Genomic DNA, 132,502 nt, shown 5'->3' with positions numbered 1-132,502 from the left:
AATGCTCGTCTGCCAAACATGGGTTTACAAATGCCAAGGTGGTGCATGGGTCACTACACTCCTTGCTTTGCTAAGTTGTGGCCTTCAAAGAAAACAGAAAATAGCAGCATAACAGTTCAGCCAAAGTTAATATAATGTGGTCCATAAGTTCACAGAAAAGTGGTGTGGTCTCATTCTATGAGACATTATAGAGAAGCAAAAAGGCAAACACTGAAGTAAAAGAAACGTAAATCAACACAAGTGGGTTTCTTTCTTACAGCCAGACATGCTCTTTTGCTCCACTCAAGGGTCACAGATGGAAGAAATGTTAATGAGCAAATGCAAAAGTGTCAAATGAGAGGCAATTTCAGGCGACTGAAGAACCTCATAATGACTGTTTAGATAGAGGAGTAAAGCTGGGTTGCTCAGAACAAGCTGCATAATGCATGAGGGTTAAACGACAAGCATTCACCGCCTCTTAGGCTAGACGGCTGATTCACAAACTACTTTACAGAATTAGTTTACTGAGACTGCCTGCTACTTTTGTCATCGGTAAAAGAAAAGCAGCAACAGGACTTTGATAAGTAATTTTAAAATACAATATCATTCTGATTACAAATGCTTATATTGACAAAAATCAACACAATCTGCATCTTTGTTTAAACTGTGTAATGATGTCATATCAAGATATCCGCAGAGTGCTGAAGCGTTGTCACAAAAATAATGGTTGTGCGAAGTTGACATAATGCGTAGTCCCTGAAGTTCCACAAGGTGACTTCAGGAGCTCTGTAACAATGTTTACGTACTTGTACTTGTCACTGTACAAAAAGTGATCATGATGTCAACAAACCATCGGTATTATCATCTAGAAGAGCTTGATTCAACCCTGGCACTTGTGTACTTCATCTTCCATCCCTTGTTTTTCCCACTGGCATCTGATCTGAAGGCCACATGCACCTGGTAACTTCCTGTGTCAATGCGATTGGGTACCACAGGTCCACAAAAGGGTCCGTACTCCTGCCCAGCTGTTGAAATCTTGACAAAGAGAAACAACACATAAGAAAGAAGAGATGTTGATTTATCAAACACCCGACTGATTTATGCTCAGACAAACTTAAATCTGCAGGATGCTGCACGGTCAAACAGTTTATCACCTAAGGTGGACAAGTCAGTAACAAACTACCCCCACAAGCATGAGCAGGAATACATTGCTTTTTCATCTTCTTGTGCGTATGTGGGTTGTGCTCTGCAGTCACATGACTAACCTTCAGCATATCATACGGACAGGGGGCCTGTGGGTGTCCCTCTATGTCAAAGGCTTCCAGGAAGTCCAGGATTATTCTGTGGCCCTCTGGCAGACGGATGGTGTGGTCACACTCAATCATTGGTGGGTAAGGATTTGGGTAGCCAGGACTGGTTAGAACACCCGACAGTGAGGTCAGCACCTGATTTTGGCATGGCACTGTAGGAAACACACACATTGTGATCCCACTTGAACACACGTAATATAGGTAATATTCACTATGAACAAGTTTTACAAGCAAAAAGAAATAATACATTTTTTCATTTCAATTGACATATTTGCTGTCATGATAAATAACATGATTCATTTTGGTTTGCATTTCTGCCACAGCAAGTGTGCAGATGTTGTTCCACACAAAAATAAATGAGTATTGCAAAGAGGCTGAGTTGCTGTAATTCATATAATTAGTACAATCGTAGGCAGATAATCATTTTTTGCCTTTTCATTGCATGATTTGTTTTGTCACCCTTTTTTCCTCCAGCCAAGACTAATAATTTAAGGCACATCAGCTGTTAATTGTGATTAATTACCCAGTGTTAGTACACTGTTAGCGCTGCACGTAGGTATCAATTTATAACGTCATTTTTGAAGTTGCTTTTCCCCTCGGGAATCGACAGTAATTAACCTTGCGTTACACCAGCTGACAGAGATCAACTACTTTCTGCAGCAGTATGGCTTTTCAGTCTGAAATTACTCAGCACAGGCCGGCCATGATAGAATGAAATCCAATCTAGAGCACATTCAACTTTGTGCCCTGCATGAAATGTCACAAAATAGTTTTTACAAGATTTGTCCTGCAGAGCTGTGAAATATTGAGAACACTTAAAAAGAAAAATGCCCTTTTAATTCTAATAATTTCAGGAAGTTACAAATTTACAACACAGAAGTTTAATCTCAATTTCATCTAACCTTTGGACAAAGTGTGACAAAGCAGCTTTTGAATGTTCATCTTTTTCCAAAACACAAACAAAACTTGTGAACTACACACTACATAAACTGAAAGATCGGGCTGTGATTTTGGTATGTCATCAAAAAAACTCTGCAAATTAAATGTACACAAAAATCACCAAAAAGAAGAGAATGACTACTTATTAAAATTGTTCTGCTTTGTTTTCCCTTCGTATCTGTGTCTGTTACTGAGGAAATGAGCTGCAGTTTAGCGTGAAGCACATCATATTAATTGAGATCAAAAACAGTCAAATGTTGAGTGCCAAACTCTTGTATAGCCTTTGATTTGCTGTGATGAAGCTCAGATGAACATGCCTCTTGAACTTCAGTCTGCATGGCTCTTACTTGTGCAGGATCTGTTGTTGTCATGCAGAAGGAATCCCTGTTTGCAGGTGCAGTAAAATCCACCGATGTAATTGTGGCAAAAGTGATCACACACACTCTCCCCGTCTATCTTGGACATACACTCATTGATATCTGTCGGAGAGAAAAATGTAAGAGAGGGAAACACATTTTTTACATTAATTCATGAAAAAAAAGAGGTTGGAATGTTTTGTCTTAAAAAAATTTATTGTACATTGTTAACTTAGTCTGATAGTGGGTGTTTTATTATGTGTCTTATATCAGTGTGTCTGTCATTGCATTATTCACATGTTTGGCAGGCACTAAAGAGAAAGGTCTGAAATAAATATGTTACTGTTTTTTAAATTGCATGTTATTTTGCCACCTTTGGTACACCGTAGTTAAGCTGCTGCAGTGTCTTCCTGATTCCTGCTGCTGTGATGGAATATGATGACACCACTAAGCTTTAAATATCACATTTCACTTTAAAAAACTCACAGTTCAGTTGAGAAGTCAAAAATAATATGCACTTTCTGCCAAACAGACTTTAATATCAACAAAGTACTTTGAGTTTTAGCTACCGACACAAAGCAAGCATACAGGTGAAGCTAATCAGACTGATGCCAGCAGTACACCGCATCACAAAAAACAGGCAAAGCACTATTTTGTAGTCTCTGGAGTAAAATTGAAGACGTTAATGACAGCGCCTCTAAATGAGCGCTCCTCAGGTTGGCATGTATTGTTTTACATTATTAATATGGACTAAAGAAACGTTTTGCAATACAATATATGGAATTTGAAATGTGCAGTTAAAACTGAAATGAATCATGACTGACTGACAAAATTCAGGGATTGATCGCTATAAAAAAATCTATCATTTGACAGCCTTAGATTATACTAAATAAATTAAAGGGGGCAGGAAAAAGGAAAAAGGCACTATTAAAACTACTATTTAAATGTAAAATGAAAGAGAAATTCTGTTATAAAATTTGGTTATATTAGTCGAAATTTTAGAGCCTACCAGAAGGTTATATTTCACTTCGATGCGTGCCTGTTGTATCTCAAATATCGTAGTGACTATGATTTTATTTAAAAAGCTATTGACAGACTAAATGGGCTTGTATCAGCCACATGACAACATGGAACAGAATGTAATCTACATTTTGACTTATCTTGACATTGACGGTCAACAGAAGTCAATGGATGCTTTTTAAACCCACTCACCCCCCTGGTCCTACCACCCAGCTGAACAACAAAAATAATGTCAAAGTGCAAATCACTGGAAATTATATCAAACCATAAAAGGTGTACAACATGACTAACAATCAACAAAGGTGAAACACAAGTGAGACACTATTATTATGTTTATTAATACTTATGCTCTGTCTTTCGTTTTCTGAATTCGAAAAAAAGTACTGTATTCACAGCTCAGTGATGATAAAGCCTGGTAATTTGCATGTTGCATGTTGTGATTACAGCAGAGAAAATGCATCTGCCCTCTAGCATTGCATGTCACTTTCCTACATCACCTTCTGATGTGTAAAATGCTTGGAAGCCAGTGAATCGGCCTTCATTAGAGTAGTCACTCCTAAAGACAACTGACATGAGGTTCCCAGCTGACAAGATGACCGTGTTCCTTGGACTGCTTTCATAGTTCTTCTCCTCCTCACCACAGAACCGCAAAGTTTCATTCCCCTCTGCTAGAACCTGGTTTGAAAAGATTAAAGGCTTTTAGGTGAGCAGGATACAGACTCCAGAGCAGATTATAGGAGCTGTAGTTTCTCCAGCATGTACCTGAACATAGTCATATTCACACTGGTGTGAGGGTTCCATGCTGAAGTGTCTAAAGTAGAGTTTGACCCTCTGGCCATTGGGTACAGTGATGTTCCACACCATGTGCTTGTTGTCAGGGTAAGGCTGGGGGAAATTGGGGGAGGTGAAGCTGCCGTATAATCCTGTCATTTCCACACTCAGCGAGACATGGAGGAGGGAAAGGAGGACAAAAACACAGCACCCGCTGGGCAAAAATGACATGTGAAGACAGCAGTTTGAAGGATTATTTTCCACAGATAATACTTTCTGACACTCACCTGGTCATGTTGGCAGTAAAGTCCTCAGATATTGAGCATGTTTCGAAGTGGCTCACTCTCAGTGATCAAAGGGCAAATGAACCCAGCTGGCCAGTTCGACATTTAGGTAAACAAAGTGAGACAGGCGCATGATCAGTTTGTCATCATTTCCTGCCTCCATTGGTCACAGAAATCTATCACAGTGGTGAATGCCAAAATCATTTGTATCCATTATTATTCTATTAATGTTTCAGACTCTAAGAAGTGGTAAAATATGAAGGAAAAACATGGCTCTACCCATTCTCTAATTCCCTAAGGAGTTTATCTTATTCACAAATCTGACAATAACAACGACAACAAAACAAACTACAAGAGACTTAAATAACAGCACTTTGTTATCCAAATAATCAAACTAGATTAAAAAAATCAAAAAAAATCTTGGAACTAATTTTAAATACAAATTAGAAAACGTTTCTCTGTACCTGTTGTTGCCTACTATGTGTAAAATTGATTGGTTCAAAATGTACTCAAATTAGTCTCAAAATGATGTAGATGTAAATGCTAAAGCTTGAGTAGTTGTAGTAGAAGGAAGAGAGAGCACATCTCTTCTGTATCAGTTTCTCTACACTGGCTTCCAAAAAAATCTGGAATAGAGGTTAAAATCCTCCCTCTGACCTTCAATGCTTTTAATGCTCAAGCACCATTTCTTCTTAAAGAGCGCATAGTGCTCTATACTCCAAGAATGCAGGCCCTCATCGTGGTACCTAATGTCTCTACAAGTAGTATGAGAGGTCGACCCTTCAGTTATCAGGCCCCTCTTCTTTGGAATCATCTACCAGTCAGGGACCAGGTGGCAGACACCCTCTTTCTATTTAAGAATGGGCTTGAAACTTCCTTTTTGATAAAGCTTTTAGTTATGTTGCTATAGGTGTAGACTGCCAGGGGACCTAGTAAAGTGAGTTCCTCTTTTTCCTCTCGCTCCTCTATCCGGGTGGGTATGTTACTGACTTTAATGTCCCATTACAGTTACCAATGATAGATCTACCTGTGTGCTCTTGAGCTCCCTTGTCATGACCCTTGCTGAAGACGGCCGAATGAACCATGGACTTAATCAAACAAAAATCCATAAGTCTGCCTGCGCTGTTGCTGTTGTTCTAGTCGAACTTTATCCACCTTTCTTTCTTTATCTCCCTCTATCCCCCTTCCTAGCCCAACACATTAGCACCAGATGGCTGTTCAACAAGAGTCTGGTTCTGCTTAAGGTTTCTGCCTGTAAATAACATTCATTTTCAATATATATGTATATTTTTTGCCACTGCTACTTGCTAAATGCTGCACAGTACTTTGCTTTTATATCTTAAGATAAATAAATAATAAATAAATCAATGAATAAATAAATAAATCGATAAATAAATAATTAAATAAATAAATAAATCTAGAAGTGTAGACATTTTTTTCATATAGTGTCCATGGATAACATTTGTTATGAATTGCCACTATGTAAAGATTGAGACGGACAGATTCAAACACATTTAGAAAAATTATACCGACACATTACCTGTGTCACACCTCAGTGCACTGTGTAACCAGTAAAGGCGTTGATGCTGATCAAATCAGACTGGTGCAACTAATTATTTCAGACCCAACTTTCATGATTTCCTAAGGCAAGCTTTCAAATAAAGCCTTAGAAACAAATACATACCTATAAATATATATACCTTGCACTATACTAACGTCAGATACTAGCCCCTTTTCATGATGAGGTGGAAACAAATAGGTTTAGTGGGAGTCTATGGGAAAGTCATTTAACCCCAGACTGAATAACAGCTCTGTTGAAATCATTGTGTGTGAATACCAGATAAATTGTAAAGCTCTTTGTAAGGTAGAAATGTAATGTCAATGTAAATGCTTTTATAATAAGAGGATTGCAAATATTCATTCTGTCAGAATTGATGGAAAATGGATATTGATGTCATCAGAAGTGATGGGACCTTTCAACCAGCATCCGTTTTTCAATAGGTAAGCCCCTAATGACCAACCCCCCGTTTCACCCAACACTAAAGCACTAATGGCTAGTCTTTCACGTGAATAACAATAATTATCTACATTACCATCAATGTTAATTTTCCTTTTCAAATGGCCTTTCTGATGGTACTCTTTTTAAATGGTGCTGGTGGGGTTTTGAGCAGGAGGGGAGTCTGCACTGATAGCAGATGTTTTCCTCTTGGACATCATCCAGCTGCCACTCAGGCTCTCATGCTCCAACAGAAATGATACCATTCCACACCAAACAAAGCACTCATGGAAAATCTACCTTTGTCATTAGAACATTTTAATGATGGTTGTTATGTTTATGTTCTCTCTGTTATTCAGACACAGGGTCTCATTTCTGTAGCCCGTCGGGAAAGCTCTTTTTAGGCCTAACCTCAAAGGAGCTGTTTCACCATTTACAACACTATAAACCTCCTGACAATCTCCTTACTATCTGACCCCAAGAGTGTTTTGTACAAATAGTTCGGATACCAAAATATTTGTCAGTACAGATAGATCTTGAAAGTCCCCAATAAAGGAATATTTGCTGTTTTATAAAGGAAATAACAGCCTGTTCCAACCTTTGACCACATTTTATAGACATACAACAGCTTCACTTTGGAAAACTAATTGTTGCCTGCTCCCAACATTTATTTTATCTAAATGTTTGTGCAAGGCTTTTATTGTGTGATGAACATTGCAGTTGGTTTTTCATGTATTGGGGGTATAGGATATGCATTATGTATAATATTTTCATTTTTTAAATTTTGTTTTAAGATGAAGTGTGATACTTTTAACCCAAATTCTGCTCATGTGTATGCTTTAATTGAATGTTTTGTTCTCTCATTGCTTCATAATTATGTTGTTATATGTTGCCTCTGTATCATATTACTTTCTTATCACCTCTCAGCTTTTAAATTAGGATCTCTAAGCTTATGTGACCTCCAAAACACTCCAAACTCACTAAAATGTTCAAGGTAAATGTATCCTTGGCCAAAGTGCATCTCAAACTTAGTCAATGACGGTGATTTTTAACCATAAGTATCATTGTCCAGCATTCTGTTTGCTGGACAGAATAAGTGAAAAGACAAAGAGCCTCAAACAAGTATGGGAGACTGACCTCAATAGATCATTTAATGATGAGGAATGGAGCGCTATTTTGAAAAACCCTAAAAAATCCTCTCGGGAGGTAAGGACCCGATTAGTCCAATTCAAAATCCTGAATAGGATTTACTGGACCCCCGCAAAACTACACAGGGTGGGATTAAGGGAAGACTCGACATGTTGGAGATGTGAGGCGGACCCAGGCACCCTGATTCACATGCTATGGTCCTGGCCTAAGGTCCAGAGGTGGTGGACAGCAATTCATGAAAGTATTACTTTGGTCGTGGGGCAAGACATCCCATACTCACACACCCTTAAAGGGGATCCCTGAACCCCATACAAGATGGATCCACACAGCCATCATGCTGGGTCGTAAGATCCTTGTTAGGGAATGGAAAACGGTGGATCTCCCTCCATCTAGCCTATGGTTTACCCAATTAAGTGTGGTTGGAGCTTACGAAGAACTTACCTACAGGATGATAAACCGACTCATCACGGGACCATAGAACTTAATCGAGTTAAGAGCTACCCTTTTAATTTTGCTTTCTTGATATAATAATTTAGGTTGATCACCCCCAACGAACCCTGAATGAAAAAATGTAAAATCCTGCAAACCATCTAAATGGAACAGGTCTAATTCTGCCTGGTGATGTAGACTTACAGACCCCTGTATTTTGATGATTATACTACAATCTGTAAATGGTAGACAACACATTTTATGTTCAAGTGTGCGTACCTCTCTTTAAGTTACATACTGTTATCATTAGTATTTAATTTTACTGTTAGTGTTATTATTTTTATTTATATACATAGTCACTTGTCTATTTGTAATCTTATTCCTTTGTTTTTGTCTGACTGATTAATTTGTCGTCATTGTGGACTGTCCTGTGTGGATAATGTGTCCCGTCAGTTATTGTGTGAAAATTTGAAAACTAATAAAAAACTGTGATCATAAAAAAAAGAACTTTTATAGCTCCAGGAACCTCTCTTCAAGGAACCAAATGGTTCCTGTAGCTCATTGTTGTTTACTGTGTCCTGCAGTCCCATGAAGATTATGCAAATCAGGCCTGTGGGCGTATGGAGAAGCATTGAAAGTAATTGCACAACAGCACAAATCCAAAAGAGGGCAGTAAGAAAAAGGCGAAGCTCATACAACAAAGATGATGTCATGTATGACATTACAGCTTGCCTGCTATTGCATTGCAAATGTTTTCACTGAATGATAAATGGACTTGTACTTATATAGTGCTGTTCTAGTCTTTCTGATCACTCAAAGTGCTTTTACACTACTCGTCACATTCACCCATTCATACCCATTCACTCACTGATGGTAGAGGCTGCTACAGTAAGGGACCATCAGTGTTAGATAATCTCATTCGTTCACATTCACACACCTCTGAACAACAGAGGGAGCAATTCAGGGTTCAGTGTCTTGCTCAAGGACACTTCGGCATGTGACTGCCCAAGCTGGGATTGTACCGCCAACCTTCCGACTGATAGACGACTGACTCTACCCACTGAGCCACAGCCACCCCAATCAAAACTGGAAAGTAGACAAGCACTCAGAGCAAAGCAGATTCCGAACGATGCAATTACTTTTTTTGGTTAGCTGAAAGGATGTGACGTCAGTCCTGCAGCTTTACCAACTATGTCACTTCTGTACATACATCAGTGCAATATGTGGCGGTGCTCGTTTTGCTTCAAAGCTCACAATGGGTGGAAATCAAGGCACGTTGTTCATTCTATATACAGTCTATATACTGAACCTTGGTTTTGAATTAAAATACTCTGAATTTTTGCTTGCCTCTGTCTTGCATATTGGGTCAAATTCTTGGTACAGTGTAACATGTAGTCATCAATAGCCTAATAATTTATTTTTCAAATACATTAGTCCATTTATGCTGCTGCTGGGACTGCTGGGACATGGCATTTTTACCCTGTACTGATGGACTTTTATAAGACTATCTTAAGGGTAATGTATTACATGTTACAACAGAACTGCATAATGCTGTGAAACTTAAGTGCAAGCCATCTTTATATACCACCATTTTTAAATCAGCAGATTGAATGAATTGTTTTCAGGTACTGTGACTTGTTTTCTTTAAATTAATCTTTATTGCCATAAATACACCACTTTTTTTGCAACTACTACAACTTTTTAACTTCCTGAAAACAATTTGCTTGAGCTTTCTGGTTAGATGAATTATGATTAATTGCCTAAAAACTGAAGGAGTCAAAAGTTGCCATTTAGAGTGTCCTTTGCTGAAATTAGTGTTTTAAAGTTTGCACTTGCTGGAGGTACCTCTACTTTCTAAACGTCATAAAAGTGGCTGAGGTGTAATGACAAATGTTAGGTTGCAAGAAAGCAGATCTAACATAATGTACTGATCGTCTTACTAACTGGACTCAAGAGAGGATTTTAGTTGACAAAGGGCTGCTATCTGCGCTGAAGGCCATTTTAAAACAGATAAACACAAGTACCTCATAAACGCCAAACTAATGACACAAGCACCTTCTCAATCGTGATCTTTGAAGCTTCTGAGCTTTATAATCCTTTCACACCTCAAGTTCATACTCTTCACAGCTTGAGGTCAAAGATGATGGTGTGAAAATTCTTCCCTTCATTTGCTGCCCATAGAATGGAACCATTATATAATGATACACTGACAATGTTAAACTAGTGACATGCTTTAGTAATAATCATTACAGTTTCACCAAGAAGGGATTTACAGTTTACTTGTTTCACACAGTAAGGGAGAGTGGGGTGATTTGAGACAGTTTTTACTTGAGGCATACTTAAGAGTGTGACAGTTATGTCTTCAACTACAAGTAACACACATAATTCAGGACATGGTGAATTGCTGGGAATAATCACTTTAATTCTAAAATTGATTCAAAATGTGTTTTTTACTCTTTAAAAAAGTCTCTTGTATGAAGTTATCTTGGAACTTTTCCCTAAGCCTAAGGAGAGGATAAGTTAAGAAACTTGTCGGTACATTGTGCCACTCATTGGGTCTCATTCATGAAACGTGAGCTGCACGAATTTGTGTGTAAACCGTGTGCAGCGAAAATTTCTGCGGATTCACAACAAATAAGTTGGCAATTAAAGCTTGAGATCTAGATTAGGTTTATTTAGAATGTGAACTACTTGTTAAAAACCACACAGACTACCTGGAGACTAATCTGGCGAGGCCAATTCAAAGAAGACACGCCATAACCGCACATTAGCAGGTGCTCTCCGTGCTGGGATTCTTAGCCACAGGGACCTTCCAGCGGGAGGTCGCAGATAGATCTGGAATCTCCCGGCCATTAGTGAGCTGCATTTTACCGGCAGTACATGCCGGCATTAGTGAATTAAGGCCGGAGTACATTCAATTCCCCTATGGCGCACAACGGCAAATCGAGGTAAAGCGGGGTTTAGCGCGCTGGCCAACATGCCATATGTCATCGGTGCCACAGACTGCATACACATAGACATCAAGGCTCCATCTGATGATGCATTTGCATAAATAAACCGGAAAAACTTTCATTCCGTGAATGTGCAGCTGATATGTGACGCAAACTGTGTGTTGCTCAACGTTGTGGCTCGGTGGGACGCATGACAGCTTACTGTGTTGGCACCCGTTTGGAGAATGGAGCTGTGAGAGACGGCTGGCTTGTCGGTAAGAATGTAGTCTTCTATACAATTTTTTTTCTAACGTGGCAATTTCTAAGATATTGAGATTACGAGTCTTCCAATAAGGGGCACAGCTGACTGCAGGAACACTGTAGCTGTTGGCTAGGAGGCTCAAACTCTCTTTACGTCACACTGGCTTGACAGCAGCAATATGGCTGCCGACGATTGGCCTCAGAAACAGATGGGTGACGTCACAGATCCTCCGTTCATATTTTATACAGTCTATGCTCCTATACTGCGAAATCAAAGCAAGACAAATTCAAGACATGTTCAAGATTTCTTTTAAGATATCGTTTACAACTTCGAATGCCAGTTTTCTTTGAAACCCATTTCCAAACTAGAACCAAATCAAACTCAAACAACAAAATGAACAACATGGACTAATTCTCCTTTTATATTCACAGTTGTAGACTCCTTAAGGTTGCATTTAAATTACACATTTTTCAGCCAAGGCCTTTGTAAAATTTGAAACATGAAGCTTGAAACATAAAACATTTAGAACAAAATTACATTACTCTTTGCATAACTAGGGATGAGTCCTTCTCTTTAATTGAGAAGGAGGGCATTTAATCCAAAGTAAGTTAGGGAATATGACTTCTCAAAAATGTGTGATCACATGACCAACTTTGTCAATGGTTGCATAGAAACAAGGGCTGGCTCAACTTCCCTACATGTTCAAATCTACCTGCTCTCCCTTATGTGATGAACCACTTCACATCTGTATGCCAAAGTTAGTCACGGAGTTCCAAGATTGTTTTTTGTTCGGACAAACGATATCTACCATATACATGCTTCATATCAGGAGACACGTAAGTTTTAATAGTTTTGCAGATATCACCAGCTTTTACCAATCAATGAAGACAAATGAAACACTCAGTAAAGGTATCAGTTAGCATGCTTCACAAATAACTGTAAGAACGCATATTATGATAACACAAAATATTTAGCATGGGCCTAAATGCTGTAAAACATGATATTTAACGATGCAATGCTACAGCAACTTTAGGTATCATTAACCTGGTCCTAATCACTACAGTAAGAAAGCTTGGGTTTATCCCACATAGCAGATAGGTCTGGGCCAGATCTGGCATCAAGCCGGCACTGCTGGCTGACTGCTGGCATGGCAAGTGGTATGTCAACCGGATGTGGGCCAGGTCTGGCAATGATGGCATTGTATATATGATGGCATGCCACATCTGGCCTATTGTGGCTTGGTTTGTGTGGCCCAGATCTGTCCATGCAGCATCTGGGCCGATTAAGGTTGAGCTTGTGATTAAGCTGGCCCATGTGTGGACCGTCTCTGGAAAACTATATCTGGGCCACTTAAGGGTCGTCATTCTTTGCGGTATGTTGGTCGAGTCTAAGTGTATTGTGGGCCAGAACCAGGCCAAACCAATTTTGCTATGTGGGTACATGATAATACATAGCAAACACACACACACACACACACACACACACACATAGCAAAATTGGTCTGGCCTGGTTTAGGCCACATAAACCAAGCCACAATCGGGCCAGATGTGGCATGCCATCATATATACAATACCATCATTGCCACACCTGGCCCACATCCGGTTGACATACCACTTGCCATGCCAGCAGTCAGCCAGGAGTGCCGACTTGACGCCAGATCTGGCCCAGATCTGCTAAGTGGGTATGTGTCCCTCCACTCCAACAAAATATATAGAGGAAGATATAAGATCCCTTTTGATTGTCAGTACAGTCCACAGCAGAACAGATTCTGTTTTTAGGAACATTTTAACTGATGTGTATTTTAAAGTTATAGTTTGACCTCTGTTCTATCTGTTAACAAGGAGGGAGGCAGGGTTTAAGAGCAGTCAGCAGGGGGAGCTCTAAACCTTTCAGCTTCATGGTCAGGGAACATGTCTATTTTAATATATATTCTATGATACTGATAATTAAAATAAGTATATCTGTGATATTTTTTTAAAAAATTCTGCAATCATTTCCAGTAAAATCTTAAAATCCAAATAGAAAATAATCCTCTATTTACTCTCAATGGTTGCACACCTCATAGTTTTTAAGTCCAATGCTCACATTTAATCACTGCATCACTGCGTTTTTGGAATGCATTTGTTTGTGCTGCCTAGAGTCTCCAAAAGTAATATGGGAAAAACTGTTGTTTTTCATGAGTAAGCTAAGCTCCATTTCTTTTCCTTGTATTTCTTTATAGAGCTTATATAATAGTTAGGGCTTTTATGTCCCACTGATGAACCTTAAATCTTATTGCAATTGTAACTGTAATTTTGAGCTCCTTCTTTTCACAGGTTTCTGTGGCTTGTTGTTAGAAGCAAACTGACTCTGTTGAACTGCTTGACTTGACACTGATCATATCATCAACTGCAGCAACTGAGTTATAATTAATTGTGCAAATCAATGCTTATGAGTCTTCTCTACTATTATTATCATCTCTTTGATTTTTGCTATCTAAGTCTCTATTTATTTCCCTCTCTTAACCAAACCAGCTGTGGCAGATTGCTGTTTGTGTAGAGTTTGGTTCTGGTTAAGGTTTTTGGCTGTCAAAATGAAGTAGCCTGCTACAAACAGTGAATTTGAGGCCTCTGTAAATATGTGATTGATGTAAAGAAATAAGTAGTCATGGATTGATTGATTTAAAAATAGCAGAATAATGTGTGTAGGATATTTACTAAAAGGATGTATAAGATTAATGTCAGGAACCCACATATAAATACAATTTACAGTCTAATTTTAAAATGTGATTTTTTTTTCTCATCAGGTATGAAGATAATGTACAGTTTGTTAAGCAGATAATATTTTGTCGAAATCAGAAGTCATTTGATGAGCCTTAAATTCAGCTCATCCCTTGTTTTAACTTGATCCTGTGAAATTTTAAATGTAGCTTAAAAAAGTATGTATCTGCAGCTGTGATCGTCATAACCTATAAATGCAAAGCACCATGTTACTGTGCCTTATTATTTGAAGAGCTTATACATGACTCAGATAAACCTATTCTCAACAAACAGATTTTAATATTTAAGGTCCAGGGTACATTTCAATATTAGGTTAAGTGTATATGTGCGTCATGTACAAAGGCACATTCGCAAGAAATGGACTAACTCATTGGTGTGTTTGTGCATGTACCATTAATAATTTGCTCACAACTCATGGCTGAGGAATCACTCAAAACGTGCGGAGACACAAGGCACAAGTCGCTTTGATTTCAGCATGATCAAATCCTGAATGTTCATGTGCGCAAGACAGACGCTGTCTGACCTGCTTGCTGTACCATGCAGTAACGAAGTGCTTCCTCATAGGAAGTCAGCTAGTCATTAGATAAAGAATAGGCCATCTAAGATCAATTGAAAATACAAAAGGACAGGGTTTTTTTTGTATGCTGAGGGTCAACTAAAGGCAGTGATGGAGACAGGGAGAGATTCATCTTCAGATCAATGCATATCAGATGCGGGAAGGAGGCATAAAGAAGACAGTTTCATTGGTTTTGTCTCCCTTCGAACAATTTACACATCATTCATCTGGATCCCTCTGAATCTTCTAAAAGAGATAAATTATTCTCCCAGACATGCTGGTACATTTTTGTCAGAGTGTGTATCCTCACAATGACATCCCTGTACCATCGTCCTCAGCCTCTCATCATCTTTCTCTACTCCCCTGGCTGCAACCACAGTAGTTTCAGCCACCCACATGCGCTAAACTGTAATTAAGGAGTTGAATAAGTAGGGATGGGTCTTTTGAGCAGCACACAGGGAGACAATGAGGAGTTAATCCACTGCAATTTGCTTGTCCAGTGTGTTTTGGCAGAAAAGACATCCTTAAGGATTCCACACAACACTGCCTGCCACAAATAACAGACAGTTTAAATGCTGACCAGACCAAGATGTCTCTTTGTGTCACATACTAATCAAGTAATTTGTCTGTTTAAATTCAAGTCTCATGAAAAACTAGCAAAAATGTCTAATGTTGCTTACAGAAACCTCCACATTTGATACAGAGAATGAAGAAAACTGGTTCTAACAAGTCGCAGCCTCTGGCTAATTCTGGGACTCACTCTGTTGTTGTCTGAACTTAAACCTACAGGCCAGATGTTAGTGAACAAAGGACAGGGAATTGATGGAATGCCGTCAGTATACATTAACATATTTCTTTGTTCTGCACGGAGTGGCAGGTTCTCTGTTATGTTCCCATTAACATCGCCATTGTTGCTCATCATGCGTGGGAGCAGAAAACACATTAAATGCCAACAAACAAAACACACCTGCAAATGTCTCACATGGGTTTCTTGCTCAAGACATACAACAGTTTCCTGCATGATAATCATGAAGCTTCCCTAGGGGAGGGGGGTTTCAGTGAAAACAAATGAGCTTAAAATATATGTATTTTATTGTACATCTTTAATGAGGAATAGGACTGTGAGTAGAGTAGGACACTGGAAGAAGAGAGCGGTGAATGACATGTGGCAAAGGGTCACAGATTGTAATTTACCCCAGCCTCTGTATAAGGGGATGCGAGATTCAACTGATAACACAATACTGTCCCACACATAAGTATAAATTGATGCTTTGTTAATGTTCAGAGAATTATGAGTTAATGTATGACTCATTCATGCATTACTGATAACCACATCACCAATTAATTGAGAGTATATGTGCTTAACAGTCTGGGTCATTTATGACTCACTATATATTCATCAACTCATGCACTGTTGTTATCAAGTATTAATGCTGTTTATTCATATGATAATTACCAGGATGTGTCATTTCTCCGGTGTTCTTCATGATGACTGAACCCTCCTGTTATGTTCGGGGTCAGATTGACCCTTTTCAAAGTTCAAAAATTCAAAAAAAATTGTTAAAAGTGTTTTTTCGGTATGAAACTTCTTCTACTTGCCTTAATTAGTGTAATCAAGATATAAAATAAAAACGGTTCTGTCACATATCTGCAGCCCCCCCCTGCATGTTAATATTACATATTACTGTTTGTGGGTCAATTTTAGTGATGTGTCATGATCAAAAGCTGCGACTCTGAGAGCCGATGCTTTATAGTGAACCAGAAGAGATGGCTTGCATCGAGTGAGAGGCTCCCAGTTTTTTTCTTTCACTGCTTAGCTCTCACAGTGCTCAGCCCCAGCTCTGCTCACAGCAGAACTTTGTTTTGATTGGTCAGCATGGCAGCCATGTGGCCAATCACATGGGAGGATATAGGATACAGGTGATGGAGGGGAGGCTGTGGCTGTTTTCGAAACCGCCTACTACACTAGCAGTACACTGATTTGGCCCAAATTCAGTAAGTAGTATGTGAACAAGAGCAAAATCTGCAGTATGCCAAAACTCCTTGGATGCCTACTGATTCAGGAAAATATCTCAGTATGCATCGGACCAGTCTGCCTCGCGTACTGTTTCCCACAATGTACAGCGCTCGTTACACTTCTTCTTTTTCCTTCTTTTTTGACGGGGGGGGGGGGGGGGGATCTGTTTTGGGGTATTGTGAGAGTTATTGAATTACATACAAACCACTTCTTAAATTTTTTAATCATTGGGGAATGCTAAATAAGCATTTTCTCTATCGGCTTTGCCATTGTTTAATTCCCAAATCTGAAACCGGAAATCCAGTGACGTCTGGCCCAGCATGCTGTATGACAGATCAAAAAGAACAGCCATACTACATACTAAATTCAAACACAGTATGTTGTAGGCAATACCTACTGCCTACTACATTAGTAAGTAGGATGTAGCAGGCCGTTTGAAAAACAGCCTGTGTATCGTGGCTACATCTGTTCCTTCCGAGAGAGTCTTCTCGAAGACAGAGCAAATACTCACTGAGGGGAGAAATCGGATCAGCCCATCCAAGCTGAGGCAACAGATTTTTCTCAATGCCAACCTGAGGACATTAATAATGTTTGCTCCAGTTTGGTTCTGGTTCTGTTTGATTGAGTTTGGTTCTGGTTCTGTTTGCTTGAGTTTTGTTCTGGTTCTGTTTGCTTGAGTTTGGTTCTGGTTCTGTCTGCGTGAGTTGGTTCTGGTTCTGTTTGCTTGAGTTTGGATCTGGTTCTGGTTCTGTTTGCTTGAGTTTGGTTCTGGATCTGTTTGCTTGAGTTCGGTTCTGGTTCGGTTCTGGTATGGTTCTGGTTCGGTTCTGGCTAGGTTCTGGTTCGGTTCTGGTACGGTCTGGTTCGGTTCTGGTTCAGTTCTGGTTCGGTTCTGGTTCGGTTCTGGTATGGTTCTGGTATGGTTCTGGTATGGTTCTGGTTCTGGTTCTGGTTCTGTTCCGGTTCTGGTTCGGTTCTGGTTCGGTTCTGGTTCGGTTCTGGTACGGTCTGGTTCTATTCTGGTTCAGTTCTGGTTCGGTTCTGATTCGGTTCTGGTTCGGTTCGGGTTCGGTTCTGGTTCGGTTCTGGTGTGGTTCTGGTATGGTTCTTGTTCTGGTTCGGTTTCTGTTCGGTTCGGTTCTGGTTCGATTCTGGTTCGATTCTGGCACGGTTCTGGTACAGTTCTGGTTCGGTTCTGGTTCGGGTCTGGTTCGGTTCTGGTTGGGTTTGCTTGAGTTTGGTTCTGGTTCTGTTTGCTTAAATTTAGTTCTAATCCTAACCCTAACCCTAATCGTAATCCTAATCCTAACCCTAATCATAACCCTAACCCAAACCCAAACCCTAATCCTAACCCTAACCCTAATCCTAACCCTAACCCTAACCCTAATCTTAACCCTAACCCAAACCCTAACCCTAACCCTAATCCTAACCCTAATCCTAACCCAAACCCTAATCCTAACCCTAACCCTAATCCTAACCCTAACCCTAATCATAACCCTAACCCTAAACTTAACCCTGATCCTAACCCTAACCCTAACCCTAATCATAACCCTAACCCTAATCATAACCCTAACCCTAACCCTAATCCTAACCCAAACCCTAACCCTAACCCTAATCCTAACCCTAACCCTAACCCTAATCCTAACCCTAACCCTAATCCTAACCCTAACCCTAATCCTAACCCTAACCCTAACCCTAATCCTAAGCCAAACCCTAACCCTAATCCTAACCCTAATCCTAACCCAAACCCTAATCCTAACCCTAACCCTAATCCTAACCCTAACCCTAATCTTAACCCTAACCCAAACCCTAACCCTAACCCTAATCCTAACCCTAATCCTAACCCAAACCCAAACCCTAATCCTAATCCTAACCCTAATCATAACCCTAACCCTAATCCTAACCCTAACCCTAATCCTAACCCAAACCCTAACCCTAACCCTAATCCTAACCCTAACCCTAATCCTAACCCAAACCCTAACCCTAACCCTAACCCTAACCCTAATCCTAACCCTAACCCTAACCCTAATCCTAACCCTAACCCTAATCTTAACCCTAATCCTAACCCCAACCCTCATCATAACCCTAATCCTAACCCTAATCATAATCATAACCCTAACCCTAATCATAACCCTAACCCTAATCATAACCCTAACCCTAATCCTAACCCTAATCATAACCCTAACCCTAACCCTAATCATAACCCTAACCCTAATCATAACTCTAACCCTAATCCTAAACCTAACCCTTATCATAATCCTAACCCTAATCCTAACCCTAATCATCACCCTAACCCTAACCCTAATCATAACTCTAACCCTAACCCTAACCCTAATCATAACTCTATCCCTAACCCTAATCATAACTCTAACCCTAATCCTAACCCTAATCATAACCCTAATCATAACCCTAACCCTAATCATAACCCTAACCCTAATCATAACCCTAATCCTAACCCTAATCATAACCCTAATCCTAACCCTAACCCTAATCATAACCCTAACCCTAACCCTAATCCTAACCCTAACCCTAATCATAACCCTAATCCTAAACCTAACCCTAACCCTAATCATAACCCTAACCCTAACTCTAACCCTAATCCTAACCTTAACCCTAATCATAACTCTAACCCTAATCCTAAACCTAACCCTAACCCTAATCATAACCCTAACCCTAATCATAATCCTGACCCTAATCATAACCCTAACCCTAACCCTAACCCTAATCATAACCCTAATCCTAACCCTAACCCTAACCCTAATCATAACTCTAACCCTTACCCTAACCCTAACCCTAATCATAACCCTAACCCTAATCACAACCCTAACCCTAACCCTAATCATAACCCTAACCCTAATCATAACTCTAACCCTAACCCTAACCCTAATCCTAACCCTAACCCTAATCATAACTTCAAATGAATGGGGGAGACGGATTTTTTTACCTATACTGCAGCCAGCCACCAGGGGGCAGACACACTGCTGAAAGCCTCAACACCAGCCACCGGAATCTCTCCCTTGGGTTGGAAAGGGATCCCTTTAGCCATGCCCGAGACCAGAGCGCACCGAGACCAAGACTAGTTGATATCTTGTTATCACGCATTTAGGCAGTTATTTAACAAGGACTTTGTTTGATCCTTTGTTACAACGTGCAGCCTATCTGCTGACGTCCCAACTGATTTGCAAATGTTTTATCCTCATCCCGTTACTGTATTATTGATCAGTCTGACGTTCGTTTACCTGCATATATTCAGTATATTTAGTATATTTTTATTTGTGGATTTTTTTTTACATTTATATAGAATTATATATATTTGGGTGTGAGTTGAAATACATTTGTGAATCCTTCTGTGTGCATTTGTGATTTATGAGACTGTTCTGTCTCCATAGGCACAAGACTGGTTGATTCATTGAACAAAATTTTAGTGACTGTATTCAGGTCAGATTTTCTGAAAGCTTAGTAGATATTCGGCACTCACTTCGAAGAGCTATGAAGTACAACATAAGCTAGTAAACAGGATGACTTTGAGTTGAAGTCAAAAGACTTTGAGTTGAAGTCAAAAGAGCTAAACCTGTGCATATTTAGGTAATTCAGACATTTATCAGGACACAGATTTCTTACGGTACTCTATCAGAGTATACAAAGTTTTGCCACCGTTACATCACAGTGAATCATTTTACGTAGCTACAAATCAATACAGTACCTGATCCCACTGCAGCCTGCAAAATGTTGTCGTGATTAATGAAAAGCTGTATCGAAAAGATGATCTGTATCCTCCATGTGCTTCTACAACAAATCCATGCATTAACAAAAGCCACAACTTTACGACAATTGGTGATTGTACTAATGTGAAATGTGTTCTTCATCCTAGGAGAAACACTAACATTTTTGTACAAAGGGGACGCAAGAATGAACACAACACGAAAACTCCTTTGTTTTTTGTTGTTTTTTGTTGTTTTTTGTTGTTTTTTGTGGTTCTCAGAAAGTTACGGGTAAACTGAATCTGTAAACTGATGGATGTATATTCTGGTGAAGACATCATTTAATTGAATGTATGAATAAACTTAGTGCACTTTTGGAATAGATTAAGTTGATTTTCACAAGGTCGTTGCAGAGTTTTCAGTCCTTCCCAAATACTGAGTGAATCAATAACTCTATTCATGTCTGGAAGTAGAAACAAACACAGGGGGTAAAACTATTTTTAGGTTGTAAAGACTAGCTTTTGAAATGTTAATCTGTTACGTTAAGCATCAATTGTTTTACTATTTTAATTAATGATCGATCCAAAGACAAAATTGTGACAGAGCCTGGGCGCATTATCAAAAGGTGTCCCAAGAGCTATACCGACGTGTTCAGAGTATAATTCATTGCTCGGCTCTGTTTCCCAGCATCCCCTGATGCTAATGATTAAGAATGGCTCTTGATGAATTGATGTTGACCGTTTTCATGCTGGAATTCATTCCTGACGTCAGGGCCATTACTCCTTCAATTTGGCCCGGCATGGCTCTTTTTCACAGATAACAAATGCAGCCATTTCCTTGCTAATTCAAAAAGGGGCCAGCTTTAGGGATTCTGTGGATTGCCATAAGGCAGTAAAGCATTCAGTGACGTCGGCGCGAGCAAGCATTGATGAAAAACGGCACACAGGTGTTGCTTTTGGCTCTGAATCTCTGCCTTCATTACCGAGCCTTAACACCAAAGCACTCTCCCTTCATTACGTCTCAAACAGCTCTCTTGTACAACTGAATCACACTTTAATGCTTGAAAAGATTTTGAACTTTAAGACACATAAATGAAAACACTTGATCACCCAATATAACTTCAAACATCTGGAAAAAAAAACTCCTCTTTTGAGTCCTTGGTCATCCTGCAAATGATTGAGAATGCTTTCTTTAAATATTATGAAATGAACCCATCACACAGATAACACTGATATAAAATTATATAATACTGCTGACAGGTCATGACTCAATAACTCAGTAGGGATATTAATGGCAGGGCTATTTCTTGTATAATTGATTGAACATTTTCAGGTCTGTTAGGCGTGAGAATAATGATGGTCAGCCTGAACATTAAACATGGATTTCCAATATGAGTAATGGCTTGAATCACTCCTCGCCAACAGCAAGGACTCCCCACGTCATTAATAAGAGTAAACTGTCACCCACAACACTGTGGTAACATTTAGGACCTTGATGGCTCACATCAGGTTTCTTTCTTTCTTCATATTTTGTCTCTGCATTGTGGCCACATCATTTGTCTTAAGGGGATTTTGTGTTGTCAGAGTAATAGCAATCAGGTGTATTGCCATCCCACAAGGGCCCAATTGTCCTGAAAATAGTCATAAGCAGCACTACACACTGGGAGAAAATAACATTACTTGAGATCCTCATCTGCTGCTGTGGCAACGACTCCATTACAGGTGCAAAAGGCTGAGCCAAACAAGGACTGGGTAGTGGGATTGAATCACAGGAGTGTCACCTTTGTGATTAGGCACCTATAATGACACATCTTAAAGGACCCAGCAGTACTTAAACAAGGCAATCAGTATCGTGATAGTTTTGGTAAAACTATCATCATCAATCCCTCCTGGTCATGAGTCTGACCCGCAGTGTAAATGCTGAAATAATACCTCTCATAGCTTTGTTATAATTGATAAAAGTGTATAGACCACATGGTGTATGACTTCAGTGTCTTTTCTTTAAGCATAATTTACACGTCCCTATGATTTGGCTTATCATGACATCAATGCTATTAAAATACAGAAAAAAAACTAACATTTTCTTCTACATTGCCCATTTTCTGCTGAATTGCCTTGCTCAACCATGAGACAAATAGACACCAATTATTTGCATGATCAACACATCATCCCAGGAGTCACGACAGATGAAGTGATGACATTGACTATCTTCAGAGTCATTCAGCTGGTCAATGCAACACGAAACAATTAATCTTGTCATGTGTCACTCTGTCACTAGAAAGGTTGTAACCTTCAGCGTTAATGCTTTGCCTTAATTTGTTTTTTTTAAGTGGTCTTGTTTGAGGTATTCACCAATAGTGGGTGATTTATGCGAAATAGACAGCGGTTGGTACAGACCCTGTTTGAAGAAGCCGGCTGTACTGCAGAAAATTGAAAAAGGTCCTTCACTTGTGTATGATATGAGAAATGTGATGTCCTCTATCCCTCTTTCCAACCCAAACTCTGCCGAGGCAGATGGCTGTCTAACATAAGTCTGGTCCTGCTCGAGGTTTCTGCTTGTTGAAAGGATGTTTTTTCTTGCCACTGTAACTAGCTAAATGATGCAAAGTGCTCTATTCATGGTGGATTAAGAAGAGATAAGACTTAATCCTGGATTAAGATGAGATAAGACCTAGTCCTGTCTCTTAGATGGGACTGGATCTTATCCTGTTTTGATGTTGGGTCTTTGCTAATAATTTAACATAGAATATGGTCCAGACCTGCTGTTTGAGAAGAAGAGAAGAAGAAACATACTTTATTAATCCCCATGGGGGAAATTCAATTTATTCACTCATGTTATTTTTTGGTCATGCTACACACACAACTTTTGGTATATACATACAATCATGCACAAACATGCAGTGGACATGCACTTAGGGAGAGATGTCAGAGTGAGGATGCTGCCATCAACCAGCACACCCCGAGCAGTTAGGGGTTTGGTGCCTTGCTCAAGGGCACTTCAGCAGTACCCAGGCAAGTGATCCAGCACCTCTCCAGCCACCAGTCCTCTTGCCAAACTTCGTCCATACGGGGACTCGAACCGGCGACCCTTCAGTTCCCAAGCCAAGTCTCTGTGGACTGAGCTACTGCCGCCCAAAAAGCATCTTGAGATAACGCTTGTTATAATTTGGCTCTATATAAATAAAGATTGATTAATTGGTTGATACTATTGTTCTGTATTGCGAAATGTAATGAAGTATGAGATGCTGCTTTGTCCACAGGGGGCGCCAAAGACGACACAGAACAGAGAGTTCTTCACAGGAGCTTTAAAAAGAGCATATTAGCTGTAACTCCCAATCTACCTGCTGTTCCTCATGTTTGATACAATGTCTGTTTGCAACATGTTTCACCTCAATTTAAACATCTTGCTTGAGTTTCGTCTGACTGCATCAAAATGGTATAAAAGTAGTCATTTTACTTACGCCTTCCTCAAACAGGTGAAATACAAACATCTTATGTGACAAACAAATCCTTTTTTTGTTGACACTAGAAGGGCCAGAATTCCATTTCTACTAGAAAGGCCATGAGAGGTCATTTTGACTGCCAGATTCCAAATTGTATTACCTTATGATAAATTATGATAAATACCCAATATAGAGAGTTATGTGATTATTGTTTAAGGATATACTGTATATTTATATATATAGGATGAAACTTTCCAAGACTAGTCACTTTCATCCGCTTCTTATTTAGATAGATCGCTGGTCTGCGATGTCCAATTCCTGGAACGACTGTCAGGCTTAGCAGTCATCTCTCTCTTTGAGCTTCCTCTTGCCGTAATTGCAAAAATAGTGTAATTTTCTAATTTCAATTCAAAACAAATTGCTCTGTACACTAACTCATGACCAGTTTGTAAGTTTTATATAGACAATGATAGTTGCAACCAAGAGACTTATGCCCGTAAATACGTAAACACACAACTTCTGGAAAAATCAGAAACCGGCAGTACTGTAATCTTTAATTCAACAAAGTTACACGACATACACTATAAATGTGAAAACAGTCAAAATGACACCATGGCTGTTCTAGTGTTGAATGAGCTTTTTCTAAATAGTGCAATACATTCAGACTTTCTCAACTGCAATATACAGATATTTTCACTGCTGCAACTTCACATCCATAAAATGCAGTTTGCACTGATAACGAGGGATTAAATAAATGAACCAAAGAACTAGGGATGGGAATTTACCGTAATCCTTGTAATCGATTACTCGAATTTCCTAATGAACGATTACTCGAGTACTCGCAATTATTATTATTTAACCATAAACAAAAATAAATAGATAAAGGTCCGTCGGACACGGATCTACCAGACCAGAATTGTAGTAAGTTCTGCTGCCTTTTCTTCAGACATCTTTTCCACTCTCGTAGTTGTTGTTCTCCGTGATGGTAGCTTGTTCTCTGGCTCGACTAACGTGATCAGCTCTTTGAAGCCTTCTCCTTCCACAAAACTTAATGGGAGCATATCTCCAGTTACCATTTTGGTTATTATCAGGCTAATCTTCTCCACTCTGGTTTCATCACAACGACGTGTCTTAACAGGGCGAGCAAAAGACGTGATGCGAGACTGCCTGTTATCTGTCTCCGCTGTTTTCTCCTTGTGCTTTAAGCGTATGTGGTTAAGCATTGAACTAGTATTTCTATGGTATGTAAGTTTAACGCACCATACCTTGCACTGCGTATTAACTTCATCGTTCTTTCGAAGTGCTTCCAGACATTACTTTTTTTAACTGACATGTCGCAGGTGTCGCAGACGGTTCTGTGTTGGTTGTGCTTTCGCTTTTGGTGGAATAATATGTTCCTAAAGAGTTGCCGTAGCTGCCGTAAAACTGTTGTTTTTGCTGAAATCTGGCTCAATGTGTTCTAAAGCTGAAGCCGTGGTCGGAGAAGTCAAACGTTTATATCCCGTTCATTATTTTCCGACCTAGTATATTCAGTTAGGCGAAAACAAAAAGCACATGGTCACACATGTAACGCTGTATGATTTCAAGTTGGCTTGCCAGGTGTGCGAGTAACAAAATGCTATTCGAATAATGGGGTCAACGGTGAGTACTCGAGTACTCGAGTAATTGTACCCATCCCTACAAAGAACACAGGGGAACTCCTTTCCCGGAGTTAAACAGACCAAATGAAAGAACAGCTTTAATTGATGAGTTGTTTCATTGATTAATTAATTAATTTAACATTTTAAGAGGAGTTGTTAGCCAACTTGCAATACTTTGCTCACCACTCTTGGTGTAAGTAGTTGTAGATAAATCCAAACCCAAGGTAAGACATGCCGGAGCACCGGCAGACGGCTCCACAGTCACATCATGCTGCTGCATCAGGTGAATTATAAGGTTAGTTGTATTGTCTGTGTACTTTAGTGCGGATCAGCACATTATGCAAATTGCATCCAACCTTTTAAGTTATCAAACTTTCCCTTTTAAATTCACAGGTGGGTTAATGTGCTCCACCTCTACCATGTTTACACAACTCTTATACTATTCTCTAATACAATAGTAAACATAAAATTGCATACATCTGCTGTGCACATTAACGTTATGTTGGTCTAACACAGAAGGAATAAAATAAATGTAAGACAAATTCAAATTGTTGGGTCGTAACATTTCTGTAATAATCAATGCAACTGTCATTGTCATTCCAAAATTGCATCCATACGCAATACACAGCTGCTCTACCGAGGCACTACGGCTGTGCCAGCCCATGTCATTCTATCATTACAAATTGCTTAATCTTCCTGTCACCTGAGTATAAACAAGCTCACAAAGATGTTAGCTGTGCTGCAAACAGTCATGTTCCACTTTTTGTTTTGTCTTTATTCATTTCTTTTACTGGAAGCTCTAATTACACTCTGACAGTGTCTGCAACAGATCTCACGAGTTAGTTGCCATCATACAAGCACACTAATGAGCCCCAGTTTGAGACAGCTGATAAGATTGCTGCTTTTGCTACAATACATGAAACCTGCGGTTTGCTCATTTCAGCACTTAAAGGTTAACTGAAGCCAAATCAGTTGAAAACCTTGTGTTTTGCTGCTGCACCACAGACCTGCCCAGCCTCCAGAAGAAGTGGCATATGCAATAAACAGGGTCACTTTTGTGACCAGGGTGCTGCATACCTTCCTCATGTTGCTGACAGCTAATTTTGTGAGCCATGGCTTTACCACGGAGAGAGCAGAGGGCCCTGTAATGATCAGCTTTTAGCAGTGGCACTGGGCGGCAGAATAAGCCATCAGGCATCATTATGCCCTGCTGCGGAAAACAATCTTTCCATTCCTGTCAGTGCTCCCAAACAAGAGAACTCTTTGATAGAAATACACCAGCAGTTTAGCCTGTTTAGTATGGGCTATTATGCTTTCCTGGGTCACTATGAGCAATCATTAGCTGTCAGAAAACCCCTGTTCAGTATTATGTAGCTCTTTAAAATGTCTAAAAAGTATATTTCCTGAATCTGAAACAACCAGTCATTGATCCAATGGTTAACACCAACATACCTTTACTTAGGCATAAATATAAATGAGAAGTAAGAGGCAGTACCTGATCAAATGCAGGAAGAAATGAAGTCACACCTTGACCTGAATACAGGAAAGTCCCTGTTAAAAAGGCACTAACGATCTCTCCACAATGCAAACCTGCTGCATACTAAGAGACAGGTTCGTTATTCTGACCGGGCTTTGCTTTTTTTTTTTCCAGAAATTTTCATTTTTATATTTATTTCACTTCAAAAGGCTTCAGCTAGTCAACCATACTGCATTAGATCAGTGCTCTGGACACAACCTATCTAAAATGTCACCACTAAGCAAATTGAGCCAGGCTGACAGAGATGAATAGGGCTGCCGCTGGCGCTGTGTTCAGAGCCACTGGGTTAATAAAGTACAAGTACATGTCTATAGACTGCACACAAATTCATCTCTGCTTTTCAAACAAAACATGTACATACACCGACTGTATAATCTATTAGGTTACCAATATTGAAGACAAGAAGTTCTCTTTTTCTTTTTTTGAACTAAGATATAAAATGTGTCTCGTTTTATATTTGTAATTTATTCTTTAAAGCTTTTACACTTTAGAAAGATGACTCATTGTATTAAGAATACATCAACTTCATTGCTCTGAATCCGTCAGTCAGATTGTTTCAGTCCCTGTTGTGAAAATCCATTCCAAGAAATAAGTTTGTTGTTTGTGTCACTCTGAGGAAACAGCCGATCTTCTCAGAAATTACCTCACAACCTATCTGCTAATTCACACCTTACCTCAGCAGCATTATCCAGACACCTGCTGTTAATTTAACCTCTCCTGAGTCCTGACTGATCACGGCCAGGTTGGAGAACGGTTTATGTTAACAGATTTTATTGCCGGCTTTCTTACATGTCACCTGGCTGTGACTAATACTTCATTCTGATTTGACTGTACCCTTTGACAATGGTTATGAATTCTGAATAGCAAAGGCAAGGCTCGGGACAACCGAATCATACATGTGGCATATATAAATCAATCGAATCAACAGAGTTATGGCAGTACCAGTGTACTGTTTATGGTTTCATAATGTTGGATGTCCATACTAAACTTCAGCACAGTTTCAAAACATGATATACACAGATGTTGGCATAATTTCCTGACATGTTTTTCAGCTTCTCTGAACAGCTCGTTTTGAAAACTTTGTGAGACTTGGTCTGAACCCTGATGTCCGGCTCTCTGCTTGTCGCAATTTTTTTCTCTTCTCAAGGAGGAAGGCATCAGAAGTAAGTTTTTCGGGACATCAACAGCCACAAGTGGGAAAGCAGCTCAGATGTTAGCAAAAAGATGCAAAAAAAAACAAAACACAAGGAGCTGCAGAGTCAAAGAATCAATAATCAAATTGAAGGAAACAGAGTAACCACAAACTGAAAATGTCCTTTGTAGACTGGGTCCTTCAAAGGATACTAAATCTTAATTGGCACACAGCTCTTGTCTCATTGAACTTCATTGGTAATATCTGGCGATTTAGATATTTTTTCTAAATGCGAGGTAGTTGTTGGATTTTATTTTGCTAGTTGGTACTTGGCAGCTAGTTTACAATGGGCTTAGAGCTGGTTATCTGATAACAGCTGCATGCTGTTATGCAGTTGATGAAGTAAAGAGAATTGAGTGTTACAGAAACTTTGGCCGCAGGACAAAATGACAAGCTAAATTAGGCTTGACAGCTCAGTTAAACTGAAGCACTGGATATAATCCTCTGTGGGTTTTCCATCACAAATGACCCGACAATGAATTCTGACTAAATATTACACAGAAGTCCTGATCAATGGAGTGTAAAGCAAACATTTATCAGAATATATTTACCTTTTGACTGATGTAAGGCCTAATCCACACTGGGAATATATTTCTTCACTAGATGCACAATTATTTCATCAAAGTTACAGATATGTTTAAGGTTGTGTATATTTTCAAATCTTACTGTGATAATCTGAAGTCAGTCCCTGGATGACATGTGCAGCCACGTCCTCTCAAGTTTCCAACAACACCCATCATTTCTGTAACTGTGGCGGGTTCACTTTGAAGTTGTCTCTCTCCATGAAGAGCATCAACAGAACAGAACCAAAGTATTTGTTATTTTTAAACACCAGCACATATGAATTTGAATTACACAGTTAGGCTGGAGCACTCCTTTTGCCTCCTCCTTCAGATCAAAAGGAAAGCCAATAAAATGCTTCGCTCACAGGCATCAGCTTTGATGTTGCTCTTCTACATGCTCATTTGAGCCCGGGGCCAAAAAATACGGAATGGACGGAAACTCTTCTGACGGCAAATTATTTTGTGTTTGGAATCTCAACTATGGAGAAACTGATTGGCAATGGAAGTTGTTTCTGAAGAGTTCAGATCTTTTTGTTCTGGACATTTTTGTTACTCTTCAAAATAATGGTTTCTTTTGTTCTCATCTGTATAACACAGATTGGGTATTCTCCAACAGGTAGTGAGTGTGGTATTTTCAAATTATACTTTTTTTACTGCATGTAAAAGAAATTATACAATGAGAGGTGGTTCTGTTTGAATTGTAATCAAGAGAGCCGAAAGGAGCTTTTGTCTTTTTGAGACCGTTAAATGCAGCAACAGCACGTGGTTGTGAAAAGCATGTAATTACATTGCTTTGAAATTCAAGGAAATGTAACTCACCATCAAGTGCTGCTTAAAGGGGATCTCTCTGACAGGATGGGTCATTGTCATACTATTCTCTCCAACTGTCTACAACCACAACTGAAGGAGAATAATATGTCATCATCACCATGGGCTTTAATGTCCACCTTTAACTAAATCAGTACTGTGAACAGTTGTTGAGTCTTTGCACCTGACACACCAGTGCAATTATGTTTCATTATCTCCTACTTGTCCTGCTTGTGGGGATAATGAGAACGAAAACCATTTCAGAGGAATGTATAGAGACTGGCTGTGTAGGATTTCTAAGAACAGCGGTGATGCACCTTTCATCTAAGAGAAAAGGTACAACCTTCAGACGACAATAAACTGTTGTAAGAGAAAACCACTGAAGACAATTTTTTTTATTTTCTTAAATATGTGCTTACTATCTTATTAACAACAGGTTATTATCATCCTCTTAAAAACATCACAGTTAATTTGATGCATTTTTAACACAGTGCCCCGGTATCTGTGGTAGTGTATGAGCCTTTTATTATGGCTCACAGCAAACATGACATAAATAATAATATTGGTGCAGATTTGGTGCAGAGCGAAGCTACCTGAGCCGTGAAGAAAAAAGGAGGAGGCAGGAGGAAAACAAAAACTTTTTATCCAAACTGCCAAAGGTAACAATGTTTTTCACTGCAGCACCTGTAGAACTGTGCAGTGATGCTGAGATGCTGTGATGCTGCAATACTTCAACTGCATCACGTATGTCATTGAGACAACCTTACAGATTCCTGCGAATCTGCGACATGGTGAGATTATAATCAACAGTAAACTGAAACTGATGAGCATGACAGTAGAGACAATTAGCAACAAACTAAATCATATCATTTTTCTATAATTTACCTCCTATTGTCTCGTGTTATCCTTTTATTGTTGTAACACAAGACACAACACAAGACTTCAATCAACCTGCTGCCACTGGCTAGAGCCAGCTGGACACCCAGAGCAGATGATGCCTTGTTTAACAGTACATTAGACCAACGGACACGGAGGGCCAAAAAATGAATGAGGCTGGCCAGACATCAGACCACTTTCAGATCTTAACCGATTTTAAAACCTTGAGAGACCACAAACTTAAGGACAGTTCTGATGGTCCTAACATCACAATCCTCTGAACTTATATATTAGAGCATTCCATAACATATAACATATATATATAGACTGAAGGCATATATATATATATATATATATATATATATATATATATATATATATATATATATATATATATGCCTTCAGTCTGCTCCTCTTATTGGTTATTGCAGGTATTCTGTCAGAGGCATCCGACCTGGAAGGTCTCTGATGCGTTCAGGAGCAGTAAATAGTCGTATTGACTCAACACACTTGAGGATTATTTGGACAAATAATCAGTTACGGCAAACCTAGAATCAGCCCCTTCCCCATCCGGGTTGACTAGTCAGGCCCTTTATCTGTGTGTGGCCAGTCTAAATCCACTGGTGCATAAAACTAATCCATCAATCCAACATTAGCATAAAAAATATCTTACTGGGAACTGTTGGGAGCAAAACATGATTTTAAGCACCTTGAGGATGAGGAAAAAGTACCTGTGTGCTATGTGGGTTTCCCAGTGAGTAAGACTCAGGTAATTGTATGTGATTTAAGAAGTCTCACATTTTACACTATTGGTCTGTCACTGGATTTTTTTGCAGAGCAAACTCTGCTGAACAACAGGCCTAATTAGGCTACTGCCAACATGAATCTCCAAACAGAGCATTCCCCAGGGGATAGTTGTATGGATTTTAGTTTTTATGGATCACAAGCTGAAACTGTTTTTTCATCACTGAGAGTGCTAAAGTAAAACACATGTTTTGTCTGCAGTAGAGAAGACAGAGAATCTTTGGGGCAAATATCCACTCCAAAACTCACCTCACGAAGGAAAGTACAGAGAGAGCTGAGCTTTAGCGGTGAGATTTAAACTGTGGTCAGCTGTTGAAGGAAATAGCAAGGAGGTCATTTTTTTTCCAAGAAGTGTAGTTTTCTACTTCAAAAAAAAGAAAAAGTGCCAGAAAAGTTTCAGTATATGTGCTGTGAATGCATTTATGTAGGCCTAAGTGAATGTAATACATATTCTCTTATGACTGTCACGCATGCTTCAGTTATTCAGCATTCCTTAATGCAAAGCATTGCATTGGTCTTTTGTTTAATTGAAACGCATAATCGTTAATTTATTCAACAACAAAGAAATCACAACTTATTTGGTTCAAACAGCTGGATGCTTAACCGTAATGTAATGTACAACATAAAAGCCATGAAGTAACTAATCAGGACTGTTCTCTCAATATGTCTTTTTTTTTTTTTTTTTTTACTCCATCCATCCATCCAAACACACACGTTACATCAGCTTTACATTCCAGAGAGGTTAAGAGAGATGTGGCATAATTACAGTGTCTGATTGAGTCTTGGATGCTACGAGAATCAGGAGGGCCATGCTTGAAACACTTCATTATCTCAACACGCAGAATCATTGTCTGTGTTTTCACAATGAAACACCAAGGTCAGATTCATTTTTTTATACCAAACACCTTTTTTTTTTAAACCAGCACTTATCCCAGAGACCTTTCATTGTTTTCACTCTCAGGTTGTTGAACAGGTGTACTGTAACTGCTGTCGACAGCACTGAGTAATCACGGGGGAAGATCGTGATTTATTTAGTTTCCAATAGGACTGACGTGTTTAACAGCTAGTGAGTTACTACAGCATCTGCCTCAGCTTATGACAAGGAATTAAATAGGACATCGAATTACACAGAAAAAGACGGATATCATTCTTGGGAAAGCTCCTGAAGTTGGACTAAAGATGTAGATGCTCTTACGTATTTAAGAGTTCAGACATAAAATCATTGTCTTGTTTTATTTTACATTGTTTTCTCTTTAATAATATATCAGTAATAAATGATAAGTGTGTACCATTCAAATAAAGTTTGCTTCTTCATTGAGAATTTGAATTGTTATATTTCATATGAAGAAATATTTCTTTGAGTATTTCCTTTAGCTGTAACCTTTTAAAGCTTTTAAAGAAGGTGAACCATGTTGGTATCTTTAGTGAGTCAATTAAAAAAATCTTATTTAGTAGATATAGAAACATATTTCAGTTAACAAAACTTGAAATATTTTCACTGTTTTTGAGTGAAAATGTTTTAATTTGTAATGAAGATACAGGCATTGTTTTTTCATGACAGCTGCATTTGCATTTTTAGTGACGCAGGTTATTTTTGAAACAATTTCCAAACTGATGAACTGTAATTACATTGTCCGACATTGTATCCATGCTTTATTGTTGACCCTGAAAGAAACATACATAAATACATACATTGTATAGACAAATAGATACATAAATAATTAATATTCAAACAGCCACACTGTCTCAGTGAAGTCCATGGATGCTGAGTTAGACAGGTGTAGATGAGGTATGTACAGCTGAGGTTTACTACAGTTCATGAAGAGCCGAGAGGAGCAGGAGCACAGTCGGCGGACAGAATCCAGATGTGGTTTTTGTTAGCAGGAGGTGAAAGTTTTCCAGAAGAAGTTTTTACAGGGGGCTTTGCGGTCACGCTGAGGCAGTGATAGCCTGTTGTAGACGGCTCTCTCCTCCAGACGAGACTCAAGCGGCTCCTCCAGGTCCATTGGGGCCACCTCCCCCGGCAGCATGTTGGTGTCAAGGGCTCCATCTAACAAGCCTGACACCAGTTTCAGGATTAGCTCTTTGCGCTCTTTGCTCAGCTCCTGAGGAAAAATCACAAAAGAAGGCAGCATATTACAAAAAAAGAATATATTATGAAGAAAGTAAATCAAGGAAAATGGAACATTTTGAATCCAGATTGAAAGCTCAAATACCAAGCATTGTTATATTTAAAACAGTGAAACAATATGAAATAAAGACAAAACTTAATCTGCTAAATAACCTAAATTTCTAAATTGTTTTATTTCACTGGAGGTTTAGTCATTCTTTTCAAATTTACAGAAGCTGTATGTTGCAGTAAGGAACATTTTAATGTCTTAATGGAAAGCTCAATATCAAAAGTTCTCTTCTTTTCTCTATAAACACAGCATGATGCAGTATAAGAGTATACATTTTCTGTTTTACATTTTTTCAAAATTCACTTTCCTTATTTATTTTGTTTAATTTCACAAGAATCCTTAAATCACCACCTCTTTTTAACGTCACAGTTTCCACATTTTAAAACTTTAATAACAGTTAAAAGAAGAAAAAGGAAAGATTTCAACTAAAAGTACATAAAACAAGGGGGAAAAAAATCTCCCTCCATACCCTGTTCACGTGGATGGGACTCCTGTCGTCCACAGGAAGCACGGCTGCTGCCCTCACGCTGCACAGAACCCCCATGAGAGCTGCTAACACCACCAAAAGCTGCATGCTGTGACAGAAGAGCAGGTGACAGACCGAAGCTACAGTCACAGGAGCAGGAGGCTCACCGAGAGAGGAGTGTGTGTGTGTGAGAGAGAGAGAGAGAGAGAGAGAGAGAGAGAGAGAGAGAGAGAGAGAGAGAGAGAGAGAGAGAGAGAGAGAGAGAGTCAGATGAGAGTGGGGGAGAAGTGCAGTGCAGTTGTTGATGTCAGCTGGTCACAAAGATTTGGAAACCACTGATGATTCTTCTGCTCTACCTCCAAAGTCCCTCACTCTTTTATACGCCTCTCCCCCTACTCCTACGCCAATGACGTAGAGGGTGGTGGGTGTATGTATGACGGACAGATGGTGGGGGGGGCATGAGAGGGGTGTATGTGTGCATGTGTTTGTGTGTGTGTGGGGGCGTGTGTGTGTGTGTGTGTGTGAGCTTGGAAGAGGAGGGGAGATGAGGGGTTCGGGACAGAACAAATGGAAGCGTTCAACATTAACCTTTTTGATAAATTGGGAGGTGGTTGTATTCGTGTGATTTACCAGAGGGAACATTTGCAGTAGACAAGACGTCACAGGGCTAAAACCAGGTTCAGACATCAGCATGGGACTGATGCATTGGCTGTTAGGATGAACAATATGAAACTAGACCTGCAGGTAAACAGACAAGTCCTGAACTCATTGAAGGTCAACTTTACACTCATGTGTCGGCAATCAAAAAACATAAATGACATACACAAGAACACGTATCCCTGTCCACTTTCACATCCCAGTGTTTGACAGAGTGCTTTTATCAGCATCTGATTCCTGTCACAGTGCATTCATGTGCTGCTTTGACACCTGCAGATTACAATCGAATGGTCTGACACTCACAGAGACCTGAGGCATCACATCAAGGAAATGCATGGTACTAATCTACCTGGGTAAACACAGTTGCTAAGAAGAAGAAGCAGAAGTTATTCCTCTACAGAAGTTAGGTATGAGATGTAAGTCGTATCTTTGGGTAAACTTTGGATTTACGTTATTCACAACAAACTACATGTGCATTCAACAGATTTGATCCCTCTCCCTTTGTTTTCTCTATCTTTCTTGACCTATACGAGGTTGGTTGAGGCAAAAGGCGGTAGGGTAGTGTCAGTGTTGTCACTATCTGGAGCTCGTACGGGACCTTGGTCCGTTGAATGTGGCAATACTGTAAGGGTTAGGGTTTTAATTGGGGTGTTCTGCTAGGGGATATGATCGACAGTGGGGGCTGGCATGGAGGGGGGTTGCTCTGAAATGCCAGCCTAAAGGCTGATTTATACTTCTGCGTCTCCCCTACGCAGCAGGGGCTGACGCTGACATGAGCCCCACATATTTGCTGTGTCGTTGTGTCCGTGTCGCGCAGCAATTCTCCGCTGAAGCGCTTGAAGGCAGTGCAGTCTCTTTGATAGCCAGCCGCCTGCTTCCGGCCCCGCTACAATCTCTGTTTACTTTTCCACAGTGATTCAGAGCGTGTTATGTTAATCTTCAGCTGATACATGTTGCTGTTTATCATACAGATATGATTACAAGAAGAATAGAGAGGAGGAGATGAAATACACGACCGATGTATGGCCGATGTCCGTGATCCAGGAAGTGATATAAATGCGGGAAACACAATGCTGCTGAGCGGACCAATCACAGAGCTTGCATCCCGCGTCAATTTTACGCCTAGTTACATTTTGGAGGAGGTGCACGTCAGCTACGTGCGTAGGCCTCTGCGTAGGTACGGGAGCTACGCGGACCCCCGGTGTAGGATATGCTGTCGATTCGACGCAGAAGTATAAATCAGCCTTAACTTAGCAAAACATCAGTAAAGGAAGGTGCCCACTTGATTACCCTAGTGATGTGATGGGCTCACACTGCCCCTCTGCCCTGTCTCTCTTGGGCTTTGGGGGACATGAGGAGCCATGTTGTTGACAACTAAACTTATCAGAGGGCATAGTCAGCTGGGTGTCTTCCCTGAGTGCTCATCCTATCTCAAAGCACAAGTACCTTGTGTTTAACTCAAATACATTGTCTGTTTGCTTATTTGTTTGTCATGACAATCACTATAACAAGTTTTTAGATGTATACAATCTGAAGTTTTGGAATTCATGACAATGGAACCTTACAATGTCTTGATGTGGAATTCGCAGGCAAAGTATTTCGCTCAGGCACATGGGTTAAGAAGGCTCCATGATCAGCAATACCCTCAGTGGTCCCCTCTGGACAACTTGAACAGAAAAAGGAAAAGGATCAGAGGGAACGCTACTTCCACGACCCCAGATGTGATGAAGCCCACACACAGACACAATCTGATGTGCCCCCAAACCTTTGTGCAACAAACACTCTACATTCATATGCTGGGGAAAGGACAAACCTGTCCCCAGTTCAAACAGGGACCACAGCGGTGAGACCCCTGGAGTCTGTTCCGGTGCTGCCTCCACAAACAGAGGCAGGTTTCATCCAGCTGCAACACCTGCAGTCAGTCCAAGTGCAAATGTCGCTCATACCAACTCCAATCTGTACAACTATGTGCCAAGCTCTTCACCTGCCACAGGTGTATAAGGTCATCTCTGGGCAGCCTGTGTCAGGAATAGCCACTACATCCTAAGCTGTCCTCTTCTGTACATAAACTGCTCTTTGAAAAAAAAAATGCAAACAAAAAATATGTCTTCGAAGTCATGATAATTCAAAGTTAATCTGTAAGGCAACTGGACTCGGAGGAGGGTCTTGAGGATATTTCACCTCTCCTCTGAAGCTTCATCAGTTCTGAACAAACTTTTTGGTGATTCTTTGAATTTAAATATTTTGAGCTGTTTTCCTTGTTTCTGCTGAGTGACAATGTCAAATAAAACTGAAATCATATCTTTTTTTGTTGTTACTGTTAACCGATTAATCAAACATTGTGTTCAAGATGTCATTAGAGTGACATCAAACTCAATAAAAGCCATAACTTAAAAAACAGATAAAGAAAAAGAAAAAAGACACTGACCGTTAGCTTTCAATTAAAAGTTATCTTGATTGAGACCAGTCAGCAGTTTCCCCTGCTTCTAGTCTTTATGTAAAGCTAAGCTAAGTGAACTGTTTCCTAGTTATAGTTATAACATAAATAATATATACCTGTGTTTTCTCTTTTGTCCAATCTTCATTATGGCTGTGAAAATAAGCCTAATACACAGGTTAACCCATTAAGACAACTAGCATGAACTAAGAAAAAGTAGCTTACATTTAACCAAGTTAGCTTGCAAAGTTGCTAATCTCTGGATCTATCACTGGATTAAGGTGTTAGCTGGCAAAATGCCAACAGTCTCCATTTTTGGATTCTGATATCTCATAAGGGGAAAAAATGTGTCAGTCCATTGTTCTGGTACAATTCTGGTTTTTAAGTTTTTTTGTTTGTTTTAAATCTCATTGCATCAGAGCTGTGTGGCTAAACGTCAGCATTAACGTTTGAAGTTTTTGAAGCCTGGCAAATTGCAAACAAGCTCTATTAAACTTAGAGAAAAGGCAGGGTGAGGTAAAAATCTCTTCGACTTCATCGCACTTAGTCATACACTCAAAGAAATAAATTGTTGGGTGAATGTAATATGCTAACAGAGCTAACACCGGACACGAACGCCACATTGGAAGGATTTCACCTGCTGTGGGCGGACAGGATACAAGAGAGCAAGACTGAACTAACTGGTGAAGAAGGCCAGCTCAGTCCTGGACCCTCTGGAGGTGGCTGATAGGAGAATTATGGCCAATCTGTCGTCTCTGATGGACTTTTTTTAATATGTATATATATTCTTGTTGAAATTCTTGTACTGTACACCTTCTTGTTTGCTGCTGTAACTCCATGAATTTCCCCGTTGTTGGACGAATAAAGGAGTACCTTGTCTTATCTTAAAGTTATGGAAAGAATTTCCACCTAATTAAAATGCTTTCATTTAGCAAGACACAATTTTGTTGAACCAACTAATTGTTAATATGTTGAGTGAACATAAAGTATTGACGTTATCATTTCTTATTTGCAATGTTTGGGTCCAACTTAATTTTGAATGGTACAATAACACTAATTAATCATGCTGACTGAACAAAACTAAAGTAAGTTCAATTCATCCATCTTGACCGATTATCCCGTTCAGGGTTGCAGGGAGCTGACTTCGGACGGAAGGCAGACAACTATTCACGCACACACACACCTACGGGATATTCAGAGAGGCCAATTAACCTGGTGAGCATGTTTTTGGACTGTGCGAGTACCCGGAGAGAACCCACGCATGCACAAGGAGAACTTGCAAATTCCACACAGAAAGGTACCTGACTCAAACCCGGAACCTTTGAGGCAACAGTGCTACCCACTGCATCACTGTGCAGCCCGTATGTTCAATCATCAGAAATGATTTGAACTGTGAGAAAACCCTTTTTATCATGTGAAAATAAACTCTAAAATACTAATTATTGATTTTAAAAATGTTGAACCACTAAACATGAATTAATATAATAGAAGCAACATGTTATACTTATGTTGATAAAACAGACACCCATGTTGCTTTTTTTGAGTGTATCTCACGATGAGTCTGGTCTGCTCTACGTTTCTGCCTATTCTGACATTTATTGATATTTTTGTTGCTGCAAGAACTTCTCCCTGTCCATCAGTTTGTAGCTGTCCACCTCTCTTTCTGCTCCTTCTCTATCCTATGCTCTCTGCACTTCCAGTCGAGACAGGTGGCTGTTCACCATGAGTCCGGTTCTGATTGAGGTCAGATGGTAGTTTTTTATAGCTACTTGTGCGAGTGCTTACTCATGGTGAATTATGCTCAGTCTTTGTAGACATAACAGATTACAGTCTATAAATGCTCTTATGACATGAAAGTGTCATGCCACAAATTACAGTATGATATTTGGGTTACATAAATAAAAATTGCTACAGTGTAGATATCTTGTTCTGTTTTTATTGTTTATTTAACATGTTTTTCCCATGTGAAGCTCTATGTGATCTTTCCCTGTGAAAGTTTCTTGAAATGTCACACTCACTAACAGTAGAGTCTTTGATTCAGGATAGACACTAGCCATGAGAAGAAATGACTGGTTTGTCCTATTCTTCCATGACATAGACTGTTTAAAACATGTACATAGTCACTGAGATGTCACCCATTAGGTTCTGAAGAAGAGGCAAATATACACATATGCATACTTATGCAAATATATGCATAACCCTCTGCCTCAATATGCTTAAAATGAATGACTTAAAAAATAATCTCCTGTTGCATGTTTTACAAATGAAAAAACAAACTGTTTTTGTACCAGCTGTCAACGTGTATTATTTTTCTGTAAAAATGGGAATTTAAACAAGGGGACAGTGGAGCATCCCAGGCTTTGGTAGCCAGCCTCAAGTGGACTCTGAGAAACTGGCCAGGACTTTGGGTGTATAAAACATGAACAGAAATACAGCCACCCCCAGAGAAGCTGAAACTTCTAGAGCTCCCCCTGGTGACTGGCTGCAGTTTAGGTCATAAAGCCTACCTCCATGTTACAGGTACACTGTGTAGTATTATATTGTGTCGAGGAATATATTATGGTGTGGTTACATTTGTGTAGAATCATTTGTTGACTTGCGATACAATGAGTTCTTTTATATTTACATAAGGAGCTGGCCACCTGCCACATAAGCCGCCATCATGCAGCACCATGTTTCTACAGGGGCACAGGGCAGACAAACTAGTAACACATGTTCTTGTGTTTGGTGAGTGGCTGCACAAAATGCACCGGTTAGAAGACAATGAAGACGAGATGAGAGTGCTTGTTGTTCTGCACAAATTTTTTTTTATTAAAAGACATTTTTGATGGTAAAAACTTGGCAAATAGAGGATTTATTTTATCATGCATCTTGTCCTCGAGGGCCACTTTGGATTCCCCAACAGAAGGGGTGAGCAAGGGAGCGTTTCAATCTAGAATCTGATACCTAGTTTTTGCTGAATATTCCCATTTCTACACACTGTATCTTAACAGATGAATCGCAGGTGAAACTAGAAAACCAAAATACAGGTCAAATAGTTTTTATCAAATGAGCTTTAAATCATATAGTTAGTTCTTATCATGCTGATGTAGGCGCAAGTGTTTATTTTTCTTATAACTTTTCTTTTAATGAGTTATTTGTTGTCAAAAAGATGACAGCTCTGTTGAAGAATGCCGGCTCCGGTAGCGAATTAGCGGGGTAGAGGAGGAAAAGCGAGAGAAGACGAAACAAACGATAACACAAGAGACATTAACCTTGGCATAGCCATTAGTGTCCGCCAGAGACTGTATAAAATATGGACGTAGTATCCGTAACGTCACCCATCTGTTTCTGAAGCGCTGTTTTGAGGCCAATCGTTGGTGGCATCCATATTGCTGCTGTCAAACGATTGTGACGTAAAGAGGCGGGCTTTGAGCCTCCCAGCCAACAGCTTCAGTGTTCCCGCCTGTCAATCAAGTCAGCTGTGTCTCTCATTGGAAGACTCATGATCTCAATATCTTCAAAATTGCTGCGTTAGAAAAAAAATCACCCCCCATACAGTGTGTGCCGATCAAGAAATGAGCTATCCAGACTACACTCGTCTTTTGTACCAGGCTGTAAACATGTTCATTTCTGTAAAGATCAGCTTTTTTCAATTGGTGTGTATGTGGTTGCTGGTACTTCCGGAGCCAGCCTCAAGCTGATCCACGATGAACTGCAGTTTTTAGCACTTTTGCATTGGACTCATATTTTTAGACCGGAGGTTGCTGCTTGGTGTCTGCAAATAATCTGTTCTGCTGTGGACTGCACTGACCTGAGAGATCTTTGATGTTTTTATTGTTCAGTTAAATGTGTATTTTAGTTAGCAGAAGTAGTGTGACATCAGGCATATCACTTTTGTGCATGCCGGGGCTCCACCAGTGCTATATGTCATCTCCCATAGGCAGTATTTCAGCTTCATGCCTCACAATAAGAGGTGAAGATGGAGGCCCAGTGTCCATATTAATATACTGTCAATGGTCCACATGCATGAAGTATGTGAAATTAAACATATCTGAAAAAGATTTTGAACAATATTTTAACAGGATACACAAGAGACAAAAAAGTCATGAACATTTTTGGATTGTCATTCTTGAAAACAGGGGGACGGCTAAGTCAGTTAGACTCAGTTTTATTAGTTTTTCATGTAATCAGTCCATTTAGAAAGAGAAAAGTACATTTCTTGTCATGGTTAAGACTTTCCTACACAATATCATTTAGAAGTGTTCCCTGTTTCAACAAATTATACAACAGATTGTTACTTTTATGATGCGTCAGTCTGATAAAATGAGGAGGTTTTGAAAAACAAGTGTTGCATCATACATAAAAACCATGCTCTGGTTTAAGAGCTGATTATTGAGGCCTTTTATGAGGAGGAAAACACCACTAAATGCAGCCCACAGCTTAAAGAGAAGGGTGTTTGTAGCTACTCCTAAAGCCCTATAAAACCAAATTATCCTGGTCTCAAGAGACAAACTCCTCAGAAAAACTAATCATGGAGGCCTGATTACAACAAACTTTCTGGAGTAAATTGTTTCTAAAGTGTGTAAAGTTGCAATCAACCTCCAGGAAATACCACTAGAATAGCACAATTAGTCGGAGTTTACAGATTTGTTGTTGTGACGTCTTCAGACTGTGCTACTGGCAGGGAACATACAGTACTTTTACTCCGGTTCGCCTTGGTAGATGTGTTCAAGTGGATTTTTGTGCCATCGATACAGTGTTTGAGCTATTTTCTTCATACACTGACGATCTGTAAAAGGCTTGGAGCGATCAAAAGATGATTGTTGAAATGGGGCTATTGTGGATTCGGTGTATTTGAAGAACATACAATAACAGGCCTTCTTAAAAGTATCCACAGTCCAGCCTGCAAGAGATGTCAATCTTTGGCTAGCGTCAGCATGACGACTGGTAAAGGGTCTTCTAAATATTACCCTAATGTGCATGGAAGTCTCCATTTTTGCTACATCCTCTTAAAGTGTGGCATCCAGCTCAGCCATGACAACTCTATAAAAAGGGTGCACAAAAGAGTTCACGAGGTAAATGCTGCATATATTGGGTATGTCTATTTGACTGCAATAAAACGTTAAAAAATGACTTCAACAGGAATTTGAAAAGGCAACTGATGCACTGCCTTCAAAGTAATGTATTTCGGAAGCAGCCATAACTGTTCATAGCAAATATCAAATGAAATATTTATGGCTCTCTCTATGGCCTCAGTGTGAGACAATGGACAAACAGTATATTGTATTTCATTCTCTGCATTATATAATAAGAACACAAACAGGCACTTAAACCTCGAGGCGAAAGGTCTGTCAACGTCACACACTGCAGAGGCAGTGCCACATTAATGTGCTGCACTGTTGTAGGTTAGACAAAATTTGAATATAAAACCAGTGGCAACTGACTGAGGGTCTCCACAACAAGGAAGTTGATGCAACTGAGGGCAACAGTAGCACTTCAAACTGCAAAAACACTGACTGCCCTGAACAATTTACCAGAGCTGAGGGGCTTCTCATTCAAATTCAAAGAAAAACCAAGGTACTATAGTGAACAGTGCAATTTGAAATGCATGCCTTTAAACCCCTTCAGCCAGTGAAACTACTCATTACAGTTCAAAGGCTGCCATCTTGTGCCTGGATACTCAAACTGCACAAGTTGCACACACACAGATTGATGTTCATACCAACACCTTTGAAAATGCTATCACATGCCGACTGAACAGCAGCTGAAGTGCTCCTGAAATACATCACATATTAATGTTTGACTGGAACGTGATACTGCTTTGGTGACGATGAGTTTGAAAATAATTGTCAGGTTTCAGGAAAGGGAATAGAGATGCAGAATCATTATCTCACTCTCCTTATGTGCCTGTAGAGCAAAGATAGTTAGATTTGCCTTTAAAACACATTGCATACGCTGTCTTTTTTTTATTTACATTTTGTTTATGAGTGATGCATTTCACTGTTAAAATAAAGCAGAATTTTAAAAAAAAAATTGTTGAAAGAAATCATTTTCAACTTAAGCTGGACAAGACAGCAAAGATGTACACTTTGTCCAAAGAGGTGCCAAAATGTACATAAATACAAAGTTCCTTATAGTAGCTTTAATAACTAAATGATCTAAAACTCTGCGGTCATATTGTACAAATAAAGACGCTATATCAATAAGTAACTGATCACACACAGACCCAAATTAACCATTGTATGTTTCCAATTTATTAGCTTTATAAAAACCCAAATCATCACTCAGGTATATGACACCATTTCTCAATAAACATTCAACGTGGATTGACAACTTAAGAGGTAACTAAAGGTGATAGATGATGCAATGACTCAGCATACAGGCTTACTACAGTTGAAGCTCACTACTAGTAGTCAATCCCCCAATACTGCAAGTATGATTGCATAATGAATTCCCATTTCAAATACATTTTCCTGCACTGCTGAGCTCCAATGCCATCCTCAATTTCACTTCACATCATTAATTCTTCTACTTGAAATCACAAATCAAAGATGAGAATCAATTAAATCATTTCAACTTCTTTCATGTTTGGTTTGTTTAAGTTCAAAGGGACAATTTTATGAACTACTCGAAGCACATAAGCTATTTGTCTAGGACACTATCTGCCTGGTACAACATGATAAGTAATCTTTCTTTTTCAACAAGGAGCAACCAATTTGAGGCACTATAGGGTTCATATGTAGACACATTATTATGGATATACAGTCATGACAGATGGCATCTGTTTTCCTATGAGCACAGATTGATAATATACATTACAAATAAAAAGTACAGCAATAGATTACATAAACATGCTCTATATGGTATGTAATATATTGCATAATGGGTGGATGCAATGAATCCAATAAACAGTACACCGTTTCAGCATGAGGTCAGATTCTGATGGCAATGCTCTCCCCACTCAGCCCAGCCCCTTAAACTGCTCTTCATAAAATGCTGATAAGATATTTACAGAGTAAAAATGAAGAACCAATTAAGTCCTGTGAATAAATTAACATCTAGAGTGTGTAAGACTGAAGGAAGGGAACATCCAAGCACACTAACACTTTCTCTGTATACGTCAGCAAGCTTCGACCCACTCTGCCCCCATTATAAAATCTTTAAGAGGCTTCTCTTTTCAGTGGCACTGAGCTTGTTGAGGAGGAGCTGACGCTGTAGGACAAAATTGTTTATTAGTGGTTTGAGGGCCAGGTAGAGGGGGACTGAGTTAGTTTGTTGATGCTGGTCATGCGTCATTCAGTACCTGTCATGGTAAAGAAAAAACAGAGTAAATAGAAGATATTTGTGGTAACAGTTGTAAATTGCACTGAAGTACACATCAGATGATTTTGAGTTTCAAGGGTTGTTAAAATGTTTACCTTTCTTGCAAACTCAGGGAGGACGAATGATGCTTTGTGAATTTCAGGGTTGTAATATTTAAGGCTCATATTTTCCATTTCTTCATTTGACAAGGCTTTCACTGGTTCCTTGAAATTTGTTGCCTAAATCAAAAAAGAGCAGGCTCATCAGTCATTTGATGGACTTTGCAAAGTACTTGGAACAGCAGGCAAGTTATTGTGCTACCTAACAGTTTTACAAGCCGGAGGCAATCGCACAACAATCAGGTGTGTGGAGGACGGCAAATGGAGAATGACAGGGGCACTTACAGGATTTTTACTACACAGCATGAATCCAATTTGGCCACTGGGATAAGTTGGGATGGTGCCGTAGGCATAGTCCACCACTGGGAATAGGGTCTTGCAGAAGGTTCGCATCTCCTTTATCAGCTCCAAATGGAGCCATTGACACTCTCCTGTGAAATTTACACAAGAGGAGAAGACAGAGCACAGTCATTTCCACCTTATTCTTTTTTTCTCTCTAGGAGGCTGGAAGACCGACTGTAGAAACGACAACAAATCTGCTTCATCCAAAAGGGGGTAAGAGAAAACACAATAAATAATAAATGTTGTATCATATTTTTTAGGGATGCACCAAAATGAAAATTCTTGGCCAAAACTGAAAACCAAAAACCAAAAATGAGGAAACCAAGGCCAAAAACCGAATCACCAAAATAAATGATTATGCAACTTATTAGTACCATTGCATTTATGGCTATGACTGTGTGCTAACCTCACTAAAATCAAGGATCTCATTGAACATATCAGACAATGAGGGTGCATGCACCTCATCTAGTTCAGAGAGACGAGTCCTTTTTTCTGCGCCCTGTTCTCCTTCTTCTGCGCTGTGTGCTTTTCGGTCTCCAAGCGGGTTCTCCGCAGCCATCGCGGCCTGGATCATTTCTCGTGCGCGCTGCTTTATTCCCACATCCAAGTAATGATCTTTATAACGCGGATCAAGTACAGTCTCGATGAAGTGCAGAGGATCTGAATAGATCTACTTCTGCGTCGCCCCTACGCAGCAGGGGCTGACGCGGACATGAGCCCCACATACTTGTGCGTCGATGTGTCCGTGTCGCGCAGCAATTCTCCTCTGAAACGTTTGAGGGCAGTGTGGTCTCTCTGATAGCCGGTCGCCTGCTTCCAGTCCTGCTACGATCTCTGTTTACTTTTCCACATCGATTCAGAGCGTGTTCTGTTAATCTACAGCTGATACATGTTGCTGTTTATCATACAGACATGATTAAATGAAGAATAGAGAGGAGGAGATGAAATACACGGCCGATGTGTGGCCGATGTCCGGGATACCGGAAGTGCTGTGAATGCGGGAAAGACAAAGCCGTCGAGCGGACCAATCACAGAGCTTGCGGTCCGCGTCGGCTCTACGCGTAGTTACATTTTGGAGGAGGTGCACGTCGGCTACGTGCGTAGGCCTCTGCGTAGGTACGGGAGCTACGCGGACCTACGGCGTAGGCTACGCCGTCGATTCGACGCAGAAGTATAAATCAGCCTTAAGAGTGTACTTTTTATTGTTTCCACCTCCGTCTCAAGCTCTTTGCTTAGAAGTCGCTTTAGTGCTGCAATTAAAGGAATAACGGATGCAGACATGTTGGTCCTTATCCAGACAAGCACGTACTGGCCGTGGTTCTTGCTTGCGTCATCACAACATTCTGTTTCGGCCGTGTTTTTCGGTGATAAAAGTATTTTGGCCGAAAACTGAAAATCCACTTTTGGGCCATTTGCTGACGCAAATTATCAGTGGCCGAATTTTCGGTGCATCCCTAGTATTTCTAGTAGAATGCTGAAAATACTCTTTTCTGCAGATGCTAAGATCAAACGGTGAAGTAAAAAGAAGTTACCCTGGGAACAAAGTATTCCATCACTTCTCAATGCTGCCTTCATCAGCTGATAGTAAGACTCCTTGAACAAACTCTCAGCAGGTCCTGTGAAGAAAAGGTGGAAAATCTCAGAATATGACAGTGTATGATCACTGCTTGCAACAGTGTGAGATGTTTTAAAGATTGTACTCACCAACAGGGTCTGATGAATCAGTAATTATGACATCAAAGGCATCCTGGTTCTGCTTCATGAATTCAAAGCCGTCTCCTACATGAAGGGTAAGCTTGGGACTGAAAAACCCTTTGGCCATCCCTGGGAGGTACTTCTTTGACACATTGATGACATCCTACACAACACCAACAACATCAGTATGAACAGGCATTACTCAGATTCTGTATTAAGAAAAAAAAGAGTGATCTGTTTAGCTCTCCAGAAGCTCCATCCTCATCCTCGCACCTCATCTATTTCACACATAATGACCGATTCCACCAGAGGATTCTTCACAACTTCCCTTAGTACACCGCCATCTCCTCCGCCAATAATCAGGACCTGCAAAGAGGGAGATGTGCAAACTGGTAAGACAGGAAACATGAGTCATTCATTGTGTTGCAGATTCATGATCATCCATTCGGTTAGTGAGTGAGTAATACCTTCTTGGGGCAGGGGTGGCTGCACAGGGGAAGGTTGGCAATCATCTCCTGATATGCAAACTCATCTCTTTCTGTGCACTGGATCACTCCATCCAGCACCAAGACATTACCATAGGTTTTACTGAAAGTGAAGTTACAGGACATAAAAGTATGAGGTACATTGAGAAACCTTAACTCCTTGTAGCTGCATATGTCGAGCCAGGATGTTTACATGGTTCAAACATACTTAGAAATGTTGTTGATGTTACCGTGTTTCTTGTTTATCTGTCACTATAAACTCTGATTTAACCCAGAATCACCGCCTGGCTAACTCTCTGTGATTTATTAGCTACCTTCTTAGTTTCACTGGGAGCTTAAACTTTAGCCAAACGCCACAAATCACATTCAGCTGAATAAACTTCTCATGATCTCACGAGCTTCGGATTGCTCATTCATTTCTTGAGTAAGACGCTGAAAGCTAGCAGCGTTAGCCAAGTTATGCTAAAATTACTCACCTCTTAAAAACCATAACATCTTGAAATTTGGATTTCTTGTGGTAGAGGACCTCTTCGACTTGGAGGCTCATGGCTTGGCCCGGCCATAACGTGCACATTTCTGTGAACCATCCTTTTTGAATGTGGTCCATGTTGGCTCCAGACAGCCACACACGCAACAGTAATGTTTCTGTAAGTGTGGCGACGTGAGTAACTTACGACAAAGATCTGACACTTCACCGTTTTCTGACAGCTAAACTTGATGGCTCGCGTTGTAACCAATGGGATGCCACTGACGTCACGGACTGGCCGTCACCAGAGCCAATGGGTGGGCAGCATTTACCGGTTCATGTATAGTTTGTGTGACTCTACACCACAAACGTCGAGCATGGTCCCGCCCTGTAGCAGTGCTGGAGCCCACGTGAAGCTAAACCACGGTGGCATTTTGCGCCTGCGCAAACCCGGAGTTAAAGGACAGGGTACTTTTGTTTACTTTCTATGCATTCAATTCCTACTCAAACTCAAGACTTACCTTTTTAGTCTTGCTTTTAACCGAGTTTTATTTTTATTTTTATTCTCAATAGTTAGATTTTTTTATTTATTATCTATTTCCAATTTAGTCACTTTTTTCTACTTTATTTATTTATGTACTTATTTATTTATTTTAAGTCTAGCATCTTAAGTTATTTTAATGGTTTAATATTTTAGTCTTTTATTATCTTCGAAATGTATTTTACTTTGGTGATTTTAATTTCCTGTTTTGAGTTTTAACATCTTATTTTACCTCCAGTGTTTCCTCATTAAGATATCATGAGAGCGTTTCCTCAGTTCGTTCAGCAACTTCTTTTTATTCTTTATTTATTCATTTTATTTTTATTGTTTTTATTACTATTGTTGCATATTGTGTTCTTAACCTTAGGATTATGGGGTGGGTTTGGGGTCGGGGCTGGGGGTCAGATCTTTTTCTTAATTTATTCTATTTTGAAGTTATGTACAGCACTTTGTGTTACAATGTCATTGTACGAAAAGCACTTTATAAATGAAGTCTGATTGATTTGATTGCTTGATTCTTTTTTTTTCAGAAAATCATCCATTGTGTTACAGATACATTTTAATTTTGCTTGGTTAAGAATGTAAAATGATAAATTCACGACATCTCCTTCGACCTATGCGTGGAGATTAATTTAATTTAATAAGATAAGATAAGATATACTGTAATAGTTGCCATATTTTATTTTATTTTATTCTATTTTACCTTTGAAATTGCTATTATTATTGTTAGATATTCCAATGGGGGAAATTCTTTTGTTACAGCAGCTTACAACACGGGACAGGGGAATACAACAATGTACTTACATAGTTAAAAATATAGTAACAATAATAATAGTAATGAAGGTAAAAAAGAATAGAATAGAATAAAATAAAATAGAAAAAAAATAAAATAGAATAAAATATGACTATTACAGATGTATACACACTATTTACACTTCTATCTGAAGTAAGGTAAGTTATTGCACGGATACAATTGCACCAGGCTATTTAAAAAAAACATACACAGTATGAAGAACAGTGTGATTCAGATGGATACAATAGGTATTTGTGAACGTGCCAAGTCACATAGTAACTGCTATGTAGTGGAATGAAGATGAGAAAAGATTATTAACGGGACATTATAGTGCTGGTGTTAAACAGTCTGATTGCAGATGGGATGAAGGAACTGCGGTAGTGCTCCGTTCTGCAGGGTGGGAGTCTCAGTCAAATAATAATAATAATAATAATAATAATAATAAATGCATTTCATTTATCACGCACTTTACTTTCTGAACAAATCTCAAAGTGCTACAGGACATATTAAAAGGGCAGTAAGAATAAAAACAGGACTAAAAACAGACGGTAAAATGCAGACACTTGTTAAAGACACTGTGGTTAAATAAAACAAGTAAAAGCAGCAGGGAAGGTCAGATAAAAATTATGGATAAAAACCAGGAAAATAAAAACTAGGGAAATGCCCTCTGAAACAGTAAAGGGCATTTCCCTAGTTTTTATTTCCCCAATTTATCATTGTAGTACTGTTACCAGTGATGCAGAATTTTAGTTTTCTTCTTGATTCTTAATTAAAATAATTTAGTGTTGCAATAAACTCACAGTGGTGAGTCTGGTGACATATTGTGAAATGTAATACGAATGCACGTTAAGAGCCTCATATCAACTTTTAAAACTATTTCGCATGTCTTTAGAATTGCAAATAGAAAACCTGAGGACTGAAGATCACTCAACTAGAGGTAGAGTTGATGCAACTGAGGGCAACGGTGACTTACATTGAAGGAAAAATAAATTGATCCAAACTTTTTACATATCTCTGCGTTCTAAAAGATAAAAAGTCCCCCTCAATCTACCCACTTTGAAACTGATTCCTCCATTACAGTTCAAAGGGTGCCATCCTGTGCCAGAATACAGAAACTGCACTTGGACCCCAATGATACTATTGCAGTAAACTACTGCTCATACCAGCATCTAAAAGACGATAAGTGAACTCAGGTGAAAAATAGCAGCTAAAACAGCCCTTGAAACACATCAGTTATTCACATGCATTTTCATTGAAAGGTGATTCTGGAATTGGTAGATCAGGTTAGCATGAGAACTGTCCAGACTAAAATAGCCCTGGACAATTACCAAATGACTACATAGGGTATTTACCCAAAGCCAATGGACTGTCTCATGTATTACAGGAGTTGCCTTCTGATGAGATGGTCATCATGCACCTCCTTGTCTCATATGGATTAGAGTAAACACCTGATTGTGTACAAATCCATCTGCAAGGTGAGTTAAGTTCTTTGTGCTTGTTCTCATCTGCTCTTACAAAGTGAAGTTATTACACTGGCACCAGGTTTCTAGGTGAGCCCCTTTGTCTTTTTAGGCCTTTTTTCTAAGATCAGGCCCACCGTTTTTGTGTAATCGGCCAGCATGATGATGTGCCTTGATCTGACTGATGTGTGCTCAAGACACATCATAGATGGCTAGTTTTGATTGTCAGGATAAATGAGGTGTTGCTTACTGGCCACAACTTGCAGTATCACCTCCCGAGGCCCATTTGCACAGGATGGAGTTGAGTTCCAGGTCTTAAAGCTTTGTGATGGGTTTGGATGATAGTAGGTATAACTCAGCATTTATCACTAAGAACTTCAGACTATGTGCTTTAAGAACATGTGGCCATCATTTCTTAGAGTATATATCCTCCCTGGTTTGACCCATTAGCACACTGGTGCAAGTTGCAGTAAGTAAAATGAATCACAAAGCAGCCATTAAAAGCCCAAAGATTTTTTATAATTTCAAAATAAAACCTTTAAATTCACGTACAATGTGTTTGATTTTCTTTTATTACTTTAAGATTGCTTATGTTTTCTATATTGTTAATGGGCTGTATTCTGCATTATTTGAGTTGTTTGTCTGTGAAGCACTTTCGTCAGCTCTCATAATGTAAATGTACTGTTGGGGATTTAACTTTTAGTGCCCATAGATTGCCCTCTATTGGGCATGAAGGCAAACTGCAGTGGTGTTGCTTAGTATTATACTGGTTCAAATCCTAGAACATCTTTTATTTATTTTTGTGAAGCCACTCATACTTAGTTTCAGTTATTATTTATACAAAAATTGGAGAGTAACCCAAGTGTCTCATCACTTTTCCCCTTAACTGGGATTTTCTTATTTGAAAACCCCTTTATCATGGATATCGAAATTTTTTACCTGAAATAATTTTTGCATTTTGTAACATTTGTTGGTGGCTGAACAGAAAAATATGAAATAACAAGTTATGTAACTTATTTATTAGAGCTCTCAATGGGTCATGTAGACACTACTTATCAGCTGACGGTCAATGTGATTTTGTGACTGTTTGTTCAGTTTAGACATTTCAGGAGTTAGTGATTCAGTGTAAAGCCTCACAAGACTACAGGTTCACATCTCGTACTCAAAGCAACATTTTAAAGATGAAACTCTTCCAAATCTAATTGATGCTCAAAGCTGAGCATAACTTTATTTTCCTCTTCAACAAAATGTACACCAATAGATTACACATACATAATCTATAATGTATAACGTAGTTGTGTAGGTGCAGTGACTCCAATCAGGTTTCATGGCAGTTCCCTCCAGACTCAGCCAAGACTGTAAAGTCTACCAACACAATATGCTGGTATGAGACTAAAGAGAGTATAACAAAAACCAAATACATCTGGAAAAATTACTTTTAATATCCCAAGTACGCAAGAGTGGAATGAGGAAGTATACTCTCTTCAGTTGTGCTGAGGACTCCTGTCCGTTTTTCAGTGGTCTGTGGGTCAGAGTACATCTTGAACATGTTGGGCTGTTGTTGCTGGTCATGCATCACTGAGTGCCTGAGGAAAAAGTTTGAATGTTTTAACTACTTTCAAGTACTTATTGCATGAAAATCAAAGATGTTAATTATTCTCTCAGCACTTACCTTTCTTGCAAACTCAGGCAGGACAAAAGCTGCTTTGTGAACATCAGAGTTGTAATATTTAAACTCCATGTCTTCAACCTCTTCATTTGACAGGATCTCCTCTGGTATCTTGAAATTGGTTTCCTAAAAAAAAAAAAAGGCAAAATAGTCATTTGATGGACATTAACAACCACGGGGGAGAGCAGACTGGTTATTGTGCTACAGACTGTTTTAACAATGAACCAAAGGTGTTTAGGCACTCTGGCAGCAATCAGGCATGTTGTGGATCACAAAAAGAGAATAGCTGGCACACTTACAGGATCTTTACTGCACAGCATGAATCCAATTTGGCCACTGGAATAACTGGGGACACAGGTGTAGGCATAGTCCACCACAGGGAAAAGCTTCTTGCAGAAGGTTCGCATCTCCTTTATCAGATCCAAATGAAGCCACTGACACTCTCCTGTGAAGTTATACAGTAAGATCAGTGATGAGCGTACAGTAATATCTTGTCAGTCTTTTTTTGGCACTGTTCCATCATCAGGTAGTTGGAAGACAGACTGTAGACTTATGAACATGAACCTCGCAAAGAAGTTAAACTATACAAATATACAACAATCAAGTTTTAGGTAGACTTGAAATTGGGAAGAGTAATTCATGATGATTTTGTGTGACCTGTGCCAAAATCACCTGTACGAACATGACACTGATGGAATACAAATAAGTGACATAAAACATACAAATGTAGATATATTACCTTGGGAACAAAGAACTCCATCGCTTTTCAATGCTGACTTCAAAAGTTGATAGTAAGGCTCCTGGAACAGACTCTCAGCAGGTCCTGCAACAAAAAAAACAGAGCTCAAACCAGGACTTTCTCATTTGACAGCTGGCAAAACAAGGTACTTTAAAACAGAAGCGCTTACCGACGGGGTCTGAGGAATCTGTTATAATGACGTCAAAGGAATCCTGGTTCTGCAACATGAATTCAAATCCATCTCCGACATGCAGGGTCATCTTAGGACTGTAAAACCCTTTGGCCATCCCTGGGAGGAACTCCTTTGCTACATTGATAACATCCTTTAGAGCAGACAAAATCAGTGTTAAAACAAGTAAATGTGCTTTGATACAACATAAGAAAATATGTTTGTAGCTCTCTGGTGAGAGGACAGATCTCATCAGTGGGGTTTTCGCACCTCATCTATTTCACACTGAACCACCTCTTCCACCAGTGGGTGTCTGACAACTTCTCTTGCTACTCCACCATCTCCTCCACCAATGATCAGCACCTGTGAAAAGGGAAGCGTTCTGGTGTCAAGACAGGAAACATGACTCGCTCAGAGTTTAGCAACACTGCAGATCCCTCAATTTTGAAGCAAATGAACATGATTGATACCTTCTTGGGGCAGGGGTGGCTGTAGAGGGGAAGGTTGGCCATCATCTCCTGATATGCAAACTCATCCCTCTCAGAGCACTGGATCACTCCATCCAGCACCAATACATTGCCATAATGTTTGCTGAAAAGCGACATTACAGAAAAGTTGAAGATACAATTGAAGGTGTGTGCACATTAAAGCTAAACTTAGTCTTAAAGTCTATATGGCTTATATTGTTTATAGTCTTATTGAACAAGCTAGTTTGCTTCAGTTCTTATAAACAGTCAATTAAAGTTTTGTAACCCTGATTTTTAAGTTGTAATGGAGGGTTGGGTTGCTCAACAGTAATTATCCTTCTTATAACCACTTTGGGTATCTATAAGGATTTGGGAATATCTCAAATTTTAGTTTAAGAAATATTTATTGATCCCAAGAGCATAATGTGGTGTACTACATAACTTTAAAACGCTCATGGGAATTTATATGTATTTACTTGATTTGCCAGGTGAAAGCTTCATTGAAACACAAACAACCCAAACAAAATCCATAGCTATCACACACTAGAAAGCAAACTATCAACCTCAGACAAGTAACTTTGCTACACGCTCACCTCCTGAAGGCCATGACATCCTGATATTTGGATTTCTTGTGGTAGAGGAGCTCATCAACCTCCAGGCTGGCTGCTTGGCCGGGCCACATAGAGGATAATTCCGTAAACCATCCGTCCTTAATGAGGTCCATGTTCGCTGCTGACGGTTGAAGGTAAGTAACGATGAAGGTCCAACAACTTATCGATGTGCGACAGCCTTACCTGGTGCTTCACCTTTTAAAACATGGAATGTTGCTGACGTCAGTTATTTAAATTGATGAGAGTCAATAGGACGGCAGAATGTGAGATACCTGTTTGTGCTAATATTGTTTGTCTTTCATCTGAGGCCTTTCATAATTTGAGCAACATTTTCACATGACCCGAAGCTTCAATTTTGTAACAAAAACTTAAAATAATAATAATAATTAACCTAAATGATGCAATTTTGTTATTATTGAGTGCTTTTTGTCTTTTTTTCTGAAAATAAGTAACCTCTCTGCTGCAGGCTACAACACAGGTAATTAAAAACTGTTTATTAAGGCCTACAGGAAAATTAAAAATGTTTTTGCATACTTTATTTCAAAAGATTTTTCAAAATGAACAAATTTGGAGTTGGTGATTTAAGGACAGTCACAGTGTCTTTTATATTTGCTAAGTAGCCTATTGTTGACTGACTACACAATTTCACATGTTTACACAAGGCTTGTCTCAGTGCTCACATAACAGTTATACCCTGGGGATAAAGTAAACAAAGACAGCAGCAAATTTGTCAGGACAGGACAACCCAAGATAGTAAATACGATCTTATCATCACTTTTCTGTGTACTTACATTTATAAAATGAACAATAGTGGTTGAAGTCAGCTGCAATGGAATTATGCTATATGATAAGGGCAGATCTGGACTGCTGATAAAGCCCTGAGAAATACCAAAGCAAGCTGAGAACCACAGAAAGTCAAACTAAGAGAGTGCTGTCTTTCAGGAGGTATAATATTAATTGCTTTTTTAGGGTAAAATTAAATGTCACGAAAGCTTTTAAGCTGACATAAAACCAAACATTAATATTTATATGACTACTTAGAAAACAGCAAAGCTGCAGATGATAATGTGCTATGATAGAAAGCATCAGGAAATTTATTTATTAATTTTTTGCTATGTAGGTGCTTTTTGTAACAACCCCACTTACCCAAATGTCACGTTTTTTATACTATTCAGGTTGTTATATACCATGTTGCTTAATTTTATAGTTTGTTCACATGTGGAAGTTTCTTTTTTAAGGCTGTTTAAACATGGCTGGCCTAATTGCTCACACAACACAGGCTGTTATATCCAGAGGATAAAGTAAGCAAAAAGGAAAGTTAATGAGACACGTCAGTGAAAGAGCAAATTATTTTGAAGGAAGATCACAGCGTCTTTGCAGTAGTATGTAACATTTTGTAAAAAAGTAATTGATGCAAGTGCATTTGGAAACTACCAGTACAGATTTAACACTAGTAATGTGATCTGGCTATTGAAATACAGTCACAGAAAAGCTAAACCACACAGCGAACAACATGGAAACAAAGCAGAAAATTAACTCAAGTGATTTCTTTTCAACAATGAAACCTGTGATGTTTTTTTGTCAGCCTAAAGTCAAGCGGGCACGTTTATTGCAAACTAAAAAGCCAACTAGAATGAACAAAAGGCTCTAAAAGGGTCAGAAACAAACAAACAAAAATGAATAAGGACTGCCAAAGACAATTTTGTATCCACAAAAGCTACAGGACCTTGAAATACACCTCAGTTTTATCTTTTTATAAACTGTTGGATGAGTTATTAAATGAACCAACACCAGCTGAACACTGTATGTGCTATTTAAGTCATGCCAATTCAGATTAAATGCAATCTCAGGATGGAGAGACGATTTTCATGCTGTTAAAACCCATTATAGATAAATACTGTATATTGTCCTAGAAACAACTATGGTTTACAAAGTATGAGTTTGTTCTCTTTGTTTGTCAGTTTACAGAAGGCTGTCTTCAAAGCTGACAGAGACAGTTGTATCCAGAGGACAATATAAGCAAATATGAAAATAAACTAGTCAAACTCTTCAGGGCAGAACAAAAAATATTTAAACAAAGAGGACAACCTCACTGCAGTTGTCTGGCATAGAAGAAACATGATCCTCATGAGTAATTGAAAGATGAATCAATATTAATATAAAGTGCTGGTAGTGCAGCTAGAAATATGAGCATTCCTGTCATACTTGCAATACATCATTTAAAAGGCACAGGATGTCTTCTTCCATTCGACACGTTTCATAATGAAGTGAATACATATAATAGAGGAAGGTGCTTAATATTAATATCACATAAATACTGATATTAACTTTTCAGCCATGTTTAAAATATAAAACTATCAGACTACAAATTAGATAAGATAAGATAGTCCTTTATTCGTCCCACATACGGGGAAATTTAAGTGTCACAGCAGCAAAGTAGACAGTGCAAAAGATTATAAAGATTATATATATATATATATATATATATATATATATATGTATATTATTGGTTATAGAGGCTGACCACTGCAGGAAGAAAAGACCTGCAGTATCTCTCCGTGAGACACCGCAGGTGAAGAAGTCTGTCACTGAAAAAGCTACTTAGTGTTGTTATGGTCTCCTGGAGGGGGTGACGTGTAGATGAGGCTCATTCTAACCTCACTTTATATACTGTTGATCATAATCTGCAGTAGTTAACTCTTAAAACAGAAAAACATTGAAAAGTGAAATGAACATATTCCTCAGTTGCGATTGTATGAAGTTAGGTAAAATTGTTCACATGAAGTCAAAAGTACTTGTAGCAGTAAGATGTACAAGAACAGCCCTCGATAACAAGTATCTAGTTGTTCCCTTTCACTGTATAGCAGCATAAAAAGTGTGCATGCACATTAGAGTGTATTATACAAAACAGACATTTTGTCAATTGCAAGTATGGAGTTGAGGTTTATGTGAGCGCTCATTTATCTCCACTTTAAAGTATATTGGTACGATATGACTTTATTATCAGTAGTGAATATGAATGGGCTGATTATGATATTGCATAATACAAATGAAACTGTTGAATCCACATTTTTAAGTTAGATAAAAAATGCAGGCAAGTCTTCTTTCCTCTAAAATCATCTTTAATAAAGAGGTTGGTGTTTCCACATATTTACAGAACAAACTGCTCCACAGATGGAAAAGGAATATTTGAAATTCATTAAATATTGAAACACTGAATTCCATTTGCAAAAAAGAAAAAAAGGATGAACACTGTTTCTGCGGGATGAAAAAAAAAAGTTGTAGAATGTGAGAAAACAGAATCAAGGAGAGTTTATCTTTTGGGCCAGTTATGCCTGAATCCCCTGAAAGAGAGAAAAACAAACAATGGTTACGACACTGAGATGTTTAAATATTATGCAAACAGAGTCTTGTTTTGCATGACGGAATTGTTTTTACCTGTCAGATTTTCCTGCCATGTACGACATACTTCTGTTTCCAGCTCCAAAATTGGGTTTCTGTCCCTTTTGTCCCCTCTGTTGGACAAAGAATATATCTTCACCAAGCACAACAAAAATACAAACTGTTCAATGAACAAATTAATAAACACAAATACCTTTCTCCTAATCTCATTGCCTTGCCGGTTTGGATCAAACTGTGGGTTATCCTTTCCTTTGGTACCTAGAAGATAAAAAATGTGCATATCTGTTATAATGTGTATAAAATAATATATATAATATAATGTGAAACAACAGAGTGTAAAGCCAGTAACAATCTGTCTATTGAGATAAGTAAATAATCCAATATACATACCAGCAAAGACTTTCAGGTCTGACTGACTGTAATCGAAGGGCTTGAATGTCTCCTCAGGAGGGGGTTCTGTCTTCTGGGGCTTCTCTGCAGTTTTCATCAGCTTCTTACTGGGTTTGGGAGTCGACTCTCCAACCTCACTGGGAACCCTCTCTCTTTTCTGCCCCCCTCCTTTTGCAGATTCCTAAAGATTGAAGTCAGCAACATTATTTTCAGTGCAGCACTTTGAATATTTTGATGTAACTATTTTGTTAAACCAGCAAGGATAAGGAAAAGTGTTGGATGACTGTCCCCAGATATAGAGACAAGTTGTATGAGGAGGCATTTTTGTTGTTCAAGTAAACACACAGATCTTTTTATCACGTTGGAGGAGGGATGTCAACAATTCATAGAGTATCGATTAATTGATTGTGAAGAACTTACTCAAACACATTTTTTTGTTTCGGTTTTCTATCATGTGGAACAAACATCATGTAGTCTTTTCATTTCATTCAGCTAGCAGGGAGGTGTTTTAAGTTTAAAGCATGTTTCGATGTGAATCAGCTGACTAAAGGTGTTCAGCACAGCGGTGACGCTCAGCTGGGGGCTGCGGCTGAGTGACAGGTCTCCACGAACGCTTTTTTCCCCCTGCCGCCAGACTAATTATGACCCGCTTGAGCTCCCAGCTGACACCTGACCACGTTCATATGCATATTTTTCTCAATAAGAACAAGTAAACAGAAAACTGGACACTGAGTCTAAAATATGTTTCTGCCCAGTTCCCTTGTTGAAGTCTGAGCCTTCACTTTTATGACTGTATGTCCGTGTAGATTATGAGTCTGCTCCACATGTTGATATTCAGCGTGCTTAACGTTTTGAACACCTCAATACGATCCATAGCTATTCAATACTGTCAGTTATATACATTGTGTCATGAAGGAACATTTGATTCAGAGGAAAAAAATGCATTTGGCATTGTTTTTGACATGGAAAACTTGTACGTTTTTTTCTTCATGATCAATCGATAATTGATCATTAACCATTCCCGAAGATCAATCGCGGAAAATACTTGAAATTTACATCCCTACGTTGGATGATTGCTTTTTCTGGAGTTTTCTCAGAAACTCCATTAAATGTTTAAAATACCACACATCAATTATTAAGAAACTAAAAAGAACTCTAAAGGAACAAGCGCTGCAAGGGATGGTAACCTGGATGAGGTGAGGACACTACAAAGGGAGCTAACAGTGAAGATCGGGGAGGCTCGGGACAATTACAGGAGGAAGCTGAAGTGAAAATAACAAAACAACATGAGGGAGGTCTGCAGTGGCATGAAGACCATCACAGGTTTCAGAACACCTGGCAGCAGAGGAGTTGAAGGCAGCCTGGACAGAGCCAACAAACTCCATCTATTCTTTAATAGAATTGAAGCAGCCCCTGCTCTGCTCTTGCACCCTGCCTGCAGCCATCAGCTACTCCACTGCCTTCTCCTCCTCACAGTGCCATAGCCACAACCTTTAAGTTGTGCAAATAATCTTCAGAACTTTTTTTTTCAATTGTATCCTGGTAGATCAGACATTTTTGATTTGTATTGGATTAACCCCACAGGCAGAGTGAATCCAAGTGTGACTACAGAAATTTACAAAAAAAATCACTTGTTTTTCAGATGTCAAACTTTGATGAGCCACTACAGCCACACCCCATATTTTATTTTGGTGTGCATTGGTCTCTATTTTATTTTATTTTTATGTTGTTCTTATTTTTAATTTGTATTTTTATTAGTTTTATTATTATCATTATTATTATCTTCCACTAAAATGTCTTAGCATTGTCTCATTTCTGCTTCTTTCTTGTTTTCAATCGCTGTAAAGCACTTTGGGTTGCATTTTAATTGTATGAAAGGTGCTATATAAATAAAGCTTGATTGATTGATTGATTTAAGTTTTCTTTTTAAAAAGAAGTGGAAAAACTTTTCCTTTCAAGTCTCTTCTAATGCCTTACCAAATTGGAAAATGATTGGATTGTACCCCTAAGGGGAGTTCATTTTGGAGCTAGGAGGTGGCTACATATTAGCCTGTTTCTACCATAGACTATATAAAATATGGACGTAGTAGCCGTGCCGTCACCAATCTGTTCCTGAAGAGCTGTTTTGAGGCCAATCGCTCGGCAGCAGCCATATTTCTGCTGTCGAGCGATTGTGATGTAAAGAGGCGGGCTTTGAGCCTCCTCGCCAACAGCTACAGTGTTCCCGCAGGCAGCTGTGCCTCTCATTGGAAGACTCGTAATCTCAATATCTTTGAAATTGCCGAATTAGAAAAAAATTCACCCCCCTCACAGTGTGTGCTGATCAGGAAATGAGCTATCCAGACTACACTCATATTTTGTACCAGGCTGTAAACATGTTTATTTCTGCTGTAAAGATCGACTTTTTTGAATTGGTGTCCATGTGGTTTCCGGTACTTCCGGAGCCAGCCTCAAGCAGATCCTCGATGAACTGCAGTTTTGAGCACTTTTGCATTGGACTCATATTTTTAGACTGGAGGTTGCCGCTTGGTTTCTACCAAAATTTCCAAATGGCAGACATCTTGTTGGTTCTCAATTTCGGTCCAAGACGATTTTGTAGATCTTGGTTTGATGCATAAGCCCGCTTAATTTCAGAATCAAAGGTTAAATGTGCTGCAGGGCCTCATTTTTTAAATGTTGTAGGGGGTCACCACTGATCTGTTCAATCACGCCCCCTTCCTAAACCAAATGGAAGTTCTTATTTCTCCACTGGGCTGATGTGTATGAAATTTGGTGACTCTAAATGTGTTTTAAGCCCCTCAAATACCTACTTCCTGTTCAAGCCGAGCAATGTGTTGCCATGTTTGAACAAAGACCCCCTTTAAACGATCTTATATTATTATACATAATATTGCAGGGACTTTGCTTCCTCTGCTCAGGGACTTTGCTTCCTCTGCTAGAGGAACCAGTATTTCAGGCAGTTAACAAAGAACAGGTTTCCTCAAGACTTAAGCCTGATTTATACTTCTACGTCGAATCGATGGCGGCGCCTACACCGGGGGTCTGCGTAGCTCCCGTACATATGCAGAGGCCTACGCACACATAGACTGTAAATAAAAATGGACAGCGTTGCTCCACCTCTTCCCGTTGTACAGTAAAGCCAGTGAAGCCAAAAAATCCCTCTCCTGGGCGCCACCATTGTGCAGCCAGAGCCTGCAAAGCCACTGTAATAAGCTCCGCCCTACAGCGTAACGTCACAAGGCGCTGTGTATCCTTTGAAGTTTCTCTCTACGGCGGCTGTGAATCAAAGGAAACCCGGAAGTACAACTCAGTTTTTTAAACTCTAAAAACTAACGAAAACGAAACTTTTCAGGAAAAAGAGGCCTTGGACACAAAACAGTCAAATACTAACTACATATCACCACAGCATACGGATGTGAGAAACATTCGTACGACGTTTATTTCTTTTTTAAAGTTTGACTGAATGGGGGAGCAGACAGATTTTTTGACCTATACTGCAGCCAGCCACCAGGGGGCAGACACACTGCTGAAAGCCTCACCACCAGGGCCGTGTCCGGCTTGTTTGTACGCTGTAACATTGAATGTTCTATTATTGCTACCTCAATAAAAAACATTTAAACAAAATGTAACTACGCATAGAATCGACACGGACCGCAAACCCTGTGATTGGTCCGCCCGGTGGCATTGTATTTCCCGCATTTACAACACTTCCGGAATCCCGGACATCGGCCGTGTATTTCATCTCCTCCTCTCTATTCTTCATGTAATCATGTCTGCATGATAAACAGCAACATGTATCAGCTGTAGATTAACATAACACGCTCTGAATTGCTGTGGAAAAGTAAACAGAGATCGTAGTGGGGCTGGAAGCAGGCGACCGGCTATCAGAGAGACCAAAATGTTGCTGCGCGACACGGTCACATCGACGCACAAGTATGTGGGGCTCATGTCCGCGTCAGCCACTGCTGCGTAGGGGCGACGCAGAAGTGTATATCAGCCTTTAATTAGTCAACATGTTGTAACATATGACTGAGATCACAGTGTAAAGGTGTTATGACAGCATCTGTGTCGCCTCACAGAGGTGTCATCCTCAGAACTGTTAACAATCCTACTGGCTGAGGATACTAAGATTTGTTGCTCAACACATTTTCTTCAAACTGTGTTAGAGTTTGATTAGGAGATAGATGTGAAAGATTTCAAACATGCACAAGTTCCTCTAATGAACTATTCTCATTAGTCAAATGTTTTTTTTTTATGGCTGCTTATCCTCCATCTTGTAAAAATCATGTTTTCTTGTGATTTCATCTCATCGTTATTTAACTAGCGTGGTTCATTTGACCTGATGCCATTTTGTTATCATTCATCTTCATGAAAAAGATGCAAGCAAAAGAAAAACCTGATAATGTCCTATCCCAATTACAGCACACACTCACTGTGATATCAATTTATATCTTTGGAGTAGAAGCTTTGAAATATCAAAAAAGCTTTCTTTCAAACTGAAATAAGAGGAGAAAAACTTGACTGCCAAAGTGCCGGCTGAAACTGACAGCTAGCCGACAGAGCCAATATTTGCTGCAGTTGGCAGGTTGATGAGTGTTACTTTCAAGTGCTGCTGCCAACACTTCTGACTGTAATGCATGCCACCGACCAGACGCTGCCAACGTGCTCATGTGACACTGTCATTTCAGCAGGGAGCGTCTTAAAACCAAATTTCACTTAAGCCATCATCATACAATGGATTACTGTGGTGCAAACCATTACTGTGTGCACTGCTGACTGATGGCTGAAGGCTCACACAGAGAGAGGCAGAGGGGAAGTGGTGCCACCTGCAGCGACAGTCAAACCACTATGACCATTCGACATGTTCTTTTGCTACATGAAGAGAAGATGAATTACTGAGACTTTAGTCAAACTGAGCATTTTCCATCGAGAGGGAACACCATATGGAGGCAAGAGCGCACATAAGAAATCGAGCAGGAGGGTGCCAAGCGATACCCCAGAGAGACAGAGCTAAGGGAAGTGGGCTTTTGTTGCTTCCTCAGAGGAGAGAGAAGTGTTTGATGAGAGAAGGACATGTCTCTGATGCTTCAATCCCACGCGGTGCCTTTCTCTTCCCCAGACACACCGCGAGACAGATAAAAATATTAAAAGAGCATTAACATGCCGCTCCTGCAGACTGGCAGCAGTGCTTCACTCGCTCGTGAGTCACCGCAAAAACAACAGCCGTGTCTTGAGAAAATGGGGGGCACTGGAGAGGGTTAACCTAGCTATTAAAGCACTATCTTTAATATTCAGCGCCAGGCTCTTGGGTGAATACAACTCATGTTTTTCATGGATTTTTACTTTTCCCATCCGGTGTGTCAGCAGTGAAGTTGATAGACTGCCCAACATGAAGCAGCAGGGAGGAAGCAGCAGATCAAGAGAGTGAATGACTCACCGCTGCTTGCTGGCGAACCGTGGCAACGTTCTGGAGAGACTCCTGGTAGCTCTTTTTCGCCTTGTTTCTTTCCTCTGTGCAAATCAAGATTGAAATATAATGAGGACATTTACTTTACAAAGTGTATAATTAAAGCTTTTCACAGCCTTTTACCTGTCGCTTTCTTTGCATGTTCCCTGGCTTCCTCCTTGGCTTTCTTCTTGTCCTCCATCTCTTTCTGCTGCTGTTCAATACTCTGCAGCTTCCATCTTTTACTGATCTGTAGACGTGACACAGTACAGATGCAGAACATCCACAGATGCAGTTAAAACGACAACATAAATGAGCTTGAATATATGTGACTGTGTGGAGCACTGCGTTACCTCAAATATTTTTGAAGAGGGATCAAACTTGGCATTCTTGTTGACATGAACATCACTGGAAGGAAGATACTGAAACCACAAAGAAGATGGTTTAATACCGTTCATCTGTTTACATCACAGGCAAGACATTGTGAAATGTGAATCATTGATCATTTCTTACCATTCTGAAAGGGTTTTCGAAAGACTCAATGATACGCCTGGATTTCATTTGAGACACAGGGAGGGACTCTTCGTCAATCTTTGTTTCTGTCTCCTAAATAACATCAAAAGCATGATCTCATGTAAGGTGTCATGTTATCTTAAAAACAACTACCTGAATAAGTCAACCAAAAGCAGGTCGTACCTCAAACATTGTGATTTTAGCTGAAGCCATTAAACAGTGTGTTTTCTGCTCATCAACATCCATTTTTTGCTCGTCCTCCGAGAAGAGCAGCCCCTGTTTCGCAGGCAGTTCTGAAAACAAAGACATTTTATTGAAGGTTTCGAATATAATAGCAGCAGGATGATGGGAATCATTTACATGCATCAAGCTTACCGTCAAGAGAAAAGGGATGGAGGTCGCTCTCAGAGACCCTGGATGTATCATGAGGGCCAAACAAAATGACCTCAGTCTGAAACAAATCACAAAAGATCACATTTATTTTAGCCAAGTCATTATCTCCTGAACAACCTCTGAATACAAAGAGTGAAAAAAAGAACGAGTTTGTGACCAACCTTTTTTATCGGTGTGAGTCCCTTCTTCTTTTGAGCTGCAACCTCAGCCTTTGTAAAGTAGAGGAAATTAACATGATGACTAATACGTCTGCCATAATGAAAAGTAACTCAACAATGAGTGACAAAAACATTCCATCCAACTGATGCTGATGCTTGTCTTTTCTCACCTTGAGGAGAGGCGTCTCTCTGGCCTCCTGCACCAACGAGTGGAGCTCATTGACCTGCTGCCTCACTAGCGGGGGCACAGGGTTACAGCAGGCAATGATGCCCTGAGGCTCTCTGAGTAGAGAAAGACAAAAGTCATTACTGGGGGTTCTGCATAAAAACTGATATGTGCTTTACTCTTTACCATGGTTGAGTGTTGATGCACAAACTCCTTCAAATTGAACACTGTTCTTCTACACCCTTGTCCAACCCCATATGTGTCTGTCTTCATTACTATGTTTTACGCCCTCATAGTCGAATATTTTCCCTGCAATTCAGTTTTCAGCAGCTGAGCCGTGCAGAGGAGGATTGCTATTACGGTGCATCATTTCGAAAAGATCGAGATGAGTTTGGTACCAGATGAAATCGGCACTAAAAACAAACTTTTAAACCCCAGATAGATGATGGTGATAGATGATAAGAATGTATCACTGCATCAAAACATAAGTGGACTAGGAAGTCTGTGTATATGTGAGTGTGCACAAGTGCAGAGTAACAGCGTTGACCTCACTCTGGACAGGTACAGGAGGGGTAGAGTGAGGACAGATTGTTCACTTCTCAATATCTGAGCCCAGCGACAATCATCAAGTATCACTGTCTGACAACGCTCTGCTAGATATGCCTCTGGGAACAGATGGCAACTATTCTGTAATTCAGGGCTAGGCAGAGGTTAACTATATGTCTGCATCGTCACATTTAACATGTCTTTCCTGGTCCAGTACTTCCCTGGAGTTGTACCAGTTCATCTGTTTCTGGTGTGTCTCAGTTTAACAGTAACAACAGCAAAGGCGTTTTTCCACCGCAGGGACTTTACCCCTGAACTACGTGCGTTTTCAAGATAGGGTAGATAATCTCCCCCCTGAAATGTGGTGGTAGTACATTTCAAAAGGTCCTGGGACTTTTGGTTGAACGTAACAGTGTTTGTGGGGTTTACACAGTTGTTAAAACACAGAGGGAGTTCCTGGGAATGCATACTGGTTTAGTTTTTTATTAAGATTTCAAAATATTATTTAATATAACTTTTTTACTCCATACGTCACTGGCCTGATTTTCACAATCTACCACAATCTATGCAGACAACAATGGGGGCACAGGAACCTTTAGTTCCAGGGAAAGTAGTTCTGGGGGCTAAAAGACCCCGGAACTCTTGGTCGAAATGCACCTTTAGTTACACAGAGGCTTCACTCTCCCTTACTTCAGGGGTATGAAGTAGGGATGCTCCGATCGATCGGCCACCGATCATTATTGGCCGATTTCTGTGAAAAAGTATGTGAACCTTTCCTTTCATTGCCGATCACAAAAAACGATCACCTGTAGCTCATACTTTGCAGCCTGCAGCCTGAAGAGGACCTGTGTGTAGTGTAGTGTGCCCCCTCCCCCTTTCCTTCACACTGCGCAGGCGCTCAGCTGCAAACCACAACAAACATGTCTGCCGTGTGGAACTTTTATACAGTCTGTGAGAGTGATGTAAAGTTTGCATCCTGCAACACATGCAACGAAAAAATACCTCACGGAGGAAGAACGCTAAAAAAGCTTCAACACAACAAATTTAATAAGACATTTAAAGAACAAACATAAGCATCAGTCAGACTGCAGCTAACAGCCCACGGTGGCAACACTCGCCCATATGAGCATGACAGTCAGAAGGCTAAGCAAATAACCCGAAAAATAATTGAATTCATCGGGCTAGATGAGCCTTTCTCAGTGGTGGAAGACACCGGGTCCTGCTGACTGCTCTCTCACTTGGAGCCCCGCTACGTGCTACCGTGACGTAAATATTTCATAGACGTAGCGCTGCCAGAGCTCCACCAGACAGTGTACTCTCACATCAAACGTCTCCCTAAAGAAGGAATCCCATTCTCTGTAAGTTTCACGAGTTTCAAACATGGCATATTCTGAAAGACAAGCTTGTCAGATATATTGTCTTTTATTTATTTGACTTTCTGCACTATTTAGCCTGGTGAGAGCCTTAATGTTTCCTATCTGTTAAAGATTGTGTTACTGATAGCAGGTACATTTAAGTGTTTTTCAGTTGTCCTTTTGACTGAATAGTTGCTGCATTGTGCCTGCAAGGTGTTTGTATTTTTTCACTTGAAGAAGAAAGAAAAAACATTTTTTTTTTCTAAAATAAGGTGATTTTATGGTTCCTTTTTTTCCCCAGATCATGTAGCACTCACCATAACTAAATTGAAAAATTTACAGAAAATCCTTGTGATCGGTATCGGTGATCAGTAGTCGGCAGTGATTGGCACTCATGGTTGATCAGTATAGGAATCGGCAGCATAAAACCTGATCGGAGCATCCCTAGTATGGAGCCCAACTCTCTTATTTTCTCTACATTTACATGGTTTCTACAGATACAAAAATCATCATCAGATTATCACCAAAGGGACCTAGAGTGTCTTTTTTGCAGTGTGTGTTCTGCCTGATTTTGCTCTCCACACAAACTGCTTTTCAGGCATACATTAAAGTCAGCTGACACATGATCCGAGTCAGTACTGCTTGGGCTGCAAATGTCCTATGAACATGAACTAGAACACTTCTCATGCTGAAAATCCAGACCCCTGAGAATGGATTCAAATTGTTATGTAGAATCTGTTAACAGAGATTATTCAGTCATTACTCAGCAGCAGATTGTGTTATTCTCTTGGCAGGACAAATGTATAATATTCAAGCCATGTGAAGTTGTGCCATGTTTGTAAACCTCTTGTGGTTGGTTGTGTGCCCAGTGACGTATGAGGTCAGGGGTCAAAATAGAGCATGATTAGTCTGTGTTGATTTATTTGACGTAATATTTTTCTGTGATTAATTAATAGAAATTGACATGTTACTTTCACAGCCTCAATAAAAAACCCTTAAATTACCTGCATTTAGGTATAAAGGCAAAAAAAATAAGTAAGAAATCAACTTACTTTGGCAGCTCCTCAGATATCTTGATCATCATGTGAGTGGGCAGGGTAAATCTAAACACACAAATATTGCAACATTCAAAGACAGAAGTTGAAAACGTATGAATGATTCCAAAAGTGGGGGTACTGTCACAAATGCCTGTTGGTTGCCAAATCTGGCTGGGCACCATTAAAAAAGGAAAAACTGCTCTAGCAGATTTCCACAACAGCAAGTCAGCCCATTTTCAAACAGCCTACCCGGTGCTTTCATCTTCCTGCCTGGCCAGCTTGTCCCTCCAGGCAAACAGCAGTCTGAAGGCAGTGAGCTGCTGGGTGTTGAAAGACCTTTTCTGCTTCCTCTGCAGCTCCAAATATGACTCCTCCGTGTATATAGGCTTCACATATTTCTGTATGGAAGAAGGGGCGCATGAAAAATGGTGGAAAATGCAGGAGATTACGGTGTGGAAATCTGAGAAATATGAAAAGGAACCTCACCTTCAGGGAGATGTCCTTGCTCTTGCTCCAGACACTCTGCAGCAGGCCGGGCTGGCCGTGGTTAAAGTCCAACAGCTGTGCCCTCACACGGTCGTAGATGTACAGGAGGTAGTGGGTGTCTGTCCGGGCGTATTGCACCATCTCTTCTGGCAAGGGGCTTCAAAGTCAAGATTAAAACATTATTTTAGTTAAACTGCCAAAAGTTCAAAGTCAATTACAAAAAATCTGAGGCACAATGGAACCCTGTGTTAACTATAATCGATAACTGCCAATCACAGGCCACTCACCGAATCCTCCAGTCAGCCAGCTGGTAGCGTTTGTCTGATTCCACATTGCAGAAGTGTTTGAGCAGGTGGTCAAGGGAATGTCTGGCCATGTTCAGAGCTCTGCTGGCCTGATGCGTGTCAAAAAGGTTGACGACGTACAAGCCGAAGTCCCTCTGGAGCCACTCAATGTCAGAGTCGGCGCCGTGAAATACCTATAACCAGGGAAGAAAGCACATACAGCTGAAAGCCCTCTGGGGATGACCCAACTTATTATAAAGTGTAATTTGCTTGGATACAGAAAATATTGGAACCAAAAATATATAAAAGGGGGAGACTCCATGTGACATTTTTCCATTTGGCTCATTTTTCACAGATCTCTCAGTAGTTCAAGCCCACACACTGCACATTTTCACAGGGATCCTACAGTGTGTGAGTCAGAGGCGCCCACACGCCACAGGACACCCGCAGACTTTATTAAACATGTTTGAAAACCGTAGGGCTCCCAGACACCTCAAAGACCGTCTGGCTCAGAGTTTTCAGTCTTAACAAAGTTATTGTTACTACCATGGAGAAGTTTTTTCTATGAATAAGTAACTCATTACAATAAGGGACAGTTGGATGGTTTAGTTGCAACCAGTTTCTATGAGAGTATCAGCCGTCTTTAACTTTGTCCGCTTGAAAAAACACATCACCTTGAGGCAACTTTAAGGTTAGCTTAATTGCTCTGCTACCACAATACAATGTCTCTGCTTTACAAAACAGATGACTACTGCATGCTATGCAAATGCTCTGACAATTAGACAGGTTTTTCTTTAAATATGCTCAGTTTAATTATCCAAAGTGCTTATTTAGAAGTAAAACCCAAAGAGATTTCCCCAAAGTTATCTGTCATACCTGTACAGTGCATTTTAAAGCATCTTATGTACACAATTACTGCATTTTCAGCTGCTAACTCCACTAATGAGCTTTAACAACTGACAGGTCATTTTTTTGTATCTGAAACGTAACCTTCTTTTTAGTTTCAAACAAGTGGAAAAGTTAACAAAATATGAGCTGTGGTGTGGTGATGCTTTGTGCATCCTAATTTAAAGCTGAATCCAGCAGAACGGCCACATTCTCTGCTTTTAACGATAGCAGGGAGATTACAGCAAAAACTATGACATAACACAAGCTCAGCAATGCTACAGAATAAATAAGCAGACAGTTTCTCCTTTTAAAAACAAATCATATAAAGACACATTTTTTCATTTATCTGTCAGACAGTAAAAGTCACAGAGAAGAAGATAATAACACAAGATAAAAGAAGTGGGTCCATTACCTTGACTATTGCTGGGTCAGTGAATGCCTCGTTCAGGATGTACATTTCGCTGCGGAGCTCCAAGGTGTCAATGATGAAGTCCTCCTCTCTTGTGGAGATCTGCATCAGAGAGGTGAGGCCGAGGAAGCTCCTGTAGGAGTGGTGCTGGGATGGAAAACAGAGAGAATAAGATTTCTGCTCATACATAAGAATCAAAAACTAGCCCCCTAAAAAAAAACTCATCTGAATTTGTCACAGAATTATTGGAATGAATTTTAGAGAAAATTACAGCCCTCATAAGTGCTGTTTTTCAAATCTCGTACCTCAAGGTCCACTGCAAATTCAGACATCGTGCAAAGCTTCTCATTTAGAGCCACCAAACCCTCCAGTGAGTCGATGAAGGAACACTTGGTGTCAGCCATTGGTTTGTACATCTAAATATCAATATAGACAGATTAAATAGAGGTCTGACCAACAATTAAAGGAACATATTTACAATGACCTTAATTACCTGAGGTTCTGACTTAGACAGAAGGCTCTCTGGAGTGGTAAGATGATTCAGCTCATATTGGTATGGGTGTGCAAACCTACATGAAGAAATCAAACAGGCTTAATGGACAATGGGAAAACAGAAAAAACAAATTGTTAATGTTACAAAAAGCAAATGTCTAACATGTCTTCAACGTGCTCCTGAGTTCTCTGTTGGTGAATAAAATCAGCCAAGGCGGCCGGGACATCGAGGTCCTCAGGTCTCTGTTTACGCATTTGTTTGTTGGTGAAATCTACAGCAGGCGAGAAAGAGAGAGATTGTTAGAGACTTCATGAGTTATGACCGTAGGGTAATGAAAAAAAACATCTGTGAAAAACACAGTTTGAAAAAGGGGTCGTCTCACAAGAAGGAAGAGGCTTCACTGCATTGGGCTTGATGAAGATCTTTGGAATAAATGGTGTGTTGCTGTTGTCGATTTTTTCCTTGAATTTCAGCTGGGGCCTTGCAACATTCTTGGCATGGAGCAGTCGGAACATCTCAGAACGACTGCCAGAGCCCGAGCCCTGATCAATAAAGCAAGAGGCATGAAACACCAGTTCAAGTATTTATCAGGTGCTTGACATAAAAATATAAATTAAATAAATAAACAAATAATGTGTGGTGCTTTAAGTGCTTGAATGCTAGGATTTTATATTACATCTGAAAATGCAGCAAAAATAAAAAAAACAAAGTTGGCATCTGCAGTAAAGGAGCTGACAGGTTAATTAGCCAACCTTGCGATTCCAGCTGGAAACGACAATCTTGGGAGGTTGAAACCCTGCAGGCATGACAGGCTGCTGGCTCCTGTTCACCCCATCGGCTTCATCAAGAAGAATCCCCTGGAAACCAGATACAAAAGCTTGGTTGATTTTCTTGTCAAAGGCTTATTTTCATGAGAAGATTTTCACAGCAGCATCACAGCTGAATGTCATACCGCTCTTTCTAGTATAGCGTCGTTTGAGTCCACAACCAAGTCAAACCTCTCCTCAACCCCTGTCAGCTTGTTCCGGTCTTTAATGTGGGATCTGCAGCCGTGGTGCTGCATTATCTGACTCATGCTAGAACAGGGAAACAGTGTGAAGCATTAATAATATTAATAAGGTGACACATTACTCAGCAAACCCACTCATCTGTTTGTATCTCAGACATGCTTGCAGTGTCACAAACTGCTTCTCGCTCAGCATCCAAACAAGTTTGTTTAGTGTGGCAGTCGAAAACAGCTAACATCTGCAGAGACAGCTGCAAAACTGACGGAGCCAAAACTCTGAGGAAGCAATAAACACACCATGTACTCACCAAAGCAAAAGCTTATCTCCTTGACTTTCACAGAACTCCTGGAAGCCTGGGAAGCTCCGATAAAAATCAAACTCATCCCCAGCTTGAGGTAAGCTGGCTGATGCCTTCGTGGCAGATAACACAGCACCCAATCCATACTGCAGAAAAGAGATGGAAATGAAGGAGCTGTTAGTACATTTTTTTTCATCATAATCAAAACTGGTACAATTAAAATTCAACGAGACAAAACGCTGAGATATTCTGCCTCTAAAGTTGGGACAAAAAGTTGTTTATTGTGTTAGCTACAATATTTTCAAAACTTATTTTTTTATTTTTTGCCTTACATACACTTAGTAATCAGAAGATTTGTTGATTATTCATTCACATGAGGCATCAGAAAATGTATCATATATATTTTTGGTGATTAATCGACTTTCAAAATCATCATACATGAATCCACAGTGTGTCATTTGTTTGCTTTACACGTGTTGATGCCATCTCTGTTGCTAGCTAACTTCAGAATCAGAATCAGATTTACTGGCCAGGTATGCTTGAACACACAAGGAATTTGTCTTTGGTAAACTGAGCTCTCTTTGTACAAAGGCATAAGAATAAGGCATAAAATATAAATATAATAACAATAACATCAACTATAAACACAAAAGAATAACAAATAGACATGACTAGTATGTGGGTCAAAGACGAATAAGGATTTGAAAATTGAAAAAAAAACAAAGTGGCTAAAAATGCCTATTTAGACACTTTCTATCTTTATTAGAGTGTTCTGTATACAGCTCAACAACAGGAATTTGTTTTAAAAATGCAATAAACATTTTTCAGTGAATCACATGATTTTTTCCGTGAAAAATGTCCTTCCTGGGTAACGGAAATGGATTTGAAAATTAATTAAAAAGCAACATATACTAATATAAATCTGTATTGATTAACATGTCCACTCTGGATAACAGAGGACATGTCCTGGGTAACAGAAGATCTTTGTTATCCAGGGAGGACATGTCGTTATCCAGGAAGGACAAAAACAATGTTTTCCCTTTATAATCAGGCACTAACTAGTCATACTGTGTAAAATGTTTGCTTAACCTTCAACACACCAATGTCATATTTAACATGAGATAGGTCATTTTTAAATATATAAACATAATACAAGTTTTATTAGCGTTATCCAGAAAGACACATGATTTGAGGACACAGTGCACCAGTGACCGAAAAGGTCAAAATATCAACATTTTAAGAGAGACTTTCTGACCATGTGATATCTTTTGGGGGTCCTCCAGAAACTGTTGGCCGATACAATAGCCTGTCACATGACTATCCAAATCCAAATATGGTAATATATAGCCACTTTATGTGTGTTACCCAGGAAGGACATTCGGAAATCCAAAAATGTAGACAAAAGTATTTCTTGCATAAATATGTAAATAAGCTTAGTGTTGTGACTATATTTGTGGGTATCATTGCAAATATCAACACAATTATGCCCCAGTACATAATTAATGCTTTTATTAAGATTTCTGAAATTTTTGGCATATTTTTGTACTTAGATTTTAAGCCCGGACGTTATCCAGGAAGGACAGTTCTGTATTTTTGAGCTCAATTGCTCTTTAAATTAGATTTTTTTAATAGTGAAAACTCATATGAGTAGGTAAAGTGGAGAGAGTTGAGTACTGTAATGTGGTATTTTTAAAACTTTATATATTTTTAACATTATAATTATGCTTTGGACGACAGAAATGACATGCCACGTCTTTGACCCATGTACAGGCTCAAAATAATATATGATTATAGTGCAGTGGTGAGTAGTGCAAAGATGCTAACGTGAACGTGAGGTAGTATTACATTAAAAAAGTATATGTAGGTGATAGTTAAATAATAAAATATGTGAATTCTGGTTGGATAATTGTTACATTGTTAACTTGCACTGATTTGAGCATTGGTATTGTTGACATCAACTTAACCATTGTGTAAATTATAATAAAATATAAAAAATAAAATGTCTTAAGAGGCCTGTCATTTTATTTTCAACAGATTAGTTGAACATGTATACCTACTTGTTGCACTTTGAGAAGTATATATCAAATATTCACCATGTGACATGCACACCATGAGTTAAACCACGCACCATGCAAAGGTCTTAGTTTAATGGTGTTCATATTGAAATGATAAACAGAAATTAAGTCCGTAGGTTCACATATATAAGTGCATGTTTTCACTGAAATAACCACTTGAAGTATAGTATAGTATCTCGCAGCCAACACTCATGTCCACGTTGCCCACTGCTAGCTTGAACTTCTCGCTGCGTCCAGCTCCAGGTTACTTCACTTACTTTCACGAAGGTATCCACGTCTTTAAAACCAGCACACAACTCGGAGTTTTCCTCGTCGTTGGTGTCTGAATTGTCTTCTTTCGGGCCACTGTTTGTGGAATCATTTCTCTTTACCGAAGCCATCACTTGGTTGTGTACATGTGAGCAGCAGGAAGCAGCCGCTTTTCCTCAATGTTTTCTTCGGAGATGCGTAGGAAGGTGCTGAGGAGCGGCAGCGCCACCTACCGGTGTGGAGCTAAATGGTTGTAACAGAGATGAGTATATTGGCCTAAAAGTCATGAGATATTTTTTGAGAATATTTTTCTGCGATCTTGCTTAAAATGTACAAACTTGAAACTTAATTAATTAATTATTTTTATTATTTATTATTTAAAAGGACCGTGCACATTAATTAACACTTCTGTAAATATGCCAGAGTTAGCCAAAAGGCTAGTTTACATCCGTAGTCCCTTGCCAGATGTTAAAAAGGCTCCCTAAAAAGATGAAGATTAAACAAAGATAAAATAGAGTAAAATAAAATCAAAATAAGAAGGTAGAGGAGAAACCAAAACACAAACAAACAAACAAACAAACAAACACAGAAGAGAAGAAAAGAAAAGTAAAAATAACTCCATATAATTAAAAATGACTAAAAGCTACATAAGGACATAATGTCAGTCCATGAGATGTGTAGCTTCCATTTGATTTTCAGCATAACCCTCCTGCAGTGGTGGACAGTAACAAAGTAGATTTACTTGAGTACTGTACTTACATTTTTTTGAGTATCTGTACTTTACTTGAGTATTAGTTTTGGGGGTACTTATTACTTTTACTCCACTACATTCAGAAGACAATGATTGTACTTTTTACTCTACTACATTTCTACCAAATGCTCTAGTTACTCACTACTTTAGCTTTAAAGTCAGCTCATGAATTTGTGGAGCAAACACAGAGCAAATTTCACTCAGATCAGGCAGTTCATGTAGAAGTTGTAATGATGGCTATAATTCTCCACCTGAGCACCCATGGCCATGTATTCAACCCGTGTTAGAGGTTTTTGAAATGAAGAATGATACATATAGTTAAAAATATTCTCCCTGTTTCTCACTCTGCTCAAAGATATAAACATTCCCTGTCCAACCTGAGAAAGCGTGCTGAGCTACGTAACATTTGTTTAATTCCAGATGAACATTTCAAACTAAGTTGTCTGTGCTTGGAGTAACTTAGTTCCTGTTTTTATTCCATGGTATAGTTTTTAGAGATTTCAAGTAAGGGTTTCTAAATAAACATGATGTTACAGAATGTACTCCTATGTATTCTTGACTGCATTTATGAATTTTGAAAATACAAAGTTTTGAGATTTTTTAAGAAGTACTTTGAATACTGAAGTATTTTTAAAAGCAAGTACGTCAGTACTTTAACTCAAGTTATAATCTGACAGAGCAACTTTCACTTTTATTGGAGTAATATTTGACATGGAGTATCTATACTTTGACTTAAGTAATGAAGCTGTGTACTTTGTCCACCACTGCCCTCCTGTTTAGTTTGTTTCTCTGGAACAGCAATAATGCATATTCAATTATCCAAAAGTGTCAGAACCCCCAAAAATCCCACACATTTTTTAAATCAAATTTTTAACTCCATTACTAACCATTTAAATCAAGATTTAGTCCATTGGTGTTCTTTAATTCTCACAGATCATGGTTCAATAAGTATAACTCACTCGTTTTTCATTTAAATTAATGTTAATACTGTTTTTAATGTACATTGGAACGCCCTAAATATAAATACAATAGTTTTACACGACATAGACTTTTGTTTATTTTATTTTACATTTTTATTTTTTTTATTTTTTATGAAGTGATGTTGATAAATTAACACGACACCTCTTCTGGCACATGCTGCCCAGATTTGTATGCTGCATTTATCTGGTTTGGAGGGCATATATTGCCTAAAATAGACTTTAAAAGGGATCAATTTGACCCGCAACATAACAGGAGGGTTAAGATATTCTTTTTCAGATTAAATGAAAAGCCAAGTGTGTGTAGAACCGAGTTATTTTTGTGCAATATTGCATTGTTCTGGTCGTCAATGTACAAATTCAATGCAGTGTCACTGCAGACACCACCCCACACTTCACCACAGAACTGCACTACTATACTGCTACCACGAGGGGTCAGTATGGACATTTCATAACCTAAGCTAAAGCATCTGCACTCCTCTGCACTGTGTTGCGGAGATATGCTGAGAAGTGATACACACCAATCATGTCTTAGCCAATATCCCAGTAGGAGCTATCGGTATCCAAAGCATTTAGCAGTTATCAGCAATACAGGTGATTCATCGGGTATGCTCCCTGTACATTAATACCATTCATTTAGTGTGTGGTGTAAAAAGAAGTTGCAGTTGCCTGGTGCGGTGATTCAGTGGTCAATAGCATGTGAAGAGCCATTGCTGAAGTATTGACACAAAAGCTCATTATGGATGATCTGTGGTGTGTGGGGAGAAACCTCTCTTTTCTTCACTTCCCCTTTCTATTGATCTCTTCACAGGGTCCTCTCCCTCTTATTATCTTAAAAGCATCTCTGCAACACTGCCTCAATCAATATCTCACAGTAGCTTTCCATGTCATTCTCTTGTTTTAGAGGAAGGTACCTGATCATGCATGCATGCATGCTCTAATAATAATCCAAAGAAACGCACTATTCTTTGCAACAGCTGCAGTGTAACTTATTTGATGCATGTCAGATTCTGCTCTTTGAAATATTCTATGCATACTGGTAGAATCTCTGTGATGATGGTTATTATATAGCCTAATAAACCAATTAGTTTATGCAGCAAAAACCTTTGCAAATGTGTTCTTTATCCACAGGATAGTACACTTATGCTGCCTTTACTCATTTATATGCTATTTCATAATGTTATGCATTTTATAGCTTTGATGGTGCCCCAAGGCACTGCTCAAATTCTTCCAGCAGTAAGACACTAAAACTGCTGATGCTGAAAATGACACAGTGCTACACATAATTCAAAAAAATCCAAAAGATCTTACAACCTCAGTGAATTGTTTTTATTAAGTCCCTCATTTAGAAAACACAAATGCACCAAACAATATCATACATGCACAGCTTCAGCGTTTCAAGATCAGCTGATGACTTTTCAATGTGAAAACGTTACCGCCACGATCTCATGGAGATCACCTGGACATCAAAATACTGAGGAGTCACAACAGAAAGGCCAAGCGTTGTCAGACAGAGCCTGATTTGGATTTCTTTATTGATTTGAATATAATTTAAATTGTTTGTGTTAATTTTTTGATCAATTCTGCCTTTTCTTAGCTTGAAAGTAGCAAGAAAATTGTAAAGTTGTATTGGTATAAAAAGACAAAAAGTACTAGTAGACAGTACTATTTGTATTATCTACTGTGCATTGGCCAACTACCTTGTAACAGGTAGTGTTTGTGTCACTGCACCAAAAGGCTGTGTGTGATAGCAGCTGCTAAGAAATGTGGCTCTCTGCTCATGTATTTTTCAGATTCTGGGTTTGACTGAGAATTACAATTGGGAAGTAGGACACCACAGTTCGGTCTCCCAGTTGCAGGTGTTGCTTCGTATCACAACAAAAAATGCATACAGCATGTACAGAATACTGTATGAAGGCATGAGAGATCTCACTGTACTGGCTTTTTTTTAAATGGCCAACACTGGCTCTTATAGTTATTTTAAAGCAACACTTGACCTTTGTGCAGCAGAGAAAAATGAAATCAACAATCAGGAACCATATCAAACATTAAAAAAAGAAAGAAAACAAATCAATTCAAATTCTCCACAGTACTGATACATTACAAAACAAAGATGTTGGCAATGCTTCTAGGTACCAAGGACACAAGTTTATAAAGCCTGTCATATTATGTTGTCTTTTTTCTGTTCATGTAATCAACAAATCAGCCAAAAAAGATGCGTTTCCTGTGTAAACATTTGTTAGCTTAACAATGACATTCTGTGATGAAAGAATGTATACAGATTAACAACAAGTAAAGCCACAAAAACAGGATTAAAAGACTGCTTTCAGAAAGTTATTAACATTATCAGGAAGGAAAACCTTTTTATCAGATACAAACTGTACCCTGCAAGGTGCACCTGACCTGGCCTTGGAGAGTGGAGCTTTTTTCCTCTAGTATCTTTGCACCTGCATCTATGATAATTTAATCAAGAAAAAAAGACACTTACAACTCAAACTTGTTTCATCTACCTCTCATATTGACCTTGTGTAACTATTTTTTCAATATCTGTACAGCTTTAGAAACCTAAAGCCTTGAACCATATTCAATTACAAGAAATGCATTTAAACTAATTTGTTTCTGAATGCTAGAATGATCCTTTTGAAAGCTGTTTTCTATGACGCCACATGAGTGCAGTCTCTCACGTACACGCTTAAATCTACCGGGTTTCATCTCTGTGGCATTGTCCTGATTTAGTCCTTCCTAAATCCTGATGTATTCATCTTGGGTGGGCGTCATTAGTACCATTACTCCTATGCCCTTTTCTCATAGAAGCCCCTCAGGCCTGCTCTAATTTACTAAGATATTTTAATGTCTGCTAAATCATGGCACATTTTAGGCTTTCCATTCGTCAGGTCAGACTGTTAAATAGACCCTCAGGTTGTGCACCGACAGATTTGTGGTCTATCTGCTCCGGCCACTGTGGGGCTATCGAATAGTAGGGTGCAGCAGGTCTGAATACCTGAGCAGTGGGGTTTCACTGGAATACATAAATAAACAATGACAACACATACCACATAAGAAAAAGCTAATACAACTGACAAGAAAGGACAGATTCACAAAGTATTAAAACACAGCTGACCAAACATTTTGCCAAATAATGTCTAAGCTGGTGGCTAGATTTCAATTATCAGGCTGGCACAATTGGCAGCACTTTAAGCCCCTCGTCTCGACTGCAAGGGCTGATGATGCACATTAACTGGCACGGCTTTGTGTGTTGCCCAGATGGATGTAGACTAAAACTGCAAATAGTGAAAATTTCCAATTACTTAATCAATCCAAACGGAGAGAGATGTATACCATAATTTCTCTGAGCCCTGCATTAGCATGTCTTTCTCTGTCTAAATGACAGACTCAAATCCAAATATATTATACCATGGCCACTGAGAGTTCTTCATTCTGATTTGCTGGCATGTGCTTAGTCTTGAGACTAAAGACATACGTAATTCATGTTCTAATCTATAACAAACTCCATTCACTAGAGTAATGAGGCTGAAAGCTACGGCTAAAGCTAGTAATCTGACCCTGAGCCCAGATTATGTTGTGACACCATCGTTTCAGAATTAAAAATGGATTAAAATATAGGATTAAAATGTTATTATCTACATTGTTTTACCTCAAGATCTGACTTGAATTATGCCTGTGCTTTAACCAAGGAGAATAAGAGTCAGGTTATGTTAGAAAATAACTAATTTGAAGTACAGGACCATGTTTGATGGCTACATAATTTATAGGTGATTTGAATGACGACACAAGAGAGGGAGAACAACCAGCAAGCTGTTATTTTACAGATGTATTTATAAACAGTTATTTATTTAGAGATGTAAGAAAAGGGGGCTCTGGTTTAGCCAAGAGTGCGCAACCCATTTATAGAGGCTATCGTCGTGATGGAAGCAGACGTTGATTCGACTCCTGGTCATGACCATTTACTGCATGTCACCCCCCACTCTGTACTCCCCACATTCCCTGTCTCTCCTCAGCTGTCCTATCAGCAAAAAGCTGCAAAACTGTGAGAAATAACCATGAAATATAAGAAGACATAGATGCAAAGGATCATCAAACCCTGTTAGCTTTCTTACATCAACACACCTGTCCACCAGTCACGGCTGAAAGGGTGTGTGATGGTCTGATTGTCGTTTTAGGAAAGTTGCAAAAATAGTTTTCCAAAGCTGCTGGACCATCGAATGTACACCTCTGCTGATATATAATGGCCTCTTACAGACTCAACAAATGAAAAACTAGTGCTAATGAGTGACTTTACAGATGCTCTTTGATGTGTTTGTGAACTTTTTGGATCAAGTAAGGCTGGCTGGTCCCCCCTTCTCCTAGTCTTCATGCTAAGCTAAGCTTATACAGTCCTGAAAACCTGCTCCACGGTCATAGCACAGATATGAAAAAGGTGTGCAATCTCATGATCTAACTGTACTTTTTATTCCAACTGTGATAAAGGAGAGTGAGAAACTAAATGAGGGATATCTTTATTTTGATGGTATTTAGCTGTTTGTTGGCATGTGGCCATGGCATAAAGTATGAAAATATGCCTTGAAGTGATTCAAATGGATTATTGACGAAAACATGCAAGACATACGCCATTCTGGGTGTGTTTTTGCGTTTTTTCCCTTGATAAATGACCTTATGGATTGTGGCTGATTTTTACTGTCAATTGACTGATTGGTTCAGGACAAGCATTGAAGGAAATACACTTGCAGTTGTGTTTCTCTCTGACTACTGCTGTGTACAAGGAGATAAAAGCTTTGTGACTGCAGTGTAAAGTCTGATCCATCAATCAGCGGGCTATCACAATAACCAGTCGGAGGCCTTGAAACCTGCAGGAGCCCTCATGGTACATTCAGCTCTCCACTATCAAAAGATAAAAGCTAAGTGGCTAACACTGGCACTGTGAGCTTTTTTTTATGAGTTTCATCTGGGACACAACCAACTTTTAATGGAGTACGTAAAGATGGAGGTTGGCTGCGGTATTTTCCGAAACACTGAGTATCACGGACTAGTGTCTATAAGTGATGGCGTTACAAGCATCTTCAAAGGCACGGGCACGGGTGAATGAACATGTTCAGATTCGCCAATTCAGACGTGGAGACAGAAATCAGAAATATCCCAAAATACAAAATACAACTTCTTATGTCGACCCTCTGCAAAGTTCACTGAGACCTTCAATGTTAAGAAACGGTGAGGAATAAAATGTTGAAGAAAGCATGTAGCTATTAGCGATTACAACAAGAAGGCTGAAACTACTTTGGCACATGAATGGAAGTAAGGCATCTGTATCATTCGAAAAAAGAGTTGAAATGGAGCATTGTTCCCAACCAGCAGACATATCAAAACAGACCTATCTTAAAAAGAAAAAAAAAAGCTCAAGCGTTTACTATTAATTAAATGTCTGACAGCACGCTCCACTCTTGTGCTGCCTCATACCCGCAAACTTACACGTCAAATAGCATGTGATCGCCTCCAAAAATGAGAGGAAAGAAAAGAAAAACTCAGCAACTTTCACCAATTCAAGAAAAAATACCAATAAGAAGGTTGTAAAACAGTTTCTCATTGTGTCACGACGTTGACCTGAAAGTTGATATTGCGATGGCGAGGAGAAGGGAGTGGGGGGAGATGTCCACGCTCCAGGCTCTTGAGCCGCGGGCACTCATACCTACAACACAAACACGAAAAAAAATCACAATTCTTCTAGTAGCAAACTTTTGGAAGCAGTTTTGATACTTGAGGACCAGGGGCGTGTCCAGGGAGGTAGCATGAGGCGGCATGGGCTCACAACTAATTGGCAAACTATAATTGGCTATCTTCTTGTCAGAGGCAGGACTTGTGTTAGAATAATCTTTTTCTGCTGGCTGTGAGTAGCTTTCCTTGCAGTTCACAGTGGAAAATTTATTTTGTAAGTTTTTAAAATTGTGACCTTGATACACCCCCTTTTTGAGTCCTGAAAGAGTTCAAATTAAAACAAACATACAACATGAAGTAGAAGCTTTCCAGTCACACTCCAGACTCCAGTCACTCGCCATTTTTTTCTCTTAATGCATCATATTAAAAGCATCTCAGGGCATGCAAAATTAATGCCCAAATGATACCTTAGGGTTAAGGCTTTTTCAGTCAGTGTATATTTTTTGGTAATTGGATTGTACTTTCACAAATGGGTATTAAAAATAATAAAAGAAGTAGTTATTTCATTTCTTCATTGTACAAACAAAAAAGTTGAATCTAGATTTTAGCTGTTTTTCTATTTCATGGTCAAAAAGGGATAGGCAAAATCTAAAAATTAATTGGATTTTGATTTTCTATTTAGTACATTGAAAAATACAAAATTAGTGAGAGACAAAAGGAAAAATGGCCCGTGTTTCATTTTCTGGGACTGGATGTGGTCATGGCCAAGTCTAGAGCGATAAAAGAGGCATGGGCACTTCCCAAGAAGGGTGTCAACCCCCCGAGACCTAAGCGGCCTGTCAGCCTCTCTGCGCTTGAGGTCTGGATCAACGATTACCTGAGCCTTTCAGTCAATGAAAGTCGATGTACATCAAAGAGACGGCGAACCGCTTCGTCTTCAGCAAGCGGTAACGTCAACGTTCCGCCTTCTGACCTGCCTTAACCAAGGCCAATTATCATTCCTCGTCAACCTGACCCCTTCTGCCCAACCCATTCAGAGGCAATGGTGGGCAGTCCAGGGCTTTATAGCATTCCTTTATGAGTCTTGTCGAAGTAAAAACCATGTAACACTAAATTGATTGGTACCAATTTCAGTGTTGACACTATCAGTGAACATATTTTGTGGTTTACTTTAAGTTAAACAAGTGCATATGAAATAAAATATAAACAAAAGTAATGAAGGAAATAAATAAAAGAGGTGACTAGAGTCGAGGCATTGCCCAAATCACTAGGACCTGTCTGTTTTGGGTTGTAGTATTGCAGCGATTTTCTCCATGTTAAAGACATCTAAAACTGTCTCTACATTGCATCATGCTGAGAGGTTTGGCTCCAGCCAGGATGCTGTTTTTTGGCATGTTTTTTTGCAATGTCAAGCAGAATTCTTAGTAAGGAGTTCATATCTATGTCATTGGTACTGTCTGGTTGTATGCTCAATATTCAAAGTTAAGGATAGACTCGGAAGTTTATGCCCAAAATTTGTCTGAGTGCCTTTTGAAATTTCTTCCCAGAAATAAAAAAGGTTTGGGCAATTATAAATGTTTTGTTTTAACTTTTTGAAATTTAAGTTACACAAAGGAAAATACAAACTTTATTATATGATAATGCAAGTATTTAAAGAAGATTGAGACAGAAAGAGTAAATAAAGGCTATTCATCATGACCGGCCTCTTTATGTCAATGTCCCAATTGGGACACTGACATAAAGTCAGGACACGCCCCAATCAAAAAGTCAGGACACACCCCTGCCAAAGATATTTCTCTGCAGGGTTACTGATAGGTGCAACTGAGGACAGGCTGCCACAGACCTTCATGGCAGTTACATCCTATTTTTTTTTTCAAAATACTGGGCTACTTCAAATATGGTAAAACTAAAATTCTGTAAGGCTTCTGACTGTGACTGTCAGTAAAAAAGGTATTATGGTAGCTTTGTGTAAAGGGACAAGTAGCCTGATGCAGTTTGCTGTCATAAGTACTTCCTCATGTATGATTTAAGTGAGTAAAATAGCTCTTATGGATCACTGAATGTTTTCCTGTAAAGACATAACATCCAATTATATACCCTCTCTGGGATAATATACATATATTTTTGATGGGAAATAAGCCACCCTGCACCACTTTTCATTTTTTACAGCTGCATAGTTTCTATAACCACAGCACTTTGTTTTGGCCGTTAATGTTTTTTACCCGTATCTTTTTCTCAGCAGTGTCTGTAGAATTTCTGGGAAAGAAAAATAGAAGAGTATTTTTCAAAAGAAACTTAAAAGAAGAGCCAATGTGGAATTCTATCTCTCTGAGGTGCTGTTTTAACACCGAATATCAACAATGCAAATTAACATTTAGAGCAGTAGAGGAGCCCCCCACTGGAGTCCCACAGGACAGTAACAGCATCTAGTAAAAGAGGAAGTCAACCTCTGCGACAGAGACGGATTGTGCTGCATATTTCCGCGAAATATAAGTCTGGGAAGAGCACAACAGAGGTGGCTGGGGACACGGGTAATACTGAGTCAACGGAGGACAAAATGTCCCTGTCAGGTTTAAAATGTGCTAAGCGACTTCATTTACAAGAGAGGGTAAATAATTAAAAAGTTCTGAGAGCCTGAGGTCTCTCTGATTCTGCATGTCAAATGTTGCTGTTCTGTTGTGTTTCCCTACAACAGCCTTGTGTCAGCATATTTCAGTAAAACAGCTTTAGACTTAAAACCTTGACAGATTTTTCCATTATGCCTTTGTATTTTTGACCACTTTAACTTGCAACCCCGCAAACAACAAGCTTACTTAGTTGGTGGATTCGTATGGGATCTGAGGCAGGGCCCAGCCCTCCTTCACTCAGCGTCCGAATGTGGATGATGTACTCGTCATCTTCCTCAGGGAGGGTCAGCTCTGCTGTGGAGTTGGCTGTTGTGAGTGTGTTTACCTCATTGTGTCTCTGCCTCCTGTATGACAGCTGAATGAAGGGAGAGAAACAAGGTGGGTGACAAATTGTAAACACATAATTTTAAATTCTGACAGCTTACAGTGAGAGAACAAACAGGTAAGGTCCTAGCTTTCACTCAGTCTGATACATAATAGGTAAAAAAAACACTAGACTATGAATCATACTAGGATGTATAACTCACTTGGTAGCCTGAAACTTCTGACTCAGACTCCATCGCCACCACTGGTTCCCAGTAAAGAGAAAGCTGAGAGCCAATCAGGGTCCACTCTACATTCAGAGGTGGCTGGGCTGGTGCTGTATGATAAAACATAGAATTATACAACAGTGAGTTGTGACCTTGTAATCTGATCAGATAAGAGGCACTCCACTAGTGCTGATGTAGATAACAGCAACATTAATAAACATTATGGCAGACAGTATTTCTCTGGTTTGATCAAACTGAGGGGGATACTACGAAGCCGGATTTGCGGTTATCAAGGTAACTTCAGGGTTATCACTGGATTTTCAGTACTACGAAGGTGGTTCACTCCTTACCAGGGTAGATAACCATGGTTACTCATGCTGAACTCCTAACCTGCTCCGGAGCAGGTTAGGAGTTGCTCAGGATCAGAGATCAGTTTGTAGTAAACTCCCCCCACTGACCAATCAGCTTGCTCGATCACGGGGCTCTGTGAGCTCATCGCGAGGGGAGGGGGGGAACTGTGGTCAAGCCTGCATTGGAGAAGACACGGGCAGGAAACTTTGTCTACCTGTATGATTTATATATAAAATACTGATGGAAGTTATTGATTATCTTTCCTGACATCATACTTAAACAGTGTCTGAAGTCAGATTATTCAGATGAAATTGTTTTACTGCATTAAATATAAAACTGCGCGTTCTTATCACTTTGAATCATGTTCTCATTTGTATTAGTCCTTTAACCACAGCGCTCAGTTTGATACCGTCAGGGCTGCAGCTGAAATATTACGTCTTAAACTGTTAAACACGACACAAGATGAAATCAGAGAGAGAGAGATCACTGTAAGGGAATAAAAAGAGTTATTATAGTCAGATATACAGTATCTGCACTAAATGATGAGAAATAAGATGTAATTTGCGCATTCAAACAGTTGTTGTCTGATCCCTCAGTTCTTCCTTCATGTTTCAAACACAGCTGTGTTGAAGTTAATCTGGATTATGTGTTTAACTTCTTCATATTTTTTTAATATCAGTGCAGTGTTTAAAATTAATTTCGATGTGCTGACCATGCTGACGGCAGACTGTCCGTGTCTGTGATTGGTCACGTTGCCTTCTCTGCCCCGTTCATGTGAACGCGCTCAGGGTAATTCTGGATTGACTCAACATGTTGATAACCAGCTTCACGTGACAGTTTAGCGCGATCTCCTTTGTCCGGTTCAGTGAAGCTGGATCAGGAGAAGATATCTAGGACATGCTGAACTCGCTTCGTAGTATACCCCTCTGGTATCTCAGGATCACACATGTCGCCAAAGCATTGTAACAGATAAATGGACACGTATGTAAAAATGCATATAGGCCAAAGAAGCTGGTCTGAGGTATCCTGTGGGCATCAATAACTGAATATAAATATGGACAGCACACCTCTATCTCTCCCCTTTGTAAAAAAAAAAATGAAGCCAAAACAGCCTTGGTGGATGCTGACATGGGGCACTAGCAACAAATCTTTGGAACCAAGGCATGTGCCTCCTTCCGGCCTCGCTACGATCTCTGTTTACTTTTCCACAGAGATTCAGAGCGTGTTATGTTAATCTGCAGCTGATACATGTTGCTGTTTATCATACCGACATGATTACATGAAGAATAGAGAGGAGGAGATGAAATACACGGCCGATGTGCGGCCGATGTCCGGGATCCTGGAAGTCCTGTGGATGCGGGGAACACAATGCCGCCAAGCAGACCAATCACAGGGCTTGCCATCCGCGTCTATTCTATGCGTAGTTACATTTTGGAGGAGGTGCACGTCAGCTACGTGCGTAGGCCTCTGCGTAGGTACGGGAGCTACGCTGACCCCTGGGGTAGGCTCCGCCGTCGATTCGACGCAGAAGTATAAATCAGCCTTTATACTGCAGCCAGCCAGTGTTTTGGCTTCACTTTTAGGGGGGCATGTTGTGCAGTCCAGGTTTTATTTGATGCAGTTTATGGTGGACAATGCTCATGTGTTGCTTGGCATCAGTTCTGTTCCAGTCAAGTTGTAGAACTAATTGTGTAATTGGAGTCTAATGAAAGATTAAAAAGATAATAGCAATAATAATCTTGTTGTTCCTAACTTGTGCCATCCTGCTTGCACAACTGTTGCATAATCGCAATAAAGCAATATTAAAGCTCTAGGTTGAGCTGTTCTATTAAAGCAGCTCTAATAATTGTAACTATCTCTGACTGAATCACAGCCATGCCGATGTTCACTATAACAGTTCTCTCTCTTGTGTCATATTGTTAAATTCATTAGCACAGAAACAAATTGCTTTGTATCAATCAATTTCATTTCACTGTGGAGTTGCAATCAAATATTGAGCAGCAGATCTGAGCGCTTAAACTTACGTGGCTTTTTCGTGGTGACATTGATTGCAGGGAGGAAGGGGCCGGTGCCGGCTGTGTTGAAGGCGCTGACTGTAAGAAAGTACTGCGTATTTCCTGCCAGGCCGCTCACTGTGACCGACGTTTGGTTCCAGGGCACCCTAACCTTCCCCATGGTCTCAGGTTTAGTGTCGTCTTCCCAATACACCACCTGTTCAGCACAGAAAGCGTATCATCTTGAATTACACCATGACATATGGCTTTGGATTGGAGCAAAATGCGAACATTAGTAGCATGCATTTTCAATCAAATACAACACAACAGGGTATTTTGTAGCTGTGTTTGATGTCTTGAGAGAAATGTGGTGTTGATAAATGATCACCTCTGGGTATATCCTCTTAAGTCAGACCACGGTTTTCTTTTATCTTTGCAGGAGGATGTTTGATCTGACATTACAAAGCCTTTGTTAATGTGCTTTTACAACTTCACAGAATGTGTAACTATTTTTACCCAAAGACCACAAAAAAAACATGAACTATCTGTTTCCGTACTGATTCAACAACATTTTTCAATAATTTATGAATGATATAATCATTACATTTTCAAGTATCAAATATATAAATTGGTTAATATAACTTAAGAAGCTCAAGATGACATCATCAAAATGTGAAAAAGCACAAAAATCATGTACTTATTTAAAATGACACAACACACAAAGCAGCAGAGGCTCACATGTGTGCAGTTAGGATCAGCTGTGCATTTTTACTTGATGACTAAATCATTTAATCAATTACCAAATTAACAGTGGAGATTTTTTATTCCCCAGACAAATAGATTTACTGTCTGATTGTTTCAGCAACATACATAAATCTGTGTTGCCATAGACAAGTAATATTTATTTTCCACTCATTAAAATCCAGCTAATCAAGATATGCACCTCAGAAATATTACAGATCAAATAACAACTAATGTTACCATTCATTAAATAAGTGACTACTGTGTTCTCCATATAACTCTCACGCTGACAATACAATATCTCAAAACGACACCCATCCCCCAACCCATGTTCTTTTCTGTTGACACTATCTAGTTTCAGTTGGTGCTGAAATCCCTCAGGTTACTCAGATATTATATATGTTCATTCCCAGATGAAAATACTGAAGCAACTTTGCTTTTATTGATCAAAAGAATAACAACAACATCTTACTTTAGATCCCTTTGATCGCCCTCATTATTCAGCCCAAAGTATGCAGGTAAGGTAATCAGGCTGTCCCAGTTTTTTGAGGGAAAAAATAGAATAATATCAACTGCTAGGGGTTTCAAATGTAACACTTTAATATTCATATTCTATTTAGAGAACAATTACAAGGCTGAAGATCGATTCCCCTGATGCCGCAGTGTTAGACTGTAAAAACAAACAAGAGTAGTGGGGGATAATCACAGTTTTTGGCTGGTACTCTGACACGGGGTCCGCTGTATTTTCCAGCAAAGACTATCACAGAGCTCTGTATCATGATATCCAATAACTGACAGCAACCTGAAAAGGCATGTGGACAAGCAATTTTCTTTTGTTCTCTTGAAAACGCTCTGACATGTTTTCCTGTCGTGTCGGGACAAAGAACTGTATAATTTTGCCCATAACAGTCGCCCAACTGAAACAGCCATTACCATGGCGACGCCGAGTTTGGAAGTGTCGGCTTTGAGGTAGGACAGGGGTGATGACTAGCATTTGAATTGTGTTGTGTTTGTGATTTCTATTTCCATTTAAAAGGGTAAAAATGTACCTCATAGCCCAGAACCCTTTCAGGGGTGAAGGAGAGAGCCTGCCAATTCACCTCAATCTCAGAGGCTGAGACACTTCTGGCCCAAACTCCCGCTGGCATCCCACTTGGCTCTGAAAACAGACAACAGGAGACTGAGCGGTGCTGCCTTTCCTCAAACGGCACAGAGACGAGCAGAACAAATCTCTTCACATTTTACATTTGTAACAGTGCGGCATTCTTGTTGATCTCTACATGGATGAATCATCACACACAGGTGCTGCTGGTAAATAGACTAGCACTACACTAAACACTGACCCCCTCTCAGCATGCAGAGAGGTAGCATAGATCTAAATGCCAAGCGCTTCTCACTTTGGAAGAGCCGTTCAAAAGAGTGGTGATATTTGGAGGCAATCTGCCTGTCCTTAGATACATTTGTAGCAATTTTCCCCCAATTTTTCTCCTATTTTTTGAACATACGAAAGATTTGTACAGATTGATTTCCTGCATGCATCTTTATTTGATGCAGGAAGATAAAATACTGGGCTTTCAGCCTACGAGATGCAATAAAAACCACTTTCATGATCTTTGTCCTTTTCCAAAACAGAAAAGCTTTGTAGCTTTTTGCAAAAAAACCCACACATATTCAGCCTCGTACCTATCTCTGCAGAATAGATGGTGACCACAGGGCTGAAGGGACCCTGTCCTTTGCTGTTGTAAGTGCCAACCTTCACATGAAATGGAGAGAAGGGCGCGATGCTGTCGTTGCGGTACACGTAGCGAGCAGCACCGGGCTGAGAGGTAGCCACGTGAGTCCAGCTAACATCTCCGAAGGCCCGGAAAGCAATGATGTAACCAAAGCTCTCACCATTCTGTAGTTCTTCAGGGACAGGCTGAGAGTGAAACACAAAACTATAGTGATATTAAAACATATACAAACCACTCACGTTCACCCCCCGGCTGGACTGACATGATCACCACCCGCTCTCAAAAGAACCGCGTGACCCACAAATTGCTTTTGTGACCCACCTGACGAAATGAAATGAGGAGTAAAATGTCATTAAGAAAAAACTAAGCTCATTACAGAACGTCTGTGCGGCTTTTAGAATGAAAAGTTATTTCTTACTTTAATGAAATGAGAAAACTCAAATAATGAGAGAGCTGTAGGAAACTAATGAATTCCTCAATATCTACATTATTTTTCAGCTACCCGTCTGGTTTACTTCAGAGCTGGATATGAGCACAGCGGATTTGGCTGAACAACAGTAATTCAGCGCAGATCAAAGCCTCATAAATGACAATAACTGGCAGATTAAGTGCTCTGCTTGTGTGCGCTACATTACATGAAGACATTTTAACTAAGAAATTACAACAACTTCTGCACCAGACTTCATTAACACCAAATTTAGGACACCTACAAGCAAACAGAGCAGAGGCTTTCAAATTTAGCAGAAAACATTGAGTATCTCACTCAAGAAGAAAAAATGAACTACAGGCACTTTGTATTTCTTACTAGAACATAAGACTGATGACTTACCTCCCATGTGATGACCAGTTCAGATCGACTTCCACCACCTCCTCCCACATCACCTGGCGCTGCATCAGGAACTACACAACACAGACCTTGATCAGACCTTCATGTAACAATCACTTCAGGCTTCAGAAAGTTTGAAAAATGGAAGGATGGTAGGTTTTTGTTGCAGATCATAGTGTGTAATTTACCTCAGAATCAGAATGAATGATTGACAATGCAGTGTACTGTACCTGCGTCCTCGGTCCTGGTTTTGACTGACACAGGACTGGGTTCTCCCACACCAACACTGTTTTTGGCCAAGACCCGGAACTCATACTCCACCCAGGCATTGAGATCTACTACAGTGGCAGTCAGTGTGTTCCCATCAATTATCTCAGGGACTAGGAAAAAGCAAACAGTTTACATAAAAACATAAGGAACAGCAGATCATGTGAAACAAAAATAACCATGAGAGCCAAATGTGTACACATTTACCAAATATTATACCTTAATAGGACTGATTAACACCAGAGCTATCAGGGCAGTCATTCTAGACCCTTTATACATTTTGCATAACTTTGGTTTCTTAACCCAACAGTACTAAATGACAATTACTTTTCCTAAACTTGTGAGTATTTGAGCACCTCAGCAAAACTAAAAACCTAGCTTTAGCTTTGAAAATAAGACATAAACTCTCAAATTGACCGTAATGTCAGCCAAAGATCCAGAAAACAGACACTGCCCTCCTCACCTTGTGCTATGCAGTAGAATGTCAAAATGAACTCTCAAACTAAAGTGCAAATGTGAAAATGCTACAAGCTCGGTGACCTAGGAAGAGGGCACTTAAATGTTGCTGCTACTTGCGCTAAGCATGGGTGACATGCAGAGGACAAGGGTATGGTAAGGTAGAGGGCTGAGTTGTGAGAACTGCTGTCTGCAGCAGTAACTTTTTTGTTCCTAACACTTGGGGTGCCAAAAGAATGCTCAAACTCCAACCAGAGTGGCTTTTACCTCTAACTGATTTTTTTTAACTATATGAGGGCAGCAAACAAGCAGCCAACAAGCATCACTGCAGATTATTCTATACATTTTAAGGCTAGTCTGAAACTGCAATCAAACGTTTGCCTATTTCTACACCACATGGATCTAAGAATATATTAGGATTCATATTTAGTCCCCTGACGCAATTAAGTCAACATTTCTCCTCTTTTATTTCTGTTTTTGGGCCCCACAACCTCCCAAGGAAAAAGTGTGTTCTTTAGCTGCAAAATGTTACTAAGATAACCAACTAGCTTTAAAAAAGGGCACAACACAGGCTAAAAAGGAAACAGGAGGGGTGAAAGTTAATCAGAACGTTAGGTTAGGGGCTTACAAAACTTTCAAATAAATCAGAGGACTAGAACATTTTAGAGCTGAAGGGTACTGCAGAGTTGGCTGAAAATCTGATAATTATCTTAGGGTTCATCACCCCAAGTGACCCCTTTTACAAAACACATAGACATCTGATTAATTGTTAATTAAAATCATTGATTAGGATTTACCTGCTCTTAGAGTTCGCTTAGTTAGCAGTTCTAGTGATATAAGTGATATACTGTTAATTTATATTGCAGGTTGAATACATAAATTGAAACACAACAGCTCCCCAAAACTGAAGATAAAACACTAACCACCCTAAATAACACAAGAGCTTTCATAAGTCCACGTCCTCTGTGCTGACAGATGGTCAAACTACAAAATGTGGTTGCTATCATGAAGGTTAGTGCTAATTGTGCTGATTTATGTAAAAGTGTTCATTTTATAAAGAAGTTCAGTTTTATTTAGTTATTTGAGGCTAAAAGGAGGGGATGTGATATCATCACTGACAGCTCTGTTGACAAATGCAGGCTCCTGCAGTGTTTTTAACCTGATTAGCATAACAGAGAAGGAACAGAAATAAAAAGCAGAACTAAAATGAACACAAGAGTCTTTGAGCTCGACAAAACCATGAGTGTGTCCACTTCAAACAACACAAGAATTAGTTCTGCTGTTGACTGTACTGAGGGATTTTTGATGTTTTATTGGTAAGCTAAGTATGTGCTTTGGTTAGCAGGAGGGGAGTGATGTCCTATCTTGTGGCTCCACCAGCCAGATCAGTTCTGTGCATGCTTGGCTTCAAAATACGTCACCAGCAATATATGTCAACACCCATCACAGATGTATTTTGGATACATTTTTAAAATTTGAGGATATTGAGGTGCTTTGTCAATACTTTATACAGTAATGGATGAATAATTGACATCTACATAAAATAAAAGTACATGTTGGGGTTTTTCAGATTCAAAAAAGGTCAAGTGATGAGTAAAATCTTTTAGATTAACTATGATTCATTACGATTATTTTGGTTTCTTTTTTTTTTTCAATAAACAAGCACAGTCCCTAGGAAACATACTTATAATAATACAATTTGTTTCATTCTTCCAATCTGTGGTTGCCCAATGCAACTTGCACCAAGTGCATTCACCCTCCATTGGAACAGGGAGTAAATGTCATCCAAATGGACTGGAGCAGAAGAAAGGATTTTTTCCCTGGTTAAGGCAGGTGTAAAGGTCACTGAAGTGGTTTAAATGAGATCATGTAAAAGCAGCAAAGTTGACCTCAAGTTCTCTTGAGTAAATCCTGAATCCCAACCATCTCCAGGGCTTCTGCTCTGTAGCTGACCCCGCAATCTGACCTCCCAGCAGTTAGACAATTTCCCTGAGGGGACCTGTGAAGTATCTGGATCCCATCACATGTGGTATGAGATAAAATTCATCTCTAAGTGCTGCCTACCTGTGTTAACCCTCTGCCAGCCAACAGTAAAGGGAGTCCTGGTCTGGATGAAGTAATTGGTGATGGGGCTGCCGTTGTCTCTGCCCGGACTCCAGGCGAGCTGGGCTGTACTGTCTGTCACCTCCTCCACAGTCACGGAGTCTGGGGGGCTGGGTGGGCCTGGTTCAATCACAGAAACATACACAGTGATGTACTCATGCATGCAGATCCACAGAAAAACTACTGTGAATATGTACTTACAGAAACTGTGAGGAAAACATGAAAAGCAAATACATTTGCATAAAAATGCATCTAGCTCCTCTATACTGCTATAAGACATTATGCTTAGTTAAGATCCTCCATATTTAAAATCAACGTTAGGGAGAAAAAAATATTTGAAAAGCTTTGAGTTTAAGCTTTGAGGAGAAGTTATGCTCTTCACAAGGAATTAAAAGTTAATTCAAGATTTATCCTCCAATATTCACCCAACCTGTAATCCTTCCCTTTCATGCTCCTCCTGGTAATTGATCGCGGAAACAGCAGACGTAAGTAGGTGCAGGGGCTCGAATTAAAAGGTAAAAGATGAAAAAGAGCCTCACAGCCCTGAAGAAGCAGTGTTTTATCATTTATTTTCATTATCCCACCAATTAAGCTGTGTGATGTTTTACTTTACCCTCATCTGCTGCTTCCTGTTTCTAATGAATGTGTCAGCTCATCAGAAATAATAGACCACTGGAGAGCTTAGAGACACACCGCAGAATAATGACGCCCCGAGCTCTGCTTCACACTCCTCACCGCCTCTGAAGTGGTTTCTTATCTGAGGCAAAATATTCCAGTTATTAAAATATTGAGTGATTATTTTAATAAACAATCAATGCCTGGGAAACACAAACATATGATTTTTTGATTGTAGTTCAAGCAGTATACATACGTGCTATATGTGTGAGTGCATGCATATAAATATTTATCATACTCCACATGCATGCTAAATAAGTAACTGCTGAACTACATTTTTTCTTGTTTACAGAAGCAGTGAGCGTGCTGCCCACATACAGTTGGCCTTAAGGCCCTGGCTTTAGTGGTATTGATCTTTGTGAAACTCATTAGCAGCTCTTGATCAAAAAAACCTTTAATACACTGGCCTCATTAATACATATTAATGGAGCAGACAATCAAGGATCAATTCCTTATCCTCTTAATTATATTTCATTGGCTGAGGGAGGAGGGTGCTGTCAGTGTCTCGAGGCTGTTCAAATAATCTGTTATTAATATGGACAGACTGTCTGGGCTTTTATTGTGAAGTTGGCACAGGGCAAATGGATAACTGGTAATATTTTAAGTACTTCGAGACATGGTAATTAACACATATTATTCAGATTTTAATTTACTATTATCAAAATGTCTGATATCCACTTATAAACATTTATGAAACTCAAGGAACACATTGTACAGTGTTTTGGCCGCTGTGTGCTTCCCTACACACTGTCTTCCAGGATGATGATGATAATGACAATGATGATGCAACTATCAAACAAGCACAAGTGCTAACCAAGTGGTTTGAATGCTAACAACCATGATGTAATCCGTACATCATGACCTTCTCCAATTGCTACTACCACCCAGTGGAGTGTTTTTGAGGCACTGTGGAGTGGCATCTGAAACATTTTCTATTGCCATTGTAAAAAAAAAAAAAAAAAGGACAACCCAAGTGATCTCTGTGTCAGGAGTGATTACCATTGACCTTCAGACATGGGAGAGGAGTGGACAGAGAAAGGATCTGAAAGAGCAAAAATACTGAGCTACTACAAACGGCTGGTATCAAATGATTGAAAAATGTGCCTCTTGCTGTTAAGACCAATTAACAGTATCAGCGCAAGTCTGATAATACATATCTAAATACGTCTAAGTGATCTCACTCTGCTTCATCTTCTGCACACTGACACCTTATCATCACAGTTCAATGAGTTCCACATTATTAGAATACTTATCTGAACATTAAATTGGTATTTTTTAAGCACATGTAACAGCAGCCGCAGAGTAACGATTTCGTCATTGTGGTTTTTGTCAGCTACCTCTCGCTGTATAAAGAAATGTGTACTGTTTCTGAGATTTCTGCCTCCATTCAAACATAAACGGTAATTTAATTGATTTTGTTGGGTTGTTTTGGTCACAGTTTTCACAAACAACATAAAAAAAATTACAGTCAAAGGCAACATCTCCTTCCAGATTCTGAGTCCCCGTTGCTTGGTTTAATACACACAAGACAATTTCTCTGATAGAAAGAAGTTCCAATAAAAAACAGGATGTGCTGTCGATAATTCAGACAGGACAGGGCTTCTTTGCACAAAAGAAATGTTATTGTCGGAGGTAGAATGGAAAATAACTGAGCACTTTAACTAAAGTGTTGTATTAAAGCACTTTTTTTATATACTTGGACTTCAGTGTTTCCAGTCTAACTGCCTTGTCACCTCTACCCCTCTGTATCCAAGGGGATCATACCGTTGTTTAAACTCCTCTACATTTTCTGCTGATTACAGTTACAACATATGTTCTTACTTCATGACAAAACAGATCATCCAATAGTTTATACACACACAGTCAAACACTGGAACTTTTTGGCGTGAGGGTCTTACAAAAAGGGGGTACTTGTCATGTTTCAGTTACGTAAAGAGACAGTAGCTGAAATGAAGCATTTCAGGCAGAGGCTAAAATTAGGGTTTTCAGAGACACCAGCATGAAAAAAGTATCGATTTATTTGATCGCCAACTGCTAAATGCTTCTTACACAACCTTATACCCTAATACTTACAGGGAATATTTTTCTACAGAACCAGGCCTATTACTTCTGATGAAAGGATCTGAGGATCACAGTAAGGTTAAGAGTGCTTTCACATTGGTAGCCTGTTTGCTTTGTTCAGTTAAGTGGGCCACAGTGCACTTCATCGCAGGGCAGACCTTACGTCATTACACCACCGCCTCCTTTTCCCACTGTGTAGATAAACAAATGCTGCTGTTATTGAATTGGATGGAGTTGGTGAGTAACGTTAGTCTACTATATATATGAAAACTGCCTTGTATTCTTCTTGATTGTTACAAGTGAGTATGGTGTGTGCTTTGGCCTGCTTCACAATATTGCAGTGTGAACACAAAAAGAACCAAGGGAAAAATGCATCTATTATTCTATTATTCTATTATCTGAATCACAACAAACAAACTAGCTTAAGGTGTGAACACAGCCTAAGTGTAGCAACTCTTTTTTACAAACTATCCCTGAAAGAGTGCAAACAATTGTTCAATTCTCTGAGAATCTTCTGTTTGCTTTGTATTGATGAGAATTTTCATATTTTTGTTGTTATTCATGTAAAAGTAGTAACCTACTTTATTTATATAAGGTTAAATAGATTGCTTCCTCTCAGCAAAAGGAATGGAAGTAAGCAAAACTTTCCAAAAACCAACCCAGGCAGTACAATTTTTAAGCAACTATGCCTCTTAGCTTGTCAAGAGACTCACAGAGAAGACAAACTAACACGTTTTAACTCCACTTGGTGGTTGTTGTGAATGCAGGGGTCAGCAGTAGTGGGATCCGGGGCTAACCAATGGTGTAGAAAGTGATATTGGATTTATTAGTTGTAAAATTTTAAAAGCAACAGAAACAGACACAGAACATCATGATACACTGCTTCACGAGTTTATCTGCAGCAACTGATCAAGCTCTACACAGACGGTGGGTTGGAGAGCATGAACATCAACATTTGTTAGCATGAATGATAGCCTGATATCAGACAGAATTGGCACTACTTTTCTACAGAGATCTTTTCAGATGTCTGGATCATGTAACCAGCAGAAAAGAATAAACATTTCTGGGGCTACAGTAACTGTCATACTGCAGTATGAAGACAAAATCATTGTGGTCATGGTAGACATAAGATTTAGTCACAACGAATTGACTTTGTGTAGCCACAGGCCATCGTTAATGTCCTACTTTGGACTGGCCAGCTGCTAGACCGGAAAATATTTGAATCTGATATTTTTTTGTCAGAGGTCTGTAGTTGTGATCAAGAAAAAAAGCTTCTTTTTCCTCCTTGACTGGTTTCTCTTTCCAGCTTCATGCTTTGCCGCCCAACATTTGAAGCCATTTGATCCAAGCGATGAGACATCCATGACAGCTGCCGTGAGCAGGAAGTGTAAATAATGCACAATCTGAGTCATAGACAAGTTTAGCTCCAGTCAATACAGGGCCAATCAATTTCCAAGGCCTTGATATTGCTTCTGCAGGAGAAACAGCCTTATTTCCACTTAGTCCTCAGCCATTTGGAAAGGAGCGATTATTAATGAAATTAGCTCAGCAGATCCTCAGCGTGCCAAGCTGAATCACTCATGGGTATCCTTACAAGATAAAGATATGGATCCAACCATTTCTAATCTTGACACCAAAACCATCAGTCACCTCATCTGACATTTAGCATATTTGCGTAGTGTCAATTTGCCGAGCTATTTGGCGTATTGATCAAAGCCAGAAACATCTCTCCTCTCGCTCTGCACACAATACAAACCTGCCACTCACAGAAACACAACAAAAGTTGTTCTATTTTGCTCTGCCTGATTCAGCGCCTGACAATCGTGTCTCTCTGGTGCAATACATACTGCATGAGTGAGCACAGACAGGCATCTAAACATTCCACTGTCAAGTACATTGCTACAATATGGAAAATTGGTCATTACCACTGAGGGAAAGAGAGAGAGGAAGAGAAAATAGTTCATATTCCTGTAATTTCACACTGTTTTGTCAAGTTCTCTACTTCCACAAACATCACTGCATGCAATTTAAAAGAACAGTCAGGCTCTTTTGTTTGAAGTAATCAAGTGAATGCTACTAAAAATAAGCAGAAAATAAAACTTTGTGTTTTCTGATGACTTCCAGCACGATTTTCATGTGGATATGAGCACTTTGTTGCACTGAAATCACCAGCTCAAACAAAACCCGCCTGACTAAAAAAGGCTTAGTGAACATTGTGCCTTGGCATTCTTTATATTTAAACGACTTCTCTTTTATGTTTTGCCACGCAGCTTTATTTGCAAACTCTCACAAAGAGTAGACATCTTTTTACTGGGGGTCGTTTTGCAGCTATATCTATGACACACTTTAAAGCTATTGTATGTCCAAGTGTCCTTGAGTAAGATACTGAACTCCGAGTCGCTCCCAATGGGCAGGCCTTGCAGCTTAGCTGTCATCATCGTGTGAGTGTGTTTGTGTGAATGGAAGGATAAGAGGCAAGTTGTAAAGTGCTTTGTAGGTGAACATAGAATACAGCTATGTAAGTGTAGTCCATTCGCCATTTATGCTTAAACATTTAAAAGACCAGAGTGTAGGATTAAGTAGAATATAGTGGAGAGGTTGCAGAAAGCAAACAACTGATAATCACTCACTTAACCCTCCCTGTCAAGCACGTAGGAGAACCATACACTGTATAAACAAGTGGACATAGCCACTGTGGGGCCTCAAATTGGCTGTTGAATTGTTTATAAGCATCTAATTGGACATCACTGGGCACACCATCTCATCTTCTGGAATCCTTAGCGGCTGTATTTTGACATTAGGATGGAAATGCATTGCTGTCTCTCTATTCTGGATGAAAGGGTGCTGTAGTTTCCAGAGCATTTCTAAAGGGATGGCCAGGGGTTTTATGGTCCCTCTCAAAGCCTGACTGTCCACCCTTGATGTCATACCCTAAATCCCAAACTATGATTGGATATTTATAAAGATGTGTGGCTTATGATAAAATCGTCTATTCAACTGTGTCAAAACAAGCTGCTGTGTTTTTCTTTGCTTTTAAGTACAACACATTTTTATGTTGTTACTTGTTCAAAATGACTTCCTTTCATATCTCTTTCATAAGAAATGTGTGTAGGAGAGTCATCAGTCCATCAAAAAGCAACATTCGTACCAAAGCGTTGCTAATAAATGTATTTTTGACAGTTCAAGTAGAGCATTTTTTTTTTTTTAAGTACCTTTAATTATGACTTTGGATAAACATCTTCTTTTTAAGTACTTAAAGAATCAAGCTTCAAAGACTTACATGTCGAAAGAAGTGAATGAAAGAAGTGAAAATGATTAGTGGAGACAGAAATGGTAAATTAATGATTTTCTGTGTGTGTGCGTGTGTGTGCGTGTGTGTGTGTGTGTGTGTGTCTTTATTCCACCCCTGCATAAGTCTATACCCTAGTTGAGTCACCCCTGTCAGAAGTTGTTACACGCCCCTGCCTAGACTTGTCAATCAAAGGTGTATGCCCTTGCCATACAGTATAAAGCTCCACTTGCTTTATGATCAGTTTTTCCTGAGATTACACCATCATTTCAGACATCAAATTCACACACGATGTATAAGACTTAAAGCGAACAGTTGAGATGATCACCACAAAGGGAAAATGTTTAAGGAATGTAAATCTAAGGTTCTTCTGTTTTGACTTAGCTTCCAAAACATCTTCCATGAGGAGAAAGTCAATGAGTTTAATGTCATGAAATTTGAAAGAACCCTTTAAAGAGAGCTTGGTTTGTCCATTTTGGGCTACTTTAGAAACATGGTTGCATATCATCGCTGTCGGGCAGAAACCTTGTTTCTCCAGTTTTGATCTTATGCATCTCAGTAGGCTAAAATTAAACAGATAAAATGAAAATCTCAAATTGAACAGTTATGTGAAAAACATGTATTTATTTTTTTGACTTCCTGGAAAGTAATGACTTTGAAGATACAAGGTTTCTGCCTGAATGTGATGATATATTGATCCATGAAAGAGTAACCTCTGTAGATACTGAGCTCTTTTTGAAAGATAACACAGTTTTTACTGTCAAGCGATTACACACTGATGAACACATACTTGTTAATATTACACTTTTCTCTGCCCATAAATCCCTCTAAATCCTGCACCCTAGTCCCTTAAGTCCACGTTTTATCTCCCCTTTTTAAAACAGGAGCCCTAAAACAATCAGGCTGTTTTAATTAGTAACAGCAGAGCAGTGAGGAGGTTTCCTTACCTTTCACGATCAATACAGCCACGGCTGACAGGCTCTCCACGTCCGTGTCCACCACACAGATATATTTGCCCGCATGGTAGAGCTGAATGTTCCTGATCATCAGATCTCCTGCTGTTCTCTACCAAGGAGGAGAGAAAGCTTTATGTAGCATGAAAGATAACAGACCTTGTGACAGCTTATTAAAGAATGTAGTCAAGCATATATAAGGTGCAGTAAATAGCAGTGCCAAAAAACGTTTGCAGATCCAGCAGTTATTTAGCTGGACTATGCGGAGGAAAACCCAGCCGGTTTCCAAGAAGTGATATTACACACATCTTTTGACAGTTCCTGCAGTCAAAGCCATAAAGCAAAAATAATGAAAAAAATCTGAAAATGACAGAACCTCTGAGTCACATCTTTCTGCCTATGATGAGGATCAAGGCCAGAATTTTCAGATACTGCATACAGCAAATGGAGTTTTTGTGTCCAACAAGGCTGTAGCTTTTTGACGAGCTTTTTGCAGGGCTCCTCACAGTGACCTTCAAGACCTGTTTTGAAAAACTAACAAATAAGCCATTACTATTGAATTCAGCTGGTTTTCACTCTATTGGAGATGAAAAAAAGGCGTCTTAGATTCTCATCTGAGAGGACACCCGTAAGCAGCAAACGGTAAATTAGTGGGGAAATCTTCCCTTGGCATTGGCAGGAAAATGTGGCAGTGGAGCCAACATGGTTTAATTATGGAAATTAAATTCCTTGAAGCAGCGAAGTTAAGTTGATAATCTCTTTGGACTGGGGACATTTGAGGATTTCTGGGGATGGAGTCTCTTCAGATAAGAACATTGTCAGTCAAACACACACAAGAAGAATGGTTAATCTCCAAAGAGGGGTGAGGGGTGTTCTCAAAGTGTTTTGTCATCTGGGGCTCTGCCATGCTTTCATTCCTTTAAAAGACACCTCTAATGATGTGTATCCCCTTTCTGTTACAAGGAGCTGTGCAGCAGGCTATGTCAAAGTAGGATTTGAAAAGAATTCAGGACCAGCCAAAGTATTAAAAAATAGATTACTTCTGAGCTCGAGTAGGAGAAGTGTGCTCAAGAAGATGACAACCTGTCACAATGGCTGAGCAGCTAACACATTACCTACATGGTGATTTTTATGTAGGAAGTGTATTTTGACATAGCAAGCCAGCATGTGTCATTTCAAAGAAGCACAATTGGCACTTTTCGAGGGGCAAAGTGATCTAATAGTGCTTCCTTCTAGAGACATTCACATCCTTGATGTTATCACGCCTCCAAGGAGACTTTTACGATTGCAAAATAAGAATGCTATCACACCCAATGCAGCGCTACACGCTACAGTAAATCTCTCCAAGAAATCCCATGATGTCAAACCACAAGCTGTCTCTTTTAACTAATGGCAAGGATGAAGAGAAGCAAGATGGGAAGAGGTGCCAACTGCCCATTCACACGTTGTGAAGAAGTACGACCGTGGGTCACTCACCCCGCCCACTAGCTCAAAGTGACCATCTCCTTTGGCGATGAGCTGTCCGTTGAAGGCCCAGGAGAAAGAAACGTCAAGGACGGGGTCACTGGAGACCTGACAGGGTAACACGATGCTCTCGCCCACAATGATCTCCATGTCCACTGGCCCCTGGATGATTCTGGTTGGATCTGCCCCAGATAAAAAAAATTAAATTGAAAAATGAAAGATGAAGTCATTTCTGACAACTGCCAATCTCACACAGAACATGAGGCATCTTATGCAAAAAATATGAGCAGTGTTTTGTTGATTTCCTGAAATAGCAGCTCTGTAAAACACCAAGTATCAAAGCAGTATCATCAATTAGTGTTGTAGTCGAGTCCCCAAATCCGAGTTTGAGTCGAGTCCTCAGTCCTCTGTGTTCAAGTCCGAGTCCGAGTCCAAGTCACCAGAGAAAAATGCGAGTCCGAGTCCGAGTCGAGTCCTCATGACTTGAGTCCGAGTCCAAGTCGGGTCCTCACCGATAATATTATATATTACAAGGAGAGCAGCCGTTTGAATCCAAACTACTGACTGTTAGACTGGCTGTGTGGGACCTTTTGGATGTGTAGGAAACACATTCATTTAATTAACATTAGTGTTGGAGCTATTTCCATTATTTTATGCCATAAATATAAATTATTCTAATATATCCATAATCATTTTACTTTATGCCATTTATATGTTGTTGTTTGTATTAAGGGCAATGTCATGTGCATTATCATTATTTTATTTTAGTAAGCATTTTGATAGTTTGATTGTTTTCACCTGGATGGGCAGATCAGATAGGAGGGGCGTACACAGAGAGGTGAATGTTGTTGGGGTTTTTTTTTTACCAGAAGACGTTGGAGCACGAGGACGCTACAGACTGTTTAATGAGAATCTATCTTGTTTAATATGACATCAGAGAATCTGAAGTTTTTACTGGACATTTGAAATGTGTCTGATCCTGTACGATCCGCTCTCCCCCAGCGATGTGGCCGGTTTGATTTTCAGTTTCGATTTTAGTAAATTGACGAGGTCTGACTGCCACTGCAGTGAGATTCTAATGAAATCCGGCCGGTGTTTCTTGAGACCGTTCATCACTTTACTGTGTTAGTATAACGGTACTATTAGCGACTAAAATAACTAAACCAGAGTTATTAAGGTGAATTTTTTTCTAACATGACGGTTAAGAAGATATTAAGATTATGAGTTTTGCCCAAATAAGGACATGACTGACGTGACTCCCGGTCGGGAACACACAGCCATTGGCTAAGAGACTCACACTACGTCACACTCTGCCTAGTTGAGTTCCGCATTACCAATATGGCTGCTGCCGTCGATTTGCTTCAAAACAGCTCTCAGGAACAGATGGGTGACGTCACGGATACTACGTCCATATTTTTTACAGTCTATGGTCCGACCCCAAGTCCGAGTCATCAGTGCTCGAGTCCAAGTCAAGTCACGAGTCATCAGTGCTCGAGTCCAAGTCCAAGTCACGAGTCCTGCAAAACGTGACTCAACTCGGACTCGAGTCCGAGTCCTGGACTCGAGTCCGAGTCCTGGACTCGAGTCCGAGTCCTGGACTCGAGTACTACAACACTGTCATCAATATAGAGTAAGGTTTTATGAGAGCCCTTTTCGCACATGAACTCCTGGCATTTGGAGATAATTTAAGGACATTTAGGCTCTGATATTTTCAGGAACTTCACAGCGGTAGATTTTCTCTGTCAGACAACCCCTCTCATAACTCTAAATACTCTGTTTGGTTTAGGCAAGGGCGGGTTGGCTGGAGGAGGAAGAGGAGTCTCTCGCAATGGTGGCCGTTTCTGTGTTAACATCAGTACAAACATATATGAGGACGTCACGGCAAGACAAACGCAGCAATGAAAAACACTAGACTGACAACTGAGGCGAGTAGGTGAGCTGAGAAACTCAGCTCAGTGTGAATGACTTTATCACTCCGCCCACTTGATGGAGGTGAATATTTCCAACTACCACCTTGTGGGTTCACACCCTGGCCTCTTTCAGACACTTTACTAGGAGACTGTCAGGATAAAAAGGTGAAAAATGGGGCCATTTGTGTTTTCACACACACAGCCCACTTGAATAATGTTGTGAAATTTTCAGTGGTGCAGTGTTCATGTGAAAGGGGCTCAAGTGGATTAATTTGATAACCTGAAGCTTGCTATTACTAAAATGTTATAGCTAGAATAACCTAAGTCTACCATTCTACGAGAGTCAGCAAGATTAATCTACATATCTGGAACAAACCCCCTGAAAACTGTAGGCCCGCTCCAACTCTCACCTCTTTTAAATCAAAGATTAAGACCTTTTTATTTGCCTCTGCCGTCCTATCTTTTTTTTTTTTTTAACTCACTTTAAATGCACATTTTAATTTGTTATTTTATGCTTGTCAGAATGTATCCAATGCTTTTAATGTTTTAATATAAAGCACAGAGTTGCCCTTGTGTATGAAATGCGCTATACAAATAAAGCTACCTTGCCCTGCCTTGCCTTACTAAAATCAAACACAGAAGGTTAGAAAGGTAGGACTTTGCTTCAACATCTTACCTTCCCTGGAAAGTCAAGGGAAAGAATAAGCACATGTTAGTGTCCCCACAGCTCTTGAGCTTGTAATAATCAATGTCTGTCTCATTGCTCTGTGTTGCTGACTGCAGTACAGCCTTGGAAAGCACACCAGTCATTTAAAAGAATGACTGGCCTCTGCGTTCACAGCGGCAGACAATGGCATTCAGCAGATTAATAAAAGCAACAAGAGAACATGCAACGATCACTCCAGTAGAAAACACACACTTGAGGATAACAGCATCTGTAACACCTCCTCAGTAACACTTTCATTGCTTCCACTCAGGGCACTTTCATTTGTTGCACTAAATTGGTTGTTTTCGACTGCTTTGAGCAAAACAATGATGGAGTATTTTCTCAAACACCTTCTAAGTGCATTATTGCAGCTGCCGTGAAATGCAGCCAGAAAAAACAATTCAATGAAATAAAGCAGAGGACAAGATTTCTTTTACTTTGCAGTTAATTTTTTGGTAACTATTGCAACCCTTCCAACACATTAAATAATGGAATTAAATTTAGAAATAACATTTTTGATGCTGCTTAATTATGCAAAGACCTTATCTTGAGCCCCCGAAGGACAACGGCTTCCCCAAGTTTTCACAACCTCCTCAGCGCCAACCCTAAAGTTTGTTTATGTTTTCTACCCACCAGTTATTGACTCAAGGCCTCTCTGTACAGCACCTCTCTCCTGCTTTAATCCATACTGAGCAACAAATTCTGCTTACTAAGTGAGAAGATACAAACATACTGCAATTTAACAGCAGGGCTCACCAGTTACAAGGAGCCTTCCAGTTGTACTCGACATGCCAAATCTATTCCTGGCGAAACATGTATAGCTGCCTGCATCCGACTTGCTCACGTTGGCAAGCCTCAGCGTTCCATCTGGGGAAAGCGTGATCCTATGGCAGAGTACAACAGAGAGCAGTTTATGATGTACTTTGAAAAGAACAAAGAATCATTCATCATTAGAAAATGTCCAATTCTGGATTTGTTGTGGTGTCATGATCATGCAGTTTGTGTGTGAGCAGAGTTCTGACCAGCCAGACCAAATAGAGCCTGAAAATGATGACAAATGCTCCTACTCTGATATCTACATAGAACAAATACTGATTGGATTATATGCATACATTTCTACTTTGAACTGTCACCAGCCTGTGCTATGTTCTTCTTCCAAGGGTGTCAGTACACACAAAGCAAACCTTCATGTCAGCGCTCACCTGTCGTTGGTGTGGATTGGCAGGTTTCCTTTTTTCCACAAGATGCTGGCGATGGGATAGGCCTGGGGTTTACACTCTAAAGTCACTGTAGTTCCTGCCTTGGCTTTGAGCAAAGCTCTGAGGACGTTCCCTGTGAAGTCTGGAGGAGAGGCTGATGGGAAACAATAAACTGACTTTAGTACAAGACTGCAGCAAATCTCACAGGGCATTTGCAGCCTGCTTCAGTTTGATCAGTCAGAACCGGGAAAGTGAAAAGTAACAGAGGCAGACAGGTTTAATATTTGTAATGGGAATTTAAATAAATATAAAAAATATATAATTTTTTGATTATTTATTTTCCTTTTTTTTCAGAGTAGATGGAATTATGGACTAGAAAAATCTGAAACATTTGACAGACTTTAATATTCACATCATGCACACCACAGCGTCAAAGTGAATCTGTACATCACCAAGGAAAAAATATTTTTTAAATGTGTTTGACCCTACAAAAACCTCCTCACTGACCCCATTATCCGCTAATCCAGACAACCTTTAAGAATGACAGTAAGTTGACCTTTAAGATTCTTTGGCTTCGATGATTGGAGGATTTAGGGGACAGATAAATGCCAGCCTACCTAAAACCATTAGTTCAGCTGCGAAATATATAACGCCGTGTTTATTCTCTGCCACACACTGGTACATGCCGGCGTCAGACAGTGTCAGCACCGACACTGACAGGACTCCGTCCTCTACATGGATCCTGTCCTGTGAAGAAAAGGATGAAAGAAAGCAATTATTTCTTAAGACTTAAAGGTTGCTTTTGCTTTGCTCAGCGCACTCTGGAAAGGCTCAGTAAGCATTAGATTGAGTTGGAGGCATTGTCAACCAGTGCAGATCACATCTGGGTTATGTTCTGGAGGATGAATCAGTCAGGAGAAACACATTCTTGTTGTCAACAACATGTAAAGAAAGTTGTTATAGCATGCAAGGTGGTAAAACTAATCTCTTTGGATGATTTGATCAAATCCTGCAGTCAAAACTAAACTTGTACAGAGTGTGTGTGTGGCTAAATTAATCGTTACGCTGATGATTTCCAAAAAGTTTTTACACCACAAACATTCATCATCAACATTTGGAATTTGCACAATTAATCTGGAACAGATTTGATTTGAGGTTTTTGCTTTAGCGACCTTACATAACACCGAGTCCAGTCTTACTGTCTCTGTTTTGCCTTAAGAGGATTAAGTTCTTACTTCCATTGACAAACACTCTGGTTATCTTAAGCTGCATACTGGGTATCTGAAACTTAAACTATGATACTCAGATAATAACACAACCGTATTGGTAAAAAATACTATGAACTAATGTGAATATATTCAGTCAAGTCAAAGACTGATATCCAAAAATGTCTTTTTTAATACTAAATTCAGTCTAATTCAAAAGAGGGAGCCGCACCTTGAGTGTTATTAAATCCTACAGAGAAAAAAATCTCAGCCACATGTTCAAGTCAAGTCAATTTTAAAGCTAGGGATCTCAAGACGCTCAAGACTAAATAAAATTCTCTGGTGGTCTTGAGTGAGGTGTGCTGCTATATACAGTATATTTCACAGGAGATTAAGCCCATTGTCCCTAAATCTGGGAGAGCTTAAACATGCACCATGAATAATGAAAAACAACCACTGACTCCATTCAGATGAAATGGAGCAATCTCCCAGGGACTACACTGATCCACTCTCTAAGACTGTGTAATCTGCCAAGGTAGAGACAGTTACATCCATGTCTCATCACTGGCACACCTCAGCAAGATGTTTACACTCGCCTCTCATCTCACTCTGAATTGCTCTTGGAAAAAAAACAGCCCAGTGCCTGGCGCCCGGCTCTCTGAAATGAAAGGATGAGCTGGAGCTGAAGATTAAGTCTTTAAAATGAAACATCGGGGTGGTGGCAGTAATTTACCTCTGAGAGTAGCTGTTGGCCGTTCTTCAGCCACGTGTAGGAGGGTTTGGGCTTCCCATTGGCCCGGCACTCCCAGTGCAGTCTCTCCTCTATGGCCAGAGCTGTGTCCTTCATGGTCTGGATCCACTGAGGCTTGGCTGAGGGAACAGAAACCCACTCCAGTGAAATATCAGAGGAAGAATGAGCAGAAATATCACATTAAATATGCTGCATCTAAAATAGTTCAAAGGGAAAGAAGCGGAGAGATTGACAGCTCAAATAAGTGGAATCACTTTGAGAATGGGTTTGTCTTTGGAGAGGAGAGAAAAGTGGATGGAGGGTATCACTCAGTTTCATCACTTATATGTGTCAGCACCCTGTGGCAACTCAAGATTAACACCAAACATAGAGCAGAAAGCTCTCCTGACAGGGCAAGGGGGAAGTGCACCCAACTCCCCTGCTCACTCCCAAAAACCTGTCACAATAATTCTGTGAATAAAAACATCACCCTCGTCTGTTTCCCACAACTCCCTGCATCTTAAATCTCACATATTTACAGCTTTTCAGGAATTTCAATGGGTAGAGTGTTATTCTAAGCACAGCTCACTTCGCAGGCACTGTACATACTGTCACCTCCGATTTCACAGGTGTCATTTTGCCTCTCTCGCGCAAACATTCACAGCTGAGGTAAGCCAAGAGCCTAAAAATGTAATAACTGCAGTAAGATTAAAACCAACAGTGCTTATTATCCAAGGAAAAAGTAATGAATTTTTACAGACAAAGCATATAGAACAGCGATCATACAGTAGAATACTTTTTCTTTAATACTTACGACTATTGATGCCACATGTGAAAAGTCTTTAATTGAAAGTCAGACGACAGGAGTCTTACATTTTATTTAAATACCAGGTTACCTCATGAACATAAGGAGAAACTTCAGAGATATTCTCCTCTCTAATGTCAAACATGCCGAAACTTTATGATCTGAAAATAAATCACATCACCATAATGCAGGATATTTTTCAGACCAGAAAAGAGCAACCTGCCACCTGACATGATTCCACATGATCGCTTAGGGAGTTGATGTAAATATCTGGCTACAACTTACTGTAGTGATACATTGCCGAAAGCAAAAACTAAAGCAGAAAGCTTAAGAAGCCTGGTTGAGAAAAGGTTTGGGTCAATGAAGTCATCTTAGGAGGTCTGGTTCACAGCCAAAAGTGGAGGTGAGATTTTAACTGTTTGTTTTTTGATAGTAAAATGTTAGCAAACCTTACTACCCCGCTTTCTTACTGATCACCCAACAGGGTTAAATACTTTGTTCTAATTGGTCAAAAACCATAGACTGTATAAAATATGGACGTAGTATCCGTGACATCACCCATCTGTTTCTGAAGCGCTGTTTTGAGGCCAATCGTCGACGGCAGCCATATTGCTGAGCGATTGTGACGTAAAGAGGCGGGCTTTGAGCCTCCTAGCCAACAGCTAGTGTCCCCGCCTGTCAATCAAGTCAGCTGTGCCTCTCATTGGAAGACTCGTAGTATCAACCTCTTCGAAATTGCCGTGTTAGAAAAAAATTCACCCCCTCACAGTGTGTGCCGATTAAGAAATTAGCTATCCAAACTACACTCATCTTTTGTACCAGGCTGTAAACATGTTTATTTCTGCTGTAAAGATCGTCTTTTTCACATTCATGTGTATGTGACTTCCGTTACTTCCGGAGCCGGCCTCAAGCGTATCCTCCATGAACTGCAGTTTTTAACACTTCCGCATTGGACTTTTTAGACCGGAGGTTTCCGTTTGGTCAAAACCCCTTAACAATGGTGGATAATTCTCAACAGCAAAGGCGATGCCAGGGACAACCTGATCACGCATGTTATATCAATCAATCCGTGGAAAGGAGTCTGGCACATTTCACTTCTGACTGTTGACACTTTGGCAAACATGTTAGTTTCAGTGAGCATTCTAACTCAGGAGGTGAAACAACTTGGACAATGTTTTTTTAATTATGGAATCCAGGAAACAGCCAACTGCAAAGCTACGAAAAGAAGGAGAGCTAGATAAGGACATAAGTCAACATGGATACTCTTTCAGAAGTCTTTCTCACCTTATCTAACATAAATTATTATTTTTTAATGTAATTTATTAAACAAGCAGGATAATGTTTCAGTTGAACAGTGCATTGAAATGTTTGGTTTAATGTTAATAAGTCCCACAAGCAGGATGCTGAGAATCTACTCTCATGCATGTTACCAAACTTGGTATTGGAGGGACAATTTTTTAACTGTATACACAAATCATTATAATATCAATACAATCATCTTTAAATCAATGTTTTTGTGCCATCTTGTTAGCTTTTATAGGTTTAGTTGATAGCCGGACAATTGGCAGGGAAATGTATAATGAGCAGGTGAAGTGTCGGGGTCCTGCTCACACTGTTGGGATTCTAATTTGCACAACCACCTGCCCACTATACGTTATCCTTTATTTAGCTTCTAGTCTAGACTGTTAATTGTTGCATGGAAACACTATCAGCTGCTCTGTCTCCTTGTAGCCATCTCTCATTGGCTATTGTGGTCTCACTCTAAAAATACAGATGTCATATTCCAGATTCAGATACAGAGCAGGAATTCAAAGCCTGGCACTAAAGGAGGTATTATACGTTAATAAGGCTTGGGAAAACAGGTTTTTAACAGTTGTAAGAAAATCTCTTTGGTATAAAATGGCGAGAATGCACACAGTAAATAAAAAATGAGGTCTTCATTGAGTATCTACAAAAGTCTGAACAAAATGAACATTAAAAACTATCAGAAATCCTCATTGAAAAACGGCTCATTTTGATGTTAATGCTACTTCTTCAGACTGTGTGGGCACAACCGATCAAATTCTGATTGACATCTTACTAAGTCCATAAACAACAAACACTCATGTTACAACCAGTGTAGTAAAGCTGGATAACATTTGTGAAAATGAGATTAAATTGGTTGTGAATTGATACTATATAAAAAAAGATTGATTGATTGATTGATTGATTGATTGATGATGAAGCTCCAAACAATATGTAGTGTCATCAAAGTCAGACAAGCAGAAGCCTCACTGTCCAAATTACTGTCAATGAAATCAGTAAATGAGACAGTGAGATACAAAAAGCATAGTTATCCATATGATTGTTTGCAGTAAGCAGGGGTATAGCTTGGCGGTTAAAGCCTGCACCCCATGTACAGAGGCCTCAGTCTTTGTTACGCTGGTTTGACTCCTGGCCTCGGCTCCTGGCCTCGACCCTTTGCTACATATCTTCCCCAACTCACTACTCCCCACACTTCCTGTCTCTCTTCAGCTGTCCTGTCTAAAAAAAGAATGTGTGATATCCGGATACAGACAGCCAGAATGAGCCTCCAAGCCTTTCCTGTACTTTTAAACTGGATCAGCACACTCCAATTTTTCCAAGATAACCCAGGCCAAACATTGTTACTGACAGAAAGTTTTAACTAGATTCGTCCTCTGATTGGTTGAAATACAGATCATCACTACAGGAACTACTGTAATCTAAACCAGGCCTAATCCAACATTACAAAGATTATATGCAGTTGCTCATTATTTATCATTAGTGTTTTGTTTTTTTTTACTCTTGATTTAACAAACCAGATAAAAAGTGTCAGTACCATAGAAGGCCAGTCTCCCCGTGGCCGTGTTCTTTCCCATCTTGTTCTCAGCAACGCACTCGTATCCCCCCGTGTCATCCTGCTGGAAGCTGGGGATCTCCAGCACAGCATTAGAGTACTTCATTTTGACTTTGCTGGGGAAGGGAACGCCGTTAGCTCTCTTCCAGGTGATCTCTGGGACGGGGCTGAAAGAAAAAGGAGAGGTAAGCCTCAGAGGAGATTCTCATCCACGTCCCTTTGAAGTTTTAAGATTGTCACACAGGTTGTCTGTAATAATCCTGCAATAAAGTGAGCCATGGAGCTTAAAGCCTTTTCACTGTAGTGTTTTTTTTTTCTTCATTTTTTTGTAGATGAAAGGTATAAAGTTAACTCAATCCTACAAAAAACCTTATCACAGATGATTTTCAGACCAATCACAGCTTGATGCCACACTTTGAAAAATATAATTGCCCCATTAACTTTAATACACAGAGATCCAGAGGTTCTTCGTCTGGAGTGAAAGACAGCAGAAGATTGAAAACATGCTTGACAGAATCCAGCTTACTTCCCAAGGGCGAAACACTCCAGCGTAACTGTTGATCCTTTTGCGGCGGGCACATTGTCTGGGAAATTAACTTCTATTTTCGGCTCGTATTCACCCATCACTCCTATGAAGAGGCAGGCACAAGAAAACTTGCTCAGTGCTACATTATTCATGACTTACAAGCAATATGGCTTGCATTATGGACCAAACAATAGCACTGCAAAACTTACATGGGGAATAAAAAGACACGTGAGCAAACATTCCCTCATGGGAAACCTCATGGTAGTACATCAGTTAAGTGTGCAGTCACCAGAGTGCAGTAGAATACCCACAAGGAATAATTTAAGCCTCTTCTTGGTGGAGTGAGTACACTGTATTCAAAATCATGTTTTTCAAGCTAGTCTGGTTGTTTATCTATTATTTCAAAGCTTGAGCGGGCAGCACCCAAACTCCACTGTTTTATTGTTAATATCAGTATTCATGGGAGACAGTGGAGACCAGGATAAGAGAGAGCGATGAGATGGGATTTAAATTTATGCAGCTACATGTACAGTACACTGAGTGGAAACTAACTGGTTGAGCCACCGGAACACTCAATGTAATGGTCCAATGACGTATCGCTTATGTTTTATTCATTCTAGAGGCAATCTTTATTCAGTCTTTCTATGAAAGCATAACAGAGAATAGAACAACAGACTGCTGAGGACCTGAGACTTCATGTGTAAGGCGCACAGGGAGAGCTTTTAAAGGGGAATGCGAATTATAAGAAAGCTAAGTCAGCAAAGGAGAGATTTGGGTGCTTTGTTTGCTGGCCTACATCGAGGAGCATTTATTTACTTACAGGCATTAGCACTCTGTGACTCAACTACAGCGAGGCACGACACGACAAAGAGCTCTCACGCTAGTATGATGATTAAAGCCACCTTGAAAGGAAAGGTCCTCAATACATGGCTGAAAGGCATGCTTGTCACACTGCGGCCATAAGCTGTGTCTTACCATCTGTCCGGAGGATCAGAGACGTGGGCGAGCTCTGAACTTTGCCTTTTGTGATGCTGTTCATCACTACACAGGTGTAGTTACCCACATCTGAGGGCTCCACCTTGGCTATATAAAGGTTTCCCGTCTGCTGGGAGACGAAGCGGCGATTGTCTTGTTGAACAAAGTATGGGTATTCATTGAAGACCCATGCATATGTAAGATCTGGAACACAAACAAGAACGCACATGAGCTGATCCTGGATACCACAAAAAGAGATACTTAATGTGATTAAGAGAATTAAATGAGATTAAAAAAGGCTAATCATCCTTGTCAAGATTATACTTTAATCCTGTGAAACACTAAAGATGAAGGCCAGAGAGTTTACCTCCTGAGGAAGTGGGTGTTCCACAAAGCAGCACCACTCCCTGTCCTTCTCGCACTGATACTGCGCTTCTGGTGTGGACTTTGAAATGATCCAAGTCTGATGAGGGAAAAGAAACAGGAAAAAAAAAGATCACTACAGGATCTCATATATCAGAGTGGAGCAGAGCTGAGTAAAAAGCTTTGAGCAAGACACTGACACAAGCCCATCAGAAAGTTGCCATGAGAATTGCACTTCTGCTACGCCTGAGAGAGACAGAGAGACAGAGGGAGAGAGAAAAGAGCTCATACATACTATGAGTGGGTTTTTGTTAGTGTCGAAATATAGAGAAGAAATTTGAATCCATAACCAAAATGAGATGTAAGATATAGATTTTATTACATGGAAAAATTAGCTGGTTTGAGCAGGTTTCAAATAGTTGTGTATATGTCAGAAATCTGTGTGAGCAGCGTTGTCATGAGTATAGATTCTTTAGCTATTGAAAATTTAATTACAAAAGCTGAAAAAATATCAACGTTTAGAGGCTCAGTAAGTATCTAAGAAAAAAATGGTCATAACCCAAGAAAAGCTTACGAAAATCAAGTTTTAAAACAGCTAACTTTGCTGTCCAGACCATTTCTTAGGAAAGAATGAATGATCACATTTGGATTGCGTGGCTTCTTACACAAACACAGAGCATGTGACACATATCCACTTAGAGCAGCCCTTAACAGTGAGCTCAAGTCTTCTGAATCAGAATGAAACGAGGACACAGCTGCCCTGAAACGTATAATTTCAATAGGTCAACGAATGATGAGATACAAAACACTTTGCCATACAAGTCATTGTGAGCAGTTAGCATACTGACGCAACATTACCTGAGATGCCCTGTTTGTTCTAAAAGCTATAAATGCATGCTACATGACAGCTCTGCTAGTGCAATTTTACTACAGCACTTAAATCTGCTGAATAAACTCCAGGGATCATTAAAATACAACATCAAAATAGATCATCAATTGTGGAATTAGCTGCCATGTATGGAAGCCCTTACTCTTTTTTCCCATAAGTTAATTCAAGTTGTTGTAGTTATTTTCCTACAATCTTATCTTAATTTGTTATCTCAGAGTTTAAGAATATTGTTTCCCTATTTCCCTTAAAGCAGATTAATTTATCCCGTTATCTTGAAGAAAAAAAACCCAAAACAAAGCTTTTTTTTCTTTCTTGTTCTGACAGGTAATTTTCTGGCGATCTAGAAACAGAACAATAGGTTTGTCACTCTGATAGGCCAGACCTCGTCATGCCATACAGCCATTGCCCACACTAATGAGGTAAGTTGAGCCCATTTGGGTTGTGCTTTTGTAACTAGAGGGAAATGAGTTATAATTATGTAACTCTGAGTCAAGATCTGAAGAAAACAACCGAAACAAACTTGTCACAGGAAAAGGCAGTGGGCAAAATGTGTGGGTGTAACTCTGCTTCGGGCTTCCATGACCATGTGATTTTTTTTTTAAAAACATGATGGAATATTTGTTAAATATAAAACATAACCTCACCCAAATCAAACCAAGTATCAGGAAGGCTTACAGAGACTTAAATGTCAGTATTTATACCAGGTGTCAATGGTTGACAGCAACAACGCTGTGATCCTTTAAGAATAATGGGGAAATACCGGCAAAGGGCAAGAACTCTAAAAGTCCAGACGTCACCACTTCTTGAAAATGGAAAGTGATGAATCAGAAGGATTATGTTTGTATAGGTCAGTGCTTTAATAGTACAAGGAAAATCCTACTAATGATACCTTTGCATTAATTGTTATGACAAATGTATTCATAGGTATTCAGTGACTTCTTTTTTACAGGCACTATGCAGAGTCTTCCTATAATGAAACACATATTTTGTGGGCCTTGGCAATATGGAAGTTGAGGATTAATTGCACAGTCATGGCAATTGTAGTGTGACCACAAAAGCATGGCATGGGAGAGGCTAAGACCATAACACAACTGAAGCAGCCCAGATTGAAAGGTGCCGCAGAGACTAAATGGGGTCGTGAATGTGATGCATCTTGCCATAAATCAAAATCAAAGTTCAAAGTAAGTTTTCTATTTATTAACAAAACACTCAAAATAAATCAATACCAAAAAAAAGATAAAAATAAACAATGACAAGTACGATGACGGTGGCGGTCAACAAAAAATACTCAACCCACTCACCCCCTTTGTATACTTCCCGCCCCAAACTGAACAGGTACAAAAGGTTAACCACACCCATGAACCCAAAACCGGAAATGAAGTGAGCAATAAAAAAGGAAATAATCATGATTAACGAATGAGACAGAAAATCAACATTATGGCCCCTACAATAACATAACATTCAGGAAAAGATAGAAAAGTATATGAAGGAAATGCACCCCACATTGATGACAGTAAGAGGGAGATGTTTGCTGGGTCCCAGTTAAAATACATTAAAGTCAAGCCGATGACTATTCTATAACATTAAATCCAAATATAAGGCCACCCTAGTGCTATATAGTCATGCAGGTTTGTCCAGTAAATGTACCTTCACAGACTTCATTGCAACCAGTTTTTTTATCAGTACTTTTTAAAGATTGCAAAATCTCTTCTTAGAAAGGCGTGGACAATACAAGGTGTTACCTGAACATTATTTGTGCAAAAGCTTACAGTCATTGAGTTTTCTTTTTAAATGCTTATTGTTCCATTTTCCTGGCAGTGCATATCTTAAAGCTTGTCAAATAAAACCAGAAATATCTGCATGGCCAGATGCCACAAAGAAAAGGTGTGAAAAGCTGTTTTGTTGTGATGTGCATGAAAAGAAGCCTTAATGAAAAGCACATAAATAGAAAGTGTTCATTTACTTATTTATTTGAGAAGTTTGCTGGTTTCACCACTAAGGATGTGTGATGTGAAAGAAGCAATTCTTTCATAACCTCAATGCAGATGTAATATAAAGCAATGATTTCACTCATTATTTTATTCAGTGACATTACTATTCAGTTCTTTTTTATGACAGTAGCAGCATAATAAAGTAAACACCACTTTCCTCTGGCATCAGGCCTTATTCACATATTCTTTATACGCTTCTTAAGCAGTATGGCTGACTACTTTCCCCTGAGATTATCAATAAAGCACAAAATGACTTTTGATCGAGCTAAGTAGTGATTCTTAGTTTGCATGTGTGATCACAAGTAAAGTACAGCTGTCACGCCAGGCTGCTCCCAATGTTACTTCAACATTTAATGTAGCTTTAAAACAATGAAACAGCACTCTGATAAATATTGCAAATAATGCCCACCCAGTTTGGTGTGCGTCGGCAGTATTTGCTAAGTGCAGCTGCACTTCCGTTCCATTTCTTAGTGAAAAGTGACAAACACTGAATTCAACTTACAGGCAAACTGCAGACTGGCTCTCCTGCTGAGGATCGCTCCTACAGTGTTGAACGCCATACACTGGTACATCCCTACATCCTGGTAGCGGTCCAGACTGCTTATAATGAGGTTGCCCCCAGACAGACGCCGCCGGCGATCCAGGCCCAGATTTATGAGAGTCCCATTCAATGACCATCTGTGAGGGCAAAGACACCATCAGTCCCTGGCAAAAAACACTGTCCATTTCTTTCTACCAACCAAGGTGGTGTGACAGGAGGTGAGCGGAGAACACAACTCACTGCAGTAACTCAACTTGGAGTAAGAATAATATACTGTGTGGTTGTGCTGCGGTACTGGAATGCACAGGCCTGCAGGTCAAAGCACCAACAGCGGGGAGTTTGCCATTAACTCCTTCCTGCAAAGTTTTAACTTTCCTGTCAAGGTTTCAGAATTAAGATTTTTTTTCTTTCTTATAATGTGACATTTTATCAACTGCAAGTTAGAAAACATTCCAATTTCCAAAAAGTTATTAAATCTACAAATCTGTAATGCTCATATTAACACTAGTGAGTGTTACCATTTATACATTTCATGGAATTTCCTTTGTTAAATGTATTTCTTCAAGCTTATATTTCTGTTTCTGTGTTTTTCTGCACCTCTATTGCTGCTTCAGCTCCTGTGCAATTTAAGGCAAGCATAATATAAAGGGGTTTCAGAGCCATCCCAGATATTATCAACTGTTTGACCATAATCATATCTTCTCTGTCTCATTATATTTACATAATGTGACATTATTCCACCTTTGACTTCTTATTAGCTCAAAACATTAGCACTAGAAGTAACAGTGGGCTGATGCAACAAATGATGAATTTTACACTCCTTTTCACCTTCTGTTTCATCTTTCCCACACCTACCAGGCGTGGGAATAATATAAAAAATCACTGAAGGCTCAGATTGAGAATCAGATAAATGCAGCACCTCAGAGAACTCTTAAAAACATACGATTAATTCAATGATTTAAACAAGTCCTGCTATTGAGCGAGAAAAGATCCTTTTTTCTGCCACTGCGACTCCATTTCTTTTTGAATGCTATTCAAAAATGAAGCACTGAAGGGTTCAAGGACACTTTTCAAGAAGGTTCCCTCATTTTTTCTCAAAGCTTTGAAAATAACTTTTTTTTTTCCCATTCAGCCACATTTTTCTATTCTGTTTCCTTATGAGGAAAGAAAAAAACACCAATGCCATGATGGGCAACTTTCCAAAAGCTATCAAAAATATTTTTTTGAAAAATTAATCAGAGCCACTGACTGAATCCCTGCTGCCACAATCTAGACTTTTACATTTAATACAAGGGTTCTGGTATATATTTGATTAACCTTGCTACTAGAAATATATGCCCCTGTGTGTCTACTTGTATGTGTTCAGCTTTTTATCCCCGAGTCACCAGTTTTCACCTCTTTTTGACCTGCTCTGAAGTGCCTCCGCTGTTCAGTGGTGCTCTGAACATTGTTCGGGTGATTGAATCCCAACTCTGAAACTGAATTACTCTGCTTGAGTCTCATCTTGTGAACACATGTTGTCTGCCCGTCTGACCACAGAGAATCTCAAGTATTTCAGATGATCCCGCAGTGGAGAGCCACAGGTTTCAACCATCAGGTCAAGTAAAGGTTGGCCAAGTCACCCTGTGTTTTGAAAAAAATAAAAAATTCCCACTGCATAACTTTTAGAGCCTGCTGTGGAGGAGAGATTTTTCTGTATGAGAAGCGGTTTCCTTCCCAGGCTTTTTATGCTGCTATAGTGTGCATACAATGACGGTCTCATCTCTTTGTGAGTGACTGGCAGGGGAAAGGAGACGGGGGAAAAAAAGAAGGAGGAGGGAGCAGTGTGAGCCCATTTACACTTCAAGAGAGGAGCTAGAGAGGTGCTGAGGGCATGCAGAGCCGAGCACAGCCCCGCTTGACAAGACACCACGTTAAACATGCTCATCTCACCTTTAATCAGTACATGGAAATACCTGGTCTCAGGGAGGGAACGTGAAAAGCCTGAAATAATGAGAGTACGTATTCCACCCCGCTATCATTCAACTCGTCTGTGCTGCAGTAATCCCACTGTTGAACTCCAAAGACTCTTGTAATCAATGTTAGTTAGTGCCAACTAGAGTCTGGCAACCTGAGTTGGTCTGTTGGCATGTTAGAAGAGGAGGTTTAAGGAGCATTACGGTGCTACATGTGTGTCACTGAGATACTATCTGGGGACACTGGAGGCAGATTGGAAGGTGTGTTTATCAGAGTAAATAAAAAAAGGAAACCTTAAAGATGCCTCTGCTTGGAGTGTTTGTTTGCATGTCAACCTGATTCAAAGCAAATTGCAGAGAGCAAGCACCTCACTATACTATAATCTCCATAAACCCTTATTTACAGTACTGTAACTGATATGGGCTTTACCTAGTGGGAAGCTGCAAAGCTGACTTTAATATACAGTATATAAAAATATATGTAAATGTGAATATAATGAGGTCCATCAGAACAAGGGTAGCATTTTCCCTTCTAAAAAAATCCTATTTTTTTGTGCAATAATCACATTCGATAGTGCAGGATTTAATTTTCTGTTCCTGTATAATATATTTATTTCAGGTGCAAATTACTTTTTAACTGTGCAATATACGTTATTTTTCTTTCTTTTGGCTTGAAAAAAAGTTTTTTGTTACTGTGGATGGCTGAATGTTCTGCATCTTAAGGTGACACTTTGCTAATTAGGTTGTACATTTTACAATTACAATAAAGGCCTTCTATTCTTTTCTATTGTATTCTATTCTATTGTATTGTATTGTATTCTATTTTATTTTATTTTATTTTATTTTATTTCAATTTATTTCATTTTATTTCATTTTATTTTATTCTATTCTATTCTATTCATCTCTACATAATGCAGTTTTTGTTTATTTTAGACATAACATTGTATGCTCTCAGTATGTGAGCGTCAGACCCTCATCCATCAAATATACACTTCTGATACGACATGAAAACAAACCATGTTGCTATCTGCCGTGCTCTGCGGACCAGCTAGAGGTGTTCAAGATGGAAGAGTATTTTCTATCTTCCTACGTTAGCAACTTTATAAACAGAAAAACAGGACAGCCACTAGTGTGAACACAAGTCAAGACACAACACTTTAATCCCACATTGACTTGACACATGCAGCCCAGAAAACACTTTCAGTGGTTTGAATCTGGCTAGAGCTGGGAGATAGAGCAAACTAGCTGCTGGATATATTTTTTAAAGAGACAACAACAAAAAAAAAAACTTAGAGATAGACGCCCATGTATACGAACTGCCAAACTACTTCTTTTTTTAACACGACATCCATTTTCCACACGTTTTGGCATGCTCTTCAAACGGACTGTATTCTTACCTGTACTGAGGAGGTGGTATTCCCTTAGCATCACAAGTCAAAGTAGCTTCTTCTTCTATAGAGTCGACGGGAATAAACAAATCACCTGGCTCCATCCTCCATCTTGGACCATGGTACGATCCACTGTCCAGACAATCTGTCAGAGAAAAACAGTAACAGCCTGAGTGTAGTAACAGGAAAAAAGTGCCATTTTTTGATAGAGTCTGGCCTCCATAATTCCACATTCTTCTGGAGGAAATGGGATATTTGAGTCTAATAGGGAGGGCTCTTTCAGAAATGGGAGGTGGGACATTACTAAACATGGGAACGGACTCGATATGGTTCATTTTATGTGGAGGTGATGAGAAGTGCTGATTCCTCTGGAAGAATAAAGTGGATAAAATGAACAGCTGAGAATGAACCACAGTGCCAGGAGGACTTTTTGGCACGGTGAGAGGAGAAATTTCAGCAGTTACAAATAAGAGCATTATACAACAGAAACTAGATGGAGGTTTATGAATCATTAATTGGTATATTGTTTAAGAGTGTATTGAAGATAATATATTTGTGTGCTTCCAAAGATGCAATCCTTGCTGCATGTTTTGGTGAACATATTTCCTATGATAAGAAATACTTATTCTTGAAACTGGAGAAATAATATGATTTGGTCTGCATTTTATGTTAATTTTGTACCAAGGGAAAATAATGTAGACGGCAGGAAAACAAAAGCCAATGTCTCTCCATCAGGTTCCAGTCACAGAGCAGTGAGGAGGAAGATTTAGAGTATTGTTTCTGCCTTGTGAATGGAAGTCAATACTGAGGAGTGTTTCTTTAAACCGGGGCCATCCTATCATCTCTGACACTGACAGGATTTTCTTCTCTTCAGCCATCATCCCCGCAACTGTAAATGTCCAAACGTGAAAGAATCATTACTCATATAAAAAGGTGGTTTACCTGCCAGACAGTCGATGATTGATAACAGTAGAAGCTGTTTCCATGGCAACGTCATCTTTGGCAGCCAAGGGCAAATGAGAGTTTCATCCAATAAGCTTTAAAATGGCACCGGCGTTCTCCGAGAGAGGGGAGCTTGACCTGTTGGGATGAGACTTTTGTTGTGAAACACCAAACTCAGCAAATGCCAACATTTTGATCCCAGCTTTCCACATTAGACTTTTTAATCCTAGACTATAACAATGGACAACATGACAGCGCCACAGAAGTGAAGGCAAACATATGGCGCCTTTCCCTATAAACTTGCAGTATATTTCAAATAAGCAGGCCTTTCAAAGATAAAGACACGGGTCAAATCTTAAAACCCAAACACATCTTGTTTTTTACTGATGGCACATTCTAAGCACATTCTTTTTAGCATGTTTTTATTGAATTATGGTTTTATTTTGTATCTTGTTTTTATTTGCCCTTTCCTTATCAGTTGCTTATTTCTTGTTTTTATTGAGGATTACCTTTTTAATACTGGGGACTTGGACTCCTGTCTTGTCTTGTGCTGTTTGTTGGTTGTTGACAAAAGGAGGCTGACTCACTGCAAACCAAATCTACTCAAGGGTACAAATAAAGTAACCTTGAACCTTGAATAATTTTTTCTCAGACCATTTCTGTAGCTCGCACTTGACATGCTGATTCTTATCCAAATGTACTTGTTACTGAGAGGTTTGGTTTTACTGTATCAGTTATTTTCATGCTACTAAATGGGTTTTGATGATTGACATGATTGGCATTTCTGTTTACAAATGCAGCTCCTGTGGTGCTGTGTGTGCTGGGTTATCAGAGTGGAAGAAGAAAACATAATGAAAACTAACACATGAAGTTTCCATAACTCCAAAACACCACTTTTACCCAATCTGTGATGCTGCCAACTGTGCAGATAGTTGTCGTTTTAGCCATAAATCGAATGTGTGTTGTGGTTTGTGAAAGTGAGACACCACTACCACAGATCCATCTGCCAATGCCTACGGCGCAGATTTTCTCCATGACATCACCTTTGTACAACAGGAGGAAATGGAGACATGCCATCCATCATTATATACAGTATCATTTATAATGTTTTAAATCATCTATCAGCAAGACACAAGCTGTTGAAGTTTGATTATAAAATTAAATATAAAGTCTACTTCCTTCTGTCCATTATCACAAATCCAATCAGAGGATCCAGACAGTGTCCCTTTGTGCCCTATTGTTTGGCCAACTTGCACTCGGAGATGTCTGAGGGTGATACCAGAGGCATATGGGAGGAAGCCCATGCCAATCTATTAAGGGAGCAACCAACGCCTAAGCTCATCCTTCACTTGGACGGATTCACTCTGGCTGCCTGAGGAGAGACTTGGACCTGGGAATTGGGTGCCATCCAATCAATTAGATTCACCCACAGCAGCATGTGTCTCCCCACATGCTGGGGTGAATCAAGACAGCCTGATGAGGCAGCCATTCCACCCAGGTCCATAATCAAGGGCAAGTGTCTGTCTGCTCCTAGCATGTGTTGCAAATTGCCATGCACCCACTTCTTGCAGGAGGATCCTGAGCGAGTAATGATGAAATTATGAAATGTCAAACATACACACAACACAGAACTGGCAGTAACACAACAGTCAAGAGAGCAATCGCACACACATGTACAAGTGTGCAGAATTGTGTTGATTAGTGTGAACCTGCATGCATGAAATGAGTAAATCTGCACATAGCCAAACCCACACAAAACTCAAATTTCTTCAAGAGGTTTTCAAGATATAGTAAGGGCAGAGACAGATAATAACACCAATCTGCTAAATGTCACACAACCCACACACACCTACACACCAAACTCACTTTCGCACCACGTACAACGCATATAACACTCTGCCTCCACATACACACACACACAGAGACACACATATACACTCACTTTCCATTTTGAAGACATAAGCCACAACGAGCAGCTCATTTGTGGCCTAATCCCGGGGCGAGCCAGGTTCAGAGCGCTACTTATGGAGGGTCTAATTGTTTGTCAGCTGCCTGGATGTCAAATCACACGTGGGTCTCTGCCAGGAATTTTCTTCCTTGCCTTTCATGTTTGCCTGGTCCTTTTTTCTTTCCCTAAAGTCGACAAAATTGGATTGGTATGCTTCCTCTCTGGAAGAGTCCTGCATGCCATACCTCAGTGATAGGCCCCTAGTGTTGCAAACTGCTGGCACCTCAGGACTGTGGATTGGTGTTTGGAAGGTACAGAGGGTATTACACTACTGTCGACTTTGCATGTTATGGTTTGCATTTGTAATGGAGGCTTTTTGTGTGTCAGGGATGGGAATGTGTAACAGCTGATGCAATGTGGCCCTCTTCTGTGGGCACATTTAATAAATAATTTACAAATGCAAAACAGTGAGTTACACAAATCTGTCAGTGATATTACCGGGAGCAGATCACTCAGTTATTCACATGTAAGCACACACATGCACAAGCACGTAGGCACCCACCCACATGCACACAGACGCGCACACACACACAGCGTCACACACACACTCCCATGGATAATGGTGCTAACAACGACGGTGATAAAAGGTGGTGAGGAAGCTTTGCAGGGTGAATCATTCCCAATCAAAGATGGTCCTTGCCTGTAACACAAAACCGGCTGACTGACACGCAAAAAATAAAAGTAATGTATAATCACGATATCTCCCACCTCCATCACACCCTGCCTGCATCCAAGTAACATGCTGGTTGAACAAATAGCCCAGCTGGCAGAGTGGGAGTGTACTTACTTTGAAGGCCTGAGCTGCATTCATCACTGATATTCTAGCTGACATCGTGGCATAGCAGTATGCAATTACCTGGTGAATGTTGCAGGGTAGAAAAGGTGTGTATGTCTGTTTGTGTGTGTGTCTGTGTGTGTGTATGCACCTTACACTTACTGTATCTCAGTGGGCATAAAGCCATCATTGCCACAACACTTCTCAAGGTATTTTTTCTCTTGCAGATCCTTGAGAACACTTGCATTTTTTTTTTTCTATTTTATCTGCAAGTGCACACTCCACCCAAGGCTGATTTGTCTCGGTAATGTGTTGGTGTGTGCCTGTAGCAACACATTTCAGAGGGTGAGGTGAAGTGAATCCAGGCTGCAGTGTGTGTGCATCACACCAGGTAGGAACCACAGGAGCTTTTAGCGGCTATAATGCCACCATGTGAGTAATGTAACAGCAGGTCTGCAGCAGTTTGACAAAGAAAGGGGAGGCTGGGCTATAAAAAACAAGCTCTTATTTAAAAATATATAAATAAATACATATCAGAGTGCCTGTGTCTGAGTGCATGCCCCTCCAAATTGAGACTACTCAGAGTGGAGGAATTGGCTGCAGTTGGGAGGGCACGTCACATTGCTCCAGCCTTAACCAAACAATTATCAAATATTGCATTAGGAATTGCAAATTCGTGGATAGTACGCAAGACAGGGCCGACATATGAGCCTGGTTAATAATTTAGCATATAAATAACACTGTGTAAATAATTTAGATTTCTGTATGTGTGCACGTTCACAAATGACAAGAGCGCTCGTGGGTTGAATATTTTTTTCTAATAATTATTTGATGGTCTTACCTCTTATCTTGAAATATCTGGAGACCAGCAGCAACCAAATTCAGCCCTCGCAGAAAAAGCGACAGATTGATCCTCCATGGAAACGTCGTTAGGAAAATTTCGGTCACAATCGCAAGGTCGTTCATACAGGTGAAAAAATGAGCCGGTGGTCAGTAAGAGATAACAAGGAACGCAGGAGGCATAAACACACGCGTCTCATATCGCTGCTCTCTCCTTTCTCCACTCCCCACCGAAAAAAAGAAAAAAAAACATACACACACGCACACACACACACACTCACACACACACACACACTCTCACACACTCACTCACACACACACACAACACCCACGTTGTTTGCTGCGCTGAATCACATTTGAAACCTCCCCAGTTTTAGAGGCTCGACTATCGCCCGTGTTTACGCTCTCTAATCCAACACGCGCGAGGCTGAAATTGGGCTTGAGAAGGAATCATGCAGAGATGATTTATTATGCGCATCAAGTCAGCTCCTCCTGCGAAAAAGAAGAAGACGAAGAAAGAGAAGAAGAGGAGGAGGATGGCTGTACGGCAGCGGAGGAGGCGACGACGGAGCAACCAGAATCATCATCAGCAGCAGCGCTGGGATGGGAAGGTGCGGGAGGGAGGAAGGCGCACCTGGCGGAGAACCGCGCCTCCCTGCGCCAGGCTGTAATATTGCAACTGAACTGTGAGCCTCAACCCAGAGGCGATGTTAGATTTTAAGGGGGCCTGGGTTAAGAACACAGTGAGGCACCAAACTCTGATTTAATTTCTCTCCATGTGCATTTTTATTACACAAAATTAACATTGCAATGAATGTTTTCTTAAATTTAACATTGTATTTAAAAGGAACACTTCAAATGATATTTTCTCTATATTTTTAACTGTAATAAAATATTATAATGTTAAACAAATTAATCAAGGTGATTTTTTTTTAAAGGAACAAATCAACCAGTCAGACGTTCATTTTGTATTAGCATTTTGCCAAATCCAACAAGTTATCCAATGACACCTACACAGCAGATCTAGACCATTTTCTATGTAATTTTATCCAGAGACTCAAAACTAGTCAACCATGAGCTAGCTCTCAGCAACAGTGGCAAGGCAGAACTTCCTTCTGCAGAACAGTTGAGCGGAACTAGACTCATTGTTGATCAGCCATTTGCACTAGTTGAGCTGAGCAAGAGGGATATAGAGACAGGACAGATATAGGACCTAAAATATAGATTAAAGCTCCACTCTCTGGTCTTCATTATAGTTACTTTTCATCTTGTCAGTTCACAACACAATTCAAAATTACATTATCTGTCTGCAGGTTCACACTTCTCCTTGAAATGGGAGGTTTTGTCTTCTTTTAAGCCTGAAGATTCCTCATCATCTCTCACCCTCTTTTTGTGAACATCTACCAGATCTATCTCACCGTGATGTCATGTTTTTAATGACACAGAATAAGAACGTGCAATGCACACACTGTAGGCCTCACATCACAGGAGCCTGTCTGTGCATTTAGACTAATTGAAGTGAATTTGATTCCCTTAATCGTTAATATGATCTGCTGCTCTCCAGTCTCCCTCTTCTCATTTTCTCTTGTTTGCTTCAGATAAAATTAACCCTTTAAGTTCCAACAGGTCCTTCGTACAGTTAAAGAACAAGAAGGGCACAGTTTAGAAAATTACATTAGATTAAATTCTTATGTTTGGTCTGCAAAATCCATTCAACACAACTGGTTTTCCAGCAAAAACACATAAAACAATTGATTGGTCTATTGAAATCTATTGTAGAGGACATCAAATCAATAAACTAATTAGACTTCTATTTGGTTTCATTGTTAAAATTTTAGACTTGTACTGTGTGTGGCTGTCACATTATAAATAATGGGTGGCACTCAGTATGTAACGTGTGGGAAAAGCAACCTATTGGTTAACAGAGTAACCTATATTAATTTATTTCTTTAATGTCAGCAGCAGGGCTGTTTTTTACCGCTACAAATTTCATATATAATCATCACATTTTCTCACTATGTCAGCCGGCAATAGTTTGTTGTTATGTAGAAGACGCATCACATGACTTGCTTTCATGAGTGAATGCAGAGCCTGAACTAGAAAGCCTGAGTTAACAGAGAGAGTTCATAGCCAGTTTCCTGAAACCTGATATCTCTACCTGAAGCTTTAGCTTACTCAAAAAAGAGTAATTCAAAGAGAAATTCAAAGGGCTTTGCAGAGTTAAAAACAAGACAATAATGATAATGTTAACAGCATTAAAAGAAACATGCTCTGGATCCAGGTATACATAAATCTTTCTCACAGCTAAGGTGGTTGTCTGGGCTTCTAGAGCAATCAAGATATAATTTAATATTTTTGTGTAAAAGAAGCATATAATGATCACTTTTGGAAATTTGCTTTCTCGGGGAGAATAACATGAGATGACTGATGAATAAAAACTGCAGAGTTACTGTAAGCTGGGGGGCTATTAGTGTACCTTAGTGTAAAGTGGCTTGATTGTCAGAAGACTTGGCAAGTCTTATTTTAGTGCAGTCTATTTTCCATTTAAGGTGTGAAAGAAGATGCATCTCTAAATCAAAGCTTAAAGTGACAGTGATTAAAGAAAATGTTCACACCACTAAAGCTGCTTCCAGTTTTTTGCAACACACTCCAAAGGGTTAGTTTGACTGGGCCAAGAGTCAATAGGTCATGGAATAATAGGATTTTGGGAGGGCAAATATATTTCTGGGGGGGTCATGCCAACCCAGTGCACCCTGCTGGGCACACACCGTATGCAATCATCACTAAATCAATAAATTTAATCCCATAAACCACTTTATACAAATGACAAATTGTTATTCTATGGAGAAATACATGATGTAACACTTCCCTCCTGGACTTTCAAGAGTCTTAATGTTGTTGATTTCAGTGATATGTTGATTTTTGAAAAATAGTACTAAAACCATCTTTCATGTAACTGTTCCCCCAAAATTAATACATGTATTTTTTTCCTTACACTGTTCTTCATTTTCATGAAACAATCAGTGAAGAAATGTATTTTGAACTTGTAGCTGTTGCCACTTTTGGTGGAATTTTTTTCTTCTTTGCAAAACTTTCTTCTCTACTCGTGATGGTGCTATGGAGGGAGGGCGGCTCCCTGCCATCGCTCAGCCCAGCAGGGTGATCCTCATCAGAAAAACTGTGGTAGGCAGTGCTGGTGCAGGTTTTCTTGATTTTCTTAGCCACATCCATGCCATCACCAGAGCTCACATTGTGAGAGTTTCTCATCAGCTCCATGCTGGAATTCTCACTGAAAGGTAACCTGAGTCAAGCGATCTTATTTCTATATATCAGCACAGAGATAACGCACAAAGGATCTAAACACACACTAAAGGCTGATTTGTACTTCTGCGTCGAATCGACTGCGTAGCCTACGCCGTAGGTCCGCGTAGCTCCCGTACCTACGCAGAGGCCTACGCACGTAGCTGACGTGCACCTCCTCCAAAATGTAACTACGCGTAGAGCCGACGCGGACCGCAAGCTCTGTGATTGGTCCGCTCGACGGCTTTGTCTTTCCCGCATTCACAGCACTTCCGGGATCCCGGACATCGGCCACACATCGGCTGTGTATTTCATCTCCTCCTCTCTATTCTTCATGTAATCATGTCTGTATGATAAACAGCAACATGTATCAGCTGTAGATTAACAGAACACGCTCTGAATCACTGTGGAAAAGTAAACAGAGATCGTAGCAGGACCGGAAGCAGGCGACCGGCTATCAGAGAGACCACACTGCCCTCAGGCGTATCGGAGGAGAATAGCTGCGCGACACGGACACATCGACGCACAAGTATGTGGGGCTCATGTCCGCGTCAGCCCCTGCTGCGTAGGGGCGACGCAGAAGTATAAATCAGCCTTTATTACTAGGAGCTGTTCCCCAACAAGGTGGCTCATAGTTACAAAAGGATGCCGAAGAATCTCTCTTCAGCTCTTGAACCTTCCCCTGAGACACCCGAAGGTGAGTCATACTGGATTCCAATGAAACAACACGGAGAAAATTGGAGATTTGCTTTTGTTTTTTCATTTTGTCAAATGTCTTGATGTTCTAAAAAAAAAAACATGTTTTCCAAAGTAATTATCCTACCTCCATCAAACTACTTATAGACTGCTTATTGTGCAAACAGCACATTGACCTTTTTTGCCTCAATTAACTAAGGAGAGGAAATGTGAAATTACACCTTTTTTTCAATTTCTTGAAGTGAGTAATGAACACAACGATTTTGACAACAACTTCAACAGTGGAAAAAAAAGGTTGCCATAAATCACCAGATGTGTGACTTTCCTGTATATTTCATACAGAAATACTCTTGTGCATACAGTGAAGCATTCAAGACATAATCCAGAGACTTTTCAATGGTGTAGAGGACACAACACAATGTTGTGTTACACATCTTTATAGGATTTTTGAAAGTTTATCATGTAGACTACTATAAAGTAACATAATAACATTTAGTCTTGAACAAGCAGCAACCTCCGGTCTAAAAATATGAGTCCAATGCGGAAGCGCTAAAAGCTGCAGATTATCGAGAATCCGCTTGAGGCTGGCTCTGGAAGTACTGCAAGTCGCATACACGTGAATGGGAAAAAGGCGATCTTTACAGCAGAAATAAACATGTTTACAGCCTGGTACAAAAGACGAGTGTAGTCTGGTTAGCTCATTTCTCCATCGGCCCACACTGTGAGGGGGGTGAATTTTTTTCTAACGCAGCAATTTCAAAGATATTGAGATTACGAGTCCTCCAATGAGAGGCACAGCTGAGTGCAGGAACACTGTAGCTGTTGGCTAGGAGGCTCAAACTCCACCTCTTTACATCACACTGGCTCCACAGCAGCAATATGGCTTCCGCTGACGATTGGCCTCAAAACAGCTCTTCAGAAACAGATGGGTGATGTCATGGATACTACGTCCATATTTTATACAGTCTATGGTCTTGAAGCACAATGTGTGTATTTTCAGAACTGCTTCAACTACAACCCAGCTGGGTTAAATACTTTACTTTTTGACTTAGTTAATACTTTAATTCTAATTGGTCAAAATCCCATAACAACAGTAAGTCATTTTTAATAGCAAAAGCGGCCTGAGGGACAACCTATCCAGAGACATGATATCAACTTCCATATGCCTAAAATAGTTTGAGTGGTCAGAAGACTAGACATGTGCTATAGCTGAGGAGCTACAGAACCCCAACCATCTCTGATAGAGAAAAATGGAGCAACATCCTGTCCTGCAATCCAGGTAATGGCAGCAAAGCTGGTAAGTGCATCTCTAAATTGCTGATTGCTATAAACTAACTCAAACCATAAGAGGCAGTGATAAAAGCAACCATGGTAGAACTGACATGTGCCTCATTAATGTTTAAAGTGTGTCAACTGCAAAGCTCAGGGAAGGGAAATGTCAGCAATCCTGCAGAAGGCCCTTTCACTTTATCTGATGTTTCCTTCAGTGGAAATGATCAGTTTAATGTAATTTATAGAAAACGAACAGAATAAGGTTTTAAGTTGACCTTGAATTGAAATGTTCACTGTAATGTTAATTTGTGCTGATAGGAACTATGCCATTGAAGCATTACTGACTGAGAATGGACTGTTTTGTTGGCTATGATTCATTTTTAAATCAATAAAATCATAATTTGTTTAACAATTTGTGCGAGCTTGTTTGTCTTTAGATGGTAGCTGGGTAAAACCCTTCAGAGTGAGACAAGACCCCTCCGCCTCAGGTCGATGTTCAGCTCACTCTTTTGGGATTCTAATTTCCATAATTTGCATAACCACCCATTCACTATACATCATTATCTAAGAGAACAAAGACATCATAGTCGAAATTTTCATTTTTTGGTGTGTTTTAAGTCAACTTATGCTCACAGTGTAGCATGAACCATATCATATTGGTCACTGCCTCGGGGCATTGGATTGCCCATCAACATTTCAGCAGCGATATAGCCCAGAGACCAAACGTGTATCTCCTCGTTGAAAGGAGCTGCCAGCAGAACCTCTGGAGATCTGAAACACTGTGAGAAATAGAGAAATATGGAAATCTTGTTAACTGTCAACTCTTATCTCTTAGTTTCTTGGATATCCAACACTTGGGTCAGACATAGGCCTGACTGAAAACTCAAGAAGCTAGCCTGTAGAGTTTCATTGATTTACTGTTTCCTCTCACGCAGCTGTCTCAAATGTGCAGATGTGCTGTTAGTCAGATACTTGTACTATAGGTCTGAAGAGATGTGTGTGTCCTCTCAGTGGATTGTTACAAGCCAAACCAAAGTCAGTGACTTTTACTTTTAATGGCTCCTGTACAGTGTCAAACATCATAATGTTTTCTGGCTTGAGGTCTCCATGAAAAATCCCTGCACCTTTCAAAAAACTCTGGAGTTGTAGCCAAAAAAAACCCAACCTTTTTGGCAGTGTTCATTACAGTAAAACAAAGAATAAATAAAATTGAAAGAAAGACAAGTTTTGACTGGTGTTTTTACTGAAAAGATATTTAAAAATTGGGCTTAACTATGACAAAATTAGTTGTAAACGATTGTAACATGTACATATGCCTGTATGAAAAACTTAACTCAACTATTTAAATGAGATATATTTGACATAGACCAAAGTATTAGTGCAAATCAATGGGATAAAATGATTGCAGACCCAACAAAACATGGATATATCACTAAAGTAAATGCACCTTAATCACTGGCTTTTGATTGACCACATAATCGTGTTGAAACTTTGGTACATCAGAAACAAAGCCTTTTCACGATGGAAACGGAAGATGAATCTTTTGAACAAATTCATAAAGATTAAGTCAGGTTTTTCAAACACTGGTCAAGGAGATTTGGACTTCTATGTACAACTCAGAGTTGTTATGATTCATGTTGCTTTATAATAACTGTGATTGATTTCTCCCACCTGAAAGGAGAGCAGGTCATTCAGACACACAAAGTCACGACTCACCACTCAGGGCATGACAGCAGGTATACATAGTGAAAATTTGACCTTCAGATTAACACGTTTCTTAAAGAATATACATCTACCAACTAGTCTCTATGATTATATTCAACCTTAAGCTTAAGCTGAAAATAAAGATGATTTAAGGATGTACAAATATTTCTTCTGGTACTTCTACTCCTGGAAGTATATATTATAAACATAATATAAAACATAACGTCTTTTAAAAAAAAAAAAGAAGTTATATTTAAATTTCATTTAAATCTTAAACAGAAAAATAGAGGTAATAATGAATCAAATTAATTTAGATCCTAATTGACTAACTGGAATTCTTTCTTTCTTTTTTAAACTCTAGTTTCCATTCAGCCCATCAATAACTAGAAAAAGAAAGTGACTTATAGAAACTTCAGACAGATAGAAACGTCTACTGTAATGTATAAGCTTGGCAAATAGAAAAGTGGGAGACATAATTTAAGTAATAATATAATCAATGTATTGTATCTCTTTATCTGTATCAAGTTTCTGCCTATATCAGCTATATTTATTTTATAAAGAATTGCAAGAAATACAAGATTAAGAAATTTCGTTTTTGTGTCAACATCCAACTAGAGCTTTGTGAAAGCTTGATATTTTTCTGTGTGGGAACAGGTGGGATTTGCAGACTTTAATCAACTTAGCAGACGTTCCAAGGCAACAGCGGTGTCACAGATGTTTTCAGTTGAGTTTTCACAGAAAGTTACTTTCTTTCATGAAAAAAAAAAAAAGGTTTCAGGTTTTTTGAGGTTATCAAGACAGCAAACACAGTTGAAATGACTAAAAACAGATGAAGTTGAAGTCTTATGAAAACTCCCCTCATTGTGACAGTTTCTATTGTCATCATAGAATGGAACCTCAAACAACATGTGGGATGTAGTTAATTTTATTCTATTTTATTTTCAAGTCTCACATTAGCTTCAAATATGGACTTATTCCACATTTGAATGTGAGTGTAACTCAAACTATCTTCTTTTCATATTTGCCCAGATGAATGGTCAATTAGGGAGTAAGAGGGGTCAAAGGTGTACACAGACGGCAGACTATGAACAGTCCACTGAAGCATGATCATGAATTATAAGTAGACATTTTTTGGACTAAACATTTAAAGGCTCATTCCTGGAGGCTTTTTTTTTGGGATGGAGGATAAGACACAACCAAACTTTGATACCCTTATTATGCTCGGACCACCATAACAACACAAGAAGTTTTTCTTCATAGGCCACAGGGCTATTTTCATTTTGATAAACTGTAAAATGAGCCAGCCAATCTTATATCAAGTGTAATAATTAAAAGCATTATGAAAGGATGTATACTCATCAGTGAGTTCACAAAATGATTGCATGGCTTTTGTGGCTATCAAACCTCTGTGAATAAGACTATTAAAATGAACTGTCTGGTACTCAGTGTCGGTGCAAAGGATTAAATATGATGCAGAGCAAATAGAGTCTGGATTTCTTTTAGCTACTTTTACTCAAATCAAGCTACCACTTTCCTCTGTAAGGCTCAAGGTTCAACATAAACTACACAAGAGTGAGAGTTACAGCCTGATAACTAATAAATAATATATAATATATATATATATATATATATATATATATATATATATATATATATATATATTATATATTATTTATTTATTTATTATTTATTATCGAAGTTAAGTTCTCTTTAAATGAATGAATTTAAAGAGAACTTAACTTCGATGTCTACATGAATCTCTTCAAGGGGCTGTGTCCAACGCTGTTTTTTGCGCTGACCAGGCGCACAACCTCAATGTCATAACTAGGGGTGAGCCCGACTAAGGATTTGCTTAGTCGAATCTGATTCATCAGATTTTGCCCATAGTCGACGAATAGTTGAATGTTTGTTGTTTTTCCTTATTGGCCCAAAGTCTGCATGATGGTGACCGCATGACAATATTACG

The 132,502-nt window shown here is 39.6% G+C and overlaps 6 protein-coding genes across 6 annotated transcripts; all 6 read right to left on the bottom strand.

Moving 5' to 3' along the window:
- Positions 1-608: 608 nt before the first annotated feature.
- masp2 (mannan-binding lectin serine peptidase 2) lies at positions 609-4,751 on the bottom strand. The gene is made up of 6 exons (XM_034696477.1): positions 4,663-4,751; positions 4,367-4,589; positions 4,102-4,279; positions 2,576-2,707; positions 1,245-1,441; positions 609-1,014 (listed from the first exon to the last, which is right to left on the bottom strand). Exons 1-6 carry the CDS (start codon positions 4,668-4,670, stop codon positions 841-843), a joined length of 912 nt encoding a protein of 303 aa, XP_034552368.1. The 5' UTR covers positions 4,671-4,751; the 3' UTR covers positions 609-840.
- A 28,194-nt stretch (positions 4,752-32,945) lies between these two features.
- cort (cortistatin) lies at positions 32,946-34,615 on the bottom strand. The gene is made up of 3 exons (XM_034696460.1): positions 34,596-34,615; positions 33,969-34,074; positions 32,946-33,424 (listed from the first exon to the last, which is right to left on the bottom strand). The coding sequence occupies exons 2-3, from the start codon at positions 34,071-34,073 to the stop codon at positions 33,197-33,199; spliced, it is 333 nt and encodes a 110-aa protein (XP_034552351.1). The 5' UTR covers position 34,074; positions 34,596-34,615; the 3' UTR covers positions 32,946-33,196.
- Positions 34,616-43,272: 8,657 nt separating this feature from the next.
- Positions 43,273-47,710, bottom strand: srm (spermidine synthase). Its single transcript, XM_034696152.1, has 8 exons — positions 47,461-47,710; positions 46,967-47,087; positions 46,773-46,865; positions 46,509-46,662; positions 46,337-46,420; positions 44,748-44,893; positions 44,460-44,582; positions 43,273-44,344 (listed from the first exon to the last, which is right to left on the bottom strand). Exons 1-8 carry the CDS (start codon positions 47,589-47,591, stop codon positions 44,327-44,329), a joined length of 870 nt encoding a protein of 289 aa, XP_034552043.1. The 5' UTR covers positions 47,592-47,710; the 3' UTR covers positions 43,273-44,326.
- A 3,731-nt stretch (positions 47,711-51,441) lies between these two features.
- LOC117821824 (spermidine synthase-like) lies at positions 51,442-54,194 on the bottom strand. The gene is made up of 8 exons (XM_034696339.1): positions 53,882-54,194; positions 53,292-53,412; positions 53,092-53,184; positions 52,822-52,975; positions 52,653-52,736; positions 52,213-52,358; positions 51,917-52,039; positions 51,442-51,830 (listed from the first exon to the last, which is right to left on the bottom strand). The coding sequence occupies exons 1-8, from the start codon at positions 54,010-54,012 to the stop codon at positions 51,813-51,815; spliced, it is 870 nt and encodes a 289-aa protein (XP_034552230.1). The 5' UTR covers positions 54,013-54,194; the 3' UTR covers positions 51,442-51,812.
- Positions 54,195-57,000: 2,806 nt separating this feature from the next.
- On the bottom strand, positions 57,001-73,706 carry exosc10 (exosome component 10). The gene is made up of 25 exons (XM_034696151.1): positions 73,503-73,706; positions 71,180-71,316; positions 70,818-70,941; positions 70,618-70,722; positions 70,248-70,407; positions 70,028-70,136; positions 69,866-69,941; positions 69,678-69,788; positions 69,376-69,519; positions 68,079-68,269; positions 67,792-67,948; positions 67,555-67,703; positions 67,321-67,371; positions 64,372-64,483; positions 64,205-64,252; positions 64,026-64,101; positions 63,834-63,943; positions 63,651-63,743; positions 63,491-63,559; positions 63,282-63,387; positions 63,129-63,202; positions 57,692-57,872; positions 57,495-57,559; positions 57,338-57,414; positions 57,001-57,243 (listed from the first exon to the last, which is right to left on the bottom strand). Exons 1-25 carry the CDS (start codon positions 73,623-73,625, stop codon positions 57,213-57,215), a joined length of 2,679 nt encoding a protein of 892 aa, XP_034552042.1. The 5' UTR covers positions 73,626-73,706; the 3' UTR covers positions 57,001-57,212.
- Positions 73,707-76,532: 2,826 nt separating this feature from the next.
- On the bottom strand, positions 76,533-124,248 carry cntn3a.2 (contactin 3a, tandem duplicate 2). The gene is made up of 23 exons (XM_034696694.1): positions 123,566-124,248; positions 119,942-120,079; positions 119,009-119,144; positions 115,618-115,793; positions 112,240-112,335; positions 111,873-112,076; positions 110,898-111,000; positions 110,354-110,538; positions 106,713-106,849; positions 105,392-105,521; positions 104,778-104,928; positions 104,332-104,459; positions 100,972-101,141; positions 99,490-99,607; positions 92,479-92,637; positions 89,922-90,071; positions 89,695-89,765; positions 88,816-89,050; positions 88,182-88,291; positions 86,422-86,608; positions 84,044-84,156; positions 83,703-83,871; positions 76,533-80,923 (listed from the first exon to the last, which is right to left on the bottom strand). The coding sequence occupies exons 2-23, from the start codon at positions 119,994-119,996 to the stop codon at positions 80,826-80,828; spliced, it is 3,081 nt and encodes a 1,026-aa protein (XP_034552585.1). The 5' UTR covers positions 119,997-120,079; positions 123,566-124,248; the 3' UTR covers positions 76,533-80,825.
- Positions 124,249-132,502: the final 8,254 nt, after the last annotated feature.

This window comes from Notolabrus celidotus, chromosome 11 (genome assembly GCF_009762535.1).
Source record: "Notolabrus celidotus isolate fNotCel1 chromosome 11, fNotCel1.pri, whole genome shotgun sequence".
NCBI lineage: Eukaryota > Metazoa > Chordata > Actinopteri > Labriformes > Labridae > Notolabrus > Notolabrus celidotus.
Note: the sequence above shows the minus strand (reverse complement) of the source record. Positions and strands in the feature narration are given on the sequence as shown.

Coding starts and splice junctions, on each gene's coding strand:
- exosc10 (XM_034696151.1), bottom strand. CDS start 73,625: ATGGCTTCGGTAAAGAGAAATGATTCCACAAACAGTGGCCCGAAAGAA. Junction 69,520..69,677: donor AATTTGCAGTGGACCTTGAG/GTACGAGATTTG, acceptor TTTCCATCCCAG/CACCACTCCTACAGGAGCTT. Junction 57,560..57,691: donor AGACCTGAAAGTCTTTGCTG/GTATGTATATTG, acceptor TTTATCTTCTAG/GTACCAAAGGAAAGGATAAC.
- cntn3a.2 (XM_034696694.1), bottom strand. CDS start 119,996: ATGACGTTGCCATGGAAACAGCTTCTACTGTTATCAATCATCGACTGT. Junction 99,608..100,971: donor ACTTTGAGCTAGTGGGCGGG/GTGAGTGACCCA, acceptor CCTCCTTGGTAG/AGAACAGCAGGAGATCTGAT. Junction 84,157..86,421: donor TGTCACCACGAAAAAGCCAC/GTAAGTTTAAGC, acceptor TTTATCATACAG/CACCAGCCCAGCCACCTCTG.
- srm (XM_034696152.1), bottom strand. CDS start 47,591: ATGGACCACATTCAAAAAGGATGGTTCACAGAAATGTGCACGTTATGG. Junction 47,088..47,460: donor GATGTTATGGTTTTTAAGAG/GTGAGTAATTTT, acceptor CTTCACTTTCAG/TAAAACCTATGGTAATGTCT. Junction 46,421..46,508: donor TGATTCATCAGACCCTGTTG/GTGAGTACAATC, acceptor TTTTCTTCACAG/GACCTGCTGAGAGTTTGTTC.
- masp2 (XM_034696477.1), bottom strand. Junction 4,280..4,366: donor GTGAATATGACTATGTTCAG/GTACATGCTGGA, acceptor TTTTCAAACCAG/GTTCTAGCAGAGGGGAATGA. Junction 1,015..1,244: donor GTCCGTATGATATGCTGAAG/GTTAGTCATGTG, acceptor CTCTTTGTCAAG/ATTTCAACAGCTGGGCAGGA.
- LOC117821824 (XM_034696339.1), bottom strand. CDS start 54,012: ATGGACCTCATTAAGGACGGATGGTTTACGGAATTATCCTCTATGTGG. Junction 53,413..53,881: donor GATGTCATGGCCTTCAGGAG/GTGAGCGTGTAG, acceptor GTCGCTTTTCAG/CAAACATTATGGCAATGTAT. Junction 52,976..53,091: donor TTCAGTGTGAAATAGATGAG/GTGCGAAAACCC, acceptor TCTGCTCTAAAG/GATGTTATCAATGTAGCAAA.
- cort (XM_034696460.1), bottom strand. CDS start 34,073: ATGCAGCTTTTGGTGGTGTTAGCAGCTCTCATGGGGGTTCTGTGCAGC. Junction 33,425..33,968: donor GTCCCATCCACGTGAACAGG/GTATGGAGGGAG, acceptor ATTTTTCCTCAG/GAGCTGAGCAAAGAGCGCAA.